A 144,179-nucleotide genomic window follows, 5' to 3' on the forward strand; every position below is an offset into this window, starting at 1 on the left:
AGCAATACCACAATCTAAAAATAGTTACAAGTTACAAGTAGATAGATTTTTATTGTTCCCAAAAATGGGAAATAAGTGTTACAGCAGCAAAATATCAGACACACAGCACACATAGAGAATATACATGAAACAATAGGATACAATATATACATGAAATAAAAAATTAAAAAAATATAAATAATAAATAACTACAACTACTTAAATAGTATTAATAAAGATGTAAGTAAATTGGTCCGTTTATACGTTTGTACTGTATCGTGGAGAGGGTTGTCGGGGTTATCCGTGATAGATAAGTTTGTTCAGTGAAGTGACCTCCTCTCCACCATAGCTTCAAATGTGTCCTGTTTGCAGCCAAAAACGGAGCCAGCCTTCCTGATCAAGTAAAATGCACTTGGATATAGGCAAGTTGAGAGAGAAAGACCTCATGGCTCAGACATCCTGCAATGCAGTGAAAAACATCCTGTGGAGATGACTCATTGGGAATTACTGTTGGGGTCAAATACTTTGCTTTGCGTGTTTACAGTACATGTTGTATGCTGGAGTGGTGTAGCTCAGCCCTTAGAGAGAGAACAGGAACACTGCCTCTGGTTCAGTATTCACTTGTGTTTAAAAACTGCAAACTCACCCAGCCTGTGGCATATGCCCTCTGGTTTGCGGTAGTGTAATGATGATTGACATTGCGTGTTGTTGTTGTGCTGTGGCCTCTAGATGCAGGGTCTGCAAGGTGGGGAGGAAGCCATGCTGCGTCTGGACCAGCTGGAGGCGCTGTACTACGAGCTGCAGCTGCAGCTGTATGATATTCAGGCAGAAGTGCTGCGCTGTGAAGAGCTGCTGCTCACTGCACAGCTGCAGAGTCTACGGAGGCAAATGACAGGTGAGCATCTGTTCTGTTCTTTAAGGGCTCCACGTGAGTTGTGTTGTTAATGGCATCTGTCTGGCTGATATTATCAAACGATTTGTGCTCATTACAGATACATTTGATATCAGAGTATAAATGGGCTGATAGGTAACAAACAATTTCAGTACAGAAATTGTTTAAGATGCCAGACAGCACTGACAAATGTATTTTTCAACTGTAAAACATGCCATTCAGCACACATCTAACTCATAATCCTTTAAAAACTAATTTAAGGCATCAAAAAAATCCATTGTGTTTAGTGTTAAAAGATGAATATTGGCCAATTTACCGTTTGTACTGTATCGTGTTTTTATTGGCTTCAACAAATCTAGTAGTGCTGAAGCTCTGCATAACTGTAAATTAAATTAACGATTAACTAACACAGTAAATGTTTTGAACCCACTCTGATCTTTTTTAGTTTAGTTTATTACATTTATTCCTCAGGGACCATAACAAATCTCACACAAACGGAAAACATGTACCACATTTAGCTAATTTAAGTTTTCTAGTTAAAAAGGCCAGCAAAACATTTAATTGGTAACTTTAATTCGGATTTTGAATAACGGCTACAAGCAGGCTTCGAATTATGATTTCATCTTTGTGGGGGGTCTCTTTTTAAAAAATAAAAAAAAGTAGTCTATGAGCAGCAAATTTTGAGCATTAACATTTCATTTCCTGCATTCAGGTGAATTTTTATGCACCTATTTACCTTTTTCTGAATCAATTTATGCTGCAAATATCTTTATGTAAAGGGAAACTATATAGATTACAATCCAAATATAAAAACATAATGGAATATATTACAATAAAGCTGTCATGCATTCTGTATTGCTATTTATTCTCCTGTAGATCGACTTTTCTAATTATATCTGAGTCAGCACACATGTAGCCTCTAGAGGCATCATTTACTCTTCCCTCCTCTTTTGCATCTTTTGTTGGGGAAGTAACGTCCTTAAATGTGCACATGACAATTATTCACCTCATTGATACATTAATTCATTTTAATGGATTAATAAACCCCTGGACTGTAATATTTCAGATGTTTGAGCAAGATTACTGCTCATGTTCAAAACTTTGTGCACATTCAAAATATATCCCATCTGTGTTCTCTGTGATTTGGAGGAGTCGTGATATTTTGAGAAAAATAAAGTGATAATAGGCTATTACAAGAATAAAGTCACAATATTTCAGAAAATAATCTAACTGCGCCATAGCCTGCTGTGCATTACGTGATTGCTCTGCTGATACGGTAGATCTCAGACCTTCTGACAGACACAGAGCCCCGTTTGAGACTCTGGTCTCTGAATGAGCGAAAGTTTAGGGAAATGGCTGTACGCTGCTCTACATCGGAGGTGGGAAACCGAAACTACGAAATCTGCCACAGCATGTCGACAGCAGAGCGCGTCCATTATAAACCTGAAGCTGTACAGACTACGGACGGAAGGCGCGCTGCTCATCTCTATTTTTACAGCGAGAGTGGACACCAAGCGACTTACAGGTCTGCTTCAGAGTTCCGTTTGTTTGGGAAAAGTGGTTTATTTGTGATTTTAAATAATGGTGCTGATGATTTCTAGAGACCCCCACAGGTGTATGATTTTACTGCTTTCATGGGAGCTCATCCTCTCTCTGTTGGAGCTCGGCTCCCACTGGCTCCCATGTAATTCGAACCCTGGCTACAAGTGTTGCTTTTCAGGTAGCTCATTAACAGCTGAATGAACTATTGTTAGGTTCTTTATACCAGCTATATAAACGGAGAACCTGTACAGTACCAGCAGTGTTTAGAAACAGCATTTTGATGAATCTGTTCTGATTGTTGTCCCAGAGCGACAGGATGAGGTGGTGTACTACGATGCCTTTGAGAGCCCCGATGCCATGAAGGGTGAAGAAGATCCTGCCACCCCACCGTCCCCCCTCCGAGAGGAAGAACTCGGCGTCCTACAGCAAAGGACACGGCAGCTCGAGGCCCGCAGGGGCCGCATCACTGCCAAGAAAGTCTACCTCAAAAACAAGAAGGTAAGCACTGACGATGAAGACGCCTCTGGAAAGCCTTTTCAAACGGCTCCACGGGGAAGTTTGGTGCATCATGTCTGTGCTTTTTCTTCTTGAATAGGAAATCTGTATTGTCAATCACAACCAGAAGATACAACAGCAACAAGGTAGCCATGGCGATTCCCGACAGACACTGCAACAGGTAAGACTCAAATGTTTAGCATTTGGAGTCTGGGGCTGCATCTGATAGTGTACTTACAATGTATACACATTTGCAAATGTAGTTTTATGAATCTTTGGTGTAGTAAATGGAGACTAGCCATTAATAGTAATAGGGACAGTGATTGTATCCAGAGTTGAGCCGTGAGTTGCTACCTTGTTTTGGTTGTCTGAAGGTAATGTGTTGAGTTGGCTTTTTAATGAGGAGATTATTGTTGTTGTGGGGTTTAGAAAAAATGACCGAGAACATGGTATCCTCTATGAAAGGACACTTAAAATGTTCTTCTCACACAAGACATAATTTTATTATGAACATTAACGGTATAGCATGCAGCTGGAACTCATAAATGAGAAATAATGGTAAACAGGAATTAACGAGAGGAAAAAAGGGGCATCTTGCAGTGTAATATTACGTGTATTACATATTGTTTTGCACCAAACCAAACACTCGCACTTACTACATCAGATCTACTCTGTTGTTTTCCTGTAAAGGGGGGTGAAGCTGAGGAAGATGATGAAGCCAAGAGCAACGCCAGAGTGAGTCAGGAGAGGCAGAGGACTCTGGACAGACTTCGCAGCCTCAAACAGGTGAGAACCCAGACATCCACTAATGTTTAGCTCCATCAGCTTCTTCTGAAGTTTTTCTGAAGAGTACCTTTTGACCCGTGACTGATCCTGGTGTCTGTTGACTCTCCATATCAGCGTTATCCCGGCCAGGTGACTCTGAAGTCCAGCCGGCTGCGTCTGAGTCAGCCTCCCAGCCGGAGGAGAGCCGGACTGCAACCCAGCACTCATTCGGCCAGCGTTCAGACCGACTGCATCTCCGATCTCCCAGAACTCTCTGCTCCTCCTCCACCCGATGTCTGCAGCTGCGACAGCGTCTCTTTACCTACAGTTGAACTCGGAAATCTCGACTCTTCACCTCCATTCCTCTCACTGCCTCCCCTTTCAGACTCTCCGTCTATTCTTTCCCTGGGTCCTCCTCCTCCTCCTCCACCTCCCCCGCCTCCTCCGCCACTTCCTTCCCCGGAGGAGCAGCAGCAGCAGCAGCAGCAGCAGGGTAAGGGCAGGGAGAAGAATCCCAGCCCAGTGCGGCACCATGAACGCAAGTCTGAATCTTCCTCTCTGCCCCTGGCTCCATTCTCCCCTCGATTCTTTGACAGCAGTCAGCTGCAGACGGCGAGGAAGAAGCTGAAGAAGACGGCCTCGCTGGACTCGTCTCAGTGGAGGAGAGGTGAGGAGAAAACTCACATCTTTCACAATAATAATAAACTTATTTTAGTATCATAATAAATGAAAAGTCTTTGGTTAAAGTTGTTATAATCGCTAAAGAGATATGTTACTGATTTAAATCCAGTTCTGTGTCATAGAAGTGTGGACAGTAGGGCTGGGCGGTATAGAGAAAATCAACTATCACGATATTATTGACCAAATACCTCGATGTCGATGGTGCGATGACATTGTATGGTTGACTATTGGTGCTTTAAAGAAAATGTTATTTACACAATGAGATTTTTGATAAATAAAATAATCTCCAGAAATGACTTAGTGGGTAAAGGTAAATAATAGAACAGCTAGAACAGTCTGGTGAGTTCAGAAAATGACATAACTTTACTGTAATGCAGCCTTTTAAAACCACACTTACCATATTACGATATCCAAAATCTAAGACGATATCTAGTCTCATATCACGATATCGATATAACATTGATATACTGCCCAGCCCTAGTGGACAGTGTGTTTAGGTTAGCTACTGGTTTTCTATCATACTTGTGGCTGGTGTGATCGTTAAACGGGTATTAAATTGCATTCTAAAAAGTCTTTACCTTGCATATGAGGCTAACCGTGTCAACGGTGTGTTTCTGCAGCGAGCTCCCCCATGGACGAGGTGCTGGCCTCTCTGAAACGTGGCTGTTTCCACCTGAGGAAGGCCGAGCTGCGAGTCCTGGCCCCCGACCCAGACGACGACACCGACAACATCCTGGCTCAGATCCGGCAGGGCGTCCGGCTGAAGAAGGTGCGGACCCGGCCGGAGCAGCAGCGTCACGCCAAGGGCTTCCCCCACTCGGCCGACGCTCTGACCCGCAGCATCCACGAGGCTCTGAGGAGAATCAAAGAGGCTTCGCCGGAGTCCGAGTCGGAGGACGAAGGCCTCCCATGCACGGACTGGGAAAACTAGTTTGGCTTATAGGAAGTTTTTTATGGATACGTGGAGCCAAAACGAAGAGAAAACAAGCAGACAAACCAGGGTTAAAGCACATGGACATACCTTGGTGCAATTTGAACAAAAACCCTTGGTTTTTTTTATATATATAAAAAACAGTTCAGAAGTGTGTGTTGTTTGTTTTTTTTTTATTCTTACTTCTGTGTTGTTTGTAAAGATGGACCACTAATCTTTATGTCGTTGCTGTGGCATTGTTGGCGAGGATACAACCTCTAACCTCTCATTATGTCAGTCTACATGTCAGAGTCGTACTGTAGCTTGCTGTGATGGGTTTGTTTTAGGAAGTGAGTATTTTTTTGTTTTTACGTTTCTCTCGCTTTCAACAACACGGTAAGCATTCAGACTCTTCACTGAACACGTGTGCTGTACACTTTTACATTTAACTACGTGACAACCATTTCTACTGTATCTTTCAGTGCATAAAATGCCTGAATGGTCATGCAGGATAGGACAAACCCCACTTGGAATAGTTTGACATTTTGAGAGATAAAGCTGCTCGCTCTACACTACAAATTAGCATATTTCCCAAAATGTAAAACTATTTCTTGCATTTGCTAATTTGGGTCATTTTCATCATCCTGGTGGAAAGAATGCAAACACTTTGATTAGTGTATTTAGCAAATCAGACATGCCTGTTTTTAGCATTTTCTCTTTAGAAATAATAAGATGCATATTGAGTAAAGTATGATATAACAAGAGGAGAAGATTTTGGGGGAAGGATATAAAACTCAAATCCAATCTCCATAATCTGTTCTGAAAACAACATGAAGTTTTAATTATTGTAGTTTAACACGGTCAGCAGCTGGAGCAGCAGCAGCTCATGGAGGCAGTTAGCGCCAGGTTGCCGAAATTTGCTTCAACTTACAATATGTTTAGACTCAGTGTGACTTAAACTTCCAGAGGATGCCAGTATCGCCGATGTCTATCTCCGACTTAGAAATCATAGTATCATCCTTGTAACTGCAGAACTAGCCTGAGAATCCTCATGTATTAAGTTTTCTTCAGTATCAAAGTAATCCAGTGATAGTTGTGTGTACGTCCATGAGTACACTGCAAACAGGAACTGCTAACCGCTAATTCGGCATACTTTGAATGGTGCCAATTTGACAAAACCTACTCTGATGACATTACACTTCCTGTGTACATCACACAAAGCATCATGGGAAATGTAATTGCACAATTTAGAACATGATTCTAATAATAGGAGCGACATAATCTTTTATTTCTTGTATTCATGCCAGACTTTGAGAGTCTTGAACTCTGAAAGTTCAGCATGCTGTAGCTGTGAGTGAGAGAGTTCATGTTTGTATGTTTTCCAAACAAACCGTTTACCTGCCGCCCACACAGGCTCAGACTGTAAGAAGTTCAGCACAGAACACTGGAAATATTAGCACACACCGCTGTAGTTTTTCAGATAAATATTCATAAGAAACATCTGTTGACTTGTGCATCCTCTGCTTTTCCTCCTCCCCAGGATGCCATTTTAACCAGGACAGTATTTTGGCTAAATGTATTGTATAATATATTTAAAAAAAATATATATATATATATATATACATACATACATACATACACCAATTGAAATATAAACCATTACTTGAATCTAGCTTTAGTCATTTTCCGTGATTGGCTGATTGTGCTGTCACTTTTGAGATGGAGAAATGGATGGATGTAATATTTTAATATATAAAGAGGGATTCCCTGTGATGAATAATAATGACCTCCGTTGTGATCATCCTGTGATGATTCATTACCGTTAAGTTACTCTTCAAGACCCAAAAGCATATGACCAAAAAAGGAAACTATAAAAAGCTGGCTGTGTTTCAGACAGATAATGAAAATCTGTTGTATGGATCCCTGCTCTAATTGTAGCTGGAACGATTAAGCACAGAATTTAATCTGACATTATTTAAGCCATCAATTCTTTAAACTCATTACTCTGTGACAATTTGCTGCTTTTCTCTGAATATCTTTAGGTTTTGGACTGTTGGTTGGACAAAACATGATCACCTCGAACATGTTTCACTATTTTGTAGACTAAACGATTAACGGATTACTTGAGAAAATCACCTACAGATTAATTGATGTTTCATGGGGTCTTTAAAATAATACTGAGGAAATGTTTAAGAGGACTCCCCCTATTTAAACACACAGGTATAACTAACTGCACATGTGGAGGTTATGTAGTTTGGATACATAATGCAGAAACCTTTCCATGCAGCATATCGAAGTTAGTTAGCTGAAGTCTGAGGCTTCATCGCCATCTGCTGGTAACAGACGCAGCCTCCTGTTTCTCCACACCTGACAACATCCAGAACATATGTTAATATTTATTTTTACTGACATTTTATTAACCTGAGAGTGTCTCTCTCTTTCCACTGCCTTTAGACATTTGTTTTCCGAGTTTATTCACTTACTGGAGTTGTGTGTGTGTGTGTGAGTGATTTTTATACCTCTCTTCTTTGTGTGTCAAACCTGTTTTTAACTGAAACACACTTTCCTGTATTTAAGCAGTCATGCACCGAGTACCATGGCTACATTTAAAAGGAATAGTTTGACTTTTTGGGGGGAAATTCATTCATTAGATTTCTTACCGAGAGTTAGATGAGAAGATTAGATACCACTTTTGTCTGTGCAGTAATTGGGGAAGCTACAGAGAATTAGCTTAGCTTAGCATAAAGAGTCAAAACCGCTAGCCTAGCTCTGTCCAAAGATTTAAAAAATCCACCTGCCAGCGCTGATGAATAAATCTGACCTTTGTGTCGCTTGTAAAAGTTTCTTTTTTGTTTGTTTTACACGGGAAAAGACTTGAAGGAAGAAGTTGAACTGGTTATGTACGTCTGGTTAACCGCATTTAGTAACTGAGCAGCCGGATGTTTCCCCTCAGGAGTTGGTGGGAATCAAAACCAGAGCTAAAAGAGCGCGAATTTTGGACATTCATCAGGTGGACACTTATGTCTATGGGTGGACACCTGTATACTGTCTACGGGTGGACACCGTTCTCTTAAAGCAGCACTATGTAACTTTTAGCTGCAGCTGTAGTTCCAATGAGACAACCTGTAGGGGGACCGGAGCGGGAAAAGTTGCATAGTGTTGCTTCGGTACATCCAAGGCGGACACAAACACGACCCGAGATGGATGCTAATGTTTCGCTGTATGTGTGAGTATCTAACTGTTTGCTAACATAGAAACATAAAAGGTGGTAGTTATGAGTGTTGCCGGTTTAAGCATAGCAGAAGAGGACCGGTAGAGGTTAGACAAACAGTCAGGTACATGAGATACTACTTAAATCACCAACTCGTTGCTAGCTGTAGCTTCATTTACTGTGCAGACATGAGAATGGTATCCATCTTCTCATCTAACTCTCTGCAAGAAAGCAAACAAGCGTATTTCCCCAAAGTGTCAAACTATTCCTGTAAACATATGGAGTTACAGCTGCCATGACAACGGAGACACTGATGCCAAGTGTTAAATATCATCGCGACTCTTGAACATGTTGCATGCAGTAACGTTAGCGACATCGTGGCTTAAACTGTGCTTCTCTTTCACCCGCAGAGATCTTTTAATGCTATTAAACATTTTTGACATCATGTTTAACTCTAACGTTGGCCGCAGATATTTGCTCAGTGACAGTAACTCCCTCCCACTGCTGTCCTTTTTTTTTTTTTCATCTTTAATTGGAGTTTATGAAACCATTGTGCTTTTAAAACCCCTTTTTTGTTTAACGTGTAGATTTTCTCCGATCCTGAACATGACACTATTTGTCCTTTTTAACCCTTTATGACCTTATGCATGTGACTGGTTTTAGGACGAACCCATCACAACGTAAGTGCAATAATTAAGATTAAGAAAAAGTCATTTTTTATTAAGTACTGTAATGAAATGTAAAGAAATATATCCGCATGCCTAAATGTATTGGAGTATTTATTGAGACTTCATATTTTAAAATGATTTTTAAAAGCATACAAATGTAAATGTACTTTATAAGGTTGTTTTGTTTTTTTGTTGCTTTTTGGTTCCTATCATGACATTCCTCTCTGCTTTCTATATCCCAATTCTATATATTTTTTCCTTTCAAAATAAAATTAAGCACCAACATGTCTTTGAATGGTCCTTGGTGTATGAAGGTCGACAACAACTTTAAGTCCCCCATTTAGCATTTGTAAGCGGTTTCTAAATATAAAAAAATGGCTTATAAACGCACTATAATGTAGATGTGTTTATTAATGTACAGATTACAGAAGCCATGACATCAGAATGTGAAAGAACGACACGACAGCATGAGTTGCATTTGGTTTTCTTTTACTATAAACTCAAAATTACAATTTGTTTTTAAGCATGTGGTATAATCAACATTTAAAAGTCTTATTCAAATTTTTTTTTTTCCCCCTTTTCAAGCTGTAATATAGTCGTAATTTTCAACGTGATAAAGTCACCGCTAAAATCATTCAAGTCTCCCAAATGTACCCGAACCACCAACAAGCCCTTAAATAGTGTTCTTCATGTGTATATACTATTCCTCTTAACGTTGCTGAATTTTTTTTGGCAATAGTAAATCCCACAAAACCTAAAGTACTGCTAGTTAGCTACTCTTGATGCATCTCTGTACCAAAGGCAACATCAGCAACAATTCTAATCTGTACAGGAAAAAGGTTATTTGGCAAAAGAAAAAAAATATTCTCTGCAAATCCAACCTGCGATCGCAGGCTGTTATATTCTCATTTCATTTTCATAAATAGTTCAAAAATATTGCCAGTTTTTCCACACACACAAAAAACTACCTGACACCCACGTACCAGACAATAATAAAAAAAAAAAGATTAAGTGAAAACGAGATGTAAATAAAGATCTTTGTTTTTGTACAACTTTCATCTTCAGTAACAGTTAGTAATAAATTAACAACAAAAAGGATTCAGTCATTGCACTTCAAGTCGCAACAGAAGCAAGAGGAGAAAGAAAGATTCACCCAAACACACAAACCCCATTTTTACAAGTGCACTATGAATTTGTTTATATTCTTTAAAAAATGTGTATAGAAAGAAAGTGAATAAAATCTTGCTTGTGGTCTAAACGTATCCGAGAGAGGAGTAAAATTACCTGAAAGTGAGTGGAAAGTGTTTATTTACCCTCTGATGCTCCCTTTTTTTTTTGTATTGCTCATATATTGTATAAGAATATAAGACAAAGTTCTCCCCGGCTGTTTTTTTTTTTTTTGCAGTCCCTCTGTGAATTTCAGTCACAGGAGGAACATTTGTCTCTTCAAGACATTCGAAGCGCCCTGTCACCTTCCAGAGTTCGAGTAACTAAAAATGAGTCCCTTCTCATCTGATTCCCAAATGTTCATTTGGCTGACGATGAAGGGAAGATGAGGAGAAAGAACAACAATCATCGGCTCCAGGTGACTGCAGAATGCACCAAAGCGTAGCTAAAAAAAAAAAAGGATATGCAGCTCGTCTTTAATTAATAAAAGTCATGCATGATTGAAGGAGCAAAAACCAAAATGTCCCCCGCAAACGATATTCAAGTAACAAACAAAAACAATCAAAACTGATTCGTTCGGAGTTTTTCGTGTTAAGAATATTCCAGAGTGGAGCGGAGGGAAGGCATGGTCCAAGCAAAGCCTCTTTTACTTGGCTCGTTTGTAAACGTGTACCGATCTGACGTAGCGAAACTAGTGTGTACCGTTAATGCATAAAGTCGTGTGTAAACCTTTACACGTATCGTATACATGTGGAAAAAAAAACAACTTATTTTTCAAGTTACGTGTCAGTGACGACGTGAACGCCGACATGCAGGTGGATTCTCCTCCGAGCGCTGGCTGTGGTGATGTTGGTGACGACGTGTTGGGACGTGTGTTCGCCTCTCTAGCTGTTCTCGAGGAGCTTCCCCAGCGTGTCCCGCAGCTCCGTCAGCTCGAAGAGCTTTCCGTCCAGCAGCTCCAGCAGCGAGCGCAGGCTGTTGCGAAAGGCTTCCCTCTCCTGCTGGTTGCTCTCCAGACGCTGCTCCAGATCGTTCAGCTGGGCCTCCAGCGTCTGGTTCCTCGACTCCATGTCCTGAAAACAAACAACACGTTTTATGAAAAAAAAATAACACAAAAAAGACCACGCCTGTCAGAATTTTAAAGATTCAAGATTTGTATTGCATACACCAAGCTGTCCAGGCACATAGGCATTCTTGTGCAGGCTCCTTGAGTAAGGAAAAGAAAAGTTAAGGGCAAAGAAAAGCACACCGACTAAAATAGAAAAAGATTATACAAGGTAAATAAATTAAAATAAGACAACAACAAAAAAGATTTAGATACTGTAACTGGAGTATGAGTACTACTGTAAATCAGCAGGAGAAAGAAGTAATAAATATACAGGTTACAAACACTATCCTATGGGTAATGGGTCTGTTACAACTATGGGGGATATTGCATTTGTCACGAGAATAAAAATATTGCCAGTAGTATTTTATTTTTGTGCATTTTTGTGCATTTTAAACAAACTCTTAAACCATCCAAGGCTTTTCACATAGGCAGTAGTATAAAATCAATGGAGTTCCTCTTTTTGGGGGCATTTCCACCTTTAATTGGACAGGACAGCTAGGTGAGAAAGGAGGAAGACATGCAGGAAATCGTCACAGGTCGGACTCGAACCCTGGACCTCTGCGTCGAGGCATAAACCTCTATGTATATGTGCGCCCGCTCTACCAACTGAGGCAAGCTGACCACCGGAGTTCCTCTTTAAAGAATAGATTCAAAATGTCCTAAAACAGAAGTCAGGTGGCCATATGTACCGTGAAACTGCTGTAATCATTCCTCCTGTTCCTACTGGCTATTTAAAAAGTCAAACTAAAAGATATTTTCCTAATGTGCTTTAAATGTAAATGATGGGGCACAAGCAAATATACATTCCAACATTTAGCTGAAGCTAACATGAGGCTTCAACAGTCTGAATTAGACGACAAATTAGACAAATTCCCTGTTTTGTTAGCATCCTTCCAATGCAGCTCAACAGGAAACACAAAAAAGGGAATTTTATACTAAAAAGAGCACACCGCCAAAATAAAATGTGTATTACTGCAATAAATGGTTAAAACTTTGATGGAATTGTCCTGTCTGAACGTAAAACTCTGAACTAAGGCTCGTCTGAGGTTTAAGTGCTGCATTCATGCCATGTTTGCAGAATAGGAAGATGTGAAAAACTATCCCCACACCAATACAGGATTGTTGAGGCTGATTTCCATAGAATTGTAATAAAGACACTGTTTCTAAATGGCCTAAAGCATATTTTAGCATATCTACTGGAGGTTCTTGTTACTTATTGGGCGACACATACGCTTATACCGATATCTGCAATAAGCTTATATCGAACATATCAGTATCGCTCTGCTGAAATCATTTAGTTGTTTCCACTCAGAGGATGGTTAAATCAGTCATTTAAAGCGCCCATATTATGCTCATTTTCAGGTTCATAATTGTATTTTAAGGTTGCACCAGAATAGGTTTACATGGTTTAATTTTCAAAAATCACCATATTTTTGTTGTTCTGCACAGCTCTCTCTCACTGCTGCAGATCCTCTTTTCAGCTGGTCTCTGTTTTAGCTACAGAGTGAGACCTCTTTTTTCTTCTTCTTCTTCTGTACTATCTTTGATTGCACTCGCACATGCGCAGTAGCTCAGATGTAGATCATGTCAGCTAGCTAGCTCCATAGACAGTAAAAGAGAGGCTGTTTCTCCAACTTCGGTCAGTTACAAGGCAGGATTAGCTGGGAGACTTCTAAATGAGGGCGCACATGGAAGTAGTTCTTTTGTAGATTATGGTGAACTTGTATGTGTTGTAGCAGTGCTTTGCTATTGAGAACGAGGTAGCGTGCTAGCGTTAGCATTAGCGTTAGCATGCTAACACTAACGCTACGAGCTAACGGTTGCGGTTAGCCAGCTCGTTTCGGCTTGTGACATCACAAGCCGTGCCGATTTTGAACAGCTCACCCAGAGACTGAAGGCAGGACACATTCAGAAACTGTATCTCACTCAAAACAGCATGGATGGATTTTTTTCAAAGTTTGTATGCGTGTGGAAGCACCAGAGACAAAAAAGAACACCCTAAATCCCAGAAAAGGTGTTTTTTTCATAATATGGGCACTTTAAATATATATTAACCAGTTTAACCAGATATATCACACTGCTCAGGATACACAGCTCCATCCATCCATCCATCCATCTTCATCCGCTTATCCGGGGTCGGGTCGCGGGGGTAGCAGCTCCAGCAGGGGACCCCAAACTTCCCTTTCCCGGGCCACATTAACCAGCTCCGACTGGGGGATCCCGAGGCGTTCCCAGGCCAGGTTAGAGATATAATCCCTCCACCTAGTCCTGGGTCTCCCCCGAGGCCTCCTCCCAGCTGGACGTGCCTGGAACACCTCCCTAGGGAGGCGCCCAGGGGGCATCCTTACCAGATGCCCGAACCACCTCAACTGGCTCCTTTCGACGCAAAGGAGCAGCGGCTCTACTCCGAGCTCCTCACGGATAACTGAGCTTCTCACCCTATCTCTAAGGGAGACGCCAGCTACCCTCCTGAGGAAACCCATTTCGGCCGCTTGTACCCTGGATCTTGTTCTTTCGGTCATGACCCAGCCTTCATGACCATAGGTGAGGGTAGGAACAAAAACTGACCGGTAGATTGAGAGCTTTGCCTTCCAGCTCAGCTCTCTTTTCGTCACAACGGTGCGATAAATTGAATGTAATACCGCACCTGCTGTGCCGATTCTCCGACCAATCTCCCGCTCCATTGTCCCCTCACTCGCGAACAAGACCCCAAGGTACTTGTACTGATACACAGCTCCTTTTTTTTAAATAGCTGTATTGACTGTAGAATTGTTTTTATTGGATTATATGAACCCTGAACTGCAGGAAATGGTTGCTTTATGGCCAATTTGGTACCCGTTTGTGGAGCCTTCTGAGCTCTTTTCACTGGGAGATATTTGAAATTCACCATATATGGAGTCTTGAGTTTCAGCTGCTCATATTTACAGTCTGTAGAATATGACGTGGATGCAGCATTAGCAGCAACATGCTAATCAGCTGAAGATGTTACTGTAGGTACGGTGCATTACTCACCTGTAGTTTCTGTGTAAGGGAGTCTTTTTGAGACTGAAAGTCGTTGGCACTCTCCACCTCTGCTTTAAGTCTCTCCAACTCCTGGAAGTTATTAAAAGGAAGAGCAAAGATTAAACAAGATGTGTAACTCTTCTCCGTACACAAACGCATCTACACTCCTCGTACCTCCTCCTTGGCCTTCAAAGCCGACTCCAGCTCTTCTATCGTTTGGTTGAGTTCGGTCTTTTGGGATTTAATCACTGTTGTTTGGCCGCTCACACACTCCAGCTCCGTCACCTGGAATACAACAAAAATCTCCATCACAACATGGTTAACCGTTAACGTGGTTCATTTCAATTAGGGCTGTGCAATGAATCTAATTTTTATTGCAATGATGATCTTTGGCTCCTAACGATCACAAAAACAATATCAACGAGGAACTATTATTTTGCACATTACATTTTGCAAGTAAACTCTTATTTTGCCTTGGTGTTTTGATTGAAAAAAGAAAAAAATGAGTTAAAAACGAGAAAAGTATTAAGTGAAATTACACAGTTTAAGGTATTTTCACTGTTGATTTAACTGTTTTATTTTAAGTTTAATAAACGCAACATCTTTCCAAAAGTCAATGAGTAATCAAATTAAATAATCACAATTTCAATATTGACCAAAATAATAGTGATTATGATTTTTCCTATAATTGAGCAGCCCTACTTAGAGCTGAAGATCTTCGGTCTTAATTTCTATCATTTTACACGGGCTTGGGCCGGGCTTGCGCTCCGGGTTGCGCGGTAAATGAGCAGTCAGGTGATGCGTTTCGATTAGTGCGAAAATGGATGCTGAGGAGGTGAAACAGAGGCTGGCCTCTGGAGGACTTATTTTATTTATTTGTTCCAACTTCCAAGTAGCCTATAGCCTACGTTAGTCATGAATAAATTATGTAAAAAAAAATGTATAAAATGACTCATTCTTGACAAAAGGCAAAAGAGCTGTGTGTGTGCACACATTTGAATAATGTCAGGCTGTAAACGGGTTCGGGCTTTTAAAAAGCTGTCAATCAAAATGTACTTGTCGGGCTCGGGCCGAATTCTGTCGGGCTCGGGCTAGGCCTGTCACGATAACACATTTTGCTGGACGATAAATTGTCCCAGAAATTATTGCGATAAACGATAATATTGTCGTTCCGAGACCATTTTCATCTAATATAATGATAATGGCATAATAATGCAGGTACACCTTTTCAAATATCAATACACTTTTATTTCTAAAGAATATTTAACACTGGAACTGGAAGACATTTGAAATATCCACAATGTGTCTTTGATCTCCTTTAGCATGTCGTCTTTCACGCTGTTGTACAGTTGTGGAAATGCCGTTTGTGACACGTATGTTCTCCCAGGTAATTCGTACTGGCTGTCAGATGTTTGCAGCATTCCTCGAGTGTTTGTGCGATAGACTACAGACTCTGTACTACATTTAACAATTATTTAACACTAAATATTACATTTAAATAATGTATAATTAATACATTAAATCTATCTATATGGCTATCTGCCCCATGGCGAGTAAATGTTTGTACCAAAATAGTTCTGTCTTCATTTTGGCGAAGGTGCAGCTTCTGCTCCTCTGCAGGTCGGAGCTTCGTGGGGGCAGGCCGACACACACAACACAAACACTGGCGCAACTCTGACACACTTTCCGCACTCCGTGTCCGCGCATTGTCGGACACATGCAGCCACTTTCTTGAAACCGCTTGCAAGACTGACAAGTCCACAGCAGGGTGTATGTCCGAGCCTGTCTCCACCTGCAGGTGGTCAACTGTGTGCTTTGGAATGAAAGGGAGAAAACAGGACGCCGAGTAACACGGCGGATATCGCTCATATACTTTCTTTTTTTTTTTTTTTTTTGACGGCGCCTTAACTGCAAAGCGCTGCGGGAAACCCTGCTCCAATAACCAGCGTTATCGGTCTCTTTCTCTCTCCGCCAGGAGTCCCGCCTCCCCCCACACAAAGACCAGCTCTAGCCCTACTTTCAACAAATCAGTGAGATTGTGCAGTGATACCCGTTTGTGTAACCTCTCGGCTTCTTCCTGATAGGCCCCCAGCTGTTGTTTCCACTGTTTGACGTTGGCCGTGGACTCGAGCAGAGCCGCCGTCAGCTTGGCGTTGTTCCCTTTAAGTGCCTCCAGCTCTGCCTCCCAGTGCTTATTGATGTTGGACGAACTGGGATGTGAGGGAGAGAGAAGGCTATCAGAAGGGCTGCAACCAACCCTAGTCCATTAACATTGTGAAAAAAGCATTGTAGAAAGCTTTCATTTCTACATGGTTCTAACTTTTTAAAACTATGTCTTTCTGCTGCATTAATATCCCCTGAAGCACAGCTGACAAAACTATCTCCACTCATTTAGTGGTTTATAATTAATAGGGAAGCATGCGTAGTGTTTTAATGTAATGCTTTAATGCTGTCCAGAGGCCCGGGGAGGCAGATTAATAATGAATGAATTAATCGACATGAGCTGCAGCGCTCTGAGCTGCACTGTGCCAATTTCATTTTAAATCAGCACTCCAGAGAGTAGCTAACAGACAAGGAACTCTCATATACACTCCTGAATGAGAGGATTTCACGATCAGGATGCGTTACCGATTAAAACGTTATTTGACAAAAAAACAACTGTGATAAGAGGAAGACAATATTTGGCGAAACATTGTTTGTGACTGGTTCTGTGTTAACCTGGCTTTGGTTTACCTGTGTGAGAAGGGCAGTGCATTCTGGGAAGGCTCTGCTCTGGGTTCGGTGTGCTGCGTTGTGTCTGGTGTGACTCTCTCCTCCTCTGTACCGTTGATGCTCTCTGAGGTCAAAGGTGACTGCAGATCACCAGGGGCCGACTCCTGCTTCGATGAATCCGAGAAGAAAAAAAAAACACAATTAGGAAAGAAATACATGGAGTTTTTGCTGATGCAAAAAAAAGTTTATTCGCTTTTAACGATTTTTTAGGCCTTTATTAGACAGGACAGCTTAGACACAAAAGGGGAGAGAGAGAGGGAACAACATGCAGCAAATGTCCGCAGGTCAGAATTGAACCCAAGACCGCTGCGTCGAGGACCAAGCCCCTGTACATGGGCGCACACTCTACCAGGTGAGCTACCCAGGCACCCACACTGAGAGTATTCTAAATATGAAGCAAGTGAGTCAGGAGAGGCTTAGCATAAAGACTGGAAACACGGGGAAACAGCTGAACTATTCCCTAAATTTTGATTATGAGACACAACACATCAACAGTCAAGTGTTAATAATTCCGTGCTCTCAAAATTGAACAGGATTTTCTGCTATAATGTAGTTAGGGATGCTAAAAAGCTTTTTTTGTGCCTGAGCTGCTGGGTTAACGTTACATCTTTAAACTCCTGTGGAGCTCAGAAATATTTGCAGACACATTTCAGAACTAGGACTCCATTTTTATGAAGACAGTGCGTCTCCTTTATCAATTTATCTACGTGTAATCATTGTCGTTTGTGATTGGCAGCTGCTCAAACATCCCTAATTGTAGCTGACTGTCACTTTTTGAGAGCATGAAAGGAGAACTGGAGGGTTATGCGGGAAGAATTCACAGACGGGGTTCCTCTGGTTGTTAGTCTGACATTAGGATGATAGACAAAGTTGTTAGAGATTGACGCGGTGTTAGTCCATCATTGTGCTCACACTGTTAAGAATTCTTTTTTTTTGCAAGAATGCTGCAGAGGAGACCTCCCTGAGGGAAGTTTGCATTGGTAACGGGGTAAAACTGGGGGGGGGGGAAAGGAGCCATCGGAGTCATGAAAATGATCCTTTCCACTTCTTTTTACCTTCTTTTTACCAGCTTTGCTGACTGAAAACACATTCCTTTTTACAGCGCCACCCTGGGGAGGATTATTTAGGGAGAGCAGAGGAGGTAAAACAAGCCACAAGGTGTTAGCGTAGTGGCTGTAATGTGAGCGTAATGCTGAGTGAAACATAAAACAGCTTAATATATGATTGCATTCATTTCTCATCAATTTCTAATTCTTCTAGGTTGGCTTTGGTATCGCATGGGGCTCGTTACAAACGTTACCATCAAACTAACATTGATTCTGAATGGAAAATGTTGAACCAGAATGACTGAGAGCTTAAGATGAGATCAAGATGAAGAGTTTTTGTGCCCTAAACTGTAAACTGAGGCACAGAAAGTGAAGGCTCAACAAGAAACTCTCCCTGTTAGGTCAGGATTAGCCGTTAGCATCTAGCAATCTGGTCAAAGCCCTGGATTTTAATTAAAGGGGTGAATAGTTTTGCACAGGAACTGGTGCGGCAGAAACATCTGTTTTAAAGGTGCATGTGAGCTTTGTGCTGCTTTATGAGCTCCTGCACTAATAGAAAACATCTGGCTACACATCTGTAGATGCAATGTCTGGTGTATTTTGAAAACAGCAGGAAGTTCATACAACCTGCCATTACTAATATAACATCCAGAATGACGACAGTTTAATGCTTTAAGGTCGTGCGGTAGCCAAAACGGAAGGAAATTCATATATGCTAACGTTACTTTTTAATGCTTTAAGTTACTTTAAACGTTACTTGTATGAGGAGAAAAGGGCTTCAGTGCTTTAGCATAGGACACATTGGTAATTTCTCTCTACCTGTAGAGTAGTCTATATCCACAACGTTCCACTTCTGGGATTGCTCCGTTGCCGCCAGAAATTCCGCTGGATGTCCTTTCTTTCGGGCCAGATGTCCGTTACCTTCCGCTTTCTTTGCGTTATAATTTTAATCTCTTGTGGATTAATGAGGGCTATGGTTAATTTGTCCAATCTGAGTTTTCTGTTGCACGACTAAAACTACCTTTGAACGTACACGTTCCACCAAAACAAGTTCCTTCCGGAAGCTATTTTGCAGCGGCACCGTGGCTCCGTCTGGCGCTTAGCACCGCCCAAGACGATTCTGATTGGTTTAAAGAAATGCCAATAAACCAGAGCGCGTTTTTCTCCCATCCCGGAATGCTGTGTGGACTAGCCAGACCCTCCTCTGCAGCGCTGTGGAGGAAGGTCTGGCAATGCCAGACTACCTGCAGAGTAACTTTGTGTAGTCTCGGTTAGCATTATCACTGCTACTAGCTGCCTTTTCTTAATCCAATTCCATTTGTCATGTTAGCTAGCTAGAGCCGACAGATATCTATCAGCATGAGCTGTGTAGTAGAAAAGTTTTGGAAATGCGCGGATCAGTGCCACAAAGAATTTGTTTCTAGCCTTTATTTCTAAACACTGAAAATGTCCAAATATATAAGCTATCATGACATTGTGGCAATACGTTTTCCATCCTGAACTCTTTTTAACTGGAAACCCGTCTGTATCGTTGTTGTTGTTATGGTTAACTCTACATATTTTCTGTGTGTATACGTAGCTGTATATCTTCTTTTTAAATATAATCACGTTTTCCTTTATAATCCTGCGTTTAGCGCTGCTTTTTATATGCTTTGTTTTGTTTCAGTCTATTCTAATTTAAATGTCTGAATATTTGTTTATACATTGTCTGTGTGTGTTGCAGGGAGGGAGCTGCAACTGTGTTTCATTGTGCAATCCTGTCTTCTAATGATAATACAGCTGAACCTTAAAGTTCACTTCTTCAAAGTACGCAACAGGATGCAGTGATGGTGTTTGTTACCTGAGAGGGAGTGCTGGTGAGCTCCATCTTCTCCTGAGACTTCTCCTTTGCTATCCGTGCTGCCTCCTTGAACTCGGCAAACTTTTCTGCAAACTATAAGTAATAGGAAGTTATACTACAGCTCAACAACAATGTCCTTGTTTTGTTTTTTTGTAACAGGGAAAGCAAACACACTTAGATCAAAATCAGGACTCCGCTGTGGGTCCGAGTGTTCTCACCTTGGCCAGGTTGCTCTCAGATGAGAAGCCGAGGCCGTAGACGGTGTTCGCCCGGCTGTCGGCCCACTGGCCAAACTTCTGCGACGTCTTGGTGAACGTCATGTTGGGGGTGATGGTGCTGTTGATAATGGCCTGTGGAGGACAAAACCAATTCAAAAAGTGGAAATATATTGTTGAGTGATTCAGGAAATGGCTGTAATTGGGGTTTGGCGAGAGCAGCTGGATGTCTCTTGATAGCTACTGTGTGTGTGTGTGTGTGTGTGTGTGTGTGTGTGTGTGTGTGTGTGTGTGTGTGTGTGGTAAACAGGAAGCAGTCAATGAGGAGTTCTGAAGTGAGTCCAACTGACTGTCATGTTATTGATCAGTGTGGGAGGACTCGCTAGCAGAGCTGGGAGAGAAGCGAAAAAACATTCACCGTTAAAGCTTTAGCGCGTAACTTTTTGATATTAATGAACATCCGTTTCATTCAAGCCATTGCCAAATGAGATGCTATAAAGCTAACTAAGACCATCAGCTCCACACAACTATCTCTGTATTTCTCAGTATGTCACAAAATTGTGTTGTCCGGTGACTTTCGCGGGAAGAGAATGACCTCTTTTGAAGAATCCATCATGTATTTTTAATTTTCCGTGTCCTCCTTGGTTACAAGCAAATGCGTGGAGGAGGGGTGGAGGTGGCACGTGATCACTGAAGACTTGTATCATGTGGATGCAGCGACAGTTTTGTTGTCATTACTTAGAATTCCTCATGGGGGCGACAAACTACACACTATAGCTTTAAAATGCCTTTAATAGTCATTAGTTTATTCTTGACATTGGAAACCGTTCTCAACTCAAGATCCTTTTACTCGCTTTTCTGAAGATTTTGACTGAATCACACATTTAAGTTGAGCTCAACAGAACAGCAGATGAGAACATGGTTGAAAGCTCCAGAACAAGTGAGTGAGAGGGCTTTGAGTTGAGATTGTTTTGTCACATATTTTTAAAACGTAACTCTGACATTTTTTACATGTGAATAGCTTGACACAGATGACATCCTGTGACAGGAAATCGCAATGTTGCACAAAATTTCACCACAAATTCAAAAGTTATTTGGCAACTCCATGTGTATTGGCAGAGACACTCACACATGGGTTACACTCTCAGCAGTTTGACAGAATGTGAAGGCTGTAAGGAGTAAGCAGCGAAGAGAGAGATGTGCCCCAAAATGGAAGGAAACAGATGGGAAAATAAATAAATTAAAATCTGCTTGAAGATGGAGTCGGAAGAATCGATTTACTAAAAACTGGCAAAACAGTCTTATAGATTTAAAAAAAAAATCTATAAAAGACTTTTATGACAAAGTCAGTTTGTAAATGTAATATTGTACAGCAGTCAACTATCAAACCCAAAACCAGAGGAAACTGCTGCATAATTCGTTATATATATATATATATATATATATATATATATATATATATATATATATATATATATATATGTGTGTATATGTATGTTTGCCATATATTTGGCCATATATAAGCCAAATCATGTTATGGGGATGTTTCTCATACTGTGGTGTTGGGCCTATTTATCACATACCAGGGATCATGGATCAGTTTCAATACATCAAAATACTTGAAGAGGTCATGTTGCCTTATGCTGAAGAGGAAATGCCTTTGAAATGGGTCTTTCAACAAGACAATGACCCAAAATACACCAGTAAGCGAGCAAAGTCTTGGTTCCAGATGAACAAGATTGATGTTATGGAGTGGCCAGCCCAATCCCCAGACCTCAATCCCATAGAAAACTTGTGGGGTGACATCAAAAATGCTGTTTCTGAGGCAAAACCCAGTAATGCAGAGGAATTGTGGAATGTAGTTCAATCGTCCTGGGCTGGAATACCTGTTCACAGGTGCCAGAAGTTGGTCGACTCCATGCAACACAGATGTGAAGCAGTTCTCAGAAATAATGGTTATGCAACTAAATATTAGTGCAGTGATTCAAAGTAAAGCAAACCCTTGAGACATTTTTCAGTTTATACAGTAAATGTTTGAGATTGTAAAGAAAAATGCAAATACTGCAGCCTAATATTCCTTTTTCTTCACTTTCTGTAAAGGTATAACACAAACTTGATCAATTTTGGTCGTGTTTTGATTTGGAATTGAATGTGCAGTGTTCCCAATGCATTGATATTATGGAATTAAAAGCTATTCTAAGGATTTTGAGCATTATTCACTTTTTTTAAACACACTATTATTCTGAACACAACTGTATATATGTAACAACTGTGTTAAAAGAATCCTTGTTTTTCTAATGAAGATGTTTACAGTAGTCAGGACCCCCACACAGGGTCACAAGATACATTTGAAGTGTTGCAAGACAAATAACAGAAGGAGAAAACATTTATGCTACACAAAGTAATATTTTTTAGACTTCCCTCTTTCTTTTTTGTCTTGGAAATTACGGAATATTCTAGTAAAACAATCAGTCTTTGGTTAAACTGAACACAAATGGTAGGTACTGTTTTGTTTTAAGGGGTCACAAGTTTAAACTGGTTTAGGAAGTCCGCTGACATTTTAATTTCCAAGATTCAAAAACCATTTCAAAAAATGTTTTCTCACTTCTGGAATTTGGAAAGAAACTCTAACCATAATGATATTCCATTGTGCGGCATCTGTCTCGGTTTTTCCTTTTCTCTGCTGAGAAGACTTATTGTTTGTCTGCATAATAACGTCCTCCCACCCAATCGCTGCTATTTCCAGCAGAACACAGCGCAAACTTGCTGGTTCAACAGCAGCAGCAGCAGCAGTCACCCAGAGAGGCTCTTACATAACTATGCTAACTCCACCCCTGCACCTCTCTCAAGACTAAAATAATCACTGCCACATAGATATGACAGGCCTGAGCGCCTCCTTCACTACCTCAGCGCTGAGAGAGGCCAGGCCGAGGCAAACAAGTCAGACGAGCTGGGTTGATGGTGGGATGTATTGATATATTGCACCATACAAGTTAAGTTGGACTGAAGAAGTATTCAGATCATTACTTAAGTAAAAGTACTAATACCCACTGTAAAAAAAATACTCTGTTACAAGTAAAAGTCCTGCATTGGAAATGTTACTTAAGTAAAAGTATGTAAGTATCATCAGAAAAATGTACTTAAAGTATTAAAAGTTTACAGTACTCGATGCAGAAAAATCCTCACATTTTAGAAACTGGAAACGATCCAAACAGTTCAGTCAATCAACTAAGTGTTTAATGGTCTAATCATTTCAGCTGTATTTGTAGGCCATTGTTGGGTAATTTAATTTCTAATAAAACATTGTGTATTTTAAAAACTAAAATGTGTTTTGTGTGCACGAATGTGTAAAGTAAGTAGTAACTAAAGCTGTCAGATGAATGTAGAGGAGTAAAAAGTTAATTAGTTCTGTAAACTGTAGTAGAGTGGTACCTTAAATTTGTACTTGAGTACAATACTTGAGTGAATGTACTTAGTTACATTCCACCACTGCACATATAAATACACAAACACGGTTTTGTGTGCTTAAGTGCTTCAAACACACCTTAGATCCATCCAGACTGATGATTCGATATACATTCCTAGTACAGTCAAAGAAGTAGGAGACCGTGACAGCATGTTTACTGGTAGGAACCCAATTCTTCTTGGTGTTTGGGTCGATCTGGAAGACGTGGGCCCGGGTACTGAAGATGGGCTGCTCTCTGTGCAGAAAAGGAAACAGAAAGGGGAAGAGATGGAGCAATAAGTATCTGGATAAACGCCTCAACTCTGAGGTTAAGCTTTAAATATGCAGTGTGTAACTAAACACCCGTCTGTGAGGAGGGAAAAACAGGCTTTGGCTGCACGGAAATGGATGAAACAACAAAACACTTTAGTCATCGCTGTGCCACATCAACAATTCAGCCAACGCTTGTGTTCATGTAGACATAGATACCGAAAGACAAAAGAAAAACAAGACTGGACAAGGCTTCATGCACTCTTCTACGTCTTCTTCGCATGCTAACATGCTGATGTTTAGCAGTTTAAATGTTCATCTTCTAATAGTTTAGCGTGTTAGCATGCTAACATTTGCTAATCAGCACTAAACACAAAGTAAAGCTTGGGCGGCCTCTAGCTCACCCATAAGAGCGTTCGCCCCATGTTGGCCGAGTCCTGCAGCAGCGCAGGGTTCAAATCCGACCTCCTGCCCTTTGCTGCGTGTCGTCCCCCATCTCTCTCCCCCTTTCATGTCTATCCACTGTCACTATAATAAAGGGAAAAAGCCCCAAAAAAAGTACAGCTGAGGCTGATGGGAATGGCATTAGATTAGCAGGAATTTGGTCACAAACCAAAGTATTGGACAAGTTACGTATTGTATTACAATTCTTTTTTCAAATTTTTCTATCTCAACCGGTTGTATTCTTTACACATTTATTTAGATTTTTTTAACCGATTCACGATGCATCAGGACATCCCTAAAATCCATCCAATAGTTGTTGGGACCAAAGTGTGAAGTTTGTAGAGCCAAGCTGAAGGCCCGGACACACCGAGCCGATAATCATCCGTTGGACAGTCTGGCGAGGTCAGTGACTCGAGTCTGTTCGGTGTGTTCTGTGCCGTCGTCCGTCCGAGGAGCCGTCGTCCTTCATTTTGGCCGATTTGACATGTATAATCGGCGGGGCGGGCACTGCCGGCAGTCAGACGCAAATGACCCATCTGATTGGTGGAGAGCTAACCCGGAAACGGGGAGCGGAATGAGCGTGACTAGAGTCTCTCAAAATCTGACGAAAATCTTTTAAACTGACCTTTGTTGATCTGAAATGAAGACAGATTCAGCAACTGCACGGCCTATTTCTCGCTTAAAATGTTTTCAGAAACACGTTTCGGTGAACTATTTTAGTCCAATATGAGATTGTATTCTGAACGAGCCGCCATGACAGTCTGGCTTTGAATTTCCGGAGAAACAAGACCCACGTGACGGGTTCGTCCAATCAGCTGCCGGTTTTCATTTTTGGGCGACAATACAGATTAGCGCCGCCTGCTGTTATGGAGACGTATTACGTCTCGTCTCTTCGCTGTGTTCTGAGGCACTTTTGTGACCAACTTGGGGATACTGATCAGTCCAACTGCCTTTTCTGCCGACGGTTAGCCGTCTGGTTGGTGAGCAAGCAGCTTTAAAGACAAAAGAAAACCTGAGAATAAAGCTCCACATCCGAAATCCAACACTGTCCTGCAAAGAAAAGGGAGTGGAAGTATTGAGAAGCGTGATGAATCAGAGGAAGGTGAGAAAAACAGGTTCCCAGATCCCATCACATCCATAATTCACCAGCCTGCTGCGTTGCTGCACTACCAGTGACTTGACGAGGAACAAAACAAAAAAAAAAACATTATGCCTCCACACTGAGAACAAGTGTGTTTATGGACAAACACACAGTCTCCCTCTCCACATGTGGCAAAAGGTGTAAAGTGGAACACGGGGCAGATAGTAAACATACTCAATACGCATTGTATCTGCAAAAAAAGACTTGTCAGGAGAAATGAAATAAAGATAAAAAAAATCAAATAAATCCGCAAATATTAAAATGTGCTTCGTAATTCAGATTTTCTGCAATGTTTCAAAACACAAATAAATTCATAATAATCTCAGGATCCACTCCATTACTTGGAGTTAATGAACCTTTGCAGCCAGTGGGTGATGAAGTCATTAAAAATGATTTATGTTCAAAATAAAGCTTCATGGGAGCTTGACAACAATAATGTAGTAGGCTACAAACAATCATAATGGAATCAGATTCAGGCGACCTAAATGATATTTACTCTGCTAGAATGCTGCTGCATCTCATGTATTTTGGGAGTATCAGAAAATGGTAATGTATTGGGATGATGTATGTTGAGCCGAGTTAAGACCAAAGAACGAGACGAGTTGAAACTAGCAACTTCTTGCAACGAGCCGGTCTGCAGCGTTCTGAAACCTGCTAGTTCACACCAACGAGACGAGACGGTGTATCATCTCCATAACAATGCATCTCTGTACTTCCGTTCTAACTTCCGACTTTTAGGCTTTTTTTGTTGCTGGATATATCATTTATTTTGTCTAACTATGAATGTGGATAACGCTAGTGATATTAAGATGCTTGCTACAGTTGTATTTCTAGTGATGAAACGGCGAAAACATTTCATTTCCCTTCAGTACTACCTCTGGGTTTGTGGTATATTCGTGGGTTTTTTCCGGCCAAATCTTTACCGGTCCAATCAGCGAACAGGGGGAGTGGCTGAGAACGATGACGTCGCTGATTTTAATAGTTTTAGTCTTGTATGTGTGCAATCAAAACCCAAAGAGCTTACATGTTATTATTAGGGCTGTCAAACGATTACATTTTCTTAATCGCGATTAATCGTTGAATTTCTATAGTTAATCGCATGTTTTATCACATGATTAAAATTCTATTATTTTGCATTTCAGAACAGTTTTTAAGTACATATTAACAATGGAACGCCATTCTTACCAGTATTTCTTGATTGGGAATCAAATGAATGCAAAGAAAGTGACTTTATGAACTTGATTTTAAGATTTGTATTTGTTTATTATATATTTAATCTAGTCACACATTTGAATTTAACAACAACTTCGAATGCACCACGAGGCTGTAAATTACCAGTTTCATTGAACGCACCGTCTGTGTTTTTCCGACAAAGGCAGCTGCAGATTGTTACATCACGTGTCGGAATCCTCTACAGTGAAATACAGTGACACTTTACACCGTTTTAGCGTTAGCTGTCAGCATTGTAACCGTGTTTAATCCAGCTACTAGCTAGCGGTAGGCTAACGTTAGCTGCTTTCGAGTATCGTGTTAACTAGCGTCATGTGCAGCGGTGTTTCTGTTTTCTGTAACGTCTGTTTCAGAGCTTCAGAGAGAAGCGCAGACATATCAGTGGCACCAGAATGAGGCACCGAAATCCGCGTTGCTATTCCTGCAGCAGCAGGATGTGTTACGAGGAAGTACGGCAAAATAGTAGCCTGTTAGGCACGACGCAAAGCCGAGTGAAGTGAAAATAAATTAATAAATGGCGGCATGCGATTAACAAGATTAAAAAAAATGAACGCATTATTCTCGATCCTTAATCGCATCGCGATTAACGCGTTAATTTTGACAGCCCTAGTTATTATTAAATCTGTGGTTTAGAAGGGCTGTGTTAAATGTTATAGGTGTGAATCTCACAAGATTAAAATGTGACGAGACTTGTCTCGTGATATCGGTCACAAGTGCAGAGCAGCAGACGGAGTCTAACCTGGCTGGTCTTATTATACATCTGGCTCTGATGAAGAGTCTGGCGTGGAGCTCTAAATTGGCATAGAAGATCCCCCGCCTGTTCTCCAAAGTTGAATCGGAGTTTGATTTTGCAGAGCGGTAGTGGCGTAGCCACTGTAAAAGCTGCCGGTAAAACCCAGCGTAAGAACGTTATATAGGGCTCTCTCTCTACAACTAATTGATTAATCAAGAAAATAATCGGAAATTGCAGCTCTAGAAGGCTCTACTCTTCAATGCTGGTAATGATAAAGCGGAGAATAGACTGATTAAAAAAAAAAAACAGGTCAATTGATTTTAGATCATGTTGGTGCAGATCGATACTGTGGAGAGAGTTGATATGCTTCCATATGCGTTTGGCCAGTGCAGCAGAGACACTGCCAGTCTGTAACAGAGGCAGCTCAAGAGTGAAATGTTGAATGATTCGGGCTAGAAGAAGCAGCAGGATGTTATATGTTAGTGTGTGCAGGCCGGAGCTGACCAGCAGGGCGAACACTGACGTAGAAACAGTGCCGTGATGCCAAAGGTGACCTGGAAGCACCTGTGCCAACATACAGAGATCAGCAGGCATGTGGACGGTTTCCAAACGTTGCTATGGATAAAAAGCTCAGCCCAGGGTCTGGTAATAAAAGAAAAACAAGCTGTAACGCTCTGGTTTGTAACTGGTCTGAACGATTCACAACAAACAGATTTATGTCTAAAGATGTCCAGACTCTGTTTAGAAATGTCCCAATTATATATATATATATATATATAAATAAATAAATAAATAAATAAGTGTGGGAGTAATGATCTTCTCCAGCTCAAAAGAAGGACCGAAGTAAAACAATGTAATTATTAAGTTTTACAATAACAATACCAATAAAAGTTACCACCTTACATTCAATATTTACACGGACTATGCTGCAACTTTCTCATCTAAATGCTATTTTTAAAGCTGCTTCAACAACAAAAAAAGAACAAGAACGTGATAAATGTTTTGCCTACCAATGCTGATACCCATATCTGAAACCGGTTATCAAAACATGCAAAACATAATCACTTCCAATTTCTGCTGCTGCATCTGCTGGATAATTGAGTTTCTCTGTCACTCTGGACAACCGGACAAAAATAAACAAGAGGGCCGATGCTCTTGAGCCTTAAAGCTGGCACTGTCAGTCATGCTACATTTAGGCAGTTAGCCACTAAAGTAAGACAAAATACTTTTATTTTGGCTTTTAACTCTGTGTGTATTTGAATGACTACAAAAAGGCTCTCCAACAGGGCAGAGAGCCGCTGTTGGACTTGAGTTTCTCCAGTGTTTTCTCTTCAACATCAACAGTGGTGGAAGTATTTATATCCTTTACTAAGGTAAAAGTACTAATACCACACTGTGACAATACAGGACTACAAGTAAACAGCAGCATTCAAAACCTTACTTAAGTAAAAGTATGTATTGTGCAGTAAAATGTTCCCTGTCAGTGTTTTCCTATTATATCTGATGTTTCTGGATTAATATTACTGTTGCATTAATGTGTATGTTGCATTGTACTGCTAATCTAACTCCTTTATATACTGTGGATTAGTTTAATTTACAACAATGCATCATATTCTTTAAGACCATCATATGTTTGTAGAATCGCTCTCCTGTGAGGACCACGTATCTCTAAAAAAACTGCCCTGTTTTCAGCTTTGTGACAAAGCGTTTTCCAGCTGATCCAAGAGGCTTTTTAAAGACTTTATTTAGCTTAAGATAATAGGACACTTTTCTCAACAAATAAAAGGACCACTTCATCCTTCAGTTTATCATAATCATTCAACATCAACACATCTGGAGGCAAATGGTTTTCACTTGACAGTAAGGCTGCGTTCACACAGCCTGCGTCGGCCGTCCGACGGTCCGGCAAGAACTCAGGTCTTTCCATTCATTTTGAATCGGGGTAGCGTGTTTAGGCTGCAGGCAAAAAGTTGAGACGGACTCAACTTTTGGAGAAACGCAATCCCACGTCATGCTGCGGTGGCCAATCATGTAACCGGAGATGAGACTTGTCAGTCTGTTTTAAGCTGTGGTTTGACGCGGTGTGAGAGTCCCTTACAGTAAACAGGAAACATCACTAACTGTATCGCTGACACGAGGAAGTTTTAAAACACTACGAGGGTAAAAAACGAAACGCAAGCATTGATCTGCCCGGGAGTTTGTGTAATAGCTAAATGTTTCCTGCAACAACAAAGCACTCGCTATGTCTCGCTCGTCTCTTTTCTCTGTCTTTCGGTCAGAAAATAGTAATTGTGAAATATAAAGTCTACTTGTACTTTGTTGGGGGGTTTACGAAAACAACACGACGTCACACAAATGGGCTGTTTCATTCACCACCCTGCGGCAAATCGCCGGATCACTTTTCTTGGTGTGAATGCCCACTAAGGGGATGAAAAACGTCATCTGAGAAGTAACTAAACATGCCTACAGTATCTGCCAGTCTTCCAGGGAAAGTAGATGTGATCGCTGAGTGTCCCAGGTCTCCTCTGGGACACTTTTGTTCAGCCTCTCGTCACGTCTCAGCGTGTTAATTAAGTCAGCAGATGTTATTTAAAGATAGACACAGTTAATCAGAGAGATGGTGGTGACATGAGGGCGTGTACACGCGATACACACCAGCTCAAACAGGCAGGCGGGAATGTACTGAATATATATATATATATATATATATATATATATATATATATATATATATATATATATATGTGTGTGTGTGTGTGTTAAATATGTAGTACAGTAGTGGTAGAATGTAACTAAGTACATTTGCCCAAGCACTGTACTTAAAAATAAAATTTTGAGGGACTTTACTTGAGTATAAACATGTTATGCTACGTTATACTTCTACCCCACTACATGTCAGAGGCAAATATTGTACTTTTTACCCCACTACATTTATTTCATAACTATAGTTACTAAGTACTACCTTGCAGATTCAAATGATTAAAAATACAAAAAATAGGATTAACTAATACATTATTATGAATGATTATAGGCCATGAAGTAGTAGAAATCAGCTCCACCTTTACCCACTGCAACAATAAAGTGATGAACACATTAACACATCACTATTCATAATCCAATAGTATATATTTATCCAAAATGGGCAAATTTGCATAACAAGTACTTTTACTTTTAGTACATTTGGATGTTTATACTTTTGTACTTGAGTAACGTTTTAAAATGCAGGACTTTTTACACTGTGGTGTTGCTTTCATGTTCTGTCTGTGCACTAACTACATTTGTCTTTGTTGTGTTTCGTGCGATCATCATGGAAACTTTTGACTTCCTCTGACAGGATTTGCCTACCGCAACCCTACCGTATCATCTATCAGGACATGTTCAAGCTCTTCCAGTACTGTATGTAAAAACCAGTTTAAGACAGGAGAGTTTGGGAGGTTGGCTCCTAAGTCGACATGTTTGAATGCCTTTCAAGCTTTCGGTTCTTGTATTAAAATTATTACAGATTTGTATATGTTGAGAAATCTAAATAAAATGTTATATATATATATATTTTAGGGCTGTCAAACAATTTTTTATTTTTTTTTAAAATCACGATTAATCGCATATTTTAATCACATGATTAAAATTCTATTATTTTGCATTTCAGAACAGTTTTTAAGTACATATTAACAATGGAAAGCAATTTTTACCAGTGTATCTTGATTGGGAATCAAATGAATGCAAAGAAAGTTACTTTACGAACTTGATTTTAAGATTTGTAATTATTTATTTACTGTGTAAAGAACAGAAAAATGTGTGACTCTGTCATTATTGCACAATTCCTCCAAGTACCTAACTAAAAAACTAAAAATCCTTATCCTTACTAGAGTCAATATAGTGTTTAGTAACTCCTAAATAATGTTGATTACTCACTGACGTCCAGTGATCAGCGGTTAATGAGACAGCGTTTGCAGCACTTTGCAGCAGTTCCAGTGTGGCTGCTTTCTCCGTGTCATACAGGCTGAGTGTGGGGCTGCTGTCCCCCTCGACGGCAACGAGACAGGTCAGAACATGCCAACTGTAGTACGTCTTTAAGACCAGAGTCCTCTAAGATGCTGACAGGTCTGCAGTTAGTTGCCACCCGTTTCGCAAGAGCTGTAGTAATGTTTTGGGATTTGGTTTCATCCACAGGTCGGCGAGTAGCACTCTCCAAAATAGTGCTTTGCCTGAGTGGGTAGCATGCTAGCGGGTAGCATCACATTAACTGTACTACTATGCTTAGCTCCGTAGGTGGTAGCTCAAGCTTGACGTGCTTCGGTGATATTTTAATTCGGCTTTACACAACGTGCATATGGCTTTCGACTTGTCTACGAGCCGTCCGGGAGTTTTGGAAAATAAAAAGCTCCTGCAGCCTGCAGCCTGCAGCAGCAGGATGTGATACGAGGAAGTGGCAGCTTGATGATAAGTAACGGTGCTGCAAAGAGTCAAAATAGTAGCCTGTTAGGCACGACGTAAAGCCGAGTGAATTGTAAAATAAATTAATAAATGCCGGCATGCGATTAAAAAAAATGAATCGCATGGCGTCGGCCCTTAATCGCATCGCGATTAACGCTGACAGTCCTATATATATATATATATATATATATATATATATATATATATATATATATATATATATATATATATATATATATATATATATATATATATAAAAACAGTGTCTGTGGCTGACTTTTTAATGTTTCCATTATCCCTTAAAATATGAACTTGAGTTGTAGAGCTGCAAAGATTAATCGATTAGTTGTCAACTATTAAATTAATCGGCAACTATTTTGATAATCGATCGAAATCGGTTTAAGTAATTTTTTATAAAAAAAAAAAAAGAAGGGCCAATTCTCTGATTCCAGCTTCTTAAATGTGATTTTATTTTTTTTTGTTTTTTCCTCTGTGACAGTAAACTGAATATCTTTGAGTTGTGGACAAAACAAGACCTTTGAGGACGTCATCTTTTGGGCATCTTAGACCAAACAACTAATCAACAGATGAATTAATCAACAATGAAAATAATCGTTAGTTGCAGCCCTACTTGACAGCTACATAAATGATATTGTGCTGAAAAATATAGGCTAAAGACGACATTTCCCAGGCAAAACGTTAGCATCCTCACCAGCCATCCATGTAGAAGACATGGAAATAAAGAAACAGCATTGCGCTTGTATTGAAGTGTAGAGCGAGTTAGCCCTGGTATTATAGTAATAAAGAATCATAAAGAAACAGCGTTTTTTTAGGCTACAACTTTTGTTGTCATATACAGAAAACATCTCCTCACTATCTGCTAGCTGCCTGTCCCCTGAACACACTGTAAAAAAAAAATACGGTCTCTGTAGACAGCCCAGGCTCCACAAACGCCAACTAAAACAAAGTGTGCCAACCTGCACCACGAAACATAAAAAAACAACGTCCCAGCCAATAACCGACAAGAAGGATTTGGGATTGGAGGTTGGGGGGTCAGTGCGTGGAAGCACGGAAGGGAGGGGGAGGGGACGGGATGAGGAGGAGGAGGAGGGAGGGGTGAGCTAGCCTCCGTTTTGTTTGACAATACTTCGAACGTCAACAAGAAGTGCCGTCACCCAACATCGCTTAGAGCACCTTTAATTTAATCCTTAGACTTTTGCTCATGTTTTTGGTTCTGGAAAAAAGCCTAAAGCTTGAAAAATGTGGAAATACTTTGTATTCTGTCATGGGTTTAGTAAAGACAAAATACTGCTGTGGCATCATTTGATAATTGAGAGAAGGAATCAGATTCAGGCGCTTGACCAGATTAAGTCACTACCTTGATTTGACTGTTGGAAAACATGCTGACTTTGGCTCTGCGAAACCATAGTGTCAAAGTCTCAATTACCCATCGTTTTTAGGTGTCTGTCCTGACCACATTTTAGCAGTTCATTTTATATTTCAGGGTGTCATTAGTCTGACAGCGTGGCCTAGATCAAAATCTCCCCCGTGTGTGTGTGTGTGTGTGTGTGTGTGTGTGTGTGTGTGTGTGTGTGTCAATTGTTAGCCCATAATCCCTTTTACACAATGAAACGTACTGAGGCATTCAAGTCTCAATGACAAGTGCTTTGACAGAGGAATCTGACCGCAGATGTTATCAAATCAGCAGAAAACAGAAGACACACACACACACACACACACACAGACGCCAGTGTTTGCATACTGGAAAACAGAGATGTGTACGGTCTGCGGCTACAAAGTTAATGTGTTCAGATTATCTCTAACTACGTACAGCACGTTCTTTATCAGGACTGTTGCAAATCAGTCACTCGGGACATCGAGCCTTGTTGATGCCACATTTATCCTCAGACCAACTTGGATTCAGGGGGTTTCGTCAAATTATCCCAATTAATGTTTGCCCTCTGCCTGCCTTTTAGTCTCTCTCTGAATCCAGAGTCCTTATTAATTAACACTGTGATCAGTGTCCTAATTTTAAGTAGCGATTAACGATTCTTTTCAAAGTCAATTGCTCTGACGATTATTTTCCTGATTTATAAATGTTTCGTTTTGTCCGAACAATAACAATCCAAAACCCAAAGATATTTCATTTAAAATGACACAAAACTGAGAAACGCAGACCATTTTCAGTGCCAATTGTAACATTCATTTTTCTTTAACGTGGCTTACACAGCTACACATCGAATCTTGTGCAGTTATCAATTAATCTGTTTATTTTCTTAATTAACTGATGACTTTTGGTCCATAGGATGTCAGAAAAAAAGTGCCACAATTTCTCACAGGTCCAAACTGACCTTTTGCGCGTTTCCTCCGTTGTTTCTTTCTGTCATATTGCCGATATTCTGGGTTATTTTATGGATTGGATAGGCAAAAATAAGCCTTGGGCTTAACTTTTTCGGTTGTTATTTGTATGAGTTAGAGCGTATGAAATAGATTGGTGTAAACGTATAATGTTTTTGTCAATTGCATATTCACACAAATTGCCATGCTTTGTTCATTATAATGTAAACCGAACTATTCATCATATCATATCATGGCAACGAAAACCACAAAATATTCACATTACGATTCTGTCAGCCGACTATTGACTATTGGACTAATCGTTCTCTAATACGTCTATACGTCTTGACACTCTTAAAATAAGAATTAAAATCCATATTTACTCATGTTACCATTATGAATTAGTAAACATTCTTCAGTCATACTCATCAGACGCTGCGTCAGAGCGCGGGCGGTTACAGGAAAAATAACACTGCATTACTAACTTAGCTGCTGCGTCGTCATGGCAACAGCCATGTGACTTCAGGGCTGGGCAGGAGCTGCAAACATCCTCCAACTCTGTCCCTCTCCGCTCTCTCCTTCCCACCACATGCTCTCTGGCCCAATCCGATCCCAGCGTCCCTGTCTGGTTAACCCACTCCCAGAGGAAGGCAGCAGGGGCTTGGCAAGGCCTCCAGTTTAGAAAACACCCAGGTGCCATTCACCGGGGCGTACAGCTTTCAGCCGCAGATAGAAAAGAGTCAGAAGAAGAAAGAGAGTGTGTGTGTGTGTGTGTGTGTGTGTGTGTGTAAAGAAGATTTTGGTTGACACGTAAATCTTCTTTTCATTTTTAGGATACAGGGATGCACTGACGGCTCAACCCTTGTCTGGGTGTCTGTTGCCTTATATGTTGCCAAATAACTTCTCCTTGACGTCCATGGACGATATAATAAGACCAATAAAGGAAGTGAAAGATAAACGGTAGCAAAACCCAACTAAGTTGGCACAACCCTATAGTCACGCAACTTTGGCAGAGAACCACTTGAAATCTGGGCTGCGACTAATCATTATTTCCTTACCGATTAATCTTCATTTTATTTTTTCTGTTAATCTAATAGTTATTTGGTCTATTTAGAGTGTCAGAAAATTAGCACAAAAAAAAAAAAAAAAAGCCCATCGCAAGTTCCCAGAGCCCATGGTGTCATCTTTTGTCCGACCTACAGTCCAAAACCCCAAAACAATTCAGTTTAATATCATAGAAGATGAAGAAGAAACGGAAAATATTCACATTTGAGGAGCTGGAACCAGAGAGTGAGAGCCATTTTTGATTAATGACTGTAAACCGTTTCTGTAAAAGGGTAAAGTAAGAATAAAGGGACCTTAAGAGGTCTCTCACAGCTGCTGTGCGCAACACTTCACCAATAGCAGCACAGGTCCATGTACTACTGTGCCCAGTATTTTCCCCTAGGTTTGATGCACGTATTTGACAGGGTGTTAAGGGGTCCTCCTTCAAAAAAAACATTTATGAATTTGAAAAATTTGCAATTTCACAAATGTATGTCAAATTGCATATTTCTTCATTGAAAAACATCACAGGGTAGGACCCCTAAACCCCCTGCCAAATATGAGGACCTAAGTCTTCCACAAACCAAGGGAAAACACTGCAACTACAATCATTAGATCTGGGAAAAGTCATATAGTTTTGATGCTCATAGATTTTAGATTAACTTGGTTTAGGTGGTGCCCAAACCTGCTTGGGTGCTGCACCTAGCCTTATAATGTTGGGGGAAACCCGGGACTGTATCTGAGATCAAGATAAGGAAGAAGTGTCCTTTCTTTTCAGATGTTTTGATTTGTAAATGTAGTGTGCTTTATTTATCTTAAACATTTCATTCTTAAGCAGCCTACACATGAAAACCGCTCCGCGCTGGCCGTTCCGTTGTTTTCCTACGGGGAGAGCGGTGCCGCCCAACTAGGTGCAGCGCTACACTTGGCGTCGTGCACCGCTCGGAATCGCTGCCGAGTGCTGCGCTCAAAATTCAAATTATATAATGCGTTCTTTGCCGCTGACCTTTCAATTCCAGAACGTTGCTGCGCTGCACTTTGTCTCTCTGCGCTGCGCCTTGTCTCTCTGCGCTGCGCCCCACCTCGCGGTTTTGCCGCGGATCATGTGTATAGGCGGATTTAGTGTGGTTTTTAATATACGTTCATTTTAGATCTTTCCACAATATCGTTTAATTAAATGGTTTTAAAGTTGAAGACTCATAGGTGTCCTGCAGGTTTTAACGCTAAACACCTAATCGCAACTTCGCCGGTTTAGCCAAGAAGCTTTGCTGCTGCAGGTCATCTCTCCTCTCATTTGACCTCTCTATTTCAATTGTGGATAGACCTCCTGCCTATATAAAAATATTAGGGCTGTCAATCGATTAAAAAATGTAATCTAATTAATTACATACTCTGTGATTAATTAACCGAAATTAATCGCATACATAATTAACGGTGCCTGAACCGATACTTTTTAAGAAAGTAAAAAAAGAAAAGAAAAAAAAGGGTACTAATCAACAGTTGGTGACATCAAAGAACGGCTTGTTTATTGCTAAGGCCATATGGTCAAAATTAAATGATTTAATAATAATAATGTATAACAATAACTTATTTCACTAGTAAATTGCTGTTGAACGACAAAAACAACCACCAGATAGGAAAAGGACATTTACAATAAATTCAATTTAATCCAGCTACTAGCTAGCGGTAGGCTAACGTTAGCTGCTGTTGAGTATAGTGTTAACTAGCTAGCGGTAGGCTAACGTTAGCTGCTGTTGAGTATAGTGTTAACTAGCTAGCGGTAGGCTAACGTTAGCTGCTGTTGAGTATTGTGTTAACTAGCTAGCGGTAGGCTAACGTTAGCTGCTGTTGAGTATAGTGTTAACTAGCGTCACATGCAGCGGTGTTTGTGTTTCCTGTAACGTCTGTTTCAGAGCATCAGAGAGAAGCGCAGACATATCAGTGGCACCAGATTTTCGTCTGTATGCAAACGTCAATATGGAATGGATTAATCTGCGTTAATTTTTTTAACGCGTTATTTTTCGAAATGAACGCGTTATTTTGACAGCCCTAAAAAATATACTATCTTTATAAAATAAAGGCAAATTGCTAGTTTTGGGGGGGGGAGGGAGTATGCTTCAAAAGTCTGCAAAGCCAGTATGCACCACATTACAGTACAAAAAGACTTTGATATGTTAGGGCTGGGCGATATGGAGAAAATCAAATAACACAATATTTTTGACCGAGTACCTCGATATCGATACCGCAACAATATTGTAGTGTTGACTATGGGTGCTTTCACGAAATATTTACACAATGACATTTTTTGATAAATAATCATCAGTAATGTGGATATAATGACTAAATGGGTAAAGGCAAATAATAGAACAGTTACAACAGTATGGTAAGTTCAGAAAATGACATCACTTTACTGTAATGTAATAAAAGACAACACTTATGCCACATTACGATATCCAAAATCTAAGTCGATATCTAGTCTCATATCGCGATATCAATATAATATCGATATATTGCCCAGCTCTATGATATGTCATACAACACACACACAAATACACAAAATTATCTTAGGTTTTAGTAAATTATCCAGAGCTATATTTAGTCCTGGAAGCCAATAAAAAATAATAATAAAAAATGAGTAGGACTCATCTGTTGCCTTATGTTGTCTAGGCATAACAGGTGTCAATATGAGGCCAGTTCTATTTTACTATTGCATGTAATGTGCTCACTAATACTGTAACTACTAGCCTCCTGTGCTCTGTTTTCAGTAAAAAAAAAAAGCATGCTGGCTGAACTCTGATTTATTTCCTGGACACTGTTTTATTCAGAAGTGCCAAGTCTGAGGAGGACAGCTTGTTTACAATCATCTATTATACAACAACAGAAGCCTGTTAGATCAGCTACTGTAAGTCTGACTTGCTAATTATGGGGGTAAGTTCACACGCAGCTCTCCTTCTGTGTCTGAGGAATTGATTGTTGGACTGGATTATAACCATTGGCCCTGAGAATTACAGATGATGTGGACCCCCTACCCAACCCCACCCCTACCACAATATGACAACAAACCAATCACATGCTTTCATCTGGAGTAAGAACTAGGTCGCTCTTAATCAGGAGAATCACCATACATCTGCAGGTTCAGCTACATGCTTTGAGCCAAGTGCAGGGGAGATCATTATTGTCTGGTTGGGGGGTTTAAGTAGGTTTGCTTTCCCTTTAAAATTAATTATTTTCATGAATTTCCTATGGAACAGACAGAAAAACAATAATGCATATGTCTCACATCATTTTAATCACATTGTACAAAAAATAAGCAACTGTCTGAGCTCTGATACTTTCCCCAACAGTAGCCTGTTTCATTACTGCCTAATCTTTTCGCTTCACTAATCTACATGTCAGTGTATAGAAACTGTGAGTGGATATAATGATGGACCGCTACTTCTATCAGGAGAATGCGGTATATTCGTTGCATCTCTGGGTCTCAGTTTGCTATAGTGGCAAGCATTTTCTTCAGCATTTGACAAGAGATGACAGGAGTGCTTCATACAGTTAGCCATGGGTGGCTAAGCTAGCAGTGTACCAGCTTTGGTGTCCTGCTGAAAAAGGGCTGCTCATATCTACAAAAAACACAGTCAGTCATACCCTGACGTGTAGAGTGAGAACTGTAGCTTGACATGCAAGTTACATACCCCATTTTTGCTGGATTTTGCTGGCTTCAGTTGAGTCGAAAATGATCCTCTCGGTGGTCTCTTGAGGGCGGTGTGAACAGGCTGGAGGCTAGTTTTTGATCCCCTCTCGGTGTCCAACTAAAGCCGCTGTGGTTGTTGTGGCTTCACGGGCAGCGGAGCCACGGTGCTTTTCTCAGTCCAGACATGGGCTTGGTGTTGTTGTAGTGTCCTCTGGTACATTTTTGTTTGGTGATTTCATCCAAGTAAACGTGTCTGTGCATGCATGATGAACGAAGAAGCAGCACTGACGCCAACTAGTAGTAACAACCCTTAGCTAAATAAAACTCACAAAGGAGGATTACGGAGCTAAACTCGGGGCAACACTGACAGGAAAGGCAGTGTGATTTATAACCAAATTAAGCTTCTGAAGTTGCCTTTTTAAATGCAAATAGAAAATGTCGAAAGAGACTAACAAAAAGACTCAATAAACCGAGTGTTCATAAATCCCACTTTCAGTGTCCGCTGTGCCATTAAACCATATTCCAGGCTTTAACATCCTCCAAGACAGCTCGGCTTCACCGACGTCGATGTTAACCGAAGAATGTATAGGGCTAATGTGTGTGCAACCAGGTAATTTAACTTATGATTCACTTAATTGTTCACGTAATTTAGTCAAGCGTTAAACCAGGATTCAAATTATGATCCTGATGCTCCATCGGCCGGTTCATCCTCTTATCATCATCATCATCCGCCTGTCTGGTCTCTATCAGCCCGCATCTCATTCATTTACCTCGGCTCCATCCTCCGCTGCTGTTCTGTAGTCTGTAGGAAGCATTAAACGCATAGATATATATACATATATACGTAGATACCATATCCGGCTTGTGAGATGCGTCTCTGCCGCCGCCATCTTGGTCCGGGGTAACACCCGTTCTGACCATAAAGACTAGAAAAATACTTTTGTGGGACTTTGTGCTGCTTTTGGATTTTCATGCGAAAGACATTATGCCGATGGTAAGCAGCATGAAATAAAATTTCACAGATGAAAAGGGTGTTTTACAATAGTTACTGTGACTGTAATGGCACTGAATTAAGCTTATGCTAGCTTGTGTCAGGTGATGTATTTTTGTATTAAAGTAATTAGTAGGCCTAATATTTGTCATGTAGGCTAGCCAAAGTATGTTATTGAAGTGGCAGCTCCGGGCTGAACTGCATTTCTTTGAGTGGCCCCTTGACGAGAGTTCATCCCCAAAGACCCCCATGTTAATAAAAAAATCAACTTCACATTAGAAATAAATATGTTTACTGTCTGGTACAAAAAGCGGGGTTGGTCTCTAGCTAATTCACCCTTCATGACAACTGTACGTGGGTTGAATTTTTATATAGGCCTAATTTACCGGTTTAAATTACATTAAGACTTAAAGCCGTGTACTTTTACTATCTAGGCTAGGTATTTTCATATGAAAAACCGAATTTTTAATTTAACCAAATAGGCTATAGGCTATCCTGTAAACCACTTTAAAAACGGTTAGGAGTTCAGCGAGAAATAATTATTTTAATTGTGGATAGACCTGCCTCACATACTTGCATTAGGAGGCGCGGCTACTCCGGACCAATATGGCGGCCTCGTCGACATATCGATCGAAAAAACAGCAGTGGCCAATGGGGTAGCCTATCTACGTTTTTATATCTATGCATTACTAACAACGTCATCACTTCACCCCTGAAATTGTGACGTATTAGCTATAAAGTGTTTCCTCACATCCGTTGTGGCTAAAACAAAAGTTTTATTTTTTGAACGATGGAAAAAGTAGCCTACTCAGATCCTTTACATGCGTAAAAATAGCTATACCATGGTGTATAAAATACTCTGCTACAAAGAGAAAGTTCTGCATTAAAAAGTAAAAAAATATTAGAATCAAAATATAGCCAACTTAAAGTACCAAAAGTAATACTCATGATGCACAATGAGCCATTTCAGAATAATACATATATAATTGGATTATTGTTATTGATGCATTAATGTGTCCATCACTTTAATGTTGCAGCTAAAGGTGGGTACATTAAACAATTTCAATTGGCTGGGTTGCTTAATCTATAATAATACATCATTATTCATTGTTTCATTTCATCCATTGTTAGTAATATTTTGTATTAATTATCTGAATCTGCGAAGTAACTATTAACAAATGTTGTCAAATGCAGTAAAATGTACAATGTGTCCCTCAGAAATGTAGTGTTGGAGTAGAAGTATAAAGTAGCATAAACAAAAACAAAAAGTATAAGTACCTCAGCATTTTACTTAAGTACAATACTTAATGAAATGTAATTATTAAACAATCTAAATTCTAACAATCCTCAATGCTGTTAGTGTCTTCAAACATACCAAACAAGTTGTATGTTACTGATGATTGCCATCTTGTGGACAGTTAATGATATAGTCAGTACTGAAGAGCAAAGAGCCTTTATTTGATCACTTTGATAACAGTGCTGTGTTAAAACAAACTCTAAGAAGTGGGATAACCATTTTTCACAATGTTATTGCAACAAAAACATTTTAAAGACCAAAGAGTTATTTGGGAACTGTTTAAGTATTGTACTTTGTACAATTTGGAGGTACTTTCTTTTCTTTCTTTTTTTTCTTCTTTTTTACATTTTGTGCTACTTTCTATTTCTACTCTACTACATTTTGGAGGCAAATATTGCTTCTACTCCACTACTTTAATTTTTAAACTTTAGTGCACATTAATGCATCATTAATTTGAATCCAGTAATATGATACATTATTCTAAAATGGGCCATTCTGCATAATGACTTTACTTTAAAAATATTTTGATGCTAATACTTTTGTACTTTTACTTAAGTACGATTTTGAATGCAGGACCTTTACTTGTAACAGAGTATTTTTACACTGTGGTATAACTTCTTTAACTTATGTAAAATATCTGAGTACTTCTTCCATAACTGGTATTAATGAATCATTATTTACTGTTTTCTGTAAGTTTTATATAATGTGATTTGTAGTAAATGAGCTAAAGATGCAAAAACATTGATAGAAGAAAGTGCATGTTTAATTCCAGTACATTTTTAGCCTATATTAGCCATGTCCATTGGGCAAGATTATGATTTACAGAAGGTCTGCCAGACTAGTTTATACATGAGGACATGTTTTGCCCAGGTATAGCCTGTTGACTTTAAAAACCCTCCCCAACTCCTCCAGTCTTTCATTTCCCATGTAGTATCCCTGTCACGCTGCAAGACAGACGTAAACAGGTGCAAGGTTGACATTTTCATAGTAAGTTTGGATCACAAGTTAAGAAAAGCAGATCTTTAATACAATATGCTGAACTTTCTGACGATTAAAGTAGCACATTAGGCCATACAAATGTGTTATTAGAGGGTAAAGGGGTGATAAATGTGCTATTTATGCATTTTGTTTTCCTTATCACCAGTTCACTGTTAAAGCTTAATATGGGGTTTTTATTGATACTAAAAACCTAACTGAACACTTCTTCAACTTCTTATCTGCGTTTGACAGACTTATAGACATACTCATGACATCACATATAGGCTACAAGCAAATCATTGTATTTAGACCTGGCAAGAAAAGAAAAAAAGCAGAGGTATTTACTTCATGCGGCTGCATTTTTTTACAGTTCAAATTCATCACAGGGCTACAATTTATTAACCCAGATTAACCCATGTATTGTTTGTGCCAAATGCAAGGGTTCAGCCAGTGTGAACAGACAAATTAACCTCCCTGCATGTTGCAAATGCTTCAGATGAAACACTGGAAGACCAGTTTTCTATTTCAAGATTACGCTGAGCATGGAGACTCAACTGGCGCACGCTCGGCTTAGAATGTGATCAACAGAGCAGCGCTGAGTCGTAGTGAGAGGCAAAAGCAGATTTATCAACATATTACAACAATGGATGCTTTGACTGAAGATGTGGCACGGTCGGATATGGACACTGAGATGACAGCGTTGACACCTGAGGATATAACTGAACAAAACCTCGAGGGCAGTGATGAAGTGGAAATCCTTAGAAACAGGTACAGATCAGTAATTCGTAATATTGTATTCTGGATTTATTGTTGCAGCTCAAAGCCAAAGTTTTCTGTGTGATGAGGTTTGCTTTATAGTTGTATTTTCCCAAAATAAGTTGGATCCTTTCCCGTATGAAATGAAATTCCATTAGTGACACTAACCTGTCTGTGCATTTGACTGAGTGTTTAAGTGCATGTGTATATACACTGAGTTGTTAAAACTAATGCAGTCTAAAACAAAAATAATAGAAACACCTGTCAGTATAAGACAATGCAGTTCAACAGCAACTCAAACTGTAGCCTCCAACATTATCATTAAGTTTAATCAACACATTTTTAGAGTAGTTTTAAAAACCTAAAGCTAATAACCTTCATCACAGGAGGAGTTATGCATGACTGTTGTATTAGACTGCATTAGTTTTAGCTAGTTGTCAGTGTGTGAAAGGGTGTGGAAGTGAGAGAAGGTCAACATAGATATAATCAGCTAAATACCGGTAAAATGTCAGTAATTTTTGCTGCTACATGATCATTTTACAAAAATGATTCACAAGGCTATCTAAAAATGTAATTTCTAATGTCAAGATATTTTCTAATCCAGTTAACAGAACAGTGTAAACAGTAATTTAAGACATTTAAGGCTCCTCTTTGACTGACTTGATTAGTTTTTCTTGATCTGAGTGATCTTAAATTTCATCCCCTTAGATGTCGTTTGTTTATCTCACTGCCATCTTGTTTCTCTGCCTTCAGTTTACGCGAGGCCGTCCACGATGACAATGTCCGGCCCAAGATGCAGTGCCTGATGATGGACTCTTCCTTCTCTATGGTAACTATGCAAGGCGAAGACAGCGGGATCGCGTGGGAGACTACCCCTAGTCGCTGCACCACGCCTTGGGCATCCGAAGCTGGAAACTTTACTATGGATCTCAGCTCTCCAGTTGCAGTGCGGCCTGCAACACCTGGGTCTGTTCCAGCAGGGAAGATTATCTTTGTCATGGACGAGGAGTTGATGTCAAGACGGAAGAAAACTAAAGAGAGGGTAAATCAGAAGAGCAAAGGCGACAGACTACGGGAAGTTGCAGAAAGTTCTGGGAACATCTCCGGAAGGCCGGAGTTAGTAGAATTCTCGCAGCCAAATGTGAAAACCGAGGAAGGAGACGAAGAGGAGGCGATTGATCCTCTGGTAGATAAAGAGCAAAAGCTATTCAGGTTAGTGTCCGAGGGCTCTGAAATCCTCAACATCGTTGTTCCTCCAAAATTCGCTTCTGTGGATGAAGAGGAGAGCAAAGAAATGGTGGACAACCTTTCTTATCTGGAGGAGAGCCTTCTTCCTAAAGCCAGTGAAGAGACTCATGATAACGAGCTGGTGTTGACAGGACCAGATGCAGCAGGAGGTGACCAGGTCAAGCCCTCGTCTTCCATAAGTACAAATGTAATGGATCCACCAGGGGCTCCAGTGGCCAGACCTCTGGGCAGAGGAGCTGCTGGCAATGTGGACTACTTTGAGGCGTTCACCATGGTTGATGCTGAGGCTCCAGGAAGTCCTGCTGTGATCGCACAGGGACTGGTGGAGCAAGAAACAGAGGCAGAAGCTGCCACTGAGATCCAGGACACCGAGAAACCTGCGCAGTCTGAAGACAACACCACCACAACCATAACTGTGGATGATGACAATTTAGACACAATCAGCCTTGAGGAAATCAACAGCGATCTTCTAGATGAAGTCTTCTACGGCGGTACAGACAGCTATGTCATGAAAACTCTAGACAAAGAAGGCAGATGTGACGAGCCTTCAAGGCTCCCTTCAAAACCGAGCGGCTCGAATTTGTTCGGAAGCCAAGAGGACATCCTCACTCCAATCTTTCTACCAGAAGGACCTCGCAAAATTATCGACCAAATTTTGCTGGAGGAGCCCAAAGCCATGGCTTTCCTTTACACTGACCTGTACGAGGAAGCAATCGGCAGTCGGAAAAAAGAAGAGGATACAGAAAGCATGACGTCTGAGAAGTCTTTTCACAGCAGGCATTCGGACCGTGAGGCCAGGGGATATTTAGAGAAATATGTCCTTGTAGATGAGACTCCTGCGGTGGAAGTGGAACCAACCGATGAAGAGAAATGCCCAGAGGAAGGTCCTCGGGTATTGTCCCAAGATTTGTATGATTTTGGCGATCTGCTGTCCGAGCCTGAAAAAGGTGAGATGTCAAATACAGAGGAGGAAATCACAGACTTCTTGAGGACCTGTGACAATTCTTCTCCATGTGATGTAGACCCATTCCCTCAATCCCTCGAAGAGGATGAAACCCAATCAACTACAAAAACTAAAGTCAAGATGGACAAAAATGTCTCCATCAAGGTAGAAAAGGTCGCTAAAATCCCAGAAGAGCCACTTAGCGTCTCAAGCTTCGAGTTTCTCTCAGAGGAACTCGACTGGGGAAGCATAGATGATCGTGAAGCTCTGGACGAGAAAGAAACAATCAGTACAGATCAGGAACTGTGGAAAAAAGATTTTGAAATGCAAAGGCCAGTTGCCCCCCCAAGGAGAAAGGCCACATCCGTTCCTAAGGCATGTCTGGACCTCACACCTCTGACCCCAGTTGATGACATTATGCAGGAAAAAGAAGAGGCTGGTGGAAAGGAACAGAGGGTGGAGGAGAAAGAGACCGCATCACCAGCAGAGCCTGCCGACGAGGGAGATGCAGATGGAGAGGAAATGATGCAACCCTTCTCCAATGTTGCTCTATTCGAAAATGCCCTGGCTGCAGTGGAGTCCCCACAAACTGAAAGTGTAGAAAATTGCATCGAAACAGCTGTGAGAAACACAAATCCAGCTGCAGCTCAGGAGAAAGAAACTAAAATAGTAGAAGAAAAGGAAACAAGCGAGACTGAAGCAGCTGTAAAACAAACTGAACCAGAAGGAGTAGAGATTCAGTCATCAGAATTAGCTAAAACAGAGAGTCCAGAGAAACAAGGCGATAATTCAACTGAACCAGCTAAAGACAAAGGACAGTGTGTAATACTCTAACTGTTCTCAACAGGTTTATTGTCAAGTGCCTTGCTGGTGTGTCTTTATTCAAGGTCTTAAAATCGCAGTAGAATCAGCCTACAATCAGCCTACAATCAACTGAGGTAAATTCTTAAAACTTCATATATTAAAAGTGCCAAATAGCTTACAATTTATTTATAATTTGTACCCATTTGTACCTGGCTGTACTCATACGGCATGAAGTCAACACTCCTATCTATAACAGATGATCAAATGTCCGTAGAAGAATATTTTCCTTTGTTTACTCAGTGTGAATGGGTGGAAGTAGTGCATGAATCATAGCGTGTTCGAAGGGAGATGTTTGGGTCACGAGTGGGAATTAAAACGGGTGAAAGTGCATGTGTGACGTTAGTACGGATCTTCAGCTATAAATAAGCCTCTCTGGCTGTTAACCTGACACCTTGTCTCAACTAGGAGTCTGTGTACCTTCTTGTAAACAGTAAAAAAAAAAAAAACATGCACGTTCGTTGTTTAATTCTTGATGTTTTCCGACATAACTACAATTAATGTTACATTAAAACATTTAACTATGTGCATCTGCTTCTGTATTATTATCCAACACATATCAGGCAAAACACTGATGTGTATGACCATGCATGCTTTTTGAGCCAATCAAATGTAGCTGTTTTTAGACTGGACAGTGCAGTATTTACCCAACATATGTGGCCATTAAAGCTGGTTTATGTCAGGCATTATTTGCAGATACAGTTGCCTCTAGGCCTGACTCCAATGGATCCCATCTGGAGCTCAGTAGTGATTCTTTTCCTGCTGGCCTTGAAGAAGAAACTCCCAGATATTCATACAAACTTGCACAGATGTGGTTAGATATAAAGAGAAGTAAAGGTGCAGTACAAATGTATTTAGTATTTTTGTTTGTAATAATGTAATGGTTGTGTTTGAAGGCTTTTTTGGACCTTTTATTATCAGTTTAAATGCGCTTTGGCGACACCCAGTGTTACAAAATGTGCATGTTACTCTTATTTTCTTTTTTAAAATCACCTTTTTTTCCTCCACATCGACATGTGGCAGCTGTGAGTCTCAAGGTCATAGAAGTACAGTAGATATAGTGGATTGGCTAATTCACACAGCTAATAAACACATTTCCCCAATTCAATTACGTAAACAATTGTTAAAATTAAGATGCTGTTCGACTTGGCAAAATAAGATTATCTAATTTTAAAGCTAACTGACATGTATAGCTAGCTCTTTGTATACATTTAAAAACAGTATTAATAAAAACAAAAAGAACTCAGTCACGCCTGAAAAATAACTTTTTATTTGAAATAAATAGCTATTTGTAAACCAGTTTGCAGTCTTTCTAGTTGTTGTGTTTCTATACTCAGAAGTCACTCTCCTCGGCGCTGTGTAGTCTCCAGCATGAAGGAGGCTACCTGTGTTGCATTCACGTGCTCCTCGGATGGTTCATATTTCCGAGTGGGGAAGTCGTTCTTCCGACTTCAGTGTGTTCGTGAGCTTTAATCGTAATGTGGGGAAAAACATGGACGCTACAAAAGAGTTGTGTTATATTTTATTGTTCAGAGCGTTTAAACAATAGATGTTTCCAGTATTACATACCAGACTGAAGCTGTAGGCTACATTGTGTGTTACAGTGATTTTGTCCCAGACTCCAGTCACCAATACATTCCCTAAAACCAGTGGTTTTAAACCTCTAAAATATTGCTTTACTTGACTTGTTATCAGAGTTAATGCTAATAATTACATTTTCTAACGAAGCTAGGTCCATAATGCTACGTCGATTTGAGTGTAAATGGCCCTTCTATCCATTTTATTTCTATGTGTAGATCGCTCTACGTTGTAACAGTTATTCCGACGCCACTTAAATGCAACATTGGATAAGTTAGCTTTTTGCTAACTCTGCAATGGACAATGTCCCCAGTTTTTGTTCGTCACTCTCTTCCGAAGAAAACGGACCAGAAACCGGCGACAGCTCGTCGACGGAAGATGGATTAGTCGACGCTTTTGGCGACCTGGCTGCCCTCCCGGTCGAGGTTGGCGAGAGAAGACCGACGTGTTTACGTTGCCGGTGAGCTGAATTAAAGTGAAGCTAATGCTAGCTAGCTAACACGTTAACATTAGAGTGGTTGGACCGTTTTATTTTACATCCATGGGTTGGACCAGGCAGGAAAGGAGTCCTTCTCTTCCTCCTCCTTCCCTCCTCCTCAAGTATCTGGCATGCTTTAATGAGAGAACAGATTATTGTCGTTACAGAGAAGCTGAAGAGACCAGCTGAAACAAAGAGATTGGGGCTATAGGCTGGGAAGTATCTGGGCAATCACAGCTTCACGTCTGCAACTTTCCTCCCATGTAGTCGCCCTGAGAAGGTGTGTCTCTGTCCTTTTCTTCCACCACAACCCCTGGAGGTCTCCACATGTCTGTACGTAGTACAGCATCCTGCAGAGGTGAGTTACTACATGTCAAATATGACATGCATGTTCAACACTTTATCAATTATTGTTTTCATTTACATATATTTTATTACGTTTTCATCACTAATACGTAGTCATTATTTTCTCTATGTTAATTTTGTGTTCTGTATAATATTGTGAAGTTATTATTTAGGTGGAGGCTTCAAAAAGCCCATTGGGGTTTCTCTCCCAGCACTGTACATTGTTATATTTGTTTGTTTGTCATTTTAAATTGTGCACAAAAAAACATAAATTATCACGTTCATAATCAAAACTGTTGTAAAACAATAGTGAGGTGCACATATGTCCAATGAAATTATTCCTCCTGTTCATACTAGATATAAAGAGATCCCTGTACTTCAGATTTGATATTGTGCAAACTGAGCTGTATGCCACTTCTCATACATATGTAATCCTTACAGTTAGCCTGTAAATATTTTTGACATTGTGCATATTTTTCGATTTGCACCTTATACCTTTGTACTGCAACTGCTGCACAACATTTTCCTTCGGGATAAAGTTCTATCTTATATAATTTTATCACTTACTGTATCTTATCCTCCTAATTTATTTATTTTTATCTGACCAATTATCTTCATTTGCACCTTCTATATCCTTGTACTTCTAAAACCTAAAATGCTCCTGCCAATGAGATGTACTCCACTGTATGCACCTTTTTTTTAAATTTTTTTTTTTTACTTTTAATCAAACATGCTAGCTCATGACAATCATTAGCACAGCTTTATGAGAGGCTCATTGTGAAGATCAACTATTCTAACCTCTAGTGTACTTTCAGGAGAGCAGAGTACTTCGCACAGTGCCGCTACTTGCTGCTTGTTTGCCACAAGAAAAGTGCAATGTCATAGTGGGAAGGAGATTCAATGAGGAAAAGTAAGCTGTATTTATTGTTAGCACACTGATTCCACAATGTACGCAACACCATTGTCACTGAGTTCTCTAATAGATTTAGTTTTTGTCTCCCATCTTTTCTCCTCTCAGGCACCCAGAGCTGGCAGCGGTGTGTCGGGACAGCAGGACGCTGATACTATACCCAGGTCCCAAATCTCAGAACCTGGAGGAATTAGTGCAATACCAGGAAGTATGCACTTTAAAACACAATGTGATCATCATAGATGGCACCTGGAGCCAGGCCAAGAACATGTTCCTCAAAAACAGCCTGTTCCACCTGCCTAAACAGGTGTGTATAACTGTGTTGTCACATTATAACCGGTTAGATTCAAAATCCTTTTATTAATCCCACAATGGGGACATTCCCAATGTCACAGCAGCAAAAGTCGAAGTGCAAAAACAGTACAAAACGTTAGTGGGTGTTAAGTTAGGTGCGAAGAGAAAAGAGAGTTCATTTTGTCAAAAAGAGTTAACAAACCATTGTATTGCTGAAGCCAATAACAGATTTGCGCGTTAAAATGATCTCCGTTTATCAGCTTAAATCACAAAATCTTGCTGGAATAAAGTAGAGGGCCTTGTCAACCTGAGACAGTATCAATTCTCTAATTACACCCACCGGTGGGAAAGCTGCTTTAGCCACAAGAAATGACTCATTTGAAAATAAAGCAAAACAAAAACATTTATTTTTAAATGTGGGCAAGTGAACACTGTGGACTAATCAGCAATTCTTGTCATGCCTTTTTATTATTATTACTAAGTAGTGTTTTGTGTTTTTGCTAAATGCAATCATAGACCAATTGGGTTTTTTGAAGAGCACTGCGTGCCGTTTACTAATGTTGATTTCTCAGTGGCTTTAATGTTGCTTTGGTGCATCTATTTTTACTCATACTAAATCTTTTTTTTTGTTATTTATAAGCTCCTCAAGTTGTAAACCTTAAGATTTCAGTCCTGGTTGATTTTACAACATCAATGATTACTGGTGGTAACAACAAATGCAGATTACTACTACAGGTCCCAGAATTTTGGGGGTAGCAACACTCGTTGAGCAGTTTTTTTGTTGTCGTTAGAAATACGTCAGAAGACCGAGTGGTGTATCTGTTTACAGCACAGCCAAACAAACTTGTGTTGTTTTAATATAGAAGTCCGTTAACAATAACTAACTGGAAGTTTTCCACGCAACACACAGGGCACGGTCAAAGAGTTGGTTACCTTTCTGAGAAGTTGGAGGCGTGCCGACAGTCACTTGCAACTCTTAGCCTAAATCGAACTGTGGCTGCTACTTTTTGTTCCATTACTCCCTGTGATACGTAATATTTCACAATAAACGCCAGCCCATGTTTCGCCAGTGGAATGCTTTAAATGTGAAGCAGCATCAGCAGGAAATGTTTGGTTTAGCGTCAACTTAATACGGCTCTGAAACGGCTCAACAGTGAGACGATGTCGGTGAGATGTGATTAAAAAGCAGTAAAGCTGGATTCCATTACTTGTATTCACACTGTACTTATTTATGTTCGTACTGTATTTACGTTGACACTGCACTACAATAGAATTTCTACAATCCATTTGAAACAATCTTTTTAACCTAATCTTACTTGTAACCTAATCTCACTTCTACTTAATGTTTTATTTATTTCTTATTGTAGCTATGTTACTTTATTTACTTTATACACTTATTGGCTCGCTCTGTTTTACTCTTATTCTACCTTGAATCTGACTGGGTGCAACTGCAACTAAATAATTTCCCTCAGAGGATCAATAAAGTATTCTGATTTCTGAATTCTTATTCGTGTGAAGGCAATTTGAATCCAGCACAGAAATGAAACTAACACTAACAATGAAAACTACTATAAAGAGAGTTAATTACTAGGGATGCACAGAATCCAGATTTTTGGTCTTCGGCCGAATACCGAATCCACTGGTTAAGAATCTGCCGAAACTGAATACCGAATCCTACTCCCATCCTCAGTCCATTAACACAGTGGGCCCGCTGTTTGTTCGGTTTAGGGATAGCATGTCCACCTATGTAAACACCCTCCCGTAATCAACGGGGGCGTCATTACGTCGACCAGCGTAGCGTGCGTAGTGCAAGCGTAGGGTTCGGTTCAGTAGAAAAAAATTCTAAGGTTTGGCAGAAACCGAACTCCGTCAAAAAGCCCAATATTCGGCCAAATCCGAAGCCGAACCCTGGATTCGGTGCATCCCTGTTAATTACTAAATGTAAATGTATTAAATGAAGACCATAAATTGTATCAAAAATGGGGTTTAATTTTCTGAAAATTTTAAGCATTAAAACTTTAATACATAAAAGCCATTGCCTGTTAAATGTCAGCAAAGAGCGAATAGCACACTACTGATCACCTCCGCTTTGGTATATCAGGTGCAGCTCAGCAGGACTCTTTCCAGTCAGTATGTGATCCGCACACAACCCTCCAACATCTGTCTGTCCACGCTGGAATGTGCTGCTGTCGCCTTGTCCATCCTGGAGCAGAATGACGACATCCAAGAGGTGACGTGGGGAAATAGTTGTGTATATTATATACAGTTGGTTAATTACACCTTCAGCAGATACAAAGCAACATTAGCGATCATTTGAAGTCGTGTTTGTGTCCACATGATAAATGTAAGTCCAGTATTTACTCTCCCTTTAGCTCTGTTTTGATCTCTACCAACTCCTAAGAAAAATATATGGCTTTTAAGCTGCCAAATGCTCCACTATGTTTAGCAGCTAATTGCTAACTTTGTGTGTCTGCTTATTGGTGGTGGACAGATAATTTGCAGTGGGGTTATCATCAGAGCTTTTTTTGCTGAAAACAGCTGCCTGTGTCTGGACGGCTGATCTTAGGTTAAACTGAACCAAAACTGTGAAGTTGCGGGCCTTAAAAACAAAACCCTCATCCGAAAGAATTTGCCGTCATCTGAAATAAATGCTATGTAGAGCTGGGAGGAACTGCTGTAAATCTCTGTAGGATAATTTCTATGTGCAACTCCTTACATACATGTATGATTTGATACATTTTTAATTATAGCAGCTTTAAGACGTGGGAAGTGTGAAATCACTATAGATATATTACCAAAATACGTGTATGTATGTGTTTGATGTATGATGTCTTGTTTTTCTGAGAAGTCCTCTGGACCAAACAGAGGTTGCAATGTAAAATAAATACATTTCTTGTATTTTTCATCACCCTTCACTTCCCCATTTGTGTGTCCAGGTTCTGCTGAGGCCCCTAAAAGCCCTGTGCTCCTTCCAGCTGCAGCACGGCGCTCAGATTCATCATAGCAAGGAGCATCTACTGAAGAACGGCATGTACGACAAACCCATGCCCAAGAACAAACGCAAGATAAAGAGGATGGAGAAACTCGTCACCGACAACAGCATTTGCCCGAGATGAGGGAGGGACTGAGCAGAGAAGCTCGACCGATCTCTGCATACACTGCTGTCTTATGGCCCTGACACACCAACCCGACAGCCGACCGTCAGGAGGAAAGGCAGTCGGACTGATCAGTCTTCCCGAGTTGGTCAAAAAAGTTGCCTCGGAACACACCGAAGCGACGCCGACTTGAGCGTACGTTCTGCGCGTGCGCGAGACGTAATACGTCTCCATAACAGCAGGCGGCGCTAATCTGTATTGTCGCCCAAAAATTGAAAACTGGCAGCTGATTGGACGAACGCGTCACGTGGGTCTGGCTGCTCGCGGATTTTACAACCGAGCATAATGGCGGCTCATTCAGAATACGATCTCATATTTTATGAAGATAGTTCACCAAAACGTGTTTCTGAAAACATTTAGTTTAAAAGATTTTCGTCAGATTTTGAGAGGCGTTCGTCACGCTAACATAAGTGCACTGATTCGCTAGTCAAGGGCTAGAACTCCACCAATCAGATTGGTCATTGAGTCCGACTGCCCGCCCTCCAACCCAGCAAGTCAGGTCGGCCAAAATGAAGGCCGACGGACCCTCCGACGGACGACGGCACAGAACACACCGAACAGACTCAAGTCACTGACCTCGCCAGACTGTCCGACGGCTGATTATCGGGTTGGTGTGTCAGGGCCATTATACGCTGCACAGGACTGTTTCATCAGGGCAGCATGTAGCAGCATCAGGGCACAGACACGGAAACCACTGGACTTTTTGGGACTTTGTTTTGTTTTGCTGGTAAATTAATTTATGTATTTGTCATTCATTTAAAATAAATGAATGACACATTAAAGTTGTAGTTTAAATGTCATGGTCTGACAATAAATCTTTTTGTTTTTAAAACAATTTACATGGTTCCTCCCTAAGTTTTATAAACACTAGTGGTTCTGTTGTGTTTGACTTTACACATCTGGAAGGGCTGATGTATTTAGTTTTTATTCAGATATGTTACAAAATAAAAAATACCTCTAAAACACATGCACAACAACACACATAATATAGCAGGAAAAGGGAGAATTGTATTGTTCTGTATGTGAGGTCAGGATTGTTGATGTATATACAGTAAGGTCCAATTTTTAGCTGTTTGTATAGTAAATCTGACTGCATAATGTCCTATAATACAATAAATTTACATGGATAATATGTCTTATTTTCTAATCTTACGTTACACAAAATGTAATAACATAACTCGACATCACTGAATGTAAACCAGGCAGGTAAAGTAAAGGTAATTTTTAATGTTGACATGATGGATTAATGGGGCCGTTTAGTGCCTTAGTCATATATCAAGTCAAACATCAGATCAAATAAGATGCACACAAGTTACCTCCTATAAAGAATAATTGAACCCTTTCAGCCTCTCACTCTACTATCAAGTTCCAAGGAGGAGTAAACGATACAGAGCACAATAAATAGAAAGGATTTTAAAATACATAAATAGATAAAATAACAGATGATTAAATAGAAACCTTAAAAGCATCACACCCAGCTGTCTTTACAGCTTTTGATTGGTGCAATGTTTAAAAGTACTGCTCAAATTCTTAATGGCATACAGAAATAGAGGCATTTTATTGGTGAATTTACATTTATATGAAACGTATGTGTTGTATATTTTTTTCTTCCAGCAGACAGTATTTTGTAACATGCCTTGGTGTTGCCTTTTCCACAAAATCCGAGTTCCGAGTACAAATGGAACGCACTATGGCTAAACCGCTGCGCATGCGAGTTTCGCCTCGGCCCGGTCTCTCCGCCATCTTTGTCGGCTATCCATTGTTCACTCTGGAGCTAACAGCGGCGGTTACCAGTTCATACTGCGCAATAAAATAACTTGACGGTGTCACAGGCAGCTGCCCGCGACAGTCGTGGATTTGCTCTCAGGGTTGCGACTTGTTCTCGGCCAGCAAGTTAAACAGAATGGACGATGACACGCCCAAAACCCTGTAAGTGTGTGTGTCTGCATTACTGTTAGCTAACCGCTTGTATTCGTCACGTAGCTAGCTAGCTAAATTAGCATTCAGATGTAGCGTATTATCCGGAGCGCACTCCAGATTTGGACCGCAAACTAAATTAGAAATGCAACAATTGTATGTAGTTTTAACATAATACGACTTAATGATAACTAAACACATCGTAATGATTTAACAACTGGTAAATTCGGCTCAGTCGTTAACGCTAGCCAGCTAACTCATTCCAGAAAAAACTCAAATTAACGCATCGCTTCACACTGCTTGGTAAGGAAAATGTAGCATGTTATTATTACAACAAATACAGTTTGGTTTGTTTTGCGTATGCCGAATTAAATGGTGACTTGCAGATATTAGCCATATGTACCAGAGACTGCGCTAAGATGCAAACAAGTCAAAGGATAAGCAGATGAACACTGAGCTGCCAGCTTATGTATGGAGTTTGGTGTGCTATCATTGTGGAAGCCCATTTCCGCCAATGTAATGAAAAAACAGACCCTTTAAGTCATTTTAATGAGAAATCTTATCAAAATAATAAATTAGTTTTTCTATTAATGAGACTCTTTCGCAGGTCATTATTTAAATTGGCTACTATCATTATTTTGAGATACTAAGTCATATTTTGATGTACAAACTCCTTATTTTAGGATACTATCTCATTATTTTGAGATACAAATTCATTATTTTGATATACGAACTTATTTGAAATGCTAACTCATTTTGAGGTACTCATTGTGAGATACTAACTCGTTATTTTGAGATATAGTCATTATTTTGAGAGAGTTTCTCATTATTTTGAGAGACTAACTCATTATAATGACTATAGGATCTTCTTTTTTTCATCAGATTTGCGGAAATGGGCTTCCATAACATCTCTTAGGCATACAATTATTATTGCAACATCCTAGGAACGTATTTGTATGGATAGTTTTGTTACTAGTAACCTCAAATGTTACATAGGCTAATGCTGATGTTAATTTGGTTTTGAGAACTGGTTATTTATATTACCTGGGTTAGATGAACTAAAATCTATTTAAAGCCAGCAGTGTTGTAAGACAAGGTCAACAACCGAGGTTTCAATAATTCTGGCTGTCTCTATGTTTGGATTATTAAATGCAGAATACAGAAACATAAACAGCCTTGAGATGTCATAGTCTTGAAACATTTGCATATACTTGAATCCTGAAAGTGGACTTGAAATCTGATTGTTACTGGGTGCTGGTATCTTAATTGTTTTTTATTTTTTTATTATTATGTTGGGGTGTGCGTGTGGTTTTGGCATTTACGCATGCATTAGTCTCTTGTGGTAATATTCCATGGGAATATGGATTTGAATCAGAATACTTTTATTGATCCTCTCAGGGAAGTTGCAGTTGTTCAGTCAAATTTTAGGGCAAAAATAAGTATAACAAAAAACTAGTCAATAAGTGTATGAAGTAACCTAGCCGTGCAAGAAATAAAAAGTTAGGTGAAAGTAAAGAAAGATTAGGTTAAAAAGATTATTTTGTTATCCAATTGATTGTACAAATTAAAAAAATGTTTTTTTAGTTGTATGTTACAACTTAGTCTTGTGGAGGAAGGTCTGGCTACACCACAGATGCTTTATAGGATAGGAGAAAATAACGCTCTGGGTTGTTTACATTTCTTTAAACCAATCACAATCGTCTTGGGCGGCGCTAAGTTGTGGACGCAGCGAGGTGGCTCTGCAAAACAGTCTCGGGGATGTCAGGCTTTAACCTGGAAATGTACTTCATTTATCCAGACTAGTTACAACCCAAAAAAACTACAGGAAAAGGGAGGGAACTAATTTACAACACCATTATAATGAGGCAGCTAAGGCCATTTTTAGTTTTGAGGCAAACGGGTAAATAGATACACAAAACAATGTAGAAAAATGAGGTGAGCTATTCTCTCTCACCTTTCCAAGCATGTGTGTGCAGGTGTAGTAGTAGTAGTAGTAGTAGTAGTAATAATAATACAAGTTGGATGAAAAGCTTGCCCCTGCTTCAGTACTCAAACAAGATGTTAAATCAACATTTACATCACACAACTGTAATACTGTACTATCTGTGTCTTCCTGTCCATTGTAGGTATGTGGGGAATCTGTCCCGGGACGTGACAGAGGCCCTCATCTTGGAGTTGTTTGGGCAGATTGGACCGTGCAAGAGCTGTAAAATGATAGTAGATGTAAGTTAATTTGTCAAAAATGCACCCCCTTTTGGCTGAGAATATACTTTGGCTACAGCAGGCACCTTTTGGCAGTACAATCCAAGGACAACCGTTTGTCGTACAATGAGTGAGAATTAATACATCAACACCTTGCGATCTAATTTAGTTGCTTGCTCATCTCTAATGTTCATTTTGTTGATTCACAAATATTTTTCCAGTGTCCACAGTTATTCTGGCTTCTCATTTTAATGCTAAATAATGATGTCATTACATTCCTTATGGCTACAGACAGTGACTTTAAAGTCGCATGTGTTCTCCGTGAGAAAAATGTGTATATATATATATATATATATAATATATTATTTGGTTTAATGACGGCGCCCCCTATTTTTGCATTAATTGACTGAATACCATTCTGGTATCTGTCTATGTAGATGAAGACTTTATTTTGATACAGCCAATCAAATCTTGCATTGAAAAGTGTACTGCTAACGTCAGTTTGCACGCTATAGTTAGCTACATAGCTGCTCAGCTGCAGCACATTGAAAAGCATGGAAACATACCTGCAAATTCCACTTTGGTCTGGTTAGATTCTGGTGTGGTCCTTTACAACTAACAACACAATGTCTGCCTGTGACATGAAGGCTACAGCGCAGGTTGGTTTACTTGGTCTCTCGTTCTCTACGGTTGAACACAGACCCTCTGCTGTCAGTCAAGCACAGACACCAACACGTCTCTCCAGCCGGCTGAGACGAAAAGGAGCATTTTTTTAATTTCCCTGAAGACCTATTTTCTTTTTCTTTTTTTCTTTCTTTTTTTTAATAATAAAAATTATTAGCAATACATTTGATTAATATTTGTGTTTCCTGTCCACTCCAGACAGCAGGTCATGATCCGTACTGCTTTGTGGAGTTCTATGAGCATAGACATGCCACTGCCACAATCGCAGCCATGAATGGTCGGAAAATACTGGGTAAGGTAAGCTATCATATCTCCTGGGTGAGTCAACTATGGCGAGGCTGGGTGGGCAGGGTTGAAATGAAGCGGCTGGCCAAACTTGTATCTTTTTAGACCTTATCTTCCCCGTTCCTGCTCCCATTCACTTTAATTAGTTTTATTCCCCTGTGCACATTCTTCTGTGGACAGTCTAAAGTGACTGGGGTGGAAACTCCAGACACTGATCTTTATCATGTTACTGCTGTGAAGTATCATCCTAAAAACGACTAAAAATGTCTAAATACTCAACGATATGAGTTTTGGGCTTTTCTTTCTAAGTGTTTCCTGGTTTCTTGCTTTCTCGTGGTTTTAACACCGGTCAGTAGATGCTCCACCAAGTGATTGGATTCATTACATGGAGAGATAGATAAAAAGGAATCAGAGTCAGTACACTACTAGAGTATTATAGTCTGTTCTGCATTTTTCTGTTTTCCCCATCACAGTTGTAGGTTTAGGAGGCTAAAATACTTTTTACAACATTCAGACTGACGCAGTTTATTAAAAGATTTACATAATTTATTTAATTTAGACTTGTTTTGCACAAGCACCGAAGAAATGACAATACTGTTTAGTTTAGCAATATTACCATTGCACAATATTTGATTTGTGCAAAAATATCAATAACGTTGTTATTGCAGCCTGTTTTGCATTGTACTGCCTTTTTTTTTTTTTATATAAATACAAAAACAAAAATCACCTCATGCCAGTTTTTCATTGGGCTGCAGCTACTAATGGTTTTCATTATTGATTCATCTGTAGATTATTTTTTCAATGTATAAAACTATAAAATAGTTAAATAGTTTTGGCAGTTTTACTTAAAACAATTACCTGAAATAATGTTTAGTTGATCATCAGAATAATAGTGCACAAACTCGTTTTTTTTAAAGAGTTTTAGACATTTCAAGTGTTATTTTTAATATAATGAAAGCATTTTAAAACGCCTCAATTAATTTTCTTTCCATATGTTGTGTGTTGTTAGGGTTAGTTGTCACCACACTGTTACAAGAAATACTGAACATCCCCGGCTTTAAAGCCAGGATCTTTTGCAGGATCTGTAGTATTACATTACAGGCGCACCTAATAAACTGATGACTTACGTTTTGTATTTACACAAGTGTAAACAAAGTTCAGTTTTTTTATTGTCACTTTATGCGCCATGCTGTCTGTTTTAAGATTTTGTGTATGAATTGATTGAACATGGCCCTGCTGTGTAATCATGCTACATGTCTTTGATCTACTTTAATTGATGCTCTTCTGTCCCCTTCCATCTTTACTGCTATACTGCTATGTGTTCTTTGCAAAGTTATTTCCACATAGAATCCACATAAGAGAAACTTCAAGAGAAATATATTCAGTTGAAAATATTTTATCCTCAACAGGTATTGAAGGACCATTTGAGGAGTATAACAAGTTCGTAAAAATCACTTGTTTGTAAGTCCCTTGTTATTTGGACCTTACTTCCTACCGTTTTGCTCCAAATTTTGACTGAAATGTTCCTGATTATGAAGGTGAAAACTTAATATCCCTTTATGTTCTCCACTGTATTTTACTGTTTTATTAGTTAATGCAAAGGTATGTAAAACTAGATAATAACAATGGATAAATCGATTTGTAGTGGTGGTTTAAGAACCCACGTGTGGCATACAGAGACCACCTTATTAAAAGAAGTTCTCAAGTAAACCTGGTGTGTGACGAAACCTCTAATCAAAGAAAAAGCACCTTCCTCTCTTCTGCAAGCATACTTCACGTCTCACCTTTTTCTCCTCTTCCTTCGCTCTCGACATCTGTCTCTGTTGCAGGAGGTCAAGGTCAACTGGGCCACGACGCCAACCAGCCAAAAGAAAGACACGAGCAGTAAGTAGTTCATCGTAGTAAGAAAACATGGTTTCTTCTTCCAGGTTAAGGGTATAAGTCTCTGTGCTTCTGTCCTATTTGCACGTATTTAAATGAGGTAATATGCAGACATTTGGAGCAAAAATTGGCAAATGACTCTCGTTGCAGAAACAGTCCAATTGACAAAGATCAGTGCTAAAAGCCACACGCGCAGTTACAGTGTAATTATTAGCGTCTTCAGAAAGTTGGTGGTAACTGAAGTGCATTCATAAGGGGTGTCCTTTGTTTCAAATCATGCCATCTTTTACCATCTGAACGTGTGCGTTTTGAAAGCACCCACAGACTGGGATATTAAATCCCGCTCCGCTGCAAAACTATGGGTGTGCCTTGTTTTATTCAAAACAGTACAATGTTTAAATAGATTAAACTGTACATAAAATTGTAACAATACCTGCAACAATGAAATGGAGAACATACTGTACAAAATGGCAACAGGAATTGTGCCATTAGCAGCCATTTTAGAAATTCTTTTAGTAAATCAAGTTGTTGGAGTCAGACTTACCAGTCAGGTTGGGAATGTTTTTATTATTGACACACTTATACCATCTGTGTTTTCACTGTTAAATTGTTTGTATGAAATAAAATGTGAATATATTTTTCTTTTATTTTTAGGTCACTTCCACGTCTTTGTTGGAGATCTTAGTCCTGAAATCACCACAGATGACATAAAAGCAGCTTTTGCTCCATTTGGGAAAATATCGTACGTTTATTATTATTATTGTGTAATTCAACAAATCCTGTAAAAAGACAAACACCATGTGTTAGTTTGTCTCCCAATATTGTCTGTGGCACTCAGCTTAAATAATATAAAATACTGCATTTTATTTATTTTTAGCAGCAGATTAATCCACATTTGGTGCTCTAGTGAGCATTTACAGCGGCAGGACGGTGAATGTGGGATGTATTTACGGTAATGAAGGAACATGTCACCCAGTGCAACAGTTTGGCTCATTAATGTTTTTTTAATACAATTTAATAAGAATAAAATATATCAGGCTTAGGATACACACAATACTTGTATCAGTGGAATCAAATTGTTGGTTATGGGATTTGTTGACCAAGAAAAATATAAAAGATTGCCAGTCTTATCCTTAAGAGTATTTGAAGTCTCATCTCTGTATTTAGTTTCATAAAAACATACAAAATATCAAAACAAATTGTGTGTGTGTGTGTATGTATATGTATGTATATATTCATATATATATATAAAAAACACACACCATCTCCCATTTGTTTTCACCACAAACCTTCCATATGTCGAACTTTAACTTGTCCCAGTTAAACGATAAAATAAATGAAACATCATTATTAAGGTACTTGGATAATGTTATCATGAATTTAATATCATAAACTGAATTTGTTGATGTGTGTTATATTTGTCCACAGGGATTGTCGAGTGGTGAAAGACATGGCCACAGGTAAATCTAAAGGCTATGGCTTTGTCTCCTTCTTCAACAAATGGGTAAGTGTGCCAGTAATGCCCATGTGTTAGAGGACTGAGAAAGTATGAGCAGGTTGTGAATGTTGACTTAGTTGAAGCTCAGGGTTTACTTACAGTGAGATGTTTGATGTCGGTGACTCAGGAGTATGCGTGTTTCTGTCTGTATGATCAGGATGCGGAGAACGCCATTCAGCAGATGGGAGGACAGTGGCTGGGAGGAAGGCAGATCAGGACCAACTGGGCCACAAGGAAGCCTGCTCCTAAAACTACAAATGAGAGTAAGTTCACTGTAATGAAGTTGGAGATGAATCGATGGACTGTGTCTTAGCTCTCCTACCTACCTACCTTGCTTTTCAAAGGTTTTCCATTGCACGTGCAAGATTTTCTGGAGCACCTGAGAACGTAACGTGATTGAATTTTCCATTTTATTTTTGTTTCCTTCCGTGCATGAAATTCTCACCAGACCAATAAACACGTAAACCCTAAGCTGCCCAATGAATATTTAAATCTTAAATATTTTAAGAAAAGACAACACATTAAATAAAAACTGCTCAAATTTTTCTTTTAGCATCCAATTCCAAGCAGCTATCTTTTGATGAGGTGGTCAACCAGTCCAGCCCCAGCAACTGCACCGTCTACTGCGGGGGAGTCACAACAGGTCTCACAGGTGAGTTTGTCCATAAGTGTAAGCTGCCGGTATAGAGCCGCTATTTGCACATGTGAATGAATGTCAACGGTTTTATTTTGTTTTTCTTTGTAGAGCAAACCATGAGACAGACCTTCTCACCTTTCGGCCAAATAATGGAAATCCGAGTTTTCCCAGACAAAGGCTACTCATTTGTGAGGTAAGCTGACTTCCTGATTGACCTGTCAGACATTTATTTGATGTGATGAAGGCTTAACGTTTACGTATGAACCTCACCTATGTGCACGATGATGACTTGAACAGTCTCAATATCTGAGCTTTTTCTCTGTGTGCAGGTTCAACTCCCATGAAGCAGCAGCTCATGCCATCGTGTCCGTCAATGGCACATCCATAGAGGGCTATGTTGTGAAGTGTTACTGGGGCAAAGAAACGACAGACATGGTCAGCCCCATACAGCAGGTACAGCTGCCACAGGTATGTACAAGGATTGTCCCCAACTCCACATGTCTGGACTACTTGGACTGCTACAGTGTTTGCTCATTTGACCGTGGTGCAATGTGATACTCTGCCTCTCAAAATATGATTCTATATGTCAGCAGAACACGGTGAGCTTCGCAGCGCAGCCCTACAGTCAGTGGGGTCAGTGGTACAGCAACACAGCTGCACAGCAGATTGGTCAGTATGTTCCCAATGGATGGCAGGTGCCGAGCTATGGAGTCTACGGACAGACCTGGGATCAGCAGGGCTACAAGTGAGTACCAGAGATGACGCAGGATCAAATGAACAGCTCGAGAGCAAGCGTCCTTTATGGCAAACTTTGTTTTCATGCAGCCATTTGGTTTCTGTCCCCTCCCTGAACCTGATTGCTTCTTGCTCTGTCAGTTGCTATCACCATGGCAACACTAAATGGGTGTATACAACATGTTCAGCTCGTATTGTGCTTTATAATATTCCCCATAGTAACCCTGTTCACATGGTTTCACTCGCTTTGTAATACGAACAGCGGGAGGTTTCATTCCGAATAGCGTACTATTTTTTGCGGTCAGCATATTTTCGATGTGTATTTACGATATGTATTTACGATGGTTAGGAGGCTTGCTGTAGAAATGGCTTTGCTAGATGTGTTTTGGTGAAAAGGGGACAATAAGTTGAACTTTCTTTCCAATGCGTTTTCTGTTGTATTCACTCTGGACAATTTCTACTGCTATCAGAAACTCGCAGCGTAGCTTTAATATGTCATTCTTGCTTAGCCACATTTTCATCTCCATTGGCCTGCTCACAAATCTGTGTTCTTGGTTTTCCGGGCTATGTGTTAATCAGCGTAAACCCCAGTCTAGTCCAGCGAATGGTGGTAATGCACCTGAAGCTGTTTGATAACTGCCAAAAGAAGAAGTTGTGCACTTTAGCAGTTTGTGCAGCTAGCTTAAAAGCTATCCACAAATGTAACAAAAACATGGATGAATCGTATTCATAAACTACAAGCCAGACAAAAGTTTTGTGAGGCTCTCCCTCACCCCACACGTCATTAAATGGTTGAACTTCTGTATCTGATGAACGCTACAACAGCTTTCATTAACATTTGTCATACTGTATTGTTTCTATCTGTTGTCACAGTCATTTACATGCTGGTGCCGGATGGACAGGTGTGGGCGCTGTGAGCAACGGGGGCATGGTGGAGCCCGGGCAGGGAGTCAACGGGACGGTGCTGACCAACCAGGCTGGCATGAGCGCTGCTGGCTACCACACCCACTGATCACTGATCACAGTAGCCCTCTCTAAGCCTCTGAGGCCACAAGGATGATACTCTTCTGGGGGAAGGAGCGCATTAGATGCGCTCTCTCTGTTACCACACAAAAGTTATTCTGTTAGAGAGGCTGGTATGCCATTTTATCAACCTTTACCAGCCCATAACTTCACCCACTGCCCAAATGTACAAGTGTAAAGAAAACGATCCACTCCAGAACACTTAAACACTGTTAATACAGCTAATTGCTAATGCACCTTGCATTCCTGGGCCCATTTTATTGTTTGGCGTATTTTTGTAATGCCTGCAGATAACTGGCCAAATGTAAATTATACGACCGTGTCAAGATATTTCTAGCACAGCCACATTTTTAGTTTAAAATTAAGATGAACTAATTGTATTAAAACACCAGGTTTTCTTTGTTATCAGCCCCTCAGAGCCAAAGAGCAAGGGCAGAATTGTATACCAATGTTGGCAATCATACAGGGAGAAAAGGCTACCAACTTTGCCACAGAAAGCACTCAATAGTCCTCAGTAAGTAATGCAATGTATTGAGTAAGGGGTGTGATTTTTATTTTTTCTCAATTGGAACCTCTTACTCTCACATCTGGTCTGTCCACCTGTCACTAAAGTGAAAAACAAGTCCAAGCAAGTTCTCAGGGTGTTGTCCAGTCATTCTGTGAAATGTAGGAAATCACTGAGAAGAAGTAGACAGGTTGAGGGAAAGTGGAAATCACAAAACCAGTAAAATTTCAGTGCTCCTTCACTTTCATCTCCCAGGACGAACTGAACAGACTGAAGAGAATCCAGTCTGAGGATAAGGAATGTGTGTGTGTGCTTGCGTGTGTGCATGAACTGATGCTTTTACACACAAGAACAATGTCCAGTTCATCTTCCCCTGAAACAGAAAGGACTATGCCATCTTTCTTTTTTTTTTTTTGCAACAGATGAAATAGTGTAATTTTCTTTCTTTGTTTTTGTTTTGAGCAACTTTAAAATGCTGACGTTGTATAAAGAGCTTTTTGCCTTTTTTGTGTTTCATTTCGGGACTGTCTTATGAAGAAATGTTGCAGTGACACCATCGAAATCATGACACGTGAGACATTTTATGTTTGTAAAACATTGTCACTGTCAACTTTTATTTTTTAAATTAGATTTTCAATATCTCAAATAAACCAATTGCAGGGATTACTGCCACTCGTATCTTACTTATAGGCAGACAAATATTGCACAAATACTTAAGGTTATCTTTACACACAATTTGAAATACTAGGTTTATTATTTTTTTTTGTGTTTTTTGCATTCCACTTTCTTTTGTCTGTTTTTATGTAAATAACCAACCAGTCTGTTCATTTGTACTGAATCTGTATAAAGACGACATGTTGATGGCGAGCTTGCTTCTGGTTGGGCTAATGGACTCCAGAAACAGCTGTTTGGCAGTAGCATCCCTGTCCAGTGCTGGTCCGTGTACAGTAGAGACAGTGCAACATTTGATTCTTCCAGAGGCTCCGACGTCAAGCAGCATTGCTATGCAATGCAAAAGCCTTTCGATTGACAAGTAATACATAATTTAAGTTATTGTGTCTTAAACCTAAATAACCATTGTTTTTATAGATTAAGAAACGACCATATAAGGATCAGATTTTTTTGCACTGTGGCCACCATCATTTTTAATATCGTTGAAAAATCCATTGTGTTGCCTTATTATTGTTATCAGTGAGTTACTTTTTAATTTAACCAAAAATCATCCAAGAGTAGGCGGTGCCTAAGAATGTTTTCAACCTATGTTTTGGCAAGGGAAGTTCTGTTGCTGCTTCGGTAACTTGGTTTGAGTTTTTGCTTTGTCCCATTAAAATGCTGATGCTTAAAACAGCTCCCAGTTACACTGTTTGCATCTCATCTTTAAAACTAGGTGGACCATTTCAGTGCAGAGAATGGAAGGTTTGACAAAAACTTACTTTGTTGTGATCGACTATTATTTACAGCACACTCCTGTAGAGCCTGAAGTGTCTAAAGCATGTAATCTATTTGAAAAGTGTTCTAATACAGTACAATGCACTGTTAGTTGTCTACGGTGGTAGCATTGGGGACACTGTGGTCATGTGCTTTTTGAATTTCTTTAGTTAAATGATTTGTAGGATGATTCTAGGTATGTTTATACACATTTAAATTTGACAAACAAAATTCAGCACTCCACCTGAATTTTATTCCTGTTACTGCAATGCTTTATTTTATGGAGCTGTGATTTACAATTAATGATATTTGACAAATTGGTAACCTGGTACTTAAATAAATAGAACATGGAGACAAATGTTGTAGGGCCGTAATTTTAGTTGGACTTGGAGCGGAAATGATCGACGGAAATGACGCTATAATGAAGCAAAAATGACAAAAACAAATCACTGGTTTCAGCATCTCAATTGTGAGGATAGTCTGCTTTTTTCTGTTCTATCACTGTAAATTGAATATTTTAAGGTTTTGGACTGTTAGTTGGACAAACATTTTAACTTTTTTAAGATGTTACCTTGTGCTCAGGGAGACTGTTAACATTGATCCGGGCCGGTTAGTTGTGTTGCGTTTATGAGCAGTTGTTGGGTTTCTTAACTGTCCCATTCAGGCTAAATAAAACTTAGAAGACCTTATAGAATTACTTAGTCCATTAGTCGATCTACAGAAAATTAGTTGCCAATCATTAGAAAATCTGCAATCATTCTTTGGTTTCAGCTTTCCCATGTGAGTATTTACTGCATTTTTATGTCATTGTAAACTGAATATATTTGGGGTTTCGGACTTATGGTTGAACAAAACGAGACATCCCGCGGTTGACATTCTACTGAATTTTCACACATTTTTATAAACAAAAAGATCAATTGGTTCATCAAAAACATGTAAAATCGAAAAGAATTTAACCTAAACAGTGGGTGTTTACGCATTATAATAAATAGTGAGTGTGTTCTTAGTTAACTGTATTTGTAAAGGCCAAAGTCAAAAGGAAACGCCTGAAAACTAATGTAAACTCAAGCGTCTGCCCGCCAATCTACATGAACTACACCTCCAATGATGCAGCGCTCCCATAGAGGTGCTCCCCCCCCTTTCCCCCCACGTGGTTGTCTCCGACCAATGGGGACTGTCGTTACAGGCGCAATGCGGTTGTCGGGATGTAAGGAGGAATGGCGACGGTCGACACGGTTTTGGACGCCAGAGTAGAGCTGAATGTGACCAAACAGAAGCTGAACACAGGTAGTTTAAACATTTGCTTTAAAAACACACACAGTAACATCGTGTGTGCTGCGGGTGGTGTGTCTACAGCGAGGTAGAGCGGCATTTTAACATACATGATACATTTAAAGCATTAACAAAGCATTTGAACTGTTATAGTGAAGTCAAATTGTTAGCAAAACTTAAGAAAGCAATGTGATTTTAAATAAAGTTGAATGCAATTTTGATTGTGTAAAAAAAACAAAAACAGACTGATTTCTTTTTTCTTAGTCACTTTACACGCACTGTATGCTACATGGATGTCACTTTATATTACTGCCATACTGATATTATATTGGTACTGTACATACAGTACTACTACTCATAGACTGTATGATTCTACTGCACTGACTCCACCTGGTTTCTCACTGATTAAAACTTGTCTACATAGTAGGATTTATATTTATAGTTATTACTACCGGTTTGGAATCAGCTGTTATATTGATGTTTTCCTTCTTAACTACAATTACTGCTGTTTTAACAGAAATATATTAAAAAAAACAGTAAAATTCAGACACTTGAAATAGATTTTCCCCCATAATAAGAAATAGTAAATGATTAAAACCTCTATATAGTGGATGTCCTCACAGTGTTGCATGACAGGGGAAAATGTTAGAAGACCCACGGTAATTATTGAAGCACAACAGATATGAGGTGTCTGTTATTACTCAGCTCATAGTATGTTCAGCTGATATTCCAACAGTGCTAACCCTACACTAACCTTCTGTTTATACTGTCAAATTTGAAGAGGAGCTTTGCTAAAGCAATTTCCTTTTACTTCCTGCTTGTTATCGGCTGCATTATTGTGCACTTGACACTGAAACAGGAACCGGTTCCCTATTTTAATCTTCACACATTTTGATGTTAAGCTTACAGTTTATTTTACCAATGACTGCTGATTTCTTTTCTCTGACTTCTTGTTCTTCTTAAACTGTTGCTCAGAGGGATCTTTGTCTCTTTCTGCCCTTTCAATTGTCAGTCTGATTGAGCCATTGTACAGCGTTTTGTTCTCCGTGTACTAAACAAACCATTGATACAAAATAACTATTTGTAAAGAGGGCTTTCTACAACCTAAAATCATCAAAGACCATTCAGACATAGAGAGTCCTTTCAGATGTCTGACTGGACTCAGTCAAACTTTTGTGGCAGGAGATTATACACTTTTGAACGGTAGTGTAGGTACATTTTTCCTGTTATCTCCTAAGGAAGTGTATTGTTTCTTTTCCCAGGTTTCAATCCCTTCACTTCCAACTAAACTGTTAGTGACAGAGAATCCAAAAAAATGGAAACGGAAGTAACAGTGACCACCTCATCGAGCGTGGTCTCATCCTCCGCTCCACAGACTTTGACCGCCCAGGCCAATCTGGCAGCAAAGCAGAGAGACAGCAGAAAGACCACACCCACAACTCCCACCTTCCTCTCCAACCTGGGGAGGGCCACCCTGCGGGGGATCCGCAAGTGCCCGCAGTGTGGCGTCTACAACGGCACCCGTGGGCTCAGCTGCAAGAACAAAGCCTGTGGGATTTCCCTCAGAAATGCTTCTGCGGCAGCGGGCAGGAACAGCAAGAAATGTGCGGTGGAGGTGGTGAAAGTGATAATAGACAGTGAGGAGAGAGTGGGGAAAGAGCGTGAGGGTGGAGGAGACCTGGGCGGCGGCTCAGGTGGAGGAGTGCAGGTGTTTTCAGTGTGTCATCGTGGAAGAGGAGCCACAGCTACGCAGTTGGGCTTTGTTGAGCTCGTCCCCACTGATACAGCTATAGCGACAGGTGACGGCGCCACGCTGCTTACCCGAATCAACCTGGGCCGCTGCTTTTTGCCGTCGTGCAGGCAGGGTCAAAGGTCAAATCAGGGCGAGACAGAATCAGCAGCGGCCAGTTCAAAGCAGTCCTCAGACAGCCTCTGCGTCCACATCAAGCAAGCCATAGAGTGCCAGAGCCGTGCAACGCCGCTGACATTAAAAAGCTCTGTCCTGGAGGGTTTGCAGGCCTCCATTCAAGCCAGGGAGGAGCTGTGGAGGCTGGCCACAGAGTCTCCAGGGCCCCTGGTGCAGCGCGTCGCAAAAGACAACATGGTGGTGAAGTGCCACTCATGTTCCCAGCATCCTCTGGGGCTGCTGCATCTCACTGTGGGTGCAGGCGGACTGTCTGGGATTTCGAAGAGCGAGAGAAGGGGCCGAGAGCAGCAGCAGCAGCAACAACAGCAAGCCGTCTTTCACTGTGCCTGTCAGGTCAGCAGCAGAAGAAGTAAACCTGGTGTTGATGGAGCCGGTGGATCCACCAACTCTCATCCTCCACCTCTCAGCGCTGTCACGTCACAACCCTGCCTTCACTTCTACGCCTGTGTGTGCGCCTTTGCAAGCGATGAGAAACTGGCGTCAGAGTTTGCTGCTTTCATCAACTACACCCCGAGTGGTACAGTAACTGAGCCTGTTGGTTTCTGTCAGTTTCAACCAGTTTGAAAGGAAAACGCGCTTGTTTGATTTCTTGCCGAGAGGATAAGAGTCTCCACTGCCTTTCCTAACAATATCATGGTGATGACCGGACTCGAGGAAAGTCACTGTTCCCAGCCAAGAAATTTACTAGAACCTCAACTTGTCATTTTCGATTTTTGCAATATATTTTTTTTAACACTTTTCTCTCTCCCTCTAAAGAAACCACCTTCCCACCTAGACCACTTTCTGACAAATCATAAAACTGGGACATGCACGCAGTTTCCAGTTTATTAGGAACACCTATCTAAAACGAATGTAGTCTAATATAACATTACTGCAATAAATCCTCCCGTTATGAGGGTTATACAGTTCCGTTTTAGAGAGGTGCTTCTGTTATTTCGCCTGCCCTCATTGATATAAATGGGGTGGACAACATAATAGAAACAGTTTAACACAATACAATTTAACAGCACCACAAACAGCAGCCTCCAAAATGATCATAAACATACCTCTAAAACATTATAACCTTCATGAAGGGCGGATTTATTGCATGACTCTTTTATTGGACTGCTTTAGTTTTAGCTAGGTGTACCTAATAAACTGGCAACTGAATGCGTTTACATCTAATCCACCCTCCTAGGACTCCTGTCCTGATCTTAACATCAGGTCCCGAATATTAATCCACAAACATGAAAAGAAAAAGAAAAACCAAATCAAAGATTCTTAACATCAGTAACTCCTATGCTAATATTTTTCAGACAAAAGACTCCAGAAGTAAAACTTGTAAGCCAAGCTAACTATTTCCCTCTGTTTCCAGTCTTCTCCCTAAGCTCAGCTGAGCTAATCGTTCGGTGGCTCCACTCTCAGCAAGAAAGACAAAGAAAATATATAGCATATTTCCCAAAATGTCAAACTTTTTCTTTAATGTACTATTTGATTTAATAAGACCTGTTGCTTATAATCTCTTTCTCCGTGTTCTTCCTTTCAGGTGTCCAGCAGAACGCTACCAGTAGACTAATTAGTCCCAGTGAGAAGCCTCTGCAACAGGCCGGACCCGTCAGCTCTCATCATAAAACAAAGAAACTTCGCCTGGATGAATCTCTCTCTGGTGGTTTCATCCTCCTGAAATATTTATCATTAATGCAGGATGATTCTCCAAAGCACGTTTGTCTGAATCTTCCACTGTCCTCCCTTCTCTGTCTCTTTGTCTATCTTTCTCAACCTGTTCTTCTTTCAATTTCCTGCCTCCGTGTAGCCCCCTCGGTGGCCTCTATCTCTGGGGTGGGGAAGGAGGGAGTGTCAGCCTCCGGCCTGACGAAAGCTGGTCAGAGGAAAGCCCCCTGTGCTGGTGGGCTGAAGGCTCCAGGTGCTGCCTGTCTGCCCTCCCTGCCTTTTCATCTTTCTGCTGCCTAAATCTGTCTGTTAAAGAGCCTTACATCGTCTTAGACATCTGTCTCTATCTTTATCATCCCTCTGTCTAATCCTGCAGCACTAATCCTGAAAAGAACAGGGCCGCACTGTGGTGGACACAGAGCATAGTTTAACATTTAATTTGAAAACATTTCCAGGCTTCTTTAATTAAAGTTGACAGGCAAAAGATTAGCGGACTTGAAATACTAAATAACTGGTTGCTGGGTGGTCCACTTAGAAAGAAAGAAGATAATGAATGAGTGTTTGTTGTGTTACTTGATCTTCTAATTTGTGTGTTTTTATGTCTCAGGGAGTACACAGGTTGTGGATGAGCGCACAGTGGCGATGGGCTTCCAGCAGTGGCTGGCCAGCGTCACAGAGAGGATCCACCAGGCGATGCACTACCAGTTTGATGGTAAACAGCTTGCTAGGTTGTTCTCTTTGGCAGCATATCCAAAGTTGATGTAGTGGAAGAATCCTTTAGTAGTGATTTAATAACTTCTGTAACATAACATTAATCAAAGGAATAAGGCATACTTTTTTTTTTTAGGACATAATGCCTTTAATACTACTACTTTATTAGGATTTCCTAAATCAGTAGTAATACCTTTCATCAATCAAGTATTCTTCTACTTCAATATTCTTTCAGCTCAGGAGGAATAATGCTTTATAGCTCCATATTGAGACCAACTTATGGGTGGCCGTAAGATTGTGTTGTGGTGGGGCGGCCTCTAGCTCACCTGGTAGAGTGCGTGGCCCATGTTGGCTAAGTCCTTGCCAGTGGTCCGGATTCGAATCCGACCCGAGGCCCTTAGGTCAACCCCCCCTCTACCTCCCCCCCCCACCATTTCCTGTCTCTCTTCAGCTGTTCTAAATAAAGGAAAAAACCTTAAATATCTTTAAAAAGATTGTGTTCTGGCTGTATGATGCTACAAAATGATTTTGTTCCCTAAGCCAGGCTAGCTGTTTTTCCCTGTTTTCAGTCTTTATGCTAAGCTACGCTAACTACCATACAGACATGGGAGTGGCATCAATCAAGTCTTGGATAGAAACAAGAATACGCATATTTCCCAACATGTCAAACTATTCCTTTAATAAATGAGAGCGAGAGAAAAAAATGATTTCTGGCAATCCATAAATCTTATCTTATGTTACATACTGATATACAAAGCCTTATTAACTGTTTTTTTGCACCTAAACCTGTAATTGTCTTTGGATGACTGGCCTTGGTCGCTTGTTGCATACAGTAATATGTTGTTGGTGTTGTTCCATCAGGGAAACCACAACCTCTGGTGTACCACATCCCCCAGGAGTTCTTCAACGCTCTGCAGCAGCGTCTGTCGCTGGGCTCCAAGAAGAGGAGGCTGCCCAACTTCACAACAGGTGGAACAACATAATTCACGATATGATGATATTAATTATGTAATTAGACACCATTAATAAAGTTATTCTTATCACACTTGTGTGCCTGGAAATCTGGCGCTACAAGTGTTTGTGCTGCGTCACACCCAGTTATCTCACGGAAAGTAACTAAGTACATTTACTCAAGTACTGTACTTTAATACTATTTTTACGAATTTGAATATTTCCATTTTAGGCTGCCAGGCTTCTACTCCACTACATTTTGGAGGCCAATATTGCACTTTTTACTCCATTACATTTATTAGAAAACTTTAGTTACTATTTACTTTGTAGAGTTTATCAATAGAAAGTATAATCAACAAATAAATCGTAATGTATTATTAAAAATTAAGCTACCCAGCAGTATATAAATATTCTCTCTCTCTCTCTCTCGCTCTGGCATTTTACACTATTTAAATTTTTATAGCCCAAATCATGCCTTGATTACTTCTACTAGAAACAGTCGCTAGTAGCAGCAGATGAAATACTAATCACCTAATCGCGCTCTCTCTCTCTCTCTCTCTCTCTCTCTCTCTCTCTCTCTCTCTCTCTCTGTCTGTCTGTCTGTTTGGACGTCAGCGTTTGTGAGAAATGATGGACTTCCTCTCGGCTCTTTCTCCAAGTACACCTGGCACATCACCAATCTCATGCAGGTCAAACGCATCTTTGACACCTCCGAGGTAAGAACACAATTCCATTTTCAATGTTTGTGCCCCTGGCTTTTACAGTTTCCGGTTGATCTTTTGAGTAAAACCTCTCTGAACATTGTTCTCTTACAGTCAAGCTGCTAGAAAGCAGAGAAGATATGAGTTGATAAAAGTGTTTGTACATTCAAACTTACACCATTCTTACCTCTGTACCTCCCTCCACCTCGCTGTCTGTCCACCAGTTGCCTCTGGAGCTCTCTCAGAGTTTTGTAAAGAACGTCGACGGCTCCTATTCACGTTTTCGCTGCCCCGAGCCGCCGCCTGAACAAGAACTACCAGACGGATACAGGACAGATCGGCCGCAGGCCATACGACCGATGGAGCTCCGCACTTTCCTCAAAGTCGGTGAGTGACTTGTTTTCAGCCGCGATATAGCACCAAGAAGTCCGCTGTATATTCACACTGTTGTATCTGTGCAGGACCAGCAGATCAGAAGGAGGTCAGTCCGTTTGTGATCGAGTGGATCCCAGATGTTCTCCCTCGCTGTCAGATGGGAGAGCTCCGGATCAGCTTTGAATTTGGCCACCAGCAGAGTGGTCAGCCGGAGAACTGTGAGAAAACGAGTGCGGCAGAGAAAGGAGGTCGTAACAAGTCGGACTTAACCAAATCCAAACACAAAAAAGCTGTTGACATACTTCAGATGGTTGTCTAAGAGTAACCCGTGTCGACACCTGCAACAATGCGTTTTGTCATGACAGATATGGATGAATATAACTCATATTTACATGTACAGTATGTGACTTACCTCATATATCCATGTTATATTATGCAATGTATGGATTATCAATTGCCATGTCATTTACACAGTACAGTATTGATCAACAGTATTTTTAGACAATCTAGTCTGTAGTGGAGCACTCGTCATAATGCATTTCCCTTAAAATATTTATGTCAAACTCACAAAACACAACAAAAAAGGAAGTATATTTTAAAGAAAAATATCTATTTTTTAAACACATGTCCTATACATTTTTTTTTTTTTTAACTAAAGACGGAGCATACAACCAGAAAGAATGTAAAGAAACAAGCATTTAAAACAAAATAAGAACTGTTTGTTTTTATCAATTGGTGACACATTGCAACGCAAGACACATTAACTTTATCCTATTACCTAACTTTTCCTAAAGGTGTAAAAACCTGTGTTTTAAAACTCTCAAAGAAAGATTTTTGTTTTGCTATGTAAGCATTAAGAAAATAAAACACATTTAATGGATAAAATGTCTTTTCATTGCCAAAGATAAATAACCCTCTTATAGATAGATGAATGGATTTTCTTCTGAGGATGACTTTTTTGTTTTTTAGTGAAATGTCTCGACAACTATTTGATGGATCGCCATGAAATTTGGATCAGATATTCATGTTCCCTTTCAGAATGAATTCATTTTCACATCAGCTTCAGCTGTAATTTGTTTGTAGTGCTAATTAGCAAATGTAAGAAGATAGTGACCATGGTAAACATTATACCTGCTTAGAGCCCCCCCTGCTGGCCTCAGAATAAATTGTGGTTTTATTGGTACAGTGAAAATAAAAAATAATATAATTCTGGATTAATGCATGCCCATAGACTGTATAAAGTGAATGACATGATAAAATAGTTTAAAAAGTGTTTGTCACGCATGCTTAACGATTTGACATGTATAATCGGTGGCACTGCCGGCAGTCAGACTCAAATGACCCATCTGATTGGTAGAGTGCTAACCTGGAAACGGGGAGCGGAATGAGCGTGACTAGAGTCTCTCAAAATCTGACGAAAACCTTTTAAACTGACCTTTGTTGATCTGAAATGAAGACAGATTCAGCAACTGCACGGCCTATTTCCCGCTTAAAATGTTTTCAGAAACATGTTTCGGTGAACTATTTCAGTAAAATATGAGCTCGTAATCTGAACAAGCCGCCATGACAGTCTGTCTTCCGGAGAAACAAGACCCACGTGACGCATTCGTCCAACTCGAGGAGACTGATCAGTCCAACTGCCTTTTCTGCCGAGGGTCGACCGTCTGGTCTGTGTGCCTGGGCCTTAAGAGATGTGTGTTGTTAATGCTGAATGTTGGTGGCACTTTTGTGGAAAAGAAGTTGTTCTTAGCCTGGGAAAACCCTGACTAACTTCTGGCAAATTTGAGATTTGCTCTGCCACTCTGTTACAACTGAGAAGGGTCTGGTGTCAACCAGCCTCGTTGTTCTGAATTACCTCCCCATCTTCCATTAGTTGATACCCACATTTTCACCAGCAGATGGAGACATAAGCCTGCTCTTTTCCCAACAGGACATTGGATTAATGCTTTTCAAGGAAACACAAGCAGAGAAGGTGGAATACATGAAAGGACTATTCAAACAGCCTTACTTTGTGAAAATCAGTGTAACCAGTGTCTCGTTGTACTCTGTTTTTTTGTGTCAGAAAATGAACAAATATAGAAGAAAATTCAGTATTTAACTGCATTTCCTAATTTGGCTGGAACTGGCTTCCTCCCTTCTGGGCATCACAAAGCAGGAATTACACACTTGCTGTGAGATATATCACTGGAAACATCACAGATGCTTCCAAAATGTGTCCAAATGTTCATGAATTAATTAAGATTACAAGTTAATACCATGAGAACATCACGCCAAATGATATGCACTCCTCAGAATAGCAGCTTGCACACTGTGTATCTACATCAGGGGTGTAGGCGTATAAGAACACTGCCAGCCCCCTGGCCTCGTTCCTCCCTCACAGGCCCCCAGGACATTAGTGTTGAGTACAGCCTTTGCCTGCACAGGGGGCCCGGCTGCCAGACAGCTCTGAGCCACGCATTTAGCTGTTTATGTAGTCTGTCAGTCACAGAGACGCATCAATCCTCTCCTGGAAGGAATAGCAAGCCCACTGTGACAGAGAGACTTCCTCCGTCGCCTGAAAGATGTGTTGCAGACAGAGACAGAAAGGGCCTGAGAGGGGGGGGGGGGCTGTGAGTAAGAGAGAAGGAAAAAATGTTGTCCAGAAAGTAGGGCTTTTATGGAAAAATATCACAACTACTTTTGTCAAAATTAAAATCCTCATTATTTAACTATTAGGGGTGGTACGGTTCACAAACCCACGGTTCGGTTCGTATCACGGTTTTAGGGTCACGGTTTTCGGTTCTGTACGGTTCTTGTTATTTTTTCTTTTAATCTTTAACACTCCAGAAATATACTTCAGCATATATATATATATATATATATATATATATATATATATATATATATATATATATATATAGCTTAATTATCCACAATGTAGGATACAGTATTAAATAATTATATAGTTATATCATGTAATCATGCACAAACTGAATTTGACTTGACTTTAAGCACATTATTGGGACCATCTCTGAGGAAAGCTAGCTGAGATTTTGATACAGCAAGAGGGAAGACATTGATGATTTCAACATGCTTTTCATTTATTTGGCCAAAAAAGGAGACTGTGTATTGCCATCTACAGGGACTTATGTTGAAATTGAATTGATTGAAATATTACAGAATATCAATTGAATTAACTTGCATTTATCAAACTGCCAACTTCAGTGTAGCTCTTACAAAAATGTATCCTTTAAAAGAAAAGGAGAGGAACTCTTAAAGCTCCGTCTTTTGAATAAGTCAGAATACGTTAAACATAAAAACAGTTAACCTTGTTAGTTAATTTCCTATCCTGGGCTGGGACACACAGTCATACGCTTTGATAAAGTACTTATTGGACTTATCATTGCACTTACAATAAGGAGCGTAGCTGTCAGGTCCTCCTGTATACGTCTCAGCTCCGTTTTGTGTGTGTGTGTGTGTGTGTGTGTGTGTGTGTGTGTGTGTGTGTGTGTGTGTGGTGGGGAGAACTGAGCAGCCCCGCCCGCTGCAGAGACCCGACAGGATCTAAACTGCAGCCGCTTCAGCGACTTTAGAGTGAAAAAACATTACAGTTCATTGATGTTAAAATGTTTACAGGATGGCAGGACGGTGTGAAATGTTTTGCACGGTCTTTAGCTGTACGTTTTGTTGGTAACTTGTCCACACCTTGCGCGAAAGGGAAACGCACTGTCTGAGGTCACATACGGGCACCTGACGGGCAGGAGCCTACATTGCGCATGCGTCAAATGTTTTTTCATGAACCGTACCACCCCATTAACTATTTAATTTTTGGAAAGATGTTGCATGTATTGAACTTTAAAGAAACAGTGAACAGAGTCAACAGTAAAAACCACCTTGAACTATAACATTTCCCTTAATACTTTTCCTGTTGAACTTATTGAATTCCCCTTCAGAACACAAGACAAAATAGGAGTCTACTTACAAAATGTAATGTGCAAAATAATTGTTTTTGTCGTTTACATTGTTTTTGTGATCGTTAGGAGCTGAAATTGCTATCAACATTTGTTTCTCTCTATTTTCTCTCTGTTTTGTTTACTCCATGATGGCATTTTGTTCACTGTTGTGTGTAGTGCTAGCTTGCTAACAGTTAGTGGCGCTGGAGGAAAAGTCAGTAGGTAGGGCTGCAGCTATCGATTATTTTAGTAATCGAGTATTCTACACATTATTCCATCGAGTAATCGGATAAGAAATAGTTTTGTTTTATTGAAGAGCAATAATATACAATAGTTTGGTTTAATTTTCGGAAAAAGCTAAATTTCTATTGCCTACGTTGCTTACAATATCATCTCTCAAAGAATGCAATAACAACCTCAAACTAAGGCATACAATAAACATACATAAACATGACCTTAAGTTGTGCAACTTAACTTTCAGAACTACAAGTTTCAACCTGAGACTGATCTGTATATAGACCTATAAGTATATATATATACGTTATACTTAAAGTGCTCATATTATGCTCATTTTCAGGTTCATAATTGTATTTAGAGGTTGTACCAGAATAGGTTTATGTGGTTTAATTTTCAGAAAACACCATATTTTTGTCATACTGCACATTGCTGCAGCTCCTCTTTTCACCCTGTGTGTTGAGCTCTCAGTTTTAGCTACAGAGTGAGACATCCCACTTCTGTTCCATCTTTGTTGGGAGTCGCACATGCGCAGTAGCTAGGTAAGGACTGCTAGCCAGTCAGAAGCAGAGCATGAGGGAGTGCAATGCTAGCAGCTAGGCGAGCATTATAACGTGTGTTACAAAGTGACGCACGTTCGTCACAGAAGTAAAGGCTGGACTACAATAGAGCTGTTTGGAGCAGTTTGTGAACAGTGTTTTCTGTTGGAGATGGTAAGTCCCTTTGGGGTGGACTTTGGGCTTTTTCACTTTGTAAACCTATAACATGCACAAAAAGATGTATAACACAATAAAGGAAAGGGGAAAAGCCACAAAGCACAATATGAGCACTTTGACCTATTTTCATTTATATATTTGATTACAATGCTACACAGCTCTGTTACACTTATGCTAGTAGATTGTTGATCAGCTGTTTCTCCGTGAAGAGAGAGAGAGTGAGAGAAAATGGTGCGCAACAATCAGCGGTTTTTCCGAAGGGATAGTTAACAAGTCGGCTCTTTAGATCAAATTGTGGTCACTGCTATGTATTTTCTTGTCTTTGTTTTTGGTAGTTGGTGTGTTTGGTGTAGTTTCATCGTCCATACGACTCTGATTTACCTTTGTCGGGTCCGCTTCGTGGAATGGATGATTAAGTTAGACTCAACGTTTTCTGTTGAGATGCTGAAGCATTGATGTTGTGCTATTATTGTGGTAAGCTAGTTTGATTTTTGCAGTAGACACACTGTACAGACTTTTCGTTTTAATTGCGTTTGAACTGATTCCAAACTTTGGACACTTTCTGTCGTTTTCTCCAGCCTGTCTCTTCTCTTAGCCCCTCACTATTTACGCTCTCTTTCTTCATTTTGTAATCTGCGCCGTCAGTCTTCATGGCATGTTTCGACAGCAGCGTCAGCCCGGTGTGCGACAGTAATAATCATCCGTGCGGAAACACCGTGAGCGATACAACGTTGTTAACATTGATTTAAACAAAGTTTCGAGGCAAATCATTTTGCATCAATTTTTAGTAATCCAATTATTCGAGTTACTCAAGGAATCGTTTCAGCCCTAGCCAGTAGGCTTCATCATCTGGGGAACATGAATGTCTGTACAAAATCTCATAGCAATCCATTGGATATTTGCTGCGAAATGTCAGTCTAAACCAAAGTGGACCTTACCCTCTCTATAGCCATCAGGCCTAACAAAAATAATTGTTGGGTTCCGGAAACCGACCGACCCTGTCAATTTATGTGCGACCCAAATTTATTTTATGAGCTTGGGGAGGAAATGATACGAATTAAATAAATATGCAAATAAAAAGTTTGAGGCGAACTATAATTCCATTTTTGTACAGCACTCTTGCAATGCAAGATGCCTGTTGTCCTCCAGCAAGGCTGGAAGAGGACCCGATGTTGCCGCACCGGCACTTAACGTTGCCGTGTCCAGTTTTACGGCAGCAGCGTGAGGAAGGCGCCTTCAAGCAGCCCTCACTGGCCAGCTACAGCGCTACTGCGCTGCCGGGGAGCTTCAACACGTTAAATGGGGCAGATGAAACCACTCGGGAACTGTTGTGTTTAATGTCGTTCAAGAGGATGGCAACGTAGCAAGCAAACACGATCAAATGAAAGGTAAACACCCTTTAGAGTGCGCTAACGTTACAGCAAGTCTCTGTGGCTCAATGGAGGTGGCTAACAGCAGTGAAGCTAATGACAACTTCACAACACAATTCATTTGGATACAAGCGTTGCATTCTGGAAGATAGACGGGATTCTGAACAGCGATGCACGCACGCACACACACAAGAGCGGCTACTTAATATGCACGTGAATAAAGGAACAAAAAAGAAATTCCTACCTATACCTTGCTGCCACTGGGAATAAAAAATAAAATAAATTCCCTACCGACCCATGACCTCAACTGGCAACCAACCAGAACCAAACCATTTTTTTTGGTTTTTATGCCTCATGGCTAAAACGAGTTTGATAAAGAGAGAAAAAAGGATAAAAGAGCAATTCTCGCAACCACAAAGTTCATGGCCAAGTCGACAATGTCTGTAATATTATATGATAGAGTGAGTGGAAGCAGCCAAAATACGGCTGACCGTAACTGCAAGTCTGTCAACACCAGGCAACAGACAGGCACTGAGTCGACAGCTCTCTTCTAGCTCTGTCAGTCCACATTATCTACACACAAATGTTTTCCAAGATCATATAGATTGCATTTACTGACACACAGGTTGTGATGTCATTTGTAATAACATGTTTGGGGTTGAGAGCAGGTTACATCATTTGGAAACAACCCATGACAGATGTTTTATTTCAGTGATTGATCACCTCTCATTAATCAGAACTAGTCTTTGTCCATTAATCTACATGTTGCACATTGCTTTCATTATCTTCTAATGTCATTGGTTTTAGGACAATGTACATTGCTGTTGTTGTGCACATTAATGTTGTTAGACTGTCAGTCAGTAAATTAGATACTTTTAAAGATTTGAACGGTTGTTTCCTCTGCTGCTGTTGTTTTTCACATAGAACTGGGCTGGTAAAAGTTAACTTAACCAAAGATCTTCTATACTAAAGAGTGCATTTCATGCAGCGCCAATGGTATGAAACGGTCCACGCTTCCTGTCTCCTAAAGAGGCGTGGCCTCGTTTGAACGTGTAGTGAACGTCGTATGGATGGATGAAAAGTTATATTTAAATTATTTATTAATATTTTCTTTTGCTAACGTTAGATATTTACACAGCTAAAAGACATATTTAGCATCACGGAGATTAGTTTTGTAAGGGTGTTCACAAACGTTTACTAACGTCAGCTTCTCTGTGTTGCTAGATCTCGGGAGAGTTTGTTCCTGAGACAGAAACAGGTCTCAAACAAAGTGAATTTTCTCCTGATGTGTCTGTCTAAAAAATGCCATTTTTGTGTTAGAATGTTCTGGAGATATGTGGCTTCTCATGACATCCCTAGTGACATCATGCTATCAAGCTAATAATAACTAGAGATGGCTCGATACCATTTTTTGCTTCCCGATACAGATTCTGATACCTGAACTTGCGTATCGGCCGATACCGAGTACCGATCCGATACCAGTGTGTCATATTTTATTATGTTTTAACAAGTGTATACTACTATCCCTGTATGGATGTGATATGATTTCTATCTTTGTTGTCGGTCTGGCTCAGGTTAAACTCTTTGTGAAACATGAACAATGAACACCACATAACTTTCTTTTATTATGCAGTTTGACAGTCAGTTATAACAGAAAAAGAACATAAATAAAGTGCTACGTACTAGTAGATTTTCTTTAGGGCTTTATTACGTGGTATTGGATCGGTGCATAAACTCCAGTACTCCCCGATACCATCTCTAATAATGTTAACATGCTGATGTTTGAGAGCTGTAATGTTTACCACATCCATCATGTTAGGTAACGTTTTAGCATGCTAACATCTGCAAATTAACACTAAACACAAAGTACAGCTGAGGTCGATGGGAATGTCATTAGTTTTGCAGGTATTTGGTCATAAACCAATAGCGACACACTAGATTAAAAGTCAGGGGATCACCAAAATCATTAGGATTCATCCTCTGGGGATTATGAATCTCTGTACTAAATTTCATGGCAGTCCATCAAACGATTGAGATATTGCTGGCATGGCTGAAAACCATTCAGGTATTGATTTTGTATTGAAGGCCAAAGAACATTAAGGTAAAGAGCAATAATGTGCAAACATATTGATTGTAGCTTAGGGCTGGGCATCGATACTTTTATGGCACCGAAAAAAGATATGGCACCGAAAAATTATTTATCTTTCGGTGCCAAATTTCGGTTCCAAAAGCGCCTGAGTGCGTAAGCTTGCGCTTATCTGTCCTCTCTGCATATTGACAGAGAGGGGAGCGCCGACCGACACACACGCAGAGGTGTGGACGGAGTAAAATACGCCAGCTCTGCAGTTTTGTTGAAGTCACAGTGAGTCACGGCAATGCCGATAAAGTGGTTTCAAGTGTGGTTACAGTTTTTCAAAACTTCACGCAGACAGCGTTTGCTGCGATATGATATTAATGGCGAGCCGAAAGCAGTCGCGGTGCTGTTGTTTTACACTTCCTCTGAGACAAGCAGGCACAACAGTGGTTTCTATGCCCTGGGGACTGACTGACAGGCTGAGGTTGTAAGGCAGGGCAACTTTATTTCTACAGCACCTTTCAGCAACAAGGCCATTTAATTACATTCCTTTGCACTTAAGTTAGTTCTCCATTAGTTCAATGTTGACAACAGGGCAGTCACCAAGTTTATTGTTAAAGGTTTGTGTCATTATGCAGTTTGCACTAAAAAGTCTTTGTTGTTTACATTTCTTTGCATTTTAGTTAGTTCAATATTAGCCTGTACACAATGTTATTTGTTTATTTATTTATTATTTATAATATGTTCATGTTGTGGCAAAAAGGTTTCTCTTTTTTTGTTAATTTTGGCCAAGCTCGGATTGATACCAATCCTGAGTATCTGACTGGTGCACCCCTATCCAAAAGCACAACCAGTTTTATTAATGTTACTCTGAGTGAGCAGTGTTACCATATTTTTTTTTTCATTTTGATAACTGTTTTGATTCACAATTAAGGTGGAAAATAAAAGTTTTGTGTTTAATGCATTTTTGTTGATGTTCAAATGGATTTTAAAACCTATGGTATCGGAAAAAAGTATCGTTAAGGAACCGGCATCGGAACTGAGGTTTCGAAATTGGCACCGGATCGAAAGATTTTGAACGATGCCCAGCCCTATTGTAGCCTGTCTCTTTGTAATACAAAATAAGCTTATGTCATTGTCTCTTTCTTGATGCACCTCTGTTACAAAGGAAACACATTCTTATGCAAAACAACACTGTTTTTAAATGGTGTCCATATACAAATAAACTAAATGAGGACATCCATTAATTGGCTGTGCACATGCCTACCATCATCATTGAACAAATTCAAAATATCTTCTGTGTGTCTGCTTGTTGGATTTCTCCTCATACATCGAAACAATGTAATTTTAGCAACATTTTTTTCTCAATTATAAATGTAGACGCTACTCTAAAATCCTAGAAGGTACAAATCTATTCTTTCTTTTACTTTGTTAGTTTGTTGTTGCAGCGTCTTGAGGGATAGTCCCTCATCTCTTGAGTCAAGTGTGCAATAATAATAAGGTCAGAAAGGTTACTACAATCTGCACGCAATGAGTAGATACCATGCTACCGAGCAGAAACTAAAACATTAAAAGGGGAAAAGCCTTGAGGAAACACAGATCATCAGTAACAGAGGTCAGCGTTTTCTGAGCCAAATGAACAAGGCAAAACAAATGATCTGAGCCTGCCTGGCAGTCACTCATATTAGATATGCATACTCCGTGCACCTGCACTCAACAACACACACGCTAATCTAACGCGGTGCCCTTCGGTGTCAGACAAGGGGGAAGTAGACCTGCCAGCAAGTCATCTACCTGCCAACTGGAAGAGGTAGAGGCAGACTGACAGGGCTTGTTAACACATCTGTGATGACTGATGACAAACTTGCAACATTTCTACATCCTCAATACAAACTCCACTCACCCTACCTCAACAGAAAGTCATTAACTCATGGCTGAGGCAGGACCAGACAGAAAGTGATCAGGAGAGGAGGCCATAATGAGCCGATGGACCCTTTACCTAACGACCTCTGAACCCTGCCTGTCAATCCTCCAGTCAACCATCCAAATTCAAAATCAATCCCCTGACAATCCATATCTCAATTCCCCAATCGGTCTCCCATGATTACCACTGGCCGCACAACAACCCATATTGATGACCACGTATTAGGAGGGTTAAATCATCCCTGAATGATGGATGACTTTGTGGAGTGACTCGATTTTGCCTTGCTTTGTCAGTATCTTGTATATTAGACCCTCAACCAATTAAAGGTGTTAAGCACATGTTCCAGGGAGTTTTTAACACAGCGTTAGATTTTAGCAGAGTAGCTCCTCACTGGTGAGTGGTGACTGAGACCACTGTTGTCAGCTCAGCCTTGGTAACTTCCTAGTTGAAAGCTTATTGAAAGTCTTAAAGCTACAGAAACAATCATGATGCAACTTTGTTACGAATAATTGGTTGCTGATCCATTTATCTTATTAACAGTGCTTATATAGGCCTAGTTTTCTACTGGATTGAATGTAATGGCTTGAACCAGCAACTGACTGAACTTACTTCTGATCTGAAGATGTCAAAATCTGTGCCGAACGTTGCGGCGGTGTGGACAGTGAAGCGTTTACTTACTGATGTGCGTGCTGAAGTGCGTTTGACGGTAATGCGATCGCTTAGCTTAGGAAAAAAGTGAACAAACCACATTGTCCATTAGTGCGTTTCCATCTACCTGTTTTTATGAATATAAATTATTTAAATTGCGCATAGAAAACCTGAGTTGAAACATTGTCCATGTTTTTCCTTCATTTGAGTTGCGACTGGTGCATTCTTAATTAATAATGTTTAATGGCATGGTTTAATGACTGGAAAATGAACATCACCAACACCTAAAACTCAAGTCAATTTTATTTACATAGCCCAATATCACAGATCTTTAATCTGTAACGTTTACATCCTAATATTCACAAAAGTAGTGGATGGAAACACATTCATTTGCATTTTCTTTTGCAGGTTTTTTGGAAATTCTGTTCAAATGTGTGCTATATTTGACTAGAAACTTGACTAGTTACTACGAATCTTTGAACTGAAAAAAAAACCTATTCAAACCACCAAAGAGATGTCCACAATCAGTATTGGGATGGATCCTACTTTGTTCAACAAAACCACTACATAATACTTACTCTAGCTAGCCTTAGAAACCATTTTGCAACATGTAAACTGCTTTTCTCATACATGCATCACCACTGCATGTTAACTTTCTCTCTTCTGACTTCCTCCTGATTGGTGAGCCGAGCGGAGTCATCATCAGATCTATCAGTGCAGAGTCATTGCCTGAGGAAACATGGGCCAATTATGGCCATAAATAATAATGGGAGAGCGCGTGTGGCATGATGACTGATGGGCCTCTCTCACAGCTCATTTACATGGCTTTTGTGTGGCCATCAGCAGCTTCGCTCTAATGTAGTGCTCAGAAAATGAGCCTTTCACTGAATATTGCACGATTCAAGGGTGGAACAGCAGCACCGGGATGGCAAACATGGATCTGAAACGAGGCAGGAAAAGGAGGTTTAGGAATTGGATATATTTGCAAGAAGATTGAGGTTTATTGTCCCTCTACGTGTTGCCATACATGCACAGACTTCCTGTCTTGTGCCTTGTCTGTACTTGTCTGTTAGAGAAAGAGAAATCTATCCATCAGCATCAATTACCGCGACACAGAGGGAGATTGATTGTGTCTGTGTGGTCAGGTAACAAACCAACCACCTCCCACACTCGAACACTCACTCTGCAGATAACTTACATGTACCTGTCAGACACCTGCCCACCTACCCCGTCTTCTTTAATGCCATCCATGTCATTTTATAATGAGCTAAGTGAAAAATGATATAGTTAGTTCACAGCAGAGATTGGTGGTCCGTTTTTAATTTCTCAAGGTAGGTGTCAACGGCATTCAGGGAATCCTTAATCTGTCCTTTAGGTCGGTGGCAGCCTCGAGCCAGAGAACAAAAGGCTGCAGCATGCTGACGTGTGCCCCGCGAGCTGATAAGCCTGGTTGTTAATGGTGTTAGGGTAGATTTCATTACCCCCTCCAGACTGCTCTCATTAAATAAACATCCTCCTGTCACATCCCTCACCCTGCGAGAAGAGGAGTAGCCGAGGCAGGAGGGGTGAAGAGGAGCGGACGTATGAGTAAGATAGACAATAAAGTGAAATGTTAATGAAAAACGTGTCAATCAAAGTCAAATCAGTTGCAAAATTTCAATTGATGCTCTTGCAGAATAGCTTGCAGGGCTGTTTTGCTAGCAGCGTAGCTGTAGTGATGGAAGTGTCAGTCTGCCGTTCCACTACTTTTGTCCAGACTGAAATATCTCAACAAATATCAAATGGATTTACATGAAATTCGGTGCAAACATGCATGCTCCCCAGAGTGTAAATCCTACGGACTTAGGTGATCCCCTGGCCTTTCCTCTAGCGCCACCAAGAGGGTCATATGTTTTTGTTTTGTTTTTACTGAAACATCTTGACAACTATTGGATGGATTGTCAAGGAATATGATACAGATATTAAAGGTCCTTTTAAGGATAAATGTAGAGAGGAGAGTTTACAGACAAGGCGATGGCAGAGGGAGGTGTTTAGTGTCACAGCGAAAAGCAGAAGCTCCTATATGGCAATATTTCAGATTTCAACCCAAATCTAAAAGGGAACTCTGGGGGCTCGGCAGCAGAAGATAGACCAAAGAGGCCAGAGATCAAAGAAAGTGCTCTACAGATATTAAGCATCATCGACAAATATCTTTTCTTAAATGTCCAGTGTCATCGGTAACACCGGTGTTGTCACTAGTTTATTAAAGGGGCGTTATGCAGTTTTTGGCCATTTCTTTGCTGTTTTCTCGTTTTTTGCGTCGTGGTTTCTCTATAGAGCTCCCCCTACAGCTTCGGAATAGATATTTGGCAGCTCCTACGTTTACTTGTGTCTGACTCCTCGCTTGGTCAGTCTGGTGTTTCCTCTTTCTCTGTTCCTCCGACCTCGCTTTCCTAGCTTTCTGCTTCTTTTTAGCCGGCTCGGCCATGACAATAGTGTGAAAAACTCCATCGCTACCTTGTTAGCCTGTTCCTGAATGGGCGTATGTGTGCAGTGCCGTGAAGCAATTCGTCACATCGCGAGACCTGATATCACGCGATACTTCCTGACGCTGAGGCCGCCGGCTCGCCAGCCGAAAGTTGCAACGGTGGGTTTTCCGCTCACAGGCGCTAGGGGGGAGTGAGACGACCACCATTCAACAAAAAAAAAAAGAGTCATATAACCATTCCAATGACTCCGAAGCTGTTCAGTTAAGGTAAATTAAGCTAAAAAAACTGCATAGTTCCCCTTTAACCGTTGGGGAAAAATGTCCTCACCGTGTCATTCGTCTTCCATTATCTAGCCGTCTCTTTCCCCTTTTTGCGTTAGTTTTCTTTACTGCTGACCCTTCCTTACCCTCTCCTGACCTTGTGTTCGTCTCTTTCCCTCCCTCTCTCCTCTACTACGCTCTGCTCTGACTAATCTATGCCATCATCCTCTCTTCATCTATCAGGGTGCTCTCATTGTTTTGGCGTCTAGTTAATTCTCGGCTCATGATTTATCAAATTCTTATTACCGCTTGCTGAAAGCCTCATTCATTGTCCTGATGTATGGTAATGATAGTCCCGGTGTGGCTGCCTGAATCGCAACAAACCCCCTCATTTATTTTCTTCTTCTTTCTTTCTCTGCTCCCTTCTTCCCTTCATGACAGCCTTTCTTTTGCAAACTGTTATCTTTTTACTTTGTCCTTGCAGTTGTCTTTGCTCATCTCCCAATAAAACGCTGCATCTTTGCACAAACTCACACAAATACATAAAGCCGTCTTTCTGGAAAAATGCCCTTACTGCAACCTATAATAAAATTGACAAACCCCCTTTTAAACAGTTATGTTTGCTACATGGCAAGTTGTCAGTAAACTTAGGTAAATTAAAGCTTCTCTGGTGCATTTGTTGACAAGCAGTTATTATTTAAAAAAGACGTACAACAGGCTTCTTCCACAAAGTATTTGTTTGGGAATACTTTATTGTTGGTCAGTGTATTTAAACTTCTTTGTTTTATACAAGCTGTTATGAGGACGCATTTCTTTTCAAACTAATCCACTGAGTTCTAACAGGAAGACAATAAGTTTTACATTTCTGCTGCTGCGGAATATAGGTCCAGTACTTAGGGGTGCAAGATATATCAACTCCATATCGTTATCGCAATATCACGTTGCGCAATATTATATAGAAAGTGTCGCAATAAGTATGTGATATTTAGTTTATTTTGTGGAGCGCTGCGTCCCGTCCTTTGGCTGTGTGGCTTAGTTGTGTTTGACTTAGAGCCCGCTTGAAACGCTATAATGATCATGTTTCGTTGGCCAGTTACCGTGCTACTTGCACACGTTAGTGCACGTCAGCGCATAGGTCCACTAGGTGGCAAACCCTATGGAGCGTACCACGTGACGTGCATATTTCAACAGCACGACGGTGTAAGTTAAGAAATAGAGACAACAAAACGGAACGAATCAGAGAAGAGAAAGAAAAGTTGTGTCCTGTTCTCTTTATTTATTTTTTACTGTCCAACCAGTAAAACATGTCCTGTTCTGTAGACATGGTCCTTATTTATTTATTCATGTTGGACCAGTCCAATATGACTGAAATAAGTGTACAGTGAGGACGATAGTTTAACACAACAAACGACCGTGTACCACAACACATGTAACGTTAGCTAGGTTATAACTTATTTGCCAGTGATTAAACCAAAGAGTATAGAAGTACCGGTAACTTCTATTCTCTTTAGTTAAACTGTTCCGCTTTTAGCTAGCTAATGTTAGCTAAAGCTAGCTTGACAGCACGTCAAATTACGGTACAAATAAACATTATAATTCGCGGTACAAAAATCATCACCGACTGCAAAATAACCAAATATACATAAACGGGTGGCTTATATGTTATACAAGTATAGCAAAAAGACTAATGTTCAACTTACATTTGTAATACTCCGTGGGTCTCACTGTCGCGTATTCGGCCGCCATTATCGAAAGTTTTTCACCTTTTGTTAGCTCCGCCCATTCCGCTACATAGCCAAGATGGCGACCGTTGAGTGTGGAAAGTGTCCATCGATCCACACTCAACTTTTTGAGCGTTATGAGTGCACCATCCGGGTAATCGTAGTGCACTGCATTGACCACACTTCGACGAGTGACACTTTGAGTGTACTCAAATAGCTAGTATGAGTACAGAAGTGCGCGATTTGAGAAACGCCACTTGTGTTGCAAGAAAACGTACTTAATTTGTTACGAATCTATTTTGATGCGTTTTACCGTAACGTTTGTAATTTGACGTATGTTTAAAAATATCGAAATTAATATCTATATCGCAATATCACATTTTATCTATCGTGCAACCCTACTGGTACTACATTTAACCTGATTTTTGATAACATTTAGATATTCTACAGACATTGGATGTTACTCACAGCAGCTGCCTGTACAGCAAGATGCCAGCAGTGAGTCTGCTCGGCTTTTTTCGTAGCCAACCCCAGTGGCACTGTGCCTGGTACATCACTTCACACATTTCTTTAGGCTGTAGTTTAGGTATACCTTACAATATCATGTAACCCAATGTATTAACTCCACAGAATACAGCCTCAGAATTTACCACATGGTTTAATCAACATCTCTGGGATCTAATCTTAACAAAAACTGCACATTATAAACTTTGTTGCAGAGTATTGATAACATTTAATTGTACAGGTGTTGCTTCTATATGGAACCCCATAGTGTTTCTTATTAAATGAAGATAGTAGGCTACTAAAGGACAGTTTTGGAGAAAATGAATTATTAATACAACCTTCAAGTACAAGAAGCATGAGACAGGATATGATGTAGGGTGATTTAAATGATAGCCCAGATTTGTATGCTGTCACACTTACAAATCCCTGAAATTCATTTCAGCTTTCACCATCTGCACAATGTGCTGATGTAGTGCCAAGAAAGCCACTTATACCCCCCCATCTCAGCATTTCTCTTCACTTATTTTACCACTCTATCCTCTCCCCACCTCCTTCATTCCTCCTCTTTTTATCCCTCCTTCTTCAGTGGAGATGAAGGACAGGTACTGGGGTAGAGGAGGTCAAGCATTAGCACAACTATCTAATCACTACCTCTCCTCTTTTTCCTCCTCCCCTCCTCTGACAAGTCATCTGTCAATGGGCTGGTGGCTCTGCCCTCTCCATTAGGGCAGTGGCACCTGAGTGTTACTCAGTGTACGCACACACACACACACACACACACACACACACACACACACACATACGCTCTCCCTACTCCAGTCTCCCTCCCCCAACCCTTGTGAGGAGGGGAGAGATCAATGCCGCCAGCTCCATGCATCATTTGTCACACCGCTGCCCTCTCTTTAATGAGCTTGTCTGGCTTCAGCTCCTCCTTCTGTTTCCTCCTCACCTCTCATCCCTCGTTCAGCTGACTATTTTCATCTTTTCACTCGACTCGCCTGCATGTAGAACCACTTTTTTTCCCCCACTTGTGCTGCTGTCACAGGTCACTTCTACCCGGTTTAAGTAATGGTACAGGTAGTGTGCTTTATAGTGGGAGGAGATTACTACAACCAACCACTGTGTGTGTAACTAAGTATATTTACTCAAGTACTATTTTGAGGTAATTCTACTTTACTTAAGTATCCCATTGTATATTACTTTATACTTACATTTCAGAGGGACATATTGTACTTTTTACTGCACTACATTTCTTTGATACATTTAGTTTCTTAGATTAATGATACAATATATTATTAACAAATAAAATTAAGTTAGTCAGCAGTAATTAAAAAAAATTAGCCCCACCTTTACCAGCTGCAATATAAAAGTGATACTTACATTTATCTATTGATAAATATAATCCAATAATGCATGAGTCTCGCCCTTATGGACCTCAAAAAGGGCCAGCTTCTCCTTGAGCAGGACAGCACTGTTGTTGCCAACTTGGCCTTTGTTTTTGGTGTGACTTATGCAGGCCCGTATTAAGACAACTGGCACTGTACCTCAAAGGAAAGTCCTCTGAAAGAAATACGAGTTCTAGGAAAAGAAGTGCAGACTGTGGACCGGTCTTTTACACTTCTCTGCTTACTGAACAAATCACGAAGCGCCGTGCTGGCCGTGCTATGTGCTTGAAAAACACTGAGAAACAAACCCCACAAAAAAATTTTTTTTCACACAAGCCCCCCCCTCCCTCCCCTGTGGGGGGGTGCTTGTGTGAAAAATGTTTTTCTTTGCTTGCCAATTACATTGAATCAAGAAAGCCAACCACTTACACTTTTTTATAACAGTTAATATTTTACATTCATCATTATGATACAATTTTTGGGGGGGTTAAACTGGCCACTTTTGATTATTGTTAAACCTCCCCCGCCCCATCCCCCAAATTATACATTTGTGCGTACCTGTGGACCAACTCAACTCTGACAGATTGGGGAGGGGGAGTGATAGTGGTCATGTAATATTGATTTATTTATAATGTATTATTATTATTATTATTATTATTATTATTATTGTTGTTGTTGTGAAATGAGTGTTCATAAACGAGTAATGTATGGTCTTTCAACAATTTCAAGTGAATAATATAACAATTTATGGAAAATATTGTTAAAGCTTGTGTCATGTGGTTTAGATTCGGGATGGTCCACATGAATTTCGGGACAGCTTAGATTGTATTTCGGGACGTTACCGGGAGGAGTGTGAAAAAAGTTTGAGTAGAGCCCTGTGGATAGACCTAGCTTGTTGTATTTATGCTTTGGTGTCATTCCAGCCCAGAATGAGTTCCAAACAGCGAGTTATGAGACATATGAGGGAATCAAAGGCTGGAAATCACAGCTATAATGGAGGATGTCCTGTGGATACAGATACATAAAGACTGCAAAGCAGCGGCAGAGATGCCAAATTCTCTCACTGCAGAGGAGGGAGGCTTCAGAGGGAACATTTATCCTAAAACGCTTATTAAAATGCTCTTAAAAAAAAATGACTATTCATAATATAACTTGTTTTCCTGGAGCATTTTTGATATTTACTGGTGTGTTTAGGTCACGTTCAGATATTTTGAGCACAGTTTGCAAACATTTTCCAGCTACCAAATACATCAACAGTTGTCAGTTTCTTGGAAACAGTGAGCGAGGGTTTCTTTTTTCTAGATTCACATTTTGCACGGACATAAATAATCAGAGAAATAGATACTGTTTTCTCAACTGATAGTCACCTCCAGTGGTGGGAGAAGTACTCAGATCCTTTAGAAGTATTACATAAGACCACACTGTGAAAATACTCCACTACAAGTAAAAGGCTACTTGAGTAAGTGTACTTAGTTTCAGTCCACCACTGGTAGACTGAGCCTCCATTGTTTTGAGTATAAGGCATGACTGTGATGCTAGCATTTGATGACACACTTTGAGTAGTTCCCAATGGATGTCATATTTACCATTAAAAACAAAATGATTTACGATGGGACGCAGTGTGCGCAGAATATCAGGTAGGCATTGCATTTTAAAGAGATTGGACTTCTGGCACAAGATGTCTCTGTTGCTTTCCAGCACAAAGGTTTACAGATGCAAATAAAGACTGTCAGAGCAGTAATGGAAAGATTTGCCACTGAAATGTGGCAACAGTGCCAAACAATAAACAGGAGACAACTAGGATTGGATCAGAATGTTTGAATATATGTTCAATGGGTAGGTATTCGATTTTCAATTTTGAGATTCGAATATTAGTTTTTTCCCCCCCCAAAAAAATGTGCATGCAGGCTGAAATTCCCTGTGGTGTTTTGTCGGTATTAAGCCACTAACGTTAGCTAAATGTCCGCTAGCTGCTGGCTAATTTGTGCAGCGCTATGCCGTCCATCTCAGCCAAGAACGGAGAAATGTTGAGTTACAAGCGAGCAGTCTGATGTGTGTATGGTTATACTGTAGCAGCCTGGTGTCGTTTTCAGGCGATTTGACAAAGGTAAAGATAGTACTGTTCATAACGCTCTAGTGAGGCACTCGCTGGCTGAGAATTCATTCACAAACACTGCGTTGGCCGTCACTCGTCAGACAGTCTGGCAAAAACGCAGGTTTTTCCATTTATTTTGAATGCATGCAGCAAAAAGTTGAGTCCGATTCAACTCTTGGAGAAAAGCAACCCGACGTCACCCTGAGGTTGACAATTACGTTAACGTTACGGGCTGTCAGACTCGTCTGTCTGTATTGCGGCGCGGTGTGAGAGTCCCGGCAACGCTACAGTAAACAGGAAACCTCACTGGCTATCGCTGCCACAAAAAAAGTTTTAAACACTATGAAGGTAAAAAATGAAACACAAGCACTGAACTGCCCTGGAGTTTGTGTAACAATAGGTGACTGTGTCCTGCAACAACAACGCAAAGTCGCTTCAACCCTGGCTTCATCTCTTTTCTTTTTCCTCTCTTTCTCCACTGCCTTCACGCGGAGAAAACTTTGACAATTCGCTGTTGATACGTACCGAAGCTTCGAAGCTCAAAAAAATGGTATTCGATACATCACTAGAGAAAACCTGTTAGAGATGTAGAAACAAACCTCTTTTGCCGTTTTTTTTTTTCTCCAAAGGATTTAGGCTAATCCAATCATTATTTATCAATTTTGCATTCCACTCCTGTAACCAGTGGTGGAATGTAACTAAGTATACTTACTCAAGTGCTGTACTTAAGTAAAGTACAAATATATCAAAATTGTACTTGAATATTTCAATTTCCTGCTACTTTATTCTTCTACACTACAGCTCAGAGGGAAATATTGTACTTTTTACTCCACGTTTATCTTGACAGCTTTTCACGTCAAGATTTAACACACAAAACGTGATCGGTTTAAAAAATAAAATGCATTCTTATAAATTAAACATAACAGTATATTAAGTATTCAAAAGGAGCACCCCCAAATTTAATTTGTTTCCCAAACTTGTGGTCTTTAGCCCCAACTGACACTGACTCAATTTACATCACTTGAGGACATCAGGTCATACGCGTCCACTGCAGGCCGGCTGTGCACAGAAATTCAGGGAATAATTAAGGTTGATGCTCCCCAAGGTTCCTCTTGCTGAATGCAAAGATGTATTTTGGTGATGCACTTCTCCATCTCTCTTTTATTAAATCGGCAGTAAAACCTTTTCTTTTGCCAAACTAAGCACTCTTTTGTTGCCACTGTGGGTCACATCGCATTGGAGGTGATTCAGGACTGTCTGTCGGTACTTGGCAATGTGAGGACAAGCTGTCATCAGGCTGAGTGAGACCATTTTCAAGTGGCACCTGATGCAGGAATTCAGTTATTGCTGAATTCTCTGCTCTCGTCATTTTTTGTTCTCTCTTAAGGCCAGATCCTAGCTCCAAGCTCGGTTTCTGCTGGTTGGATGCACACAGTCATAGCTGGAGCTGTCTGGGCTCTACCTTTACACTATCAGAGGCATTGACGCTCTGAGAGGTCCTCCACTTTTTTTATTGGCTTTCAATAGGGTTGGGCATCGTTTTGGATTTGAACAATTGTGATTCCAATTCCAATTCTTCCTTTAGATTCCGGTTCTTAACGATTCTTGATTCCGATTCTTTGAGGGGTGGAGTTGAAACGGGTCACATGCTTATTTCCCAAATAAGAGGAACGTTTTATTTTGATTCAATGGTGGTTTGCAGTTTTACCGGGCATAAAACAAAGCCAGACTAGAGCGACGCTTACTGTGCTCCAAGGCTGCAACACAACAAGCACCTGGCTGCCACGGAAACCAAAACTTGCGCATGTTAAATTTGGAACTGATGATCAGATTTGAAACCAAATCCTCCAAACGATTCCAATAAAGAAACGATTCCGATGGAATCGTAATTTTTGGAGCGATTCCAAGTAGGAATCGGTTCTCGATGCCCAATCCTAGTTTTCAACAACACATTTCTGATGCTAATTAATCAATCTTTATCTTCCCACGTTTGTACTTCTTTTTCAATGTTGTCCCATCTCCAACAGCGATGAACATTTCTCCACTTAATGATGCAAGTCATTGTTGTTGTATAGTTGAATTAGAGTGCAGGTATTTTTTTACAAACCGAATACCATTTTTTGTGCTTCAAAGCTTTGGTACTAATGAACAGCGAGTATTTGAAGCTTCGCTGGTGAGGGAGGAGTATATTCGTCGGATATTCAGATCCTCCTTGAAGAATAATTGTTTTTGCAAAGAAATATTAGCCTTAGTCAGGCTGGGAAAGACTGCAAACGTCACTGAGCCTGCAGTCTTTCCCAGTCTGACTTTCAGATAACCACCCAGACAAATGGCAGTGTTGAGTGTTGAGTTATGGCACGTCTGACATGCTCTGATACGTTTTTATCAGATGTAAATTTGCAAACATACTCTGTCTAACTTGCAAAGGTAAATTTAAATGTCAACGTTTCGGCAGTCTAGTACCGAGTCACTGCTGTTGATTGGTTATATTTTGGCTTTTCCTGCACTATTAGTATATTATCAGTAGAGGTGGGAATAGGGATCGGTATCGGGACCGATACAATGAGAGACAGAGTTATGAGACACGTCCCCGCTCAGGAAATCCATTCTGCAGTTTGCAGCCAGCTAGCAGGATAGCATTGAGCAGCATTGTGGCTAGCCAACATGTCCGCTGTGTGGAAATACTTCACACTGGAAACACCGCAGAACAAGAGAGCAAAATGCAATGTTTGCAAAGCCGTAATTCAGAGAGGCGGAAGCTCCCTCGCGTCGTACAACACAACAAACGCAGTCAAACATTTAAAAAAGCACCACGTTAAAAAGCACGAGGACTTTTTAGCCAGGGGGCAGAAAGACAACGGGAGCCGTCAGGAATCACTTCTGGAGTCATTCCAGAAGCAAGGTAAACTCCAGGCAGACAACGTAAAGGCTAAAGGGATTACCGAGAAGTTGCTCAACTTCATCGTACTCGATGACCAACCGTTATCACTGGTGGAAAACGCTGGATTTCGCAGCCTGATTGAACACTTGCAGCCACGGTATAGTTTACCATCCAGGAGATATTTATCAGAGACTGCGCTACCTGAACTATATAGCCGAGTGTCAACCAAGTTAGCGGAGAAGTTAAAAGGAGTTCCAGCACTGAGCTTTACTACAGATAATTGTGACTTCAGATGTCTGCCCAATGTCGCTGATAAGCCTCACAGTGCACTGGGTTGACTCAGATACACACGGCCTCTGTAGTGCGGTGCTTCAGGTAAAAAAGTGCAGGGGTTCACACAACCGAGCTACAATCGCAGCCTCCGTTACAGAGATGTTAAATCACTGGGAGATTTGATTTGTGCTGTTCAGATGCACACTGTGTGTGTGTGTGTGTGTGTGTGTGTGTGTGTATAAGATGTTTACAGTTATTGCACTTATATTTCATTTACATTTTAAAACCTTGATTTGTTGATGCTACAAAAGCCAGTGTACTTGATTTGTGCTGTGCACACTGTTTTATTGATAGTGTGTGTGTGTGTGTGTGTGTGTGTGTAAGATGTTTACACTTGCACTTTTCTTATATTTCAAGACTCAAGTATTTGACATTTTGGGAATGTAATAAATATTGACATGACAATCAATTTGAAACCCTTACAGTTGCATATTTGTTTTCAGAATAGGATTTCTCCTGTTAACAGGATTTCCTGTTTTTCTGACTTCCTTTTCTGACCTTAAACTTACCTCAAGTTGCCTTTTGGGACATACATGCATACATGCGTACATATCATACTTGCCTGTTGAGAGGAGTTTATTTCAGCATCATATAAAATCAACAATAATGATAATAATATTAAAGCAAACACAGCTCTGGTATCGGAATAGTATCGGTATCGACCAATATCCAAATTCAGGTATTGGGATCGGAAGTGAAAAAATGTGGATCGGTGCATCCCTAGGTGGGAATCTTCACTGATCTCCCGATTCGATTACGATTATCATGTCTTCAATGTGAGATCTCGATGCATCACGATGCGTCAAACATTTTTCTATTAAAGGTCCCATGGCATGAAAATTTCACTTTATGAGTTTTTTTTTAACATTAATATGAGTTCCCCCAGCCTGCCTATGGTCCCCCAGTGTCTAGAAATGACGATAGGTGTAAACCGAGCCCTGGGTATCCTGCCCTGCTTTTTGAGAAAATGAAAGCTCAGATGGGCTGATCTGGAATCTTCCCTTTGTGACGTCATAAGGGGAAAGGTTACCTCCCCTTTCTCTGCTTTGCCCACCCAGAGAATTTTGCCCACCCATGAGAAAGAGGGAAACATCATGGCTTGAAAATGAGTGAAGCATGGCAGTTGGTCAAGGCCACACCCCCACCCTCCAACTTGCCCCCCCCCGCCTCTCCTCCTCAATAGCATTTAAAACATTTAAAGACACAGAAATGGCACATCCTAAGTAAAGCTCATTGTGGGACTGGCTCTAGTGGCTGTAATTCTGCACCAAGGCTGAATTTCGGGAAAGAGACTTCAGATACAGTATTACCACTGTCCACTAAGGCCGATATAAAAACATCCAAAAAGCAGCATGTCATAGGACCTTTAAAGCCATATAGGATATTTGACTTGACAGAATGCATTAAGATACTGTATAGTTCAATATAGTAATTTTCTATACTACTTCATATGGTTGTTTTCATCCAAAAATACAAGTAGTAAGATATAAACATTCTTTTTTATTTAACAAAGTCTGAACACTGCAGACAGAACACACACACACACACACACACACACACACACACACACACACACACACACACACACACACACACACACACACACACACACACACACACACACACTTCATAGCTTTTTAAGCTTCAAAAACAAAACATTCTGCAGTGCTCTAATACTAAATAAATTGGATGCATAAAACTACAGCACTGAGAACATGGCACTTCCTGACTGTGCAAAACATAACAGAATACATGCATGGAATACAACTGCATTGCTTTTATTTTGAAGGCAACTGTTTTTTTTTGTTTTTTTTGTGCGAACGTATGCAGCTTCTTCTTCTCTGGTTGCAAGTCGCAATTAAAAAGAAGAGTCGGACCCATTGACTGTAAATATTAATAGTCTATGGTCAGACCCATAGACCGCGAACTGAGACGTTAGCATGGACGTGAATGAGCGGTTATCCCTAAAAAATGTCCGCTCATGGGAAAGAAAGCGAGGTCGATACAGAGTGCCGAGTTTTTAATCAAACATGGACTTCTAAGTATTTATTTACTGAAGTCAAAGGTAAAGCCGTGTGCTTAGTTTGCGGAGAGCAGATTGCTGTGTTGAAGGATTATAATTTGAATCAACAACTTGACTGATGCAGAGCGGCCACGGACATCTGAAGCTTTGCTAGTTAAGCTGAAAAACCAACAAGACTTTTTTACCAAGCGTCAAGACCAGCTTTGTGATATCCCACAAAATTGCCAAAAACAGTAAGCCATTTTCTGAAGGGGAGTTTATTGAAGAGTGTTTGGTGGAGTCTGCAGCGCTAATATGCCCAGAGAAAAAAAGAGGCGTTTGAGAACGTGCCGCTTTCCAGGTGGCATAAAACTAATATTGAGCAGAACTGAGTTTAGCCTGTTGGTCCGGCCCTCCACAACAGGCCCTGTTTCTTATGTGGCCCCTTGGGAAAATGAATTGCCCACCCCTGGACTAGAGTCTATCATAGGTCTAGATGAAACGGGTTAGGCTACTGAGAATGTTATTTTTCATTTGAATGTTTATGCCGCGGCCGGAAAATTAACGAGCGACATCATTGCGTTACAATCGATTATGGTGGGCCACTGCATCGATGCAACATCGTCCATGTCCGCATCCTGATGCATCGATTATTTGATTAATTTCAACACCTCTAGTTATCAGGGTAAATAAAGAAAATAAATTGCTTCATGTACTGTATTTCTCAGTGCTGCCCCTGCCTGCTTTACTGGCTTCCTTCCCTCCTCCTCCCTTAAAGTCCACCAACTGGCCCATTCCTCAGTGTTATTATTGGATTTCAACAGGCCAGGAGGGGGCATATATCACATTTCCCTTCATCACCCTCCTCCCCTCGTTCACTCATTCTTTCATTCATCTTTCTCCTTTTTAATAACTCCCTCTCTGCTCTTTGGCCATTAATAAAGATGAACTCACTCTGCTGTCGCCTCCTTCCTCCTGTCTCTGTGAGCTCCTTTTCACTTTATTGACCCTCTTCCTAAAATCGCACCCCGTCCCCTCATCTCATTTACCCCCTCTTCCTTACATTTTCCTTGATGTCCTTTGTCTCTTCCCTACCATCCCTCAGTTCATCCTCTTCCTCCCGGTCTACCCTCTTGTCTTCCCTCCTTTCCCCTCACCTCTCTTTTCTCCTTCAATTTCTCTCCATCTGACACAACAGTCCATCATGTGCCGGGCTCTGGACACCGGCCTCCTCTCAGACGCTTTCATTCATCAGGACTTTGAAAAGCAGAAATCACTCTCTCCTCTCCTCCGCTGGCCGCTGCCACTTATTGCGCTATCCATCACACCTGGCAGATGATCAATACGAGCCCTTCCCCTCTGCCCCTTCCACATCCCCTGCTCCTTTCCTCTCAACACATTTCCCCCCCTTCCTCCTCCTCCTCCTCCTCTTTTACACTGTATTTCTTTTTTGTCTGGCTCTCTGCAGCCCAGATTAATGTGAGAAAACTGAGCTTGTCAGCCCTTTTTAGGTAGAACAGCTGCACCTGAAACATGAAACAGAATGATATGTTGACAGCAATACATTATCCTCTTTGATGAGGGCATGTAAATCAAGTAGTTCAAGTTATATCTTTTAGGTGAAAATAGTTGTTGAAATACTTCAGTCTGGATCATAGTGGTGGACTGAGTGAGTGTGCCATGCTGCCACAGTCATCTTTCTGTAAATATGAGCCATAACATGAAGCAAGAAAAGCCATTTCTTCTTGCAGGAGAGCTTCTCCCAGGGACTAACTTGTTAGGCAGCGGTCTGAATTAATGGTATTATTCCACCGATCCCTCTTCAGGTAAGACCCAGTTAATGGGGGCAGGCAATAAGAGGTGGATAACAGTGGCTATAATTCTGCTGAGAGCAGCTTTGCTTTGTAAAACTGATTTGTTCAGGACAGAGGAGCCGTTAAGTACCACGGCCGAGCCTCCCAGATCCTAATGCCTCTCTAATCTCCTTTTGGTATTGCTAATTCTTTTCGTTCTATACCACCATTAAACTTTTTCACAGGTTCTTGGCAATGAATTAAATTACACTGGATGTATTGAGCAAACTAACCGTTAATTGGCCTTTGTTGCCCTCGCTGGTGTAGGTGGAAAGCTGAGAGTGTGCTGCAGGTGCACAGGAAATGGCACAGAAAATACAAAAACTACTGATACACAGACTCCAGCATGTTTCACTCTAGCCACAGTGTGTGTCTCCCATGTATTCTCATTACATTTGAGTCGCAGAGCCGAGCATCAGTTTCTCTGAAATATATGGCGCTTTTCCATTACATGGTACCTGCTCGACTCGCCTCGACTCTACTCTCCTTTTTTGGTTTTCCATTACGAAAAAAAGTCCCTGGTACCTGCTAACAGTTACTTTTTTTTAGTACCACCTCAGTCGAGGTTCCAAGCGAGCTGAGCCGATACCAAAAGGTGACGTGAAAGCGACAGAGGGGGGTGTCCTGAACAAACCCGCCATTTTTAAATAGTTTAGCCAGCTGTGTTTATTTTTGCTGCCTCCAGCTTCATTTGAAACAAAATGTGTCTTCTGGCTGTGGCAACAACAACACATCTTCCACGTTCTGTGTGTGTGTCGCGTTAGGTCACGGCAGTTTACTGCGGCGCCGCTATGACGACCAGCCACGCTGAGGCGGTACTAAAATCTGCAATGGAAAACGGACGCACAGTGAGGCGAGTCGAGCAGGTACCATGTAATGGAAAAACGCCATAAAACATGTATATGCAGGGTGCAGTTTGGGTGATGCGTAGGATTTCCCCCTTTCTGGTCTACATATCCCTACCTCTGCTGAATTATTTTGATCCCCAGTGGGGACAAAATAAGGCACCAAAACAACTAGTTAGTTTAGGAAAAAGATCGTGGTTTGGATTAAGACACTCCTGAGGAACGAACGAGCGTTTCCTGTGTGATAGTATTTAGTTTTCACCGCATAGTGAACTCCGCTCTCCGGCTTGAAAGCGCTGTGTTTTATGTTGACACCACGTTGTGCTATTTCATTTTGAGATTATTTTCCATTGGATATTTAAGTCTCACTGGTCTCCGTGGAAATCTACGCAGGGCTTAACATAAAAAAAATCCCCGGGGCCCCTTCTACATTTTTACTGGCCCTGAAAGAAATATCATAGGTGTGATTGGCAAAGGACAAAAACGCAGGAAAATATACGCCGCACCTACCATGAAGCTTCAGAAAATGGTTATAAACCAGCTAGCCACTGCCACTGTTTGTTGTGCCATTAGCAGTAAAGCTAGACCAGGGGTCATCAACTACATTTTTCCATAATAAAAATAAAAACTGACATCTTTCATTGTAGCTTGTTTGTAAAAAGTCACTATTTGCAGAGTAGAGCTGTGTTTGCACAGCGCGGTGGACAAGAGTGGACAGAGCAGACTGAAATATGGGTTTCTACATGTTTAAGCCTGTAGAACAGGTGGGTGGGTATTGATAAGTATTGACCCTTTAATCATGGAGTTTTATTGTAGGCTACTTACAGTTACGAGTGTAGCGTTAGTTCATCTGCGCCATCGGCGGTAAATAATCCTCGGTATCGTTTCCAGTCAGTTACATGTGCTGCGTGAAGTAACGCACACACCTCAGCCCTGCTGTGCAGCATCGCTGTTCAGAATCCCATCGGTCTTCCAAAATGCAACGCTTGTATCCAAATGAACTTGTTCTAAATTACCTGAGGTGAAAATGTGAAATGTTAGCTAACATTCACACGCGTCGCGCCACTCTGTATGATGTTTGCTGATGCAGCAGACAGAGCCATAGTCACTGGCCCGACTGGCCAATCAACTAGCCCGACATACGTTTCCACTGGCCCCGGGCCATTGGTTATTGCTCATTGTCTTTTTATTTTACTGTCTATGCTTGAATGTAATGGTTATACATGAGAGTGCTAACTTCACCCTACTGACACACATTCATCAGCATTGCTTCTGCTGAGGCCGTGCAGACTGACGTGACCCCAGAGTCACAGCGAAGTGATGGCTAGGACTCAGATCTCGACATTAGACCAGGCAGGCGAACCTGCCAGCAGCTCAATTATCTGTCATTAGCAGGCAGCGCAGCATAGGCGCATGGGTAATTTGACAAGCTAAACTGGTGCTCTTTCATACCAGACTGCTTCATTGGACCTGAGTAAATATATTCTCAGGCTAATGCATATAAATAGAAGAGCTGTGTTTGAACAGCTGAGAGAGCGAGTGAAGCACCAGCAGGAGTGGGTAGTAGACAGAAATAAGATAGAAGTCGGCCTAAATGCAGTTTTTTTCACTACTGTGATAAAGGCTCATGAGTGGCACCAAACCCATGGATACTATCTCAGTAGACATAGCGGGGTGACCAAGGGTTAATCTCCTCTGGACCCCCTTTTCTCCCAAAACTGCTTGTTCACACTGATTGGGAGCTTTTAAACTGAAATAATCCCAAGGTCAGTCAGCTGTTTTATCTCTGGTTCTCGCTCAATGGTTTATTCATGATTTATCTGTGTGTGTTGGACTACAGGCAGGTGTTGACATTAGTACCCAGTCCTAACCCTCCTCTTCCTCTGCTCTCTCCTCACTTTTCTATCTGACAAGGAAGACATCCCAGAAAATGGCACATGATAGGCAGTTTTTGCAACAACACATTGTGTGCTGCTCAAATCTAGCTTGTACAGAATGTTTCTATTTGAAAGGTCAGTTAAGCCAAATTCTCTGGCCTTTTGCTAACTGTGACTTACCAGGCAAGAAGGTTTATTTTGTACGTTAAAGGAGAATTACGGCCGATTTAAAAAACTTTTTTTTTTTACCTGAGTCTTGATCGCTATATGTCTGCGAGTACTGTCGATAGGAAAAATAAAAAGACGACCACAATCGGTGCTAGTAAACTGGAGTTGCTGCAGCTACGTCCATAGCTCCCAGTTAGCTAAAATGCCAGTTGTCGGGGCATCTTATAAAGCGTGCCTTTGTGCCTCTTAACAGACACAAATGCAATTGTAATGTCTGTGCAACATGAACAGGGCCCTTACGTAACAACAAGATGTGTTTTCAACTCAGACATTGTGAAGAAACCATTTAAATTCAAAGTTTGTACCGTCACCTAGCCTACCTTGTCTCGATCCTGCCGGTAGCTAGCTCGGCCTGCTAGCTGCTAGCTGCCGTCCGGGATGAGGGGGTTCAGCCAGGCTAAATCGCATCTTGTTGTCATGTTAGGGCCCTGTTCATGTTGCACAGACATTTCAATTGCTTTTGTGTCCAGTTAAGAGGCACAAAGGCACTCTTTATAAGATGCCCCGACAACTGGCATTTAAGCAAACTGGGAGCTCTGGGCGTAGCTGCAGCAACTCCAGTTTGCTAGCACCGATTGTGGTCGTTTTTTTTTCTCCTATCGACAGTACTCGCAGACATAGCGATCAAGATTCAGGTAAAAATCAGCCGGAATCCTCCTTTTTAAAAGTATAAAAAGCAGAACACTGGCTGACTGAAGCCCCAGTTTGTGCCTAAAATTGGTTTATAACACCAATGTATGTTTGAAGCTATATTAAGTGTTAATGAACAGTATTTGTCAGCAATGATAACTTCCCCAATACATTTTATATTATTGCAACTGTGCTATATATATCCATTATCTGTTCATACACCAGCCTTCACTAAAAACGGGGATGGAAATGCACTGAATGTCCCCCGACTCGTACAATCATTACAGTGTAGTTCCTGTTTAAAGGAAAGAAAGAGAAGATAGAATGGATATAGAGAGATAAACAAAGAGAGAGAGATGCATTAGATGTGTCACTGTGTGCCATCCTCGCTGCCCCGCTGTCTGTCATCTGTCCGACACCTTGGGATCAGGTGGAGCGAGAGACATCAGGGGAAATAAGGAAGTAAGAGTGACAGAGAAACAGGAAGTGACACAGAGGGTGAGAGATGTTTCTCTGCCTCTCGTCTCCTGCACATCCTGTGTGAGAGAAGCCTCTTGTTAGAGAGTTAACAGGTTAGACACTGAAGAAATGAAGACTGTCACTCCGTTGAATAAGGTGTAACTTTGTGCTGTTAGCATCCGGCTGCTACTGAATTAATTTATTACCCGCCATTGGGCCTAAAGTTTATAAAGTAGTAACTAATGGCTTCATTAACAGTTAATACATAATTGAATAATGCTTCATATGTGAGTAATGAGACATTAGGAAGTTGTTACGTTGTGAAAAATAACTTCCGCTGGTGTTTATCCTCTTTAATTAATCAGGAAGTCCACCTACCTTCAGGAGTTGTAAAAAAAAGTTATTTATTAACAATAGGTTGTTAGATAAATAAGTGGATTTTGGTCCAAATGCTTTGCATTAGGTTGGTAGGTGAATTGATGTATTGGGTTAGGTCTACCTAATGAATTAAAGGATAACTCTGTATTTTTTTTCTGGCCCAGGTTTTGAGATATGTGTCTTTGATATCCATACCTCTACATACACTCACTGCTGGAATGTATGACATGCTGTGTAGACGTCTACTTTGTGTAGAGCTACTTGTACTGTACACACACACACACACACACACACACACACACACACACACACACACACACACACACCGCTGCACGTGACGCTAGTTAACACTATACTCGACAGCAGCTAACGTTAGCCTACCGCTAGCTAGTAGCTGGATTAAACACGGTTACAATGCTGACAGCTAACGCTAAACGGTGTAAAGTGTGACTGTGTTTTACTGTAGAGGATTCAACACCGGTATGTAACAATCTGCAGCTGCTGTCGGAGAAACAACACAGACGGTGCGTTCAATGAAACTGGTAAACTATAGCCTTGTGGTGCATTTGAAGTTATTGTAAATGTCCTTTTCCTATCTGGTTGTTGTTTTTGTTGTTCAACAGCAATTTACTAGTGAAATTAGTTATTGTTATACATTATTATTATTATTATTATTATTAAATCATTTAATTTTGACCATATGGCCTTAGCAATAAACAAGCCGTTCTTTAATGTCACCAACTGTTGTTTAGTACCCTTTTTTTTCTTTTTTTCGGTTCAGGCACCGTTAATTATGTATGCGATTAATTTCGATTAATTAATCACAGAGTATGTAATTAATTAGATTAACATTTTTTAATCGATTGACAGCCCTGTCAAAATAATGCATTCATTTCGATTAATTAATCTGAGAAAAAATAACGCGTTAAAAAATAACGCAGATTAATCCATTCCATATTGACGTTTGACACCATTCAACTGTGTGTGTGTGTGTGTGTGTATGTGTGTGTGTATGTGTGTGTATGTGTATATATATACATATGTGTATGTATATATATACACATACACACACATATATATATACTTAAGTAAAAGATCTGAATATTCTTCCACCACTGCCCACAATACAGTAGAAGTATGAAAGAATGCTTCTTTCCGTTTGCTCTGTACCTTGGCGTTGATTCCTTTTTGTGGATTATTTCAATCAATATCTGTCTGCAAACTAGTCCTCTTTTTGGAGCATTTTATACTCCATATATAATAAAAGTGGATAGTGAAAAAAAGATAATAATCTACTGCTACAGTCTGCTTAAAGCTATAGTGCGTAGTTTCTGTCTCCCTCATGAGGAATTCTAAGTAATGACAACACTGTCAGCGCATCCACATGATACAAGCCTTCTGTGATCGTGCTTCACCCCCACCCCTCCTCCTCACAGTTGCTACATAGCCAAGGAGGACACTGAGGAATAAAAAAACAAGATGGACTCTTCAGAAGAGGTAATTATCTTCACTCGGAGTCCCCAAATGACTCCTGATACTATGTGAAGTAGAGTATCAGGTAGTAGAGATGAACTGCTCAGGCCGACCTGTTGATGCTCACACAGTCTGAACACAGCCCAGGGACATTCCTCTGGTTGTCCTGGCAGGTTTGAACAAAAAACTGGGAATAACCTGTATTTAGTTCTTTCTCAGTATTGACCAACATCAGGGTTTTTCCACCTTTTTTTTCTCCCCACTGAGAACATGTGGCATCAATTTTTTTTTTTTTTTGTGTCTGTGGCTAGATTCTCCCACTTTAATCCGTCTTCTTGAGAGACAGAGTGCAGAGAAAAAGAAAGATGGGAGTGTCAGCGAGTAAGCACATGGCAGCTGAGGGTCATTAATCACTGTCACGGCGGACGATGAAAGACATGCGAGATGTAGCAGCAGCAGTTATGGCAGGAATCTCTCTCGTGAGATGAGATTAATCAACCTATTCAGCGGGCCTCCGCTTTGTTGTCGATATTCGGCTGTGACATCACATCCTCCTTGAGCTCCGAGTCAGTGAAGCAGCAGCGACCCGGTCAAAAGGGAGGGGAAGTGAATGCATCGCACTCTAAACCGACATATGGATTGTGCATTGAAACACTGTCAGTCTCGCAGCTCCCAGAGGCCTCCGAATATCTCATGAAGACAACTGAGTTATGTATCACGAAAATGTTCAGAGTCCAGTGGGAAATTCAGTTTATCAAACCCAATGTTGACATATACAGATACAAAAATCACAGACCAGAAAGGTCAAACAGCTTTAACACACCCACTTAACAAATGAAAAAAAATGCACCTCCATCAGCTTTGTATAACACAATCTCTGCAGTACCTATCTAAGCACATCCTGTAGAACTGGTTAGATGTTGAAAATATAGTCATCAAATGCCATAAAATAATGGTTAGAATCTACAAAACTTTTCAATGATATGTAGTCCAGTTTTAACAGACTAAACAGCTAGATGTCCTTTCTGGGCAGTGCTAGCTGTTATCAGCTGCTCCAACACCAAAACTGAGATGAATAAAGTAAAGTAAAAGCCACAAGAAATCAGTTTTAATTTCCTAAATCTCCATTCATATTAAATCCTCATGTTTCTATCATATTATGAGTGGCTAGCCAACAAAGGACCGACAAGGAGCCGCTAAAGACTGAGTGTTCTTCCTACACGGGGGCCGACTGTGAGCTGCAATCACACTGACCTCTTGTTACTATGTTTTCTAGCCAGAAATTCTATGTTTACAGTATTGTGTGTTTCCAATATTTGTTAGAGCCCGACCGATAAAGGATTTTTAAGGCCGATTTGGATACAAATATTTGGTGATTTAAAAAATCTGATATTCCGATATATCGGACAAAAAAATCCAGAAACGCGTAACAAAACATGAACAGATTTCCCTAACATTAGTTATTTGTAGTTATTTATGAGTCCTCACTAAAATAATATGATAATGTTTGTTTTATTGTCACAACAGAACAGAGGAACATCAAAATATATTTAAGTTCTGATAAATAAAATGTATAAAAACACAAACTTAAGATATGAAACTTAAAATCCTTTGAACAAAAACCGAATAACAAAAAAAAAAAATCAGTGTTGCCAACAGGGATGTTGTAGAGCGCCCTCCGGTGGACAAACTATGCAACGCCAACACTCAGAACATGGTTGAATGGTGTTTCGTCCGTTTTTATTTTATGCCCATTTTAGTGCCCATATAATGCTCATTTTCAGGTTCATAATTGTATTTTGAGGTTGTACCAGAATAGGTTTACATGGTTTAATTTTCAAAAAACACCATATTTTTGTTGTTCTGCACATTGCTGCAGCTCCTCTTTTCACCCTGTGTGTTCAGCTCTCTGTTTTAGCTACAGAGTGAGACATCTCACTTCTGTTCCATCTTTTTTGGGGATTCACACATGTGCAGTAGCTAGGTAAGGATCACAGGAGACTGAAGGCAGGTTACATTCAGAAACACGTAGCTCACTCAAAACAACATGAATGTTTTTTTTTTTCCCAAGTTTGTATGCGTGTCGAAGCACCAGAGACACAAAATAACACCACAAATCCCAGAAAGTGTTTTTTTTTTCATAATATGGTCACTTTAAATATTCATTTATCGGCCATTATAAATACCGATAGTTTGGAAAATTGGTCTGGCTCTAATATTTGTTAAATGATGTAAGGAGGTTCATCATTTGAAAAAAAAGATGGTAAGTAATTCCTGCTGGGTCTTTTAAAGTTGACTTATGTAGCGAAAAAGTTGCTAAGTTGGCAACAGCGCTGATGTTACTGTTTTATGCAACAACAACAAAAAGTGATTTGATTGGCTGTATGGAAGTATGTTCTCCATCTACATAGGCGGATCATTATGGGTATACCCTCGTAATAAATGCAAAAGTAGAAGGCACCATCATGAAACAAAAAATATTAATTTCTCCCTTTTTGGTTTCTGATTTTCTCTCAAAGGAGAACACAGGCCAAGTGATTTACAGAGCAAATATCTATTCTGTAGCACAAAAAAAGCATGTCATTTAATTTCAGTTGCACTCTATATTGCAGTATAAAGAAAAAAGAAGTTCATAAAAATAGAGGAAAGGGAATGATGGTAACTCCTTTCTCTTGCCCACATTTCATACCACGACTCTGGCCTGCTGCGCTGCGGTCGACTCCTTAATATAAACCAGATACTTGAAATCACGATACTTTATTATTCTGGCCGTCGTGTAAATCTATAACATCCCTATGTTCAAAAAGGGGAACGTGTGGATTGCATGTTCAAGTATATTTGTCTTGCCTCGGGCTGAGATGCTGTGGTGGAAAAAAAAAAAAATAAACGGTTTCCAGTCAAAGTATGATGAATGTGTTCTGGCCAGAGGAGAGTGGGTGGTCTGTATGTGTCAGCGCTGCTATTACAGCAGACAGCGGAGTTACAGGCCAATAAGCCACACTATCATCACCGTCATCAGCAGCAGATCCCCTTACAACGGCTCTCAGCTGTCCCCATCACAACCCTGACAGCCAAAACATGCACTTACCCAGAGAGCACTTGAATGTCTCGCATTAAAAAAAACGTGGCTTTTCACTCTATGTTCTTAAAGGGCCAGGTCACCCAAATGACGGAAAACTTCTCACTTAACTGCAAGTGGCAATGGTGGTATTCATATAATTTACTTAAGTAAAAGTATCAATACCACAATGTAGAAATACTCTGTTACAAGTAAAAGCCCTGCTTTCAAAGTTTTACTTCTAAAGTACAAAAGCATTGGCATAAAAATATACCTAAAGACAAATTTGCACTCTGCAAGTTCAGTGAACTGATTTTGCTGCTAAGTATTGTATTTATAATTGCTGAGTGTGACGGGCCTTCGGTCTGGATAAGCAGTCTTTCACTGGAACTACTTTCTACTGAAGAAATAGTCCCAATGAAAGCTTTTAACAGCATGTTCTGTATCTCTCAAAACCGAAAACAATCTGCATGCCAGATACTATTAGCGGACGAAACAACTGAGAGAATTTACTGTTATAATCCTCATGTTGTTTCACAGCATCGCACTCCCTGTTACTCATTTGTTTTCCTCGGAGCTGTGACGCTCATTCCCTGGAATCTTTATGAGAGATTTACTGGAGCAACACGAGCCCGAGTGCTATAATTACAGAGCTAAACAGGGAGCTGCTATCAAAACAGTGTGATGTTGGTTAACAGTGCTGATTCATGACTGTGAAAACATGGAACACAAACACTTTGAATAGAGGGCAAATGCAGTTTGTTATCAGTGAGATTGTGGAGGAGAATAATGAGGTCACCTATGAGCCACTGTGTTACATTAATGAGGTTGCTGTCTGCCTCTGTGGCCAGCTACAAGGACACACACTAGACCGCCTTAGCATTATCTGTCCTTGTGTCACTTGGGCCTGGCATCCATTCAGAGGCAAAGAGAGAGTGTAGCAGAGCGTGGATCAGACTGTGCAGTCTCTGTTTCTGTATCCAGCTCATGTTAGACCCCTCTGACAACACAGCATTGATTTATGACTCCTGCAAACAGACACATGCAGCAGACATCACTGCACAGGCTCGTGTGTGTTTTGTACTCACGTGATTGATTATCCTGCCTGTCTTGTCTGTGGCATTTTTGAAATGTAATCTCTCTGAACAGCATGAAAGGTGTGAGACCCCAGAGAAAACACCACCCTCCCTCCACCCCCAGCCCACGTCTGATCTGTGCAGGCTGTATTGTATTAGCATACCTTTGCTCAGGCATGCTAGGAAATTGAATTCCACCCTCTTCCTGTAAGACTCCCTGGGATTAAACCGTCAGCGTGTGATTTACTATAACCTTGCTATAAAACGGCGTCATCCCTCCTGCTTGATGTGGCCAGCAAGCGTTTCGTGTTGCCACATTGTCACGCCATCATACATTTCATTTTGCTTAGCGCACAATGACATTGACACTGGATACAATGGAGGGTGTTTGCTTAGCAGTGGTGAGAGTTGCATAAATGTTTTCAGGATTGAAGTAAAAGACACACTGTCTCATTTAAAGGGCAGTTAAACGTTCTCTTAAAGGTCCCATGACATGGTGCTCTTTGGATGCTTTTATATAGGCCTTAGTGGTCCCCTAATACTGTAACTGAAGTCTCTTTTATATAGGCCTCAGTGGTCCCCTAATACTGTATCTGAAGTTTCTTTTATATAGGCCTCAGTGGTCCCCTAATACTGTATCTGAAGTCTCTTTTATATAGGCCTTAGTGGTCCCCTAATACTGTATCTAAAGTCTCTTTTATATAGGTCTTAGTGGTCCCCTAATACTGTATCTGAAGTCTCTTTTATATAGGTCTTAGTGGTCCCCTAATACTGTATCTGAAGTCTCTTTTATATAGGCCTCAGTGGTCCCCTAATACTGTATCTGAAGTCTCTTTTATATAGGCCTCAGTGGTGCCCTAATACTGTATCTGAAGTCTCTTTTATATAGGCCTTAGTGGTCCCCTAATACTGTATCTGAAGTCTCTTTTATATAGACCTCAGTGGTCCCCTAATACTGTATCTGAAGTCTCTTTTATATAGGCCTTAGTGGTCCCCTAATACTGTATCTGAAGTCTCTTTTATATAGGCCTTAGTGGTCCCCTAATACTGTATCTGAAGTCTCTTTTATATAGGCCTCAGTGGTCCCCTAATACTGTATCTGAAGTCTCTTTTATATAGGCCTCAGTGGTGCCCTAATACTGTATCTGAAGTCTCTTTTATATAGGCCTTAGTGGTCCCCTAATACTGTATCTGAAGTCTCTTTTATATAGGCCTTAGTGGTCCCCTAATACTGTATCTGAAGTCTCTTTTATATAGGCCTTAGTGGTCCCCTAATACTGTATCTGAAGTCTCTTTTATATAGGCCTTAGTGGTCCCCTAATACTGTATCTGAAGTCTCTTTTATATAGGCCTTAGTGGTGCCCTAATTAGTGGGAATGCTGATTCAGCAGCATTCCAACTATTGTTATTCGGTTCTTTATTTTTCTGCTTCTGCTGCTTCTTATTATTCCGTACGTTTTTTTGGCTCTCCGTAACTTCTGCATACGTTCAGCTATTAAAACCATTCAACTTTTAAAATCTTCAGCTCTTTCAACTAATGATGGGACTTCTTCAACGTTTTTTCTACTATTTATATTTTTTTAAATATTAAGCTTTTAAACATTTTTAACATTAAAGTCAATGAGAGCAAGCTTCAAATCCTCTTCTGCTTCAAAATGTATCTCCTCCTACATTCTTTCCCCTACAGAAGTGATTCAAACTTTAAACCATTCACAAAATATTCAGGTATTCGGGGTGTGCTCAGTGTTTTGATATATTTTACAGTTTTTGTAAAAAAGCTATTTAAGTTTAGTGTACATTTCAGGAAATTTGATCGATTAAACAGAGTGTGTATGTAGCTTCTTAGAGTGAGTGATGTCACAGATTAGAGTGTGGAGCTTCGAAAAAATTATCTTTGTCCTTGCTCTATAAACTGCTCTCACACCCAAAATTTTTACTTGTCATACACAATTTATACATCATAACGTAGGTATTTTTGTCTAGTTTCCGCCAATGTGATATGATGCGATATGACTTATACTTTTGGCTCGGTGAGCTTCCAATTGACAACAGTTCCAAATCTTCTTCCATTCGCTCCCCTGTTAAAGATCCTTCACATTTCAGAGCGAAATGCAGAGCAAACCACTTTTTTTAAAACACTGATATGCCCACATTTTGAAGTTTATCCATATGAATTTTATATGATTACGTTCAGAAAGGCCTTGTGGTGCTCAAGATGAGGTCATCTGACTGATAGCACTTATCATTTTAGCAGACTGAGCCTTTATTTGAGAGCTCGATCTCAGTGTATCTGAATAGCTGCAGTGTGCCATATTAACAGCAGGTGCTGCGGTCGTTAGCTGATCAAAGAGATCTCATCACAGAGATCAAAGGGCGTTTAGTCACGGGTCATTAGTAGCCATGACAACACTTTCACAGACAGTCAACTTGAATACTACAGGCATTAATATGAACATTAGTCTATATCATTTGCGTTCAACTACTGTCTGTCTGTCATTCTGTCTGTCTGTCTGTCCCTCCTTATCTGTCTGTCTCCCTCCCTCCCTCCTTCTCTGTCTCTCCCTCCTTCTCTGTCTCCCTCCCTCCCTCCTCTGTCTTTGTCTTTGTCTCCCTCCCCCTCTCCTTCTCTGTCTCTCTCTGTCTCCCTCCCTCCCTCTCTGTCTCATCCCTCTCTCTTTCTCTATCCCTCCCTCTTTCTCTTTTCTCTGTCTCTCCTCCCTCCTCTCTCCCTCCCTCACTCAATCCTTCTCGGTCTCCATCTCCCTCCCTCCATCCATCCTTCTCTGTCTGTGTCTTTGTCCACCTCCCTCCCTCTCTGTCTCAGTTCTCTGTCTCAGTTTCTCTCTCTCTGTCTCAGTTTCTCTCTCTCTCTCTCTCTCTCCCTCTCTCTCTCTCTCTCTCTCTCCCTCCCCCTCCCTCCCTCCCTCCAGGGTAATTTGTGATTTCATCCATGTATATATCCTTGCTTCTTTTCAGGCAACATATTCACCTCTCAGCTCTTTAGGGTCATGCTTGTTTTTTTCTACACAATGGATATGGCTGATAATAATACAAAGTGTTTATACTTTAAGCCTTTTTAGTCAATTTATTGGAACTTCCACTTTTGACAGTATTACAGTTAAGCTTCCAGCTTTTATAGAAATTGTTTTTCGACTGTTAGCTTATTAAGGTAATGCAGTTCAGCTTCCAACTGACACTTTTACATTTCAAATTCCAAGTTTTTCAGCAGTGCAGTGCAAACCATTTGAGATTTTCAAGCATTTTTTTTGCTATGTTTCTTATAGCATTTGTAAGTCTTCCATACTTAATGGATAAATTCAGAACTCCCAATGTTTAACATCGATGGCATCGTTGAACTTTTAAAGCCAACAATTCAGTTTGGCGTCAGCTTTTAACTTTTTAAGGAAATTCATACCTATTAAAATGATTTAAACTTTTTCAACTGTTATCACTACTTTAACTTCTTCTTACGGATTTAAGCTATTCATCCAGTTTAGCAATTCAGCGATTCAGCATTCCCACGCATTTTCTGCAGGAAATGCATTTTCTAATACTGTATCTGAAGTCTCTTTCCCATAATTCAGCCTTGGTGCAGAATTACAGCCACTAGAGCCAGTCCCACAATGAGCTTTACTTAGGATGTGCCATTTCTGTGTCTGTAGCTATTGAAGAGGAGGGGGGGGCAAGGTGGAGGGGGGGGGGGTGGCCTTGACCAACTGCCACTTTGCTTGTTTGAAAGCCATGATGTCTCTCTCTTTCTCATGAGTGGGCCACATTCTCTGGGCGGGCAAAGCAGAGAAAGGGGAGGTAACCTTCCTCCTTATGACGTCATAAGGAGGAGATTCCAGATCGGCCCATCTGAGCTTTCATTTTCTCAAAGGCAGAGCAGGATACCCAGGGCTCGGTTTACACCTATCGCCATTTCTAGCCACTGGGGGACCATAGGCAGGCTGGGGGAACTCATATTAATGTTAAAAAAAAACTCATAAAGTGAAATTTTCATGCCATGGGACGTTTAACCCCACTCCCAAATAGTGATTGTTCAATCATAGCTTAGCGCAAGCAAACGTTCTCCAGCTAAGTAGCTTCACTACCTACTGTAGTAAGCTAGTAACGAGGAGCATATCATTAGCTAACTACAATCTTTCCTTTTTGTGTGACATATTGGATCATTTGACCTTTTTGAGCCTCAAACAGATAACTCATTGTCACAAACCAAAAAGATTGGAAACCACTGGTTCATTCTTTAACAGTTTATTGTATTCAAAATCTTATATGTTTTTAATGTAACATCCTTAAGTATGTTAGTACAAGTATCTCAAAGTAGAACATAACACATACATACATTTAAAGTTTGCCGCGGTTGCTCTTGTTCCCAATAAGCCAACCCCAGATTCACTCTCGTTTTGGAATGAACTTTGTCCGTTTTGGCATTTCGCCTCACTATATTTGCATGTTTTTGGGGCTCTGTTTGTCATTTTTGTAGCTTACTCGTGGATGCGTGCTTACGATCTGGCACTACTTACTACTTGCTGTGGCTGGGCCCAAAGCGCTCACGCTCAAAACGTCCTGGAGACCTTTTTTGAGAAAGTACAGGCAGAGGGCAGGGTCTCTGCAGATACAGACACCACCACACAGTTCTCGTGGGTCATAATTAATGAGTGAGAGGGATTACTTTTGTATTTTGTAGTTTTTTTTAGTTTTTTTTAGGAAAATCCTACATACTACACCTTAAAGTACAGTATGAGTAAATGTACTTCATTTTTTACCACTCCTAGTTTCTTGCATGATCAAACTGTGTTGTAGCAAAGTCGCCATGTTGCCAGATTGCAGTTTGTTGATTACAATCTTATCATTACAGATAGCAGCGATAGCTGAAACTAACAAAAACATCACGATAAATTAAAATGATCCCTTTAAAGCTTCCGCACTGACGCAATCCCAACACCGACAACTCTGGCACTACCCCTCCTTTTTCATCCTGCGTTTGTGTGTGTATATGCCTCATGTGTAGCTGATGATAAATGAGCTCAGCAGATCCTGAGAGAGCTTGCAGAGGAAAGAATAATGGGTATTTAAGCACACTTGTAAATTACCAACACATTTGTCTTAGACTGTCCCCTTAGGGATGTCTGACAGCACAGCACACAAAGTATATAAAGCTCACATACATCTGTTCCACATAGCCTTATTGGATCTGCTGACATCACTTAAATACAAACTGTCAAGCCATGTGCCATAACTCATACATTGACATTCACATAAAGCAGTATTTTGCTGTCTTTGCACCTGCATTTATGTGTATGTGTGTGTGTGTGTGTGTTAGAGCTTGTCTCAGCAGGTGTGTGCCGGGTCACGCAGAGTGCACTGCGATGTTTATCTCTAAGTACCACAGACAGGCATGCTGGACCGCCTGCTGGGAAAATGGGATTACAGCTATCTGTTCCTCTGCGCCGTGCTGAGCGCCGAGCCTGTGATTTTTGCAGTTACATGTTTCCATCAGCAGCACACATGGTGTCTGCCGCTTTGTTATGCAAAGGTGTTTGACCTAGCAACACAGCTGGTCATGTGAAGATGGAGATGAAATGTTTTGGCATGTTCACTTTAGTGTTTTTCAATATTTAGTGACAGGAGAGATGGTGAGATTAGCGAGAATGAGCATTATTATTATTATTATTATTATTATTAATAATAATTACAGACTGGAATATAAATCAGATAACTTGTCAGTGAACTTGATGACTTTGCTTTGACTTTCTGTTGGACTGCATCCTGCTAAGCACAAAGTTGTTTTGAGTCTCCTGTCAAAAGTTGGGATCATAACACTCCTTTGTGTTTCTCCAGCCACAAACCTGCTGAACAGGCTCCCAATAAAAAAAATAGCCTTCAATTCATCATCCTCATTCATAAACAGTCATTAATGTTTATGGCAGGTGTCGTGACATGTTTACGACAGCATTATGTCTGCTTTACGAGACCACTGTCAAGTCAGGTTTTTACGAGCGTGGCACCGCTGGCAGCACGTCCAAGGGGTTCTGGGATGTTTAATCAATTACTCGAACACACGCACACAAAAAAAGAAGGGTAGAACCGCATTTGGCATGCAAGTCGGCCTATTTGACAGGGGATAGCCATCAAACCCTCTCGTTAAACTCTCCGAATCCAGGCTCCCCTGTTCTTCAGGGCTTTTATAGGAAAATCACTACTCTCAATTTGCTAGCTGTTGTAAAAGTTGTGTTCCAGGTAGTGGTTGTGGGTTCTGGTGGGGGTTACGAAACCCCACCGGATCCCCCAACCTCCTGCTTTATGGAAGGCTGTAAAGCTGTTGGCAGACCGGCAGCGGCAGTATCTTTTTATCCGGCTGCGAATTTAAGAAAGGAGATTAAGGTTGTGAATTACATTCATGGCGCTGGCTTTTTTTCTTCTATTTGTTGACCATGACAAAGAGTTTGGTTCAGGCGTGTGCAGCATACAGAGCTGCTCTTTGTTTTTCAATATTATTGTTGATTATTTCAAATAACCCTTCATAATAGCCATGCGTAATTGACTCCATTCAAATGTATTTCTATATATTTTTGATTATTTGGTACCACTTTCTAATTAATAGCTATTGTATTTGTCAATAGACCATGCACCAATGCTTTATAATGTATATAATAAGCTATATAAGCTATTCATAACTGGGACTTCTGGGGTCCGTATTAAGAGTTTGTTTATGGATTCCCAACATTTATAACAACCTTATTACCAAATTTAAAAGGGTAAACCCAACATGTGTTCTTTGTGTGTGAGTTTCAGCTCATTGTTTAGCTGTCCAGTCCATAACGTTACTGGTATGGTTCACCCTCACTGCTCTCATTGTGTCGTTTTCGGCTCTAGCAGTCAGCTGTTTATGGTGCAAAAGCTAAAAAAAAAATAAACACTGAGGGAGACACTGTTGGAGACTAGCTGGTGAACATTTATTAGACCATAGTTGATCCGTGGTCTGTACGGATCAACTTTCATGGTTTGGAATGCATGTGAACCGCGGATCAATTGCGAAGTTTAACCATAATAGTGTGAAATACATTTTTACTGTTACTTAAAGTAGGCTGATTAATCTCTATGGAGGGTTGCCGTGAAAAGATACAGGCAAGGCAATTTTCTGTTCACGTGAACGGCGCATGTTAAAATCCGGTGCTAATATTGCACCGTTGCCCGGTATCTATTGGACGGAATAGCAACGCAGATTTCAGTGCCACTGAAATGTCTGCGCTGCTCTCTGATGCTCCGAAGCAGATGTTAGAGGCAACGGAAGCATCGCTCCACGTCACGCTAGTTTACACTAACGTTACACTAAGTGTGACTGAATGTCACTGGAGAGGATTCCAACACCGGGACAGTCTGTCACTAAAGCTAAGCGCTTGAGTGGAAGAACAAGTTACCTCAGGTCCAATTCAGGCTATGTTTAGACGGAAACGATCTGAAGAGAAAACGCAAAAGTGGCGTTGCGTTCTCACTTTTTATTCTGCGTTTAGACGGGCGTTATGGGGGGGGAATCTGCGTGCACACGGTGACGCAAAAGTGTGTGAAATGCGATCCACCAAGTCAGCGCGCCTGCGTAGAACCTTCCTTCTACTTGTCTCCCTCTCCTCCTCCCTCCCTCTCCTCTCCCTGGACAGACGAGGAGGTGGAGTTATTGCTCCAAACAATGCACACACAGACACACACGAGGCGCACACACACATGCGGCACACAGACACACACTCGCGCAGTGCGTTTTTACCCTTTAGACGGGAACGCGTTAGTGGAGCGTTTTTAAGATTTCCACTCTGGAGGGTGGTTTCACTTTTTTGCGTTTATAAGCCCCAAAAATGCCGTCTAAACGAAAGGCACATCTGATAAAATATTTTATCGTTTTCACCCGCGAGCATATTCGTGTAAACAGGGCCTCAGTGGCTGGTTCAGAATGAGTTTTCTGGTCAGGGTTTTATACAAGGTTATAGGAATCAACAGACTAACAAAAGCTAAGAAGACATTCACTCACAAAACTGTCTGAGTAGATTTGCATAGACCCGATAACGTCTGCTCAAACTATTGAAAAACGGTCCTTTTGTTTAAACGAGATGTGAACTCCGCTGGAGCTGGCTCCGGCTCTAAACAAAATGTCTCACTCACAGTGAACAAGGTAAAATGCTTTGTTTGAACACTAAGCTAGAAAAAAGGCAGACACAGAAAGTTTGTTGATCAGAGAAAATTATAGGAACTTAATCAGTAAGCAGGAAAGAGAATATTGGGATAAAATGAGACTAAAACTGTTAGGTAATTCATTTTCTTCTACAGAGCTAAAAGACACAAACTAGTACTTGGTCACTGTTGTTTGTCTTCACAACTTGTTTCCACCACACCCACTAAGTGGCCATAAAAGTCAGTTATTGCAGGTTTAACAAGTACTTGTTGTGCCTATACTCAACCAAGCATGAATCTTTTACCTATTTAGTCATTTAGGTATGAGTATTCCTGACACAGCCACGTAGCACCCTCTCTAACCGAGCCATCATGATGCCTTTTTTTTTTTTTTTAAACCATCTTTATATCTCTAAAAAATAGCAGACAGATGCATTTACTGCGTGATTATCCTGTTTTTAACAGCAGAACTTCTTTAGCTAGTATCAACATTCATTCAGAGAACATAGTGAGGAATATATCTCTTTAAATAGCTAGTCTTTGAGTGAAATAGTAGCTGTGTGTAACTGATGCTTGGACATGCACAGGCCTTCTCCGTGCCCTGGCAAGCACTTTACAAACAAACGTAAGCAGTTTTATTGATAGGGTAATCTTAGACTGATTAATGGCCCAATAATCAGCTGTAACCTGCAATAAATCAGCCACTGATCAATACAGCCTGTGCTCTGCAGCCGTGGCCAGATCATTACCATGTCACTGTATATCTACCATTAGCACTGGAAGGCTGAGAGCTAAAGGGAAAGGAAGAAAAAGTGCTTCCTTTCTAATGTGTTGGAAATGGGATTGATAGAGAGGTCATTTTTTTTATTTCATTTGTCTGCCAGCCCCTCTCCCTCCCTCTTCTTTGAGTCTGATTAATGACCGAACAGCAAAAGGCACTGATAAAGATGGAGAGGGGTGAGCAGGATGTTAAATTATTATAACGACAGTACAATTAATGACATTGGGAGACATTATTCGTGCCTTCTGGCATATCACAGCTGCTAGAAGATGTACGGTGTGCTGATGCTGTTGAAGGTCCTCTGGCTATCTACTAAGAATTAGGAACAAACAAAAAAGAGAGACTTAATTGATGGTCAAAATACGTGCCAATTAATTTTCTGTCAGTCGATTAATCGACTTATCGTTTTCATATGTTTTGTGTGAAAAAATCTTAATTTGTAATGTAACTAATAGCCAAAAAAAATAAATATCTATCTATCTATCTATCTATCTATCTATCTATCTATCTATCTATCTATCTATCTATCTATCTATCTATCTATCTATATATATATATATCCCTCTGAAATGTTGTGGAGTGGAAGTACAAAGTGACATGAAAAGAAAATTGCAGGTACTTCAAATTTGTCAGTTGAGTAAATGTACTTGGTTACATTCTACCACTGAAATGAAGGAGAATCCTTCTTCATGAGTCAGGTGTCACTTTGCTTTCAGCTCTGTCAGCTTAAAGCAAACTCAACATCCAGCTGCTGAAACATCAGACAGAATATAGAAAGCAGATATGGACACAGAGTTGCTGAGATGCACCACCAGCGTTTCCTCTGTTGATTTGGAAATGACGGCCAGCCACGCCAACATTTCTACCGCCACGGTATCAGAAATAGGGCAGACGCACAATGTACTGTAGTCGCCGGTTGCCTTTTAAATGATCCTGCCTGTTGGAAAGCCTGTCCACGCGCCCCGCAGGTGGACGGCGATACTGCAGTCTGATGCGCTTTGATGTCTGTTTTAGAGAGGCAGCGGACTTTTCTTTATTCCTTCTCTTCATTCTGTCTGGTTTGTGAGGAAAACGTGAGTATTGTACATGTGGAGTTTGTTGTGTGACACCATGCAGGACAAATATATCTGTAGTTTAACTATTTAGAGCGAAGTTATGGCAGGAGTTGTCATGAAATAACCTGACTCCGCCAAATGGATTGCTTCGCATTTGCTCGGCATATCCATCTTGGAACTTTCCGTTGGAGAACTTTTGGGAAGGGGCGAAAATACTGGTTAGCTGATTGGATAAACCATCTGTCTATCACCACGTATGTTGGTGATAGACGGGCCAAATCAACCAATCAGATCAACGAAGCTAGCTAAGTTAGTGTAGCTAGCGTTAGTTTGGCTTCAAGGACCTTGCGGTTCTTCTAATGCCATCGTTTAACATACAATTAAGTTAGGTAACGTAGCTAACGTTAACGTTTTTAAACTTACCATTTGTATGTGACATGAACCTCACCAACGACAATCCCCACCAAGTTTTCACGGTACACTTTTGAAAAAGAGCAAATGCATTTTCCTCCGAGAAAAGCCTGCAGTGCCGTTTTTTGCTCTTCTTTCAATGAAGGAATGCTTTCTAATTCGGATAAAACTTGCACGATAGCTACGCTCATCTCATCCGTGGAAGCCGCCATGTTGTTTAGACTGAACAGTCTAAACCACTGTTGCGTCATACCTAAACCCGCCTCAAAACCAACGCTGATTGGTCGGTCCTTTGGCGAACGGCTCCAAATTTTCTCTATCTCAAGATGCCAGACTGATCTGCAAGTGGAAAACTGGAGCTCTCGAGATCAGGACAGTCTCACTCGTTAGTCTACTTAGCTAATCATCGCCGTTAATATGTGATAACGCCGGTTTATATCACACTCTGTGTGTGCTCTGAGTGTTTACATGTTCAAGTTAAACAATGCTGTACATTTAACCACCTCGTGTTTTTGTTTTGTAACATTGGTAACAGCTAATATCATCGTGCACCGTAAGTTTATAGCTGCAGCTTTTAGTTCACTTAGTAACTAGACCGGAGTCTTCCCCCGTTAAAAACATTCGCTGGGGGGGGGGGTTGTTTGGACAGACCTGCCCCCACTGCTAAAAGAAAAAAAAATCCTAAAGGAAACACTGCACCACATTCGAATAAAGTGTCCCTGCAATCCGAGACGTGATTAGAGGTAGAGGACTTGGTCGAAGCACATCCCATGAGCACAGAGAAGATGTGACAGCGGGGAGAGTCGGGGTCACGAAACAAGGGAAATAAAGGATCAAATCACCTAATTGAGAAGAGGTAAAAGGAAGCGAGGATGACAAGGTGCATGCAGAGGAAAAGCATGTGGGGAGATAAGATAGTAAAGAGAGGGGAGGACGTAGAAGAAGAAAGGTAATTTGAGAGAGAGAGACCAGTAGGAGAGGTTGAGGCAGGGCTGACAGTGGGCCATTCATCCTCCATGCTAGAAGAGACAAACTGCTGGCAGAGGAAGACAGGCCCCATAAATCACTTTACACACACACAGACACACACGCACACGCACAGAAATCCACGTTACCAGAAAACACACATCTCCTACAGCTTATTTTATAAGGTCTGTCGATTTTTTTTTTTTGTCGATTTTTTTTTCATCCTGACCATCTGTGGGTCTTTTTTTCTTTTGTGCTGTGGTGGAAAGTAACTTAGTGCTTTTACTCCAGTATAGTGCTACTGATACTTGAGTATTTCCGTATTTTAAAACATTATACTTCTACTCCTAAATTTCAGAGGCAGTGGAGGAATGTACATGTTCTCAAGGGAGAGGGAAATGTTTTACTCTCTACTTCACTACAATCATTGACAGCCTTAGTGACTTTACAAAATAAGATTTTTGCATAACGCACTCAGAGCTAAGAGCTACTAAGAGCTTATAAAATATGTTTTGTTAACAACTATCTAATTTGTTTGAACAATGTACTTGTTCCAGCTTCTCAAATGTGAAGATTGGCTGTTTTTCTTTTTAATTGTTTTAATTCATTTTCAGTCATTTTGAGGTTTGGACTGTTGGTTGGACAACACACACACTTTGTGAAGGTGTCACTTTGGGTTCTGGGTAATTGTGACTACATTTCTCTCCATTTGCCCTCAAACAATCAATCAAAGAAAAATAATTAGCATATTATCCATAATGAAAATAATCATTAGTTAATAGTTCAAAATGAGCTCAACCTCAACCAACTACAACAGTAAAATCCTGCTTTTACATTAATGCATGAGTAATAATAACACGTAAAATACTTTAAGTACTTTTTCCTAATTCTGCTTTCATACTTTTACTAAACAAACACTTTCAATGCAAGACTTTCATTTGTAACAGAGTACTTTTACTAAAGTAATGGATCTAACAGAACTTTTACTAAAGTAAAGGATATGAATACTTCTTCCTTCACTGCTTTGGTCACTCAGTTTGGTGTTCACATTTAACAGAAGAGTGTGTGGTGAAGGAAAAATAAGGACTAAATATTCCTGTAACCTTTTAGATTTTTTCCGCACACAGTCCAATAAAACGTAGCTGGCGGTGGTTGTTCTTTCCCTCCATCTCTCTGCCTGAACGTCACTCTTTCTCTCTCTCTGTGGGCTCCATCAGTCACAAACCTCCCACTTTCCTCCCCCGCCCAGAGAAGGTGAGGAGTGCCAGTTCCTCTTCGCCCAGCCCTGAACTCTGTGCTGACATGCATGCTGTGTTTTGACCGCGGACCACGCGCTGACCACGGCTGCCGGGCAGGTCGGGGGAGTGACTGCCCTCGTGTTTTCACTGGAGGATGTTCTTTTTTTTTTTTTATTGTTGTTTCAGTGATAATTTAGGGCAGACCTTTTTAGAAACAATTAATTAAACAGGGTGAGGATGGAATTCACTCAACAGCTTCTTCTGTGGCACAAAACATACCCGCCCTATCTCGCCTTTAAGAGCTGCTTATCCACCTTAAATTATTTCAGTGTCACGAATATTAATGGAGACATTTAGTGCTGGTGCAGACTTTTCAACCCTGCCAAGAATTAAATTGTGGGAGAAATAATGAATCATGTGAGATGTGGGCAAATTTACCACACTGAATACTGGCACAGAAAATAGTTTGAGCTATTTCTATGTTCAACCATCCAAAAAAAAGGAAAAAAAACAACTTTTTAGAGGGTTTTTAAAGGGTTTTAAAAAATGTATTTAATTGTCATATTACCCATAATCCACTCATACTTCACCATCGACATGCAGTATCTAAAAAAATTTAAATATGACCACAAATGATCATGTAAAAAACTTTAATATACCTGTAACTGCATATCATATTGTTCCATGTCTGCCTTTGCCAAGGCATTTTCTTCTTCCTCTATCCTAAATAATCTGGCTAACCTTGTTGTTTGTTTACAAACCTGTATGGTCGCCTGACTGCTTGTCCCATTAGACTGGATTTTCTTCACAATGTCACTGCGTTCCCAGATCTCGGCATAAAACGTATTGAGTACAGTGTTAATATTACAGATAGAAATGATGGCCAAAACTGGACTTCAAAAATTAAAACCAAGTTGTAGGAAACTGGAATTTCCCCTAAATGGATAACAGACAAAATAGGTAATCTACATTGAATGAAATTATGCATTTGTTAATTCTGGGCCATAAGACATATTTATATTCTACGGGATCACATGTTTAATCACTGGCTACTTTAGTGTGCGTGTGTGCGTGTGTGTGTGTGTGTGTGTGTGTGTGTGTGTGTGTGTGTGTGCGTGCTATATGCACACATTCTGAATAGTCCTATTATGTTTAATGAATGTAGACAGAGCTGTAACAGCTGGTGTTTTAATGGTGTAAAATATGAGTGTGTGTGTGTGTGTGTGTGTGTGTGTGTGTGTGTGTGTGCGTGCAGTATGATGGCTCTCACTCATTGTGTTTACAGCATACACAGGATACAAATCATTAGTGTGACCCAGGTCATATGTAACCCTAATACAACTCTATAGCCAGCAGCAGTGAGGAGAGTGAATGTGACTCACATTAGCAATGCTGCAAAACAGGAGAGGGCATTGTGCTGTAAGTGTTTTCTATGAGTATCACATGTATATGTGAGTGATGACGATAAAGGCAAAAAACAAAGGGCTAGAAGTTAACTAATTCTCTCTCTTTCTTTCTCTCTCTCTCTCTCTCTCTCTCTCTCTCTCTCTCTCTCTCTCTCTCTCTCTCTCTCTCTCTCTCTCTCTCTCTCTCTCTCTCCCCCCCCCAAATTAAAAACAAACAAACCGCATCTCAAGAGACCAAAAAACATACAACATAATTGTACATAAATCCCATTACGGCCTCAGGGTCTTAAGATAGAGCCTCATAAATTGTGCTGCATGTGATCCATCCTATCTCTTCAACATGTGCGCAAGGGGGGGGAGGGGGGAGTATTTTTTAAATACACTAAAGGAAATATGTGCATGATTATGGGGAGAGAAAATTAATCCAGAGCATGAAAAGCTTTAAAATGAGCACAAATGAAATCATTTTGAACCAGACGTCATGTTCATTTCCACTTATTCAATTTCCCCTTTCTTGCTTCTTCTGTCTTTCTTCTTGTCTGTCTTTAATATGGGTCAATGATTCCCTTCTTGACTTGTCGTCCGACGCCACCGACCATATGTGAACCACTGAGGTCAGGTCGCGTTATTAGAGTCGAGTTTTCCAACTTCACCTTCCCTCTCCTTTGTGAGCCGTTGCACCCCTATTTGAGAGGGATGGGAAATTATATTGCAAGCCATTATCTCATTGTTTCATTATTAAAAGTGTGGTATAGTTACGTAAGAAATGAATTATTCCAAATATAGGCAGTTTAAAACATGGCAACCGTATTGTCAATTTCGGCAACCAAAAGCTGATGCCTGGTTGCCAATCCGGCAACCACTTTAAAAAGTCAGCGTTGAGCCCTGGGTCTTTTTCAAACCAATATCTTCACAATGAACCCTTGACATCAACAACGACATTTATCTGTGCAAAAACGCACTTTGATGGCGGCAACGCGCTGCGCGGCGGACATTGACCCTTACTTATAAGTTTGCTCTCGTGTGTTTGGTTTCGGATAAGGGCTAAAAAAAGATGATGCCACCCTCCAAACTCTTAATGCACATATCCGCATGTGGACAAATCTGAAGCTTGCCTAGTTACAGTTACTAAGCTAGGATTGGACAATCACTTTAAACGGCCAATTTAATGTGCAACAAATGGTCTTTGACTGACTGACTGGTTGTTTGTCGTCAAATGTCGCCTCTGGTGAGTACAGTTAAATTAAACTTTTGGCTCATTAGTTTGCCAACACCTTGCCAACCAATGGCAGGCAGGAAAGACTTTGTGATTGTTTGCCAGCGCGGTCGCAGCCAATTACAGGACTCAAAAAGGAGAGGCATTAATCAAATCTGGAGTACGGTGGCAGACATCAGATTGCAGAGGGCTGCAAAACAAATATGTCACTGTTAGTGAGGCCATACAGCAGGCATTTAGGGGATTGCATTAAGTCGATGGCTCAGCTGAATAGCGAGCTAAGCTAATGTGGAACAGGGGCCCCTGGAAACTATTTGCTTGACATGGTGGGAGGCGAAGGAGAAGAGAGTGGAGAATGAAGCAGCCATCATTCTCCCATCCCTCATTTTCTATCTCTTATTAATTCCTTCTGTCTATTTATCCACCTTTTTGTCTTTTTTTATTTAAGCCGACAAGCTGAACTGGAGGGCGTGGGATGGCCAGTGGGGGGAATAAGGATGAGAGAATGGTGTAAGGGAGGAGACAGATGAAATGAGATAAAGACGAGCAGCAGGGTGAGCTGCAATGGAAAAAAAAACAAGAATGTAGAATGGTTGGTCGAGAAGAGCAAACAAAGAGTGATCCAGTGTTGAGTAAAAAACAGAGCTGGAGGGATAAAAGGGTTTGTTTGTCTCATACACGCTGAACTTTATTGCTAGATTGTATGAAAATAGTGTTTTGTGATGGACATTAAAAGGATATTGATATAAATTGATGCATCAGAATGAGGGATACCATCTTTTTTACTCCATACATTATTTTTCCTTGTTAAAACCTGATGCTTACATTACCAATAATGCAACCCGAACGCAATCGGTTCATTTCAGTTTAGTTTGGAGATTCCGGTGTGTTATGCTAGTAGCAGCTAATGCAGCCTTAAGCCGCTAGCCTCAAGCAGAGTTGAGATATCTTTGTGCCTAAGTGACAAATGCGGGACACATTTTTTTTGTAATTGAGCGAAAGCTATGGTGCTAAAACGGTCTCATAAGTATTTGCAACTTGTGAAACACAATTCATAAATGAGTGCAGAGCGATTTGTATCCGCCAATGTGTATTTGTGTCTGTGCGTCTAATTTGTAACTCGTATTTCATCATTTGTAAATGAACTTAGTATTTTTCAATGTAATTATATCTGTAAATCTCCTTCCTTCTTGTGTGGATACTTTTGAGACTGTTTTTCCGCACCGTTGTTGTCAAAAACAACTTGTGTGTGAGAGGTGACTATTAGAGTTTAGATTCTCTGCCCGAGCCGGGCCGGTATTTTCCGCCGCTATCCTCGGGCCGGGTCAGGCCGGGCCCTCGATCAAGCATTTGTGTTTTTTTAATCATGACTTTATTAGCCTTATTCGGTGGGGCGAAAGCTATGCCTCTCCAGCTTCTCCCGTAGCTTTAGGTGTATGTCCTGCACTGACTTGAGTGTGAGGTAAACTGGGCTACATCGCGTCTCCCCCCATCTGCAGCACTGTTCACGGCCAGTGAGTCAGCATGCAGACCGTGGCGAAGGACAGTATAAATTAGGTGATCGAGACAAGAAAGTCTCCTGTGTGGTTCCAGGGCTTTGTTACCCACACTATTCGGCTGAGGGAGCTAGGGTCGAGTTTTTTTTTTTTACGTTTCTCATTCAGATCCATTTGCGATCCATTCCATTCTGAATAAACAAACAGTGCAGTTTACATGCGGGTTTAAATCGAGCTCGGGCTCATAATTACAGTTAGTGTCGGGCTCGGACGCAACGTGCACGGACTCGGGTAGGGTTGGGCTTGATTTTTTTTTTGGGCCAGATCTAAGCTCTAGTGACTATATACTATACTATACTATCTACTCCAACAATATCAGGTCATGCTGTACACTGGTGGTAACAGGGATGTTAGACTAACATGCAGTTTACAATAACCTGCCCTCTACATATAGAGCTTATTGGACTTATCAGTGTTGTAATGAAACTGTAAGTCCTTAATGAAGCTGGTGACAGTGATATCACCTTGATCACATACAGTACAGGGACGGCAAAAGATGAGTCAAATAGCTGTTTATGGGTCAATAGCTGTCACAGCTCAGGAGTCCTATGATCCGTAAAGCTGCCTGCTTAAAAAGATTATGACTGAACTGTGGGTGTTGGGCTACTGTGACTATACTCTCTCTGTGTGTGTGTGGTTGTGTGTGTGTGTGTGTGTGGTTGTGTGTCTGCGCACAAAAAAGAATAAATTACAGGGTAATGATATTAAAAGCACAAAGTCGTTTAGATGCCAAGTTAAGATACAATAAATCCAGTCATGGCTTCTACAGCCTGTCCCCACACTGGGTAATTAAATTAGATTTATAAGCCATATTACATCAGTGCTAGATACTTCATCCACCCTCAGCTCCTGCACCGTCCCTCCATTTTGGCCCGCTTTATTAGACGACCTGACAGCCGGCGAAAAATATGGAGGAATGTTTCAAGTCCCGGGCTGCGAGAGCACTGCACAAGGCACTCTGTCTTTCGCTGGTGTCAGTCGTGTCCACTGATAATATATTAGGCGCTCCACTTTTCTGCAGAGCGGGGTAGTAGCAAGGGTTGTGGCTACGACGAGCTTTATCATCATCCACAGTCACTGTTAGCACTAGGGCTGGGTATCGCCAATACTTTCCCGATTCGATTCCGATTCACAAGGTCCCGATTCGATTACATTTCCGCTTCAATATCAATTAGATTAGGGAAAATTCAGTTACAATACCAATTTTACTTGGATATGAAAGAGATTCTCAGATAATGTATGCTGTAAATTTGACAAGCAAGAAGCAACCCTCAGATATTTGTATAATGCACCAGCTTAATGTTTCCATTAAGAATTGTCCCCCAAAACGTTTGTGGGGGGTTTTGCGCTGATGCGCTCATCTGTTGACATTTCCGAATGCCCTCCTACAGTTGCTTAATTAAAGGCGGCCTTTCCACACAAACAAATGTACATGTGTCATTAATCAAAATGAGATTTTAACTGTGTCGGGCTCAGGTCGTGCTCGGACATAAATATCTTAATGCCTGTCGGGTTTGGACTCAGGTCGGGCTCGGTTACTGCTCTGTCGGACGCGGGCCAGGCTCGGACAGAGTGCGGCCCGATCCGCACTCTACTTCCCCCTTCGGGGGTACTTTGGGATACTTTGAGTAGCTGTTTTGGAGTTTTTGTAGGACCGATACTGATTTTCCAGGGCTGATACTAATACCGATTTAGTCGTTAATGAAACCAATAACCGATATTAGGAACCGATATGCATTTACAGTAAAAATAAAAATCTTATAGCAAAATGAACATTTTGGAATGTTACAAACTCCAACACAAAAGTTTGTTTAAATACTTTAAGCAATGAATTAATCAAATGAAACTTTTAACATAATACACAGTCAAAAAGATGACTAAATTAATAAAAACAAAAATAGCTTCCTGAAGTTTTAACGTGCTAACAGTTTGCTTGCAGGTGTTGCAGACTGCTTACAGAGCTGTAGCGGGGGCCAAACTAGCGCACTTTTCAGTTAATTAACTTTATCAGCAAAATAAAACACCGATACAGATAATCTGCGAATTGCCAAATATCGGCCCCGATTATCGGACAGGCCAATAATTGGTCGATCCCTAATCCAATGCCAACATTCAGCGCCAATGCAGGTTGTAATGTGCCGTTATGTATCGAGTTAGGTTGTGGAAGTTATGGTAATGGAGACTTTAGGAGACAAGAGTTTGCTTCCTGTCAGAGACATGCGGTTAATGTTACCATGAGACTGTCCTCCCAGGCAGAATGGTATCGCCCCAAAACGACATATGTTCACGTTCATAGTACATTAGTACTATGAACGTGAATAGTACATAGTAATTATGACAGGAGCAAAGGACGGAGTCAGGTACTGGTGGTATAGAGCGACAAAGTCAGCAGAGGGAGGAGATCGGGGAATGGGTGACAGCCGTTTATTTCCAAACGAAATTCAACATTGTTGGGTTTTTTTTTATGCCTCACCACGATCATTCCATAACAATGAAGCTCCCCTAACCATAACAAATTCATTTTAACCCAAACCACAATGTTTCCTTAAACCTAACCAAGTCAGTTTTGTGCCTAACCAGACCCTAGTTTTGTCACATCATTAAACAGATTCATTTTTTAACTGTGACTTGTAAAGGTCTAAGCGTCTTTTTGCTTATTGTTTTTGGTTTTATGGCCCACAACTTAATTGCTTTGGTTCACAAATCAACATGGATTCCACCCACATAAAAGATCAAATTAAATTGTCATTTAAATCTAGCTGTATTGAACAATTTCTGCAATGGAATATAGTTTGTAGTGCTCACAGCAATAAAAACAAATGGCATTCTTCATGTTTTTTTCTGTGCAAAACACACTAGAAACAGAGTTCATAAGGACCATTTCTATAGGACCTAAACATTGCTGCATGTCACGCTAGTTAACAATACACTTAGCAGCAGGTAACGTTAGTCTACCATTAGCTAGTTAACACTACACTTGGTAGCAGGTAACGTTAGCCTACCGTTAGCTAGCAGCTGGAGTAAACACGGTTAAAATGCTGACAGCTAAACGGTGTAAAAGTCTGTATTTCACTGTAGAGGAACGTATGACCGTGTGCAGCTGCTGTTGTCGGAAAAACAACACAGACGTTGCGTTCACGTGTAAAATGTGTCACCTTTTTCAGCCCTTCTGAGTTTGCAGGTATGATCACTAAAACCACTAAATAAAAATTGTAATTTGGGTGAACTAACCTTTCAAAGTAGAGAGCAGGTTATGTCAATCATAAAACAAACAGACATGCAACGAGATAAAAGGATGAATATGACAAATCAATGAAAATAGCAAAAACATTATTATTATTATTATTATTATTATTATTATGGATAAAGATTGTGTGTGTGGGAGGACACTTATCTGCATCAGTTAGGAAACGTCACTGGATCTGATGTCAGTATTTGAAATTTTTACTTTTACTTTTTACTTTACTTTTTTTTTTTTAAAGTTAAATAGTAAACAAAGGAGGGAAAAAGGCCAGATAAAGTGAAAGCAGCGGATGGAGGGTAATAGAGACTGGAGTTCATCCTTGTGTGGTTGATTTTAATGAGCCGTGGCACTTTTATTATCATTATTAATTAACAGTTTTCAACCAGTGGGTTGTGATCAATAAGGTGGAGTGAAACAAATTCCAATGGGCCATTGGAATCAATCAGAAAGAGTTTTTTATCTACATAACTGCCACTAAGCTCCGGTCGTTAGGGCTCACAGTAGGAGATGAGAGATTTGCAGCATTTCTAATTGGAACGACATAACTGAGACGCCATTTTTCTTCCTCTTCTGCTCACTCCTAATCTCTGAAATTTTTCGCTTTTCCTTTGTTTCCTCTGTTTTAGTCATTTTCCACCAGCTTCTTCCTAATAGGCACATATGTGGTGTATTTTACTATGCAACTCACCACACACGTGTACACGCTCACACTATAGTCCTTCTCACCTCTTAATCAGACAACCATTACAATGGGATTAGAGACTATCTGCCGAAATTCCACATTTCCAAGCGGGAGATGTTTTTCTTGTTTACTAAGCTGTGATTTTCCTCTTTGGAAAGCGACACAATCCTTTACACTGATTTTACCACTGAACTGTGTCTAAATCTGGAGATTGTAGGTACCGTATTGTAAAGTCTGAACTGCTGAAGCTTTTTTTTATATATATATATATTTTTTTTTTATTAGTTTTCACATTTACATCAAATAAAACATGGATTACAAACAAATAAACCAAAAACAACACTTCTCAGTTACATACATCCAACCAAAAGTTAAACAAATAATGGGCAATCAGCTCTCTCTTATCAAGATCTTTCAGGGAATCCCCGTAGCAACATGGCAGAAACATCAGGCTCCAAATAATTCAAATATGGCTCCCAAACTTTAAAGAATTGACTGGACTTTGAATGTAACATGCATGTCAGGTACTCCAGTGGTACTAACCCAACAGCACTTCATACCAACCCTTAAAAGTTGGTCCTTTTTCGCTAATCCACTGCAGTAAAATGTTCTTCCTTGCAGCATATGTGAGAATACAGTAAAATCTCTTATTTGCCGACAGTACATATCTGGCTGGCAGGCCTAGAATGAGAGACATTGGGTCCTGCTGAAGCTTTCTATTATGCAAACAAAATCACTGCTCTTGTTGAGTTATTACAACTTAATATTTTCTGTTTTTTTAAAAGAGGATCAATCAGTTTATCTGACATTTCTGTGACAAAGTGTCTTAAAGGGGTGGTTCAGAATTTTGAACATAAGACCTTATTTCCAAGTTAGCCAGTGTGTTATTTATCAGTGGAGACCGTTTAACACTTTTCATCCAGTCCTTCCAGTTGCAGAGTTCACTGGTGCTAGGCTAGCGCAAGTCAACAGTATCTGCTAGCCTGTCACTAAAAACAGTCTTATCCACTCCACAGTACACCAAAGGCAAATAAATGATAACGCCAGACTATCGATGTAAATGTCTGTTGATAGAAAAACGTTAGAAATAAAACTACCCTTACATCTTAATGATCACATTACATTTTGAGGGACTAGTTTCTCAGCAGCGGCGGAATTTTACTTTGCTCCGGTTAGTAGTACTGCGCCGAAAAGTAAACAGAGAAGCGCACTACAGTCAGGACACCTAGTAGTAGCCTAGTACATTGGTATTGAAGCATTGGATTGGAAACTAAGGACTAGCTAGGCAACATGGTGATTCAGTGTGCATTTACAAATTGTAAAAATAAATCAAACAGATGGGCACCACAAAGTTTCCACAAATTTCCATTGCGAGATCCACAAAGGAACCAACTGTGGCTTCTTGCTGCTGGCTTGGACATCAAGACACCAGTGGAGACTCTACTCAAGTTGCGAATTTGTAGTGATCATTTTAGACCCGACTTTGAAAAACCCCGCAATCTAAAGGACCACAAGTCACTGACAACGAATGCGGTTCCATCCATCTTTCCATATGCACCAACAGCTACTGATGAACATTTAATAACTTTTGGTAGGCTACTCTAGCTAAAAAAGCTAGCCCTTTTCATAACGTTAGCCTAGCTGCTACTGATAGATTGAGACTGACAACGTTAGTGGAGATAACGTTACAGTTCAATGCATTGTGGAGAGTGACAATAGAGTAGCTATTACCTGATACCAGATACCTGGCTGGGCTAACCGCTAACTTTAGGTACAGAAAAGTCAGGGAAACTCGGACATTTTACATGCAAATTGCTAGCCCGTGTGCTTTCATGTACCGGTAACGTTATGTGTGTTATAGCCTGGCAGGAGGTAAATAAACTCGCGTGATTGTCATGTGAACCAGCTTTCTCGGTTGCCTAGGTAATATCACTCCGCCCCTGCTGTAGCCTTTGCTACCAACTACAGGGAACAAAGTATAACTATTGCAATACGAACTCTGCAACTGGAAGGACTGGATGAAAAGTGTTAAACGGTCTCCACTGATAAATAACACACTGGCTAACTTGGAAATAAGGTCTTATGTTCAAAATTCTGAACCACCCCTTTAAGATGTAAGCCTCTGTATTGGTGTTCCAACCACTTTGGTCCAGTCTGAAATATCTCAACAACTATTTGATGGATTGACATAAAATTATTTATAATTTTTCATTTTACAGTTTATTTTCCCATATTCATGCAACCACCATCGGTCTCGCTCTACTTTGTGACTTTCTAATTAGCAAATGTTAGCATTTTGAAATGCTATATTAAGATGTTGAAAGTCAACAAGTTAACACGTTGTCATTGAGAGCATGTTAGCATGCTTTCATTAGCAATTAGCTCAAAGCAATGCAATGTCAAAGTACAGCCTCTTAGAGCTGCTAGCATGGCTGTAGACTCTTGTCTTCATTTTTTTGTTTTTTAACAAGCCCACATTGTTTACTTACTGTTAGCGATTTAAGACTTTCTGTCCCTTTTACAAAGTTTAATATCTGTGAGGACCCATCTTATTGTTAGGTTTGTTGTCCACTTAGGAAGTAGAATCTTCCAACTTTTTTTAATTCAGTTGCTATTGCGAATGATTTTTTCTGGCCCACGCAGTTATTGCACAAATTGTAAATTACAAATAAGAGGGCCCTATCGCTTGAGAAAAAGAATGAAAACAATTTCTTCTTTTTGGTTATCAAAATTACACAAGCAAAAGCCAGCATCAAGGATATTTATACTGATTTCATTGCACAAACAGTTTTTAATTTCACTTTAAAATGTAACAAAATAATGTGATCTCTCTTCCTGTATTCTCTTTCACCCCTTGTCTTCTTTCTCCTTCCTCCTCTCCTCTCATAGCAGCCAGCAGTGGAGGGCTACTTAGCACACAGCAGTTTATACCTGTCTAATTTATTAGCCTCCTGCCCCAGCCCTGAAGGGCCATTAGCAACACACACTGACACAGCACACCGGCCTGTGTCGTAATTTATTGTCTTATTACAGTGCTGCAGCGGCTTCAATTAATTATCCATTAAAGCGCTGCTGTCCCAGGATTTATGGAGGGGGCTGTGGGAGAGGAATGAGAGGGAGAGTGGGTAGATGTGATGAATAATAAGAGGAGGAAATATATGGGAGAGGATGAAAGATGGATAGTTTTTTTTTGGATGTGCTTTGGGTTGAAGTTGGGATAAAAAATAAAGTTGGCTGAAAAACACTTTAAATAAAAGCAACAGCCGCAGAGTCTGCAAATCAAATGCTGTTCTTGTAAACAAATATTTTTTAATTGTGAGATTATAAATCATATTCAAGGCTGAAATATAATCTTTGCTAACACTTTAATTTCCAGAAGGTAATGCATCATATATTGTACAAACCCAGGCTAGTCTCCGCACTCACAACTCTAACATGGTCAGAAAAGAAGGGTATTTTTTTTAAAAAGAGCTATTGAAGAGGCCACTGGCTACTGTGGGAATTAACAGCATTACAGTTACTGCTTGAGCTAAATGAATATGTTCAGAGATATCAATAAACATAGCCGTAAACCTCACTCTGTGGGCAGGTTAGAGTAGGAAGAGTCTAGCCTCTACAAAATTATATAGTGATGGGAGAAGTGAATGAATAAAAAAATTAATAAACATGAATAAAAGCTGCTCCAGTATGTACTTAAGTAAAAGTACATAAGTACTATGTAGTTAAAGCTGCACTAATCAATATTTTTAGTGTAATATGAAAGGTGTCGCTGATAGTGACGAGCCCACAGAGAACTATCAACAGACTCCCTCAGCTTTACGCAGCGTTTTAGCGTCTTTTAGCCAGTTGTTTTGGTTGTTACGTCCCACAACTTTACAGTTATACAGTCCCTCCAATACATATATAAAATATGGAAATTTGTTTGATCCAGTTTTATGGCCGCTTGCCTCATGTTAGGGACTAAAAGTGAGATATATCTCAGCCTCTGCTGCTTCGATTTGTACCTTTTTGGAATCTGTTTCTTGTGCTTTCAACTTTGTGGAGATGCAGTACATTGCTGGAGTCCACTGTTCTTGAAGTATCCAATGTAAAAACTACATTGTGCACGAAAATTATAAGTTCTACTGTTACATTATAAGTACCCCGACACTGTATACAGTACGTACATTACTTGAGTAAATATACATCTTTGAATATCCACTTTTACACAAACAAACATGCACACATATTGCAGTGTTTTCTCCAAATAAGTCACACTATATGATTCATGTTCCCATAAACACCGTACAGCATAGAGCAGACTGACTGTACTGTATATATACCTCCTCTGTGCACAAAAATAGAAACACTCCCGTCCTCAAAACCTGCATACATCAGGCAAAATCTCCCACTCCCCCCTCCACCATTTCTACCTCCACCCCTAACCAACATCTTCCACCAAAACACAATTTGTACAGAAAACAAAGTGTTTTCCTGCGCTGACAGGGAGAATGGATTACTTCCATTACGCTCTACAAGAAACACATTCTGTTAAGATGAAAGGGTTGTAAATGATTGCAAAAGGAGCTGCTGCTAACAAGTCTGGTGATCCGGAGCTAATGGGGTTCACATTCACTTAATGCATCCCAGCAATGTGACAAATCAAATGCACCCAAATGAGTATCATCATCATCACCTTAGATCTACAGTAATCCCGACTAACCTGAAATTACAACATAATTGAATTAAACAAAAATAATACCAGCTTAAAATGAACATGTGCTTTGTTTTTTATTTTATTTTACAGGGTCCACCTTCCTTTGTCCTTCTGAGGAAGAAGAAGTGAATGATTGACAGGACAAATCACAGTGGGCCTTTGGGTGACGGGTGAACTTGGCAGCAAGTTGTCAACAGTACATCGCTGTGTCAGGATGTGTCGGCTGGCTGACTCACCATGGCAACTGCTGAGTGACAGGCATAGCAGGTGAGACTGAGCTGAAGCAACCATGGCAGCTCCTCCCCCACTCTCACAACACTCACATATGCAGATACACACATTTTTGAAATGGTTGAGCGAGTCATTGCCAGAAAAATAAAGCCTAATTTGGATTCTGCCCTATCAACATAGTTATGTATCATCCTCTGTGGACCATGAATTCCTGTAGAAAGATTCATGGCGATACTTTTGACAGTTGTTGATATTTCGGTCTGGACCAAAGTGGTGGACAGACTATGTGTAAGCATTTAGCTAAACGCACCATTGTGCATACGTACTGCCTAAAGGCTGGTTTATAGGAGTATGAAGGATCTACTCAGAGCATGCACTGTTGTGAGGATTTATACTTGTGCGCTTGTGTGTCTGCATTATTCTAGCATATCTCTTTAAGAGAATAGCAGGGCCAGTTCGTAGTGGGTTTGTGTGTGTGTGTGTGTGTGCGCGTGTGGAGAGTGTAATAGAGCGAGTGATAGTACGTGTCCATATACAAATTGTTTTCACGGATGGGATCGCCCCGCTTGCCACCAGTTTCTCTTCACTGACCACTGACAAGCGAAGAAAACCGGCTACACCCTCCTACAACCGCGATGGCTGCAGCTGATTGGACGAATGCGTCACGTGGGTCTGGCTGCTCCCGAATTTCAAAACCGTCCATAATGCGATCTCGTATTTTACGAAAAATAGTTCACCGAAACGTGTTTCTGAAAAGATTTTAAGCGAGAAATAGGCCATGCAGTTGCTAAATCTGTCTGTATTTCAGATCGACAAAGGTCAGTTTAAAAGATTTTTCGTCAGATTTTGAGAGGTGGTGAGCCAAGCCGGCCGGTACTTACTCGCAATAGCTGGATTCAACTTTATGCCAATGAGGAGCAGCCGACTTAAAGTCCCGTTTCTCTAAAGTCCCCGCGACGCTCCCAGAATGCATTGCACAGCTGCTCCCATAGAAATTAATGGGAAGCGTGGAAATGACGCTGACAATGGACACACACTTTGACAGGGATTAGCTCTGGAGCAAGTACCAGCGGTGGAGGTGGAGAAACAAAGAGTCTCCCCTGTATTTTCTGACCACGGTCCAAAAGCTGTAGCAGAAAAAGTTAACCATCTACTTGATTTCATGTTGTTCACGGAGAAGAAGCACCTGGAAATGGACTTGGAGGAAATGCGACGCTATTAATCCACGGCCAAGTGGACCAATCTAAGTTGTTGCCTTCTGCATCGCCGCAACGTCAAGTTGAGCTTGATTTATAGTTCTGCGTTGAATCTACGCCGGGGTTACGTACGTACGCTGTATTCAGCGTAGAGTCGCCGCACTACTATAAATCAGCCTTAAGAGGGCTGCTTGCTTGGCTGTGGGTTCTTAGTCCTGTTTTACATTGAAAAAGCTATGTATAAAGTTATTCTAAAAATGTCGATTGTAGCCTCTTTAAATACTGAGTCTACACGCTATACATAAGTGTACACACACACACAAACAACTACGCACCCTGATGATAAGAGAGGTGTTCAAAGTTTGGAAAAAGTCCTTTGTCTCCCTTTGTTTAACTTTCAACCAAACCAACCCTGACACCAACAGACCCATCATCAGTGTTTCCACTATCATGGTCAGAGTTCACATTCATACAAATGTGATTCCTGTGCCGTTGTAATCTCTTTTCATCAGCTCGGAGAACAAGTCGTGAGCGCAATCACAATGGATTCACACGTCCTTGGGAAGAAAGAATATATCCAAACATGATTTTCCTTCGCACCTCAGTTGTGCCGTCGTCCCCTGGGTGACGCAGACAGGAAATGGGAATGACTGCTTCCTGCCCGAGCCGGCTTTGAAGGCAGGCTACGAGGCACGATGTCATGGCAGAGCAATGTTCCTGCGCTTTCACCAGGCTCTTTGTAATGTGTGATTTACTGCTTCCCCCCCCCCTCTGCTGTTTCATCTGTGATTTAGTGTTTCCCGGTCAGATGGCTATTGGCTGCCTTGCGTGTCCGCTCTGGGCAGTCAGTACGGTGCGTTGGGGGGAAAAAAAGTGACACAGCAGAGCTTTAGGACGTGATCAGGTCTTTGCATAACCGCATCTTCAAACAGATCAAAACATGGAACGAAACGGGCCAAAATATGGAACGGAAATAAACCCAAGTTCATATAGGGTAATCTTCATGAGTGGTGGAATAAGTACTGGTAATAAAATTGTCTCAAGTGATGTTTGTATTACAAACAACTCTTTAGAAAGCTTAACCAGACAAAGGCTCTACTATGATTTGGAAGCTGGATTTGTTTTCTAAGATTATTTGAATCATCAGATACGAATCATAAAACACACCACACAATTTCCAAAACATTTCCTATTCGCTGTCAAATCCAGTTAGGTCTATCAGGATGATAAAAAGTGTTGCTTCTCTTGTTTTTCACTCAGCTAATCATCTAAGCTAATCTGTAAGGAATCATAGGAACGGCATCATGTAAGATATTGTTCAAGGCTTATTTCCTTTAAATATTAAAATGTATGAATGGGGATTGGTGTGTGATACTTCCAAGAGAAAACTCTTTTGTCCCTTGGGGGTTTGTTCACATATATCGCCCTCGTTATATATATATATATATATATATATATATATATATATATATATATATATATATATAACTCAAATCTTTCACTTAAGCCATCTGACTTTTCCTGCTTATTTTTTGTTTTTACTTTTTTTCTTTTCTTTCATGTCTCAATATTTCCATACTTTTTGTATACCTTACCATCGTTTGACTGTCTCCTGACCCCTGTCTTGAACACACGCGATCCTGTTAATACTCAGCACTTTCCCTGCCTTAACCTCTGACCTCGTCCCTCTCCTAACCTTCACCCTTACCCTAACCAGAACCTCATCGTAAATCCTCTAAACCCATAAATCCTCCACCTTAAATGAAAGGTTGAGGTGATTTAAAGTTCAGCTCATCAACTCTTAACTGTCATGTGGTTTCTATTTTTGCTTAATTTTGTCTTGTAATCCCATTGAAACAGCATTTTTATTGTTGCTTGTGTTTTATCTTGAAATTACCTTGACAGCAAAACAAAGCCTTGATTAAGATGTAAATTCACTGACAATAACATCTGTAAGGCAACGTGCTGTTGAGCGATAATTTCCTGTACGAGACAGACTCCCATTTCTCTCTGTGTCAGCTGATTGACCGTAAGCAGAGTGTAAACACTGAACTCAAGCACAACAAAGAAAATAAATAATAATGCAAATAAAAAGCCTATGAAAGTTTTTCTCCTCACAAAACAAATACAGCTTTTAACTGTTCAGCCTGTGTGTGTAATTGTAAGCAGACAGCAGCTAGCAGACACTGTCAAAGTGGCTTTTCTTTTCACTCCAAATCCTCTTCCTTTTCCTCCTGACCTCCTCCTTTATACATGTCCTTTTTGTCATTCTCTCAGCTCCTCGTCCTTCCCTCCTATCACTCCTCTCCTCCTCCCACTCCTTCCTCCGCTGAGTGAGAGACTGTGGGGGGGGGGGGGATGGTGATGGCCGCCATACGTTTATGAGTAAGTTTATTTTACTGTGTCAACATTCAACAACTTCTCTAACTAATGATGGAGTCACTGGAGTAGAAATCCCCCTTAAGAATAGCTGCGAGAAGAGAGTATAGTAATTCTTAATATTTCTGAATATCGCAGTACTGCTGTGTGTATCCATTACTATTTAACTACTTATCCAGTATTCTTAACTGCTTAAACCATTTATCCATTAGCTTACTATTTTAACTATTTATTCATGTTGTTTATCTTACTACTACTATTGCAACTATCCATCTTTATCTTAATAGTAATAGTTGGCTAAAGTAATGAATGAATGTTTTAAATTTCAACCCATTTTCCATTTTCGACCATTTATTTAAAGCTTTAGTGTGTAACTTTTTTATATTAATGAAGTCTGTTACATTCAAGCCGCCAAATGAGTTGCTACAAAGCTAATTAAGACTATCAGCTCCACACAACTCTCTCTGTATTTACTGTGTGGCTATGTTCAGAAACTGGTGTCGTCCGGCGACTTTCGCGTGCAGAAACTCGAGCGAAGATAATGACCTTCTGAAGAGTCCATCATGTTTTTTTTAATCCTCCGTGTCCTCCTTGGCTACTAGCAACTGTGTGTGGGGGGGGGGGGTGCGCGATCACGGAAGGCTTGTATCACTTGGATGCGCCGACAGTTTTGTTGTTTTTACTTAGAAACTACGCACTGTAGCTTTAACACTTTTGGCTTACTTATTTAACCATTTGTCCAATAGTTTGGGCTAAATCTCAACTGTTTATCAATAACTTTTACATAACTGTTTCAACCGTTACTGTATCCAATAATTTAGCTTACTATTTCAACTGTTTATCTATTGCTTTTGAGCGGTTAATTACTTTTAGCTAACTGAGTAACTTCTCTGCTTGCTAGTTTTCACGGTTACAACTGCAACAGGTGGTGTTTATCTGTTCAATATGTGGAAATAACATTTCTGTTGTTTCAACTTAATTGAGTAGCTCCACAATCTCTTTGGCGAGATTCGCTGCAGTAAAGTCTAGAAGTATGTGTGCGTGCATGAAAGTGTGCTTTTGTGTGGGAAGTCCAGGGCCAGCCTGGCCCTGATCCCTTCCTCTCATCACTGCAGTGCCTGTTTTTAATCTGGGCCAGTGATTTATGAAGGAGCTCGAACTGTGTATATCTCCTCACTTCCTTTCATTTCTCAAATGGTTTGTGCACTGCGGGATGATAGATTTATCTACACACACAACCCCTGCATGACTAATTAACTCTGAAATATCAGGGCCAGATGTGGAACTGAAAGACGGACCCCAGAGTGCTTTCTCTCCATCTCCATCTTGCTCTTTCGTTTTTATAACTGTTGCTTGTGATTTTTCTTCATCCTTTCTTTGTCCCCTCTCAACATTCAGCCATAATATTGCCGATAATATGACAGGGTGTTTGAGGGGAATGTAAATGTTGTCCTGACTGAAACAACAAATCGACACCGTTGGTAGTTTTGATTTGGCTGCTAAATAAATGTCTTTGCCCTTTTACAACATGGGTTTGTGACAACAACTCTGCTACAAATAGCTTTTCAGTAACATGCACCAGACGACCACACAAGTAATCACTCAGGCTTTAAATAAATCCCCAGTTTCACTTCAATGCATTATTGTAGCCACTTATTTGGTGCAAATTTAAGGCAAACAAAAAACCCAAACTGTTTATGCAAACATCCATCAACTTTGACCTACCATACTTAGTAGTAGCCTGAGAACCACCAAAAAAATGGTTTCACTTCATTTTAAGAAATATCTTTAAGAGTTGGTATTTCTGTAAGTCGACTTAAAACATGCTTAGCTGCGTCCAGGTTCAGAACCAAATACTGCAAAACTAATAACATTCCCATCAGCCTCAGCTGTACTTTATATTTAGTGCTTATTAGCTGATGTTAGCATGCTAACACGCTAAACTAAGGTGGTGAACATGGTAAATACTATACCTGCAAAACATCAGCACGTTATTATTGTTAGTGGTGGAATGTAACTATATGTAAGTATATTTTAGGGGCGGGGGAAAAATCGATATAGCATAGTGTTTTGCGATATTTTCCATGGCAATGATGTATCTATACACGGACGCCAAGTATCAATCTTTTATTGAATAAATTGCACATAAGAATTTTTGGTACTAGAATACGTAATAAAACTGCTTTTTCTGTCCACTAGATGGTGCAGTTGAGTTTTCTTTTGTTTTGTTTTTTTGGTGCGGTCAGCAGGGGTGATCGTCAGCGTGAACGATACAAAGTTTTCCTCTGGGGACATAATTCGAAGTTGGAAAAAAGCAATTTGGTCGCAATATGTTTAAAATCGCAATAATATCGTAGCGTGATCATATCGTAGCGTGATCATATCGTAGCGTGATAATTTCATATCGTGATAATATCGTATCGTGATATCGTATCGTGGGGCCCTCCGGTGATTCCCACCCTTAGTACATTTACTCAAGTACTTCACATAAGTGCAAATTTAAGGTATTTGTACATTACTTGAGTATTTAAATACTTCTACTCCACTACATTTTGGAGGCAAATATTGTTCTTGTTACTCCACTACATTTATGTTATACTGTTAGTTTCTTTGCAGATTCAGATTATTAATACAAAATCGTAATAATACCTAATGATATATTATTACAGGTTAAGCAGTATATAAAGTAGTTTCAACTATTTAAAATTTTAATTTAAAAACACTGGATTAAAAAAATATAAAATACAAGACGTTTCAATGTTCATCCAAACACCTTCATCAGTTGTTTAGTGTGCACAGGAAGTAACTTTGGTTACTAGCTAGCATTTAGCTCACAGAGACACTGGCATGGCTGTTGTTTGGGTCAATAAAGAGAAAAGGGTCAGTAATTAATTGTATTTTTATCTAAATGAAATACCAACGTTAAGTTTTGGCTATATTGAATCATATGTCCATTGATGTGGAATCTGGCTAGCTTCATGCCTCATGGAGTCTGTCTGCATGAGATGAGTCAATACACAACCTCAACAAGGTCCTCACATCACACACACCCATAAATCCCCTTTATGACAGATTAGAGAGAGCAATGGCTTTTCCACTCGTTTACCCATAAATACAGCAACACACTTAGCTGGTTTATGCCTCTCTCCTTTCACGGACCAGCAGTGAATATGTCTCTTACTGGCTAAAGTCCAGCCTGAACTTCAAAGCAATAAGAAAATAGAGCCGCTCTGTTATGGAAAAGCAAAACAGCTGCGTGCGATGTGATTTAGCTTCGTTCCTTGCAGAGTCGGTTTTGTTGTGAGAAAGAACAAACACGAAAATTTAGAGAAATATTTCCTGCTGGAGAGAGATTTCCCACGCCAGTTTTCTTTTCTTTTTTTTTTTTTTCTTTTTTTTTGAAGTTCATGTCACACATATTTTGGATTAGAAATAAAAGGGAGGAAGTAAGTGAAAAAGGGAGGGAGGACGTGTGAGACAGAGAACAGGTTAGAGAAGGAGCCAGGCGAGGCGTCAGATCTGATGTAGGCGTTTTTTCCTGACAGCTGTAATTCTCCAGACTACAGAATTTCATCAACAGCAGTTGCATTTAAGCTGCGCCGCGGGGCAGCGGCCCTTTCAAGTCTCCTTCCTCTGACAGGTAGATTTATTAGTCCTGAAATTTGTACAGCTCACACGTCAGTCATGGCAAGCTGTCAGCGTGTTCTGGCTTTCTCTTAAGGTGGATCTGCCCGGAGAAGGTTCACCCATCAACTCCCTCTTTCTCTCTCCTCAGTCCTCAGCCATAACTTACTCAGCTCATACCCTCCCATTTCAAACAGGAGAATAAAAACAGGGACAGAAAAAGGCAGGGAGGAAACTGAAAATTCATCTTTTTCAAAGTGAAGAGTTCAGATATCAGTAATGCTGACGGGAGACTAGCAGGGGTGGGAAAAGTTCTCAGATTTTTTACTTAAGTAAAAGTGCTAACGCCACACTGAAAATACTCCACTACAAGTAAAAGTCCTGCATTCAAAACCTTACTGAATAAATAAAGTATTACCACAAAACTACTTTGATACTAAAGTATCAAAAGTAAAAGTATTGATTGTGCAGTAAAAAGGTCCCTTTCAGTGTTTTACTACGTTTGTAGCGTCTCTGTTCTGTGAGGACCACGTATCTCTAAAAAGTCAACCTTTCATGGTGTCAGAAAAACAACCCTGTTTTCAGCTTTGTGACGATACTCAGAAAACACATAAAGGAACACTTCATCCTTCAGTTTATCACAAACATTCAACATCAACACATCTGGAGATACGTGGTTTTTATTGGACAGGAAGTAAATGAAAATGTGTAATCTAAAAAAGTAACTAAAGCTGTTAAATAAATGTAGTGGAGTAAACCGTATAATATTTGTCTCTATGATGTAGCGTAGTAGAAGTATGAAGTAGCATAAAATGTAAATAGTCAAGTAAAGTGCAAGTACCTCGGGTAAGTTACAGATATTGTTGGACTATTTATACTAGTACAGTGCCCGTTCAAAATGTGCGTGTTTGGACCGGGCCGATTGCTTGGCCTGTGGTATTGCTGCTTGAAGCTTTCTCCAGAACCAAATTGTACCCCAAAATGACTTACAGAAGGACCCCAAGGCACTTAGCAACCACACTGTAGGCCCTATAGCCTACTACTGACTTACTGTGTAACCTACTCCTACATTTACCTGAGAGAGAACGTTCCAGATTCAGAATTTACTCAAAATATAATTAAAATGTGGAGTAATCACAGACATTTGCCTTATGGCAGTGCTCTATCCAATCCGGCCCATAATGAGAGCGATCAGCAAATATCTGCGTTAATCAACCACCAGAACCAGACCGAGTACAGAAATGGACTCACAGAGGCGGATTCGGCTTGTGTGTGTATGTGTGTGTGTGCGTGCGTGCGTGTGTGCGTGCGTGCGCAGAGAAAAAGGTGGAATGCAATACAAATAAAGAGAGTTGTTCTTTAACTACATTAAACATATAACATACATGTTGATATCGCCACAGTCAGCTTTTAATGACGGCAGTGCTGTCTCATCATATAGCCTATCATTAACCCTTTTTTTTAAGATTATTTTTTGGGCATTTTTAGGCCTTTATTGACCGGACTGCTGAAGAAATGAAAGAGGAGAGAGAGAGGAGGGAATGACATGCAGCAAAGGGCTGCAGGTGGAGTGGAACCTGGGTCCGCTGCGTCGAGGAGTAAACTTCTATATATGGGTGCCACTCTACCAGTTGA

The 144,179-nt window shown here is 40.5% G+C and overlaps 6 protein-coding genes across 13 annotated transcripts in view; 5 read left to right on the forward strand and 1 right to left on the reverse strand.

The window, feature by feature from the left end:
• Positions 1 to 5,406, forward strand: part of jmy (junction mediating and regulatory protein, p53 cofactor) — a 23,485-nt gene extending 18,079 nt beyond the window's left edge. Inside the window, exons 5-10 of the mRNA XM_078271840.1 lie at positions 709 to 874; positions 2,721 to 2,911; positions 3,009 to 3,089; positions 3,599 to 3,694; positions 3,809 to 4,340; positions 4,975 to 5,406. Of these exons, the coding sequence (XP_078127966.1) occupies positions 709 to 874; positions 2,721 to 2,911; positions 3,009 to 3,089; positions 3,599 to 3,694; positions 3,809 to 4,340; positions 4,975 to 5,285 (1,377 nt within the window). The 3' untranslated portion in view covers positions 5,286 to 5,406. The remainder of the gene's footprint in view (positions 1 to 708; positions 875 to 2,720; positions 2,912 to 3,008; positions 3,090 to 3,598; positions 3,695 to 3,808; positions 4,341 to 4,974) is intronic.
• A 5,291-nt stretch (positions 5,407 to 10,697) lies between these two features.
• On the reverse strand, positions 10,698 to 39,866 carry homer1 (homer scaffold protein 1). 5 transcript variants are annotated; one of them, XM_078271537.1, is made up of 10 exons: positions 39,059 to 39,866; positions 23,839 to 23,995; positions 20,298 to 20,429; positions 20,080 to 20,172; positions 18,249 to 18,302; positions 17,155 to 17,300; positions 16,472 to 16,631; positions 14,596 to 14,706; positions 14,431 to 14,511; positions 10,698 to 11,383 (listed from the first exon to the last, which is right to left on the reverse strand). In XM_078271537.1, the coding sequence occupies exons 1-10, from the start codon at positions 39,061 to 39,063 to the stop codon at positions 11,195 to 11,197; spliced, it is 1,128 nt and encodes a 375-aa protein (XP_078127663.1). In that variant the 5' UTR covers positions 39,064 to 39,866; the 3' UTR covers positions 10,698 to 11,194. The 5 variants fall into 5 exon arrangements, with proteins under 5 accessions (XP_078127663.1, XP_078127660.1, XP_078127659.1 ...); XM_078271534.1 differs by lacking the exon at positions 39,059 to 39,866 and adding an exon at positions 34,814 to 35,043 and having other exon boundaries at positions 17,155 to 17,297; XM_078271533.1 differs by lacking the exon at positions 39,059 to 39,866 and adding an exon at positions 34,814 to 35,043.
• Positions 39,867 to 39,952: 86 nt separating this feature from the next.
• Positions 39,953 to 46,659, forward strand: LOC144531416 (uncharacterized). 2 transcript variants are annotated; one of them, XM_078271531.1, is made up of 3 exons: positions 39,953 to 40,051; positions 42,820 to 43,091; positions 43,833 to 46,659. In XM_078271531.1, the coding sequence occupies exons 2-3, from the start codon at positions 42,967 to 42,969 to the stop codon at positions 46,102 to 46,104; spliced, it is 2,397 nt and encodes a 798-aa protein (XP_078127657.1). In that variant the 5' UTR covers positions 39,953 to 40,051; positions 42,820 to 42,966; the 3' UTR covers positions 46,105 to 46,659. The 2 variants fall into 2 exon arrangements, with proteins under 2 accessions (XP_078127657.1, XP_078127658.1); XM_078271532.1 differs by lacking the exon at positions 39,953 to 40,051 and having other exon boundaries at positions 40,063 to 43,091.
• Positions 46,660 to 47,951: 1,292 nt separating this feature from the next.
• dtwd2 (DTW motif tRNA-uridine aminocarboxypropyltransferase 2) lies at positions 47,952 to 54,021 on the forward strand. Its single transcript, XM_078271538.1, has 6 exons — positions 47,952 to 48,169; positions 48,455 to 48,545; positions 49,348 to 49,442; positions 49,551 to 49,749; positions 51,838 to 51,966; positions 52,673 to 54,021. The coding sequence occupies exons 1-6, from the start codon at positions 48,006 to 48,008 to the stop codon at positions 52,850 to 52,852; spliced, it is 858 nt and encodes a 285-aa protein (XP_078127664.1). The 5' UTR covers positions 47,952 to 48,005; the 3' UTR covers positions 52,853 to 54,021.
• Positions 54,022 to 54,621: 600 nt separating this feature from the next.
• LOC144530924 (cytotoxic granule associated RNA binding protein TIA1-like) lies at positions 54,622 to 64,921 on the forward strand. 2 transcript variants are annotated; one of them, XM_078270699.1, is made up of 12 exons: positions 54,622 to 54,820; positions 56,935 to 57,031; positions 57,893 to 57,991; positions 59,809 to 59,863; positions 60,515 to 60,602; positions 61,289 to 61,364; positions 61,516 to 61,621; positions 61,912 to 62,010; positions 62,104 to 62,188; positions 62,325 to 62,463; positions 62,586 to 62,740; positions 63,604 to 64,921. In XM_078270699.1, exons 1-12 carry the CDS (start codon positions 54,795 to 54,797, stop codon positions 63,740 to 63,742), a joined length of 1,164 nt encoding a protein of 387 aa, XP_078126825.1. In that variant the 5' UTR covers positions 54,622 to 54,794; the 3' UTR covers positions 63,743 to 64,921. The 2 variants fall into 2 exon arrangements, with proteins under 2 accessions (XP_078126825.1, XP_078126826.1); XM_078270700.1 differs by having other exon boundaries at positions 62,589 to 62,740.
• Positions 64,922 to 65,714: 793 nt separating this feature from the next.
• On the forward strand, positions 65,715 to 74,175 carry c16h2orf42 (chromosome 16 C2orf42 homolog). Of its 2 annotated transcripts, none has more exons than XM_078270698.1 (8): positions 65,715 to 67,046; positions 68,221 to 69,402; positions 70,411 to 70,530; positions 71,143 to 71,247; positions 72,108 to 72,215; positions 72,813 to 72,913; positions 73,123 to 73,285; positions 73,360 to 74,175. In XM_078270698.1, exons 2-8 carry the CDS (start codon positions 68,274 to 68,276, stop codon positions 73,590 to 73,592), a joined length of 1,959 nt encoding a protein of 652 aa, XP_078126824.1. In that variant the 5' UTR covers positions 65,715 to 67,046; positions 68,221 to 68,273; the 3' UTR covers positions 73,593 to 74,175. The 2 variants fall into 2 exon arrangements, with proteins under 2 accessions (XP_078126824.1, XP_078126823.1); XM_078270697.1 differs by having other exon boundaries at positions 65,715 to 66,973.
• The last annotated feature ends 70,004 nt before the right edge of the window (positions 74,176 to 144,179 follow it).

The sequence above is a fragment of the Sander vitreus genome, chromosome 16, assembly GCF_031162955.1.
Source record: "Sander vitreus isolate 19-12246 chromosome 16, sanVit1, whole genome shotgun sequence".
NCBI classification, from domain to species: Eukaryota; Metazoa; Chordata; class Actinopteri; order Perciformes; family Percidae; genus Sander; species Sander vitreus.

Coding starts and splice junctions, on each gene's coding strand:
- dtwd2 (XM_078271538.1), top strand. CDS start 48,006: ATGGACAATGTCCCCAGTTTTTGTTCGTCACTCTCTTCCGAAGAAAAC. Junction 49,443..49,550: donor AGGAGATTCAATGAGGAAAA/GTAAGCTGTATT, acceptor TTCTCCTCTCAG/GCACCCAGAGCTGGCAGCGG. Junction 51,967..52,672: donor AGAATGACGACATCCAAGAG/GTGACGTGGGGA, acceptor TTGTGTGTCCAG/GTTCTGCTGAGGCCCCTAAA.
- homer1 (XM_078271533.1), bottom strand. CDS start 35,028: ATGGCACCTGGGTGTTTTCTAAACTGGAGGCCTTGCCAAGCCCCTGCT. Junction 18,303..20,079: donor TCACCAGCACTCCCTCTCAG/GTAACAAACACC, acceptor AATCCTCCCCAG/GGTGGCGCTGTAAAAAGGAA. Junction 14,707..16,471: donor CCGAGAGGTTACACAAACGG/GTATCACTGCAC, acceptor GTTGTATTCCAG/GTGACGGAGCTGGAGTGTGT.
- LOC144531416 (XM_078271531.1), top strand. CDS start 42,967: ATGGATGCTTTGACTGAAGATGTGGCACGGTCGGATATGGACACTGAG. Junction 43,092..43,832: donor GTGGAAATCCTTAGAAACAG/GTACAGATCAGT, acceptor CTCTGCCTTCAG/TTTACGCGAGGCCGTCCACG.
- c16h2orf42 (XM_078270698.1), top strand. CDS start 68,274: ATGGAAACGGAAGTAACAGTGACCACCTCATCGAGCGTGGTCTCATCC. Junction 72,914..73,122: donor GCATCTTTGACACCTCCGAG/GTAAGAACACAA, acceptor TCTGTCCACCAG/TTGCCTCTGGAGCTCTCTCA. Junction 73,286..73,359: donor CCGCACTTTCCTCAAAGTCG/GTGAGTGACTTG, acceptor GTATCTGTGCAG/GACCAGCAGATCAGAAGGAG.
- LOC144530924 (XM_078270699.1), top strand. CDS start 54,795: ATGGACGATGACACGCCCAAAACCCT. Junction 62,464..62,585: donor AGCAGGTACAGCTGCCACAG/GTATGTACAAGG, acceptor TCTATATGTCAG/CAGAACACGGTGAGCTTCGC. Junction 62,741..63,603: donor TGGGATCAGCAGGGCTACAA/GTGAGTACCAGA, acceptor CTGTTGTCACAG/TCATTTACATGCTGGTGCCG.